The sequence below is a fragment of the Melospiza georgiana genome, chromosome 15, assembly GCF_028018845.1.
Source record: "Melospiza georgiana isolate bMelGeo1 chromosome 15, bMelGeo1.pri, whole genome shotgun sequence".
NCBI lineage: Eukaryota > Metazoa > Chordata > Aves > Passeriformes > Passerellidae > Melospiza > Melospiza georgiana.
In genome coordinates, this window is record NC_080444.1 from 9,683,513 (window position 1) to 9,826,532 (window position 143,020).

Here is a 143,020-nt window from a genome sequence, read left to right on the forward strand (position 1 = left end):
GCATGAGCTTAGCAGGACACTTCACAGATGCTTATGTTATCTGTTTAAAAGGAAGGAATTTAAGGATGGGCACAAGTATCTATTGAACTGGGGTCTCTACTCTCGACTCTCAGTGCTTCTGTCATGTTTGGAAAGTGAGTTGATTTCAGTATCTGTTTCCTGATCGGGCTGAAATCATGTATTTGTCCATCTGGTGATAAAGTGACAGTATTTGTCCTGGCAGAGGTGGTGTTTGTCAAGTATTCTAGAGATTAAAACTGGTAGATGATAGGTAGGAGGAACGTGGCCCTGTGCTGAGGTGCACAAGGATGTACCCACTGCCCCAGTGCTCCCACCCAGCCAGGCTGGGCACAGAGTTCCTACACTCACAGGGAGAGAGCAGGACATAAAATATTTGTAAAATATTAAGCCCCCAACATTCGAGAATCAGCACTCTATTCATAGCTTTTATAAGACTCTTGACTATGAAATATCTGTAACCATAGTGATTTGAAAATGTGATTTTCATGGTTACTCTGTAATTTCTCCTTTCAGTAAGGCACTGCACTTCCTGCTTTATCTACAGCATGAGGGTGAATGATGAACTAGCAGATTTCAGTACAATGTTTTGTGGTATACAAGGTGATTAATACTGAGATTCTATCTTTTACAGAAGCCATTCCATTGAAGTGAGTGGGCCACTGTTGATAGTGGTATTACTGATGTCACTGATTTTGTCACGTACTATTTGGACTCTGAAATTAGTCAAATACACAGAAATAGTATTTGTTTGTGATGATGTAACAAATATCTGATGTAAAAGTGTTCTGTTTTTCTTTCGGTCTTTTGCAATAGTTCTACTTAAGATGACAGGCTTATCTGATTTAATGGGACTATCAAGACACAAAACGTACATTTTACCCAGTAGTGGCCAGTACCTGAATATGCAAGAGACTACATGGTGTGTACTTCTGAATTTATTTGATCAGAAGTCCCTTTTCTCATGGAGGCAGTTGACTTCCACACTAATATACCAGCGTCTATATTCTTTGCTTGCAGAAATACATGTGTTAATCAAAGTTGGCAGCCCTACATCTAAAGGTGGCAGCTCATTGTTACACTACTGTATAGCCTTTAAATTGTAAAGTAGAGTTTTATATTGTATTGCATAGCCCTTTAATTCTGCATTTAGTATTAAAAAACCATAGCAACAGACATTTTGGACATGCATTGATGGATAATTTAGAATCACTAAAATATTCAGAGAGAGTCAAGTGTGAAGAAACCAATTTACGTGTTCCTTACTCTACAATGCTAAGTTGACAATACGTTGTGTAGTTGGACGGTGTGATATAAATCTACATAAATCTGCATTTAAACACTGATGTCTCATAGTACAATGGAAATGTTGGTGTTACTGATAAGATTATTGCAGTTGCTGACACCCTGGTCCATGAGTTTCAATTAATTTCAGACTAGTACAGAATGAGTTGGCACTATAGGCTAGCCTGAATGACCCAGAGCTGCATGTGTGCAAACACAAGCGCAGTCAGCCTGACCAGTTCACCTCTCCCCAGAATACCACACATGTGACACATTGGTCCCTGACTCAGGTGTCAGCACAGCAGTGTGGCCTCCATACCCCTGACTCACCGGGGCAGCCTCACCCAGACAGCTCCCCAGGTACAAACCACACACATGCCTGGCATATATTCACATACTAAATACGATTTATTACTGCCATCTCACAGGTTACAGTTTAATCTTACTGTGTATCTGAAGCCCTGACAAACACCCAATTTATGCAACACAGCACGTATCCTTTCATTATTAATTCTCCTTTGAAGGCTCAGATAAATATCTAAGAAAAGCAACTGTGATTCTCTAAACTATTGATTGTCATTCCCAAGTCAGAGAGAGGAAGGAGATCTGATTTCTGATTCACATATAGACAATTCAAAAGAGTACGAGGATAAAAACAGAGCAAATGCTTGGAATGGAGATGGAAACCAAAGCTTTCCCCTTCTCTGTGAGTGTCCAGATAATTGGATCCTGAATTTCCTCTGCAGAGTCCTGAATTCTCCTGCAGTGAGTGGCACAGCTTCAGCTTTCAGCAGCAAGCAGGGAGCACTGCATCACTGACCCCTTCCCAAGTGGAGTTTGTCTGAAAACGAGCTGTGACTGAGCCTTTTCAAACAAACGTTCCTTTCTTTACCACTACACTCCTGGGAACCAACAGTGGGGTTGGGAACCATCACAAGTGCTCTGAAGACAGCAGTGGTTGTTAATATGTGAGGTGTCCAGCCTGGTCCAGACTAGCTGGAAGAAACTTTAAACTTGGCTTGTTTGCCTACAAAACTGCAACTGAAATCCTGCCACATTTTACCTGGTAGGTGTGAGGAAAGCACAGCTTGTGTAGATGGTTTGCAGTGTGATCCTCAAACATGTAACTATGCCAGAAAGTCAACAGTTATTAAAGAAAATGAACTTCAGCTTGGCAAATTACACAAGAGTTGATGTTATTGTTTCATATTCTTTGCATATATTTGCTCAAGACCGTTTTGGGAAGATGTGCTACAGAATGAATTCTTGAAACCTATCACTTCTCAATGAATGGTACTTTTCCTTCTACAACTTTAAGCACAAAACTAAGGTCATCTGAAGATGGGAACCTGTGTAAGAATGGCCAAGTTATTTTGGAAGATAAACAAAACCTAAGTCAGGCAACTCAAACCAACTTGTCTAGCAGGAGAGTATGACATCAAGAAACCGAGACTGACCCATGAAAGCAAACATTCCTCGCTCCTTGCTCACTATGGAATTCTTAATTTCCTTCAATAGTAGGCAAAGAATTTAACAAGTCAGACTCCGTATTGGGCAAGTGATGACCAAGACAATTAATACAAATTAACTAGGAAAAGTCATTGTGCCCTCTTGAAATTAACAAATCAATATTTTATCAACATTTTGACCCATTTAAGTGAAAAAATATTAAACTGATAATTTCATGCCTTTTGTAAGTTATTTAGGAGAAATCTTCCTCTATAATTTAAGATGCAGATTGCAATAAAATACATAATTCATTAGAAATTGGTTCTGCATATTTCCTCTATTCTTTTTTATTGCAAGTTATCAGTGTCTTACTGACATGTTTTCCCTTAGGTAGCAAGTGTCTGAGCACAGTAAGATAGCTGAGGTCACCACTAGTTTCCTGAAAAAATACCACCTTCCTGAAAGTTTCCTGAAAGGTCCACCATTAATTTCCTTTACTGAATACTTACACTGCACTTCATGCATTACTTCTGTCTAAAAAGGTCATAATAAACTGTGGACTTCCACAAACTCATTCAGTATAAATTGTTTAAAGAAATCCAGCACAGCCTTTTTAACCTCAGCACTACCTGGTGGTACAATTAAGATAATGTTTAATGCCCATGATTTAGAACCGAAAAGCTTTATTTCAAAGTACCCAACACCAGCAAGCACCCCCCACTTCTCTGACAGGCACGGTAACGGGGCTCAGCATCACGGAACGGCTCGTGTTGGGATGGAGCTCTGAGATCCCCAGTCCGACCATCGGCCAGGGCCGGGTCCCCCGGAGCAATGACACAGGGACGTGTCCAGGGCGGTTCTGAAAGCCGCCAGAGAGGAAAACTCCACGTCCTCTCTGGGCAGCCCGTTCCAGTGCTTTGCTACCCACAATGTGAAGTTCTTTCTCGTGTGGTGGTGGAACTTTTTGTGTTTTACTTTACGGCGAGTGCTCCTCGTCCCGTCACTGCAAAGACCCCGGCACCAGCCTCGGGGACACCTACATGCATTAATTGCAGGGAGAATCACAAACACTGCGGAGCGACACAAAGCCCCTGCAAACATCGTCTCCCAACCCCACAGCAGGCACTTCGCAGGCGAGGACCCTGCCCAGCCTGTGCCCCCGAGGAGCCGGCGCTCAGCAGCTGGCACAGGAGAGGCTGGCACCGCCATGCCGGCCACCCCTCACGGCAGAGCTCTGTTTCCCGCCTCACGGCTGCGACCGGGCGGGGCTGAGCCGCGCCCCTCAAACGGACCCCGGCATGGGGAGAGCGCCAGCCCCCAGGGGTTCGGGAGAAGACCCGGGAAGGAGGACCGGGACGAAGCACAGCCACCCCGCGCTCCCGGGGCAGACAGGCAGGCGGGCATGGCGGGCGCGCTTGGTGCCCTCACCCGCCCCCTCCCCTCAGAGCGCACTCGCGGCCCCGCCCGGGTGCCGCGCAAGCGCCCTCAGCTCCCGCGGCGTCCCCCTCCCCGCGGTGGGGCCGGGGCGGTGACGTCAGCAGCGGCGGCCATTACACGGTGCGGAGCGAGGAGCGGCAGCGCTGCCGCAGCCGGAGCGCCCCGGGCCGCCCTCTCCCCGCGCCCGCCCGCCCGCCCTGACGCGTCGCGGCCGCCGCCGCTGTGGGGAGCGCGGATCGCAGGGGCCCGCAGGGCGGTGCGGCAGCAGCAGCCGGTGAGGACGAGGAGGAGGAGGGGGAGAGCGGGATGGAGGAGAAGGTCTTCACCAAGGAGCTCGACCAGTGGGTGGAGCAGCTCAACGAGTGCAAGCAGCTGTCCGAGGGGCAGGTGAAGAGCCTCTGCGAGAAGGTGAGGAGCGAGGGGCTGCGGGCGGCGGCGGGGCCGGGCAGGGCGCTGCGGGCGGGGCGGTGCCGCTCGGGCGGGCGGGCGCGGGGCCTCGGGCGGGCCGGGGGCTTGGCGCGGCCCGGCGGGGGGAGCGGGCCGGGAGCCGGGGCCGGGCGAGCCGCGGCCCCTCGGCTGTGCTGGAGCCTCGGCTCCGCCTCCCGCCTGCTCAGCGCCTCCTAAAATGGCGCCGCGGCCGCGATGGATCCTCGGGAGAGACCCCCGAGAGACCCCCCTGGTTACAATGTTAAATCAAACCCCCAAAGCCTGAGCTATTATAATGAAAAGAAAGGCTTCTGTTAGGTGCTTGGAAATCACACGCGGTAAAGAGCTGCTGCTTTGATTTATTTCTTGTATTTTTCGTGATACGAATAAGCGCAGACGCCTTTATAGCTAATTGAAGGATAAATTAGCTTTGGGGCTTTGGTTTCTCTCAATAAGGTTCTGGGTTTCATGAAATTCACAGGATAAACATTCGAGTTCCTATATAACTGCATATTTTTATGGTGTTGGTTTGAGACGTGGATATTACAGGGCAATGTGTTGCTTGAGACATTCATAGCTTAGAAAGGTTGTAAAGCCAACCCAGGACGGATTGTGGTTTGGAAATTCGGGAAAATTTTGTTCTGGTAGCATCCAGAGGCATTTTCCACTTGACTTTAATTCTGGATGTAGTCTCATAGCTGAGGGTTGTTGGTGGTAGTGGCTCTTTTTTATTTTTTTTTTTTTAGTTACTGATGGTTTTATGTATTTCTTTCTAGACTGAAAGATGAAATATTTGTGAATTTCTTGGGAACTGGATATTAAGGAATAAATGAAGTTATGGATGTACTGGCTTCTAAAGAAGCCTATGTACTTGCCACAAAAAGTCCCTAGAATATTTTAAAATAGGACTCATGCTTTCAAATACTACATCAGGTTGTTTTGGAAGCAATTTTTTTAGAGGACTGTCTATGAACTTAATAAAGAACTTGCAGTGATTTTGGCCAGACTGGCTCTTGCTCCAGTACAGATTTTAGTTCACTTGTATTCCAGCCACTCACCACTGTTTCCATTTGATCCAGGCTGTGTATTTTAAAGGCTGTTGCAAGCAGGCAGTGTCACTGCCTGGCTGTGTCCATGTGCCTCTCCAATGACGGCAGTGCAGCTTCTTCCTTGCAGTGCTTTATGTGAGAGGCAGGTGCTTCACTTGCCATGTTTGTGAACTGATGGGTGCTGGGTCCTGAGTCCCACAGAGTGGGTGCATGTGGGGCTGTATGGTAACGTGCAGGACTACGAGGGAGGTGGAATGTACAAAAAGCTTTATGTATATTGGGGTTTTGGTTCAGTGAGAAGCAGGCATGCCACTAGAAATTCCTCACAGAAGATACAGTCCCAGTCATCAGTGTTGCACAAGATGACATTTTCATTTTTTCCCAGTGAAGAATAGAAATGAGCTGTATTTATGGATAAACGTGTAATGCTCATCAGGATAATGGTAAAGGAAAAAAGAAAAGAAAACTTTGTGTCTGACTACCGTGTGTTGAGATGAGAGACCATGAGAATGGCAGATTTCTTTTCCACAATCCCAGTATTATTTAGCAGGAGCCTTCCTGTTGGCTGGGCTGGCTCTGGGGGAGCTCTGGGTGGGGTGACAATTCTGTGTATGGTCAGCACTGTGCAGAGTTCAGCCACAGGGTGCTGATGTTAGGGAAAGTTCATTTGTTGCTGATAACTACAGGTGGATTTACTTGGACTTTCTGCTAAGAGTAGTTCAGTTTCTTCATGCTTGGTGATGGAGGGCATTGGAAATAGGCCCTTGAACTCTTGAGTTTTCCATCTTCTTGTCTCTGTTGTGTTCATGGAAGTGAGGTGAGAGCTCAGTTCTGTACCTTTGTGCTGAGGGACAGCACCTGCTTTAATGGGTTTCCATGTTCCCAGCACTGACTTTGAGAAACCTCACTGGCTTGTTCTTTGTTTGGAATGTTTGAGTAGTTTTGTGGACGTAATCACATCATGATTAGCTTAAGGACGTGCTGAAATGCAGCTATTGTTCCAAAGGACAGATAAAGACCCTACTAGGTGTAAAGTGTTGTTCTTCACCACATTGAATTGCAGCTAGGGCTAGTTAAAATAAACGATTTTTAAAAATTAAGGGCTTTTCCTGATACCACTGTTTGATTGGATGATCTCCCTGACAAGTATTTCTTGATCTGCTGGGTCTTCATGTGTGCAGACTGGTGCCTGTCTAATAAGAATAAGCCTGAGGGCTCTCTTGTATTTCAGTATTGATACCTGAAGAACTCAACAGCTTTTTGTGAACATGATAATTGTGTGGCCATTTGTGCATCCCAGTTACTTTCTTGGTGTGTCTTTCAGTGAGCCTGGTTACCTGGGTGATGGTGGTGGTGGGAACTGGGCAGAAACATCTTCGATGTCTAGAAGTAATTTGTAACCATGAATAATACATTATACTTTCACAAATGATTTGAAATAATCAACCTCTGAGTGGCAGTTAAATTATTCTGGGCTTGGTACGTGCTGTGTGTTTAATGCTCCATCAGTTGAGTGACCCATTGTGCTTTGCTTCAGCATTTGAGAAGTGCAGGTTCTAAAGAAGTGCTCAGAATACACCCAGTCCAGTTACTGGTCCGTGTCAGCTGTGTTTGTCCTGTTAGTGCTGGATTGTTTATTGGCAGAGGTGAAAGGAAGTCCTTTATTGCCAGGTGAGAGTTTTTCCACTGGCCATATTGAATGGAAGGATGCTGGTTTAGTTTCTTTCTCATACTTTGTGACAGTGGAGGGAAATGTTCTTGTCTCCTCTGTGTATAGATGTCCTTTATTACAGGAACTGGGGGTGTGGCACATTGCTCAGCCTAAAATTGCACAGAGGAATGAGGTGAATTTTTGGGTAGAGTTTGCTTTGGTTGTTGCAGAAAGTATCTAGTGCAGGTGCAGGCAGAGGTGTCAGAGCCACTCCCTCAAGAGCACTATTCTGTAATTTAGTGAGTTTGAGTGTGGCATCTCCAGTTTTTGGAGAGAAGGAAGAGTATTTGTTCTTATATACTGTATAAAGCATTTCAGGGTTCTTGAATTGCTTGTGAAATACTTTGAATAGATAGTGCTGCTAGCCAAAATATTTTAAACTAAGTGAAGGGCTGCATTCAAGAAACCTTGATTCAAGGTTTGACTCCTGCAGTTGTTGATCTGTAGCAGTGGTGTTGGTTACATTTGCTTTTTGATTTGTCACCATTGCTAATTTTTGCAGTGTAAATGTGTTTCTGTGCTGTTCTCTGGTATGTACCTTGTTCATGGTGTATTTTTCTAATTTTTTTTCCTGTTGTAGAATTTTCTATTTAACATCTGATCTGCCAAATTGGATGTTCTGTAACCAAAAGTTACCCGCTGCAGCTGTGTGAGTTATGCAAACTCATTTTGCTTATGTTGAGTGACTTAATTCTGAGAGGACATTTCTGATGAAGCTTTCTTTTGGGTCAAAAAATGCCTGTGCAGTCAAAGTTCAGTTCCTGTAATACATCAGACTTACATGTTGTGTGGATCTCACTCCTGTGTTTTAAGCTGAGCTGTCTGTCCAACCTCTTTTTCTGATGTCCCCTTCTGCTTCCTACATTCCGTTCTGTTCAGGAGTTCCCTTTCTAAGCTGATTCTTTTGGCCAGAAGTGGATGTTTTAAACTGTTTCCAGCTGCATTTGCAGGGGCTTTTCCACTAGCTAGCTTTTGCATTCCTATATCCATCATGTATAACTAACTATTCTTCAGACTAAGATGGTTGTGAACATTAATGTTCCTGTCTGAACTTGCTGTAAATCAGCCAAGAAACCTGCCCCAGCAGAATTGCCAGGTGCTGAGTGTGGTGTGCCCTGTGTGGGGGGCTGTGCATTGGGCAGGTGCTGTGTTCCCCTGGCACAGGAGGAATGTGCAGCGTTGCAGTTCTGCCGTGCCAGTGCCCTGGCTTCTGGATTCTGTAGCCAGGGAGCTGCTGCCAGGGGCAGGAGGGCCCTCAGCAGCTGTTCCTGGGCTCTGGGAGACCAGAGGGGTTCAGGGCTCCTTTGCTGCTCTGTTGAACATCCCAAGGGATCAAGTCATTGGTGGTGCCATGTAGTTTCTCCTTCTGTGTCTGAGAGTTCCAAGTGTAGTGTACAAAGCCTTTTGTAATGTTTAAATTACTGGTTTAGATTGTTCTTGAACACTTAAAAAAATTGTTTGATGCCCAGTGTTCTGATTTGTTGTGGGGTTTTGTTTCCTAGTGGTTTGTTTTTTTTGGTTGTTTCATTTTGTTTGTTTTCTGTTACAGTTGATAATGAAAAATGGAAATTGTCTCTTTCACAGAAGGCATTTGAAGAGTCAGCCTAGCCAGCCTTCTCACCTTGTCTGGATTCACATACAACATCTTGATGTGCATATAGAAATTTAGTCTTGAACGTGCCAGTGATTGTACCATCAGCAGCTTTCTGGGTTTGCTTTTTTTTCAATTCTAGTAAATTCTGTAAAAATGGAGTTGTGCTAGCAGTGAGATGTTTGGCTTTGGGTTTTTGCTTTTTAGTTGCGATATTATTTGTGATTAAGTAGCAGTGAAAGATACTTGTGTTGTTCTAGGCATAGTTTAAGCTAACAGTCGGAAGCACTCCCAATTCAGAGCAAATTCCTACTTGAGTTCTGCCAGTTTGAGGCTGAAGACCTGGACAGGGCTGCAGGACTGATGTCCACTCCAAATCTCCCTGTGCTGAGGCTGTTGCCTCCTCAGATGTGATGACAGTGCTGCTCTGTGATTGCTTCTGAGCCATTTCCAGTTACTCATCTGGGTTGCCTTCCCCAGCACAAAACCCAGACCTGTCTGGCTGTGTCTGACCTTGTACAGCAGATCTGTGTGAGGAGAATCACAGGAGCAGGGATTGAGTTTACACTCTGGTTAGGGACCCTTGAACACTACCCTGTATTCAGTAATGCTGTTCTTTTCTTTCAGGTAGTGTATACTACACTGGAAAAAGTTTATTCCTGACTAAGGAGTGAGTACTAGATCTCAGTTACTCACTAGGTCTCCAGTATTTCTGCTGAGTATTTTGAAAATGCCTTCCAGTTCGGATGTTTCTGGTTTGCTGGTTGGTTCTAAACTCTTTTCTTGAGGTTTGACCTGCCATCCTCCAGCTGGTGTCCTGAACTGTAGCATCACTGTGCCAAGCTGTGTTGGAGTTACTGGAACAAAAGGGTTGAGAATTTTCTGAGTTCATTGCATGCAGCTGGACTTGTTGATATCAGGCACAACTAGTTTGGGAATAGGTTTAGCCTATTTCTTTTTTTTTTAAGTGAATGTAATGATTCAGAATGAATACAGCTTGTTCTACAAGGAGGACTGAAAAACACCCCTGTAAGTGGTCAGCTCCCTGCATTGCTGTCATTGCTGTGCTCCTTGGAGCTCCATGAGGCAGGGAAGGCATAAGGGTTCCTGAGTTATTTCACTTATGTTTTTTAAAGAAGTTTTTCCTAGATTATTTTTCTTCAATTTAAAGTTAAAGATACTAAGATCTTCTGTATGAATGAAAATAATGGCACCGAGTTCTTTCAGAAGACCCTCTTCCTATCCTCGCTGCTTTTGTCAACTCCTGATTGATTAACAGCCTTTCCCCTTCTTCCAGCTTTGCCTCTGAGGGCAAGAATGCTGCTGAACTTTTCAGATGGAAATGGTGAGGGGACTATCAAGGTTTCAAATGCTGTCAGTCTTTTGTAATACAAAGGAAGGGAGGGTTATTTGGCAGAAGTTTGTTGCTTGCTTGTTTTCTTGTAGGCCTTCTAGAATTTACAGGCAATAAAGGATTGTCTTATTTTAATCTTACAGCAGTCCTGGCATTGGGATTGCTCTTTTGGTTGGCTGATATCTTCTATTTAAACGGGTCTGTCTTCTCACTGAACAGAAGAGATTGGAAATGGAGGTGTAGGTGCTAGCCACAAATCCAGAGAGAAAGCAGATGCATCAACTTCTGTCCTGGCAAGAGTATTTTGCTGCTCACTATTTCTATGTGGATGGAAATCCTGGTTTTACTTTGGAATACTAAATAATTAAATGTTGATGGGGAGCTTTGTATTTTAATTTTGTTCCTACTTACACATTCACACTGAACTCCTTAGTGGATTGCATAAATCAGTTTCCTATTTGTGTCATGTGTAATCTGACTGCCATGCCTCCTTCATTCACAGCAGGGTGTTGTTGGAGGCTTCATTTATCTAGTTTTGTTTAAAATGTCAGTGAATTAAAACACCTTTTGCTTTTAAAAAATAAGCCCATCTTTTGTCTGAACCTGCTCTTTCCTCCTCTTGTGAGGAGTGGGGAAATGTTTAAATTGAAAAGCATTGACTCTGCAGAAGAATTGCTGACTGTAATGGATGACTTTGCTTGGAACTGGAACCTTTTCCAGGTCATGATGGAACAGCTGAAGCCAGTATTCATCCCAATTAGCTGATCATTGTGCCTTTAGTCACATCCTGTGCACCTTGGTGACAGGAAATTATGGGTGTGGTTGAAGTCTTCAATCTCATCAAAATATCTTTATGGTAACTACAAACAACTATTGCTTGGTTCCAGTGGGTGCTTGTCATGACACACTTTGCTGGACAGCATGGTGGGCTCAGGTGTGAGCTCTGGTCTGCCAAGAATGACATTTTACCATCTGCAGCCTGACTTTGGGGCTGTGGTGTCTAACCAGAATAATGGTTGTATTTTCTTGACTGAGTTAGTAGTGGTAATCTTTTGATGACTGGTTCATAGTGCTGCTTCAAGCATTGATTTACAATTCTACACAGATACAGTGATGTTTACTCTTTGGTTTGGGTCTTATTTACTGCTGTGTGCCCCAGAGTTTCTCGTGGTAGATAATTGGGCTGACTTGTCAGAGCTCATGCTAGAATGTAGGGACCTAACAAGGGGTCAGAGTAATTAAGAAAGATCTGGCATATTCTGGAAACACAGAGGAATTTGGGTACAGATTAATTCAGAGGATTTTGTAGAAGTGGATCACTGGAAATTATTTCTGTAGACAAAGTTGATGATGCACACTGCTCATGAGGGAAGCTTGCATATCCTCAGCACAGAGTGAGTTGAGGAACTAAAATAGGTGGATTATGGCTTTTATGGCACTCGACTCTGAGCCCTAATTTGTGGCATATAGGATAAAAAGATTTGGAGGGAGCAGGGGAGATAAGAGCTACATCTGCATGCATACAACCTGTGCATCTCATTAAATAAACTGAGGATCTGAAAATCCTATGGTAGTGACTTTAATTGTCATCTTTTTCAAAATTCTTATCTATGGCAGTTCATACACTTGGATCTTGTGCTGTCTGAAAACAGTGAGGCTGATATTTGTGTTTTGAGACCAACACCTTGCAGAGATGTGCTTTGTAACAGAGCCACCAGAACAGCTTGGTGCTGTTCAGCTGTTCACATGATGTGCAGCAGGCCAGGAATGGTTTAATTCTTAAGTACTAGTTGAGTTTTTATGCAGTGCTGCTCTTTTTATAGTAAAGTGAAAATTGGTTGTTTTCTTGTGTGTTTAAACTAATATTGGTTTTATTCTTGTTAAGTTTTGGGATTGTACAAGTTTTCACTTTACAGAGAAATGACTGAGTAAGCCAGTATCAAGTCAGATGAATTCCAGTCATTATGACTAAGCTGAAATGTATTTGATACTTACTGCTTATTGTTTGAACTTTGAGATTGTTCTGAGTAAAATATATGACTTTCCACCTCAGCAGTAGTGTTTGAGAGCATTGCACTTGGTTCTTCTTACACTCTTCTCATATAACTGTCTCAGAGCTGTTTGTTGTCTTTGACTTCATTGGTAATTGGGGTAAAATTAGCATTTATCAGCTTGAAGTAATGTGTTCTTTGCAGTCTTATTCTGTATGTGTTTGCACTTTATTTTGAAATTTGAGAGTGTAGTGCTGAAAAAATAATTAAACTGATTCAGAGGCAGAGTTTTACAACTGTAATCTGGTAGGTTGTTGATAACAAGTTTTTGCTTAAGTATCCTGCACCACAGAAGTTTGACTTGTGGTGGTATTCTATGTGAAAAAGATTAAGTGTTGGAGGTGTAGAGAAGTTCAGGGCTGTCTTAATAGTAGGAATTGTTGAGAACTGAAAAAAGGCAGAGATACAAAAGAATTAATAGGTGCTCAAGAAAATCTGATGATGAATTTTATCATTGTTTTTCCTGATGATAGTCAGTGAAGCCTGGATGTTTCAAAATGTTGATGTCAAAACACTGCATTGTTGCACTGTTGTCCTTTGAGGCAATAGGTCCCAGGGTGTTTGAAGTTCAGGCTGTGGTGTGTGTGTGTCTTTCCCAGTTCTCCTTTGTCAGATGGTTGGATCAGGGAGTTTCCTGCCTTCTGCTGAAGAGCTCTGCTGCTCCTCTCCCTGAGGAAGTGTAGGAGAGCTGTTGATGGGAAGTCCATCTGTTGGAGAGGGAGTTGGGTAGGGGGAGTGAGCAGCACCTTTAAGAATCAGTAAAAAGAGGGAGTGGAACCAGGTGGAGTTGCTGTGTGAGATCCAGTGCAAGGTCAGGAGCACAGATCCTGCAGGAGTAGTATCAGTGATCACAATTTGATATTGTGAAATTGTAGTGTTAAATGTACTGTTGTCTTACCAACTTGTGTTTGTATTGTGTTATGGTATATTAAAATTGCTTTTTTTTAACTTTACCTTTTAATAGGAATTTATTTGGGGGATAGTAGACTGCTGGTTGGTGGCTTGCTTTCAGGATGTTATTTTTTTCTACCTTCAGCTTTGCTGAAGCTCTTTTATAGAGCTGAGTGTTTAAGCACTGTGCCACTTCCAATACTGTGGGACAGAAGACTGTCAATGAACTAAACAGTTCATAACACAGTGTTGCATGAAAGTGCTTTTAAAACATGGAAATGTTGGAATCCCTGCACCAGCATTCCTCCACTGCAGGATTTAAACAGAGGTTGCTGTTCTGCAGATTGACCTGGAACAGTCTTTTCCCATCAGAGTAGCTGTCTGACTTCTCTGTGCTTGGTCATGTGTGTATCTGAGTGATTTAATATTTCAGAAACTGAGGATGCAACACCTCCATTGCTGAGAACTCTGCCATTCTCAGCACAAACACTGCATACCTTTGATGAAAAATGAATGCTGCATTCTTTGTGCAGTGCTTCAAGTGTGCTAAGGAAATCCAGTGATAGAAACATTCTCATTACAGAGTAAGTTTTTTATATATATATATATTGAAGTGCTGTAAGCATCTCTGATGTTCTGTCTAAAGGAGAACTAAGCTGGCTAATGCTTCTGAATGTAGGAGAGTATTAGAAGAGGCTAAAGCTGTTAAAACACCTTCAAAACATCCGGTGAGTGTCACTGCATTAAAATTAACTCAAGTCAGGCTATCTTAAAATACATCTGCACTTTAAGCATTGACCACAAGCCAGGAATGACCTATCTTTAGTACTGGGCACAGTGCAAGTGGAAACTGTCATGTGAGACTGACTTTTATGTAAATGCAATGTCTGCAGAGTGACGTCTAAAGCTTTGTGTTGTGCAGGGTGCTTAGCCATGCTGTATTTTTGCATTTCTTTGCAGTGAAACATTGAATTTCATGAGTTTCCATCATTAAACTTAGGTGTTGCTTCTGTTTGAAGTGGTGACCATGGTGGTCAGCCAGGATGGTGTGTGGGACAGTGACACCACTTTTGGGTGGGAGTGTCAGCCGCTTTCTTGTAGACAACTTGGGTTATAGAACAGAATATAATTTTTATGTATTTTCTTGTAATTGTGTTAATGAGGTAAAAAAGGATCCTGTTTGAATAGGAGCATTGACACTTGAAAAAGAGGGAAGTCTTGGTAGATGGTAACTAGTAAACTTGTTACTATTTATATTTCTAATAGCTTCTAGATTTAACAAATCATTGTGGCATGTGTCTGGTGACTGTTCTGAGAACAAACTGTAACCACTGTCTTGCATTATTTCAGAATTACCTTTCTGGTGCTATATTTAGCCTGTGCTTCTTCATACAAATTACCTTTGTCTGCAACTTTTATATACACAATGTTTTTGGGAAAAAATGTTGATTACAGACATCTTAGCCAGTTTTGGTTTATGAAGACACAGCTTGATGTTATTAGTCTGTGTTTAATCACAAAACTTGTTGAGAGAACTCGCACAGGTAATGGCTCTGTAATTGCTGGTGCCTGTAGATGTTTGTTCTCATTCTGCTTCATGCAGGAGCCCCTGCCTTTGCAGGTGGGTTGAAGATGTTTGTACAGGTGAGTGCCAATGTACTGAAGTGTTTTGGCTGTGTCTGAGTTTGGGCTGTTGGAAGTAAGATGTTGGCAGGATTTTTAGATTTCCATTTTTCAAAATACTTGAAAACTTTTAAAGTTCCAGCAGTGATGGTGATTGTTCTATGCTTCACAGAACCATTTCTGTAGAAAGTCTGAAGTTTTGTTTCAGATGCTGTCCTCAAGGAGGAAAAGCAGCCGTGCAACTACTAATCACTAATACAAGGTTTCATAAGGTGAAATGCTGTTTTAATGGCATTTAAGTAAGGATAAACTTCTCCCTCAAGTGCTTCAGAGAAGGAAGGGACAAAAGCTCCTAAAGAGAGCAGGTAGCAGAGTTGGAAGTGGTGGCGTGTGCCTTGAATAAAAAGCTCTTCATAGACAAACTCACAGTTTGTGCTTTTTTGCTTTACAGGCTAAAGAAATTTTGACAAAAGAATCCAACGTACAAGAAGTGCGATGTCCTGTCACAGTCTGTGGAGATGTCCATGGACAATTTCACGACCTCATGGAACTTTTCAGAATTGGAGGCAAATCACCAGACACAAACTATTTGTTTATGGGGGACTATGTTGACAGAGGATATTATTCAGTCGAAACAGTCACATTGCTTGTAGCTCTTAAGGTAACTTTTCTCAGCTTTACAGTCTTGTATGAAATATATCATCACTGTCCTGACTGCACTTAATATCTGTTATGTTTTTCACTGCATTGGTACTAGAGCTACTGAAACTGACTTCTTGGCTTTTGTTGTTTTCTAAGTCACTTCTTAAAATTATAAAAATGTTCAGGTGCAAGCCTGAGCTTTATCTAAAATGAGTGTTTATTTTTACTTACCTGAGTAGCAATCTTTAAGAATTTGCTTGGAGAGATCAGCTTAATGCACAGGTATAGCAAAGTTCCTTAGTAATAATAAATACAAATTGTAATTAATCTCAAAAGTAATTGGCAGTTGAAGATTGGAATGAATGAGTCCTTTTTTCCCTTAAAGGTTATTATATAATCTTCAGAATGGTTTATTGTGTGGCAGGGCTTGAGGATTGCAAATTCTGTTCTGGGGAAAATTGCTCATAGGTGTGCTAAAATCAGCTCTTCTGTTTAGGTCCGTTACCGTGAACGCATCACAATTCTTCGAGGGAACCATGAAAGCAGGCAAATCACACAAGTTTATGGCTTCTATGATGAATGTTTAAGGAAATATGGAAACGCAAATGTTTGGAAATACTTCACAGACCTTTTTGATTACCTGCCTCTAACTGCCTTGGTGGATGGCCAGGTATGTTGACATTTGACCAAGTTGAGTGGTTTTGATTGTAAAGGGAGTTCTTAACATTGCATTCTGTCATTTCTCATCTTAAAGGGAATCTCATGCAGATTTTCTCATAATTTATTCAAAACTGTTCAAACTGCACTGATTAATGCAAAAAACTTAATGTTTCCTAACTCTTGCAGATTTTTTGTCTACATGGTGGCCTCTCTCCATCTATAGATACACTGGATCACATCAGAGCACTTGATCGTTTGCAGGAAGTTCCCCATGAGGTACTGAAAAATAATTTTCTAAGCCAATGAGATTGATGATTCAGCATGTATTGGGGGGTTAAGGTTGCAGGCTGAAAATGAAATTCAAATCAACTTAACAATATTAAAGGGCCTGTTGTCTTCCTGTTCTGGATTTTTAAAAGGAAAAATGAGGGGCATGTCCTTGCTTAAAGAAACAAACATATTTAGTGTCAAAGGGTTGTGCAGGGGTCGTGCAAGTATTTTTGGGTTTTGTTTGCTTTTGGTTCTTTGCACTTCCCCTCTGAAACATCATCTACATCTCTTGCAGGGTCCAATGTGTGACTTGCTATGGTCAGATCCAGATGATCGTGGTGGCTGGGGAATTTCTCCTCGAGGTGCAGGTTACACATTTGGACAGGATATTTCAGAAACCTTTAACCATGCTAATGGCCTTACGTTGGTTTCAAGAGCTCATCAGTTGGTAATGGAGGTGAGCAGGACATCCTGTGTGTTCAGACTTTGGGCTGTGTCCTTGGTCCATTTATTCCATGCTCTGTGTGTCAGAGATGTGCATTTGCTTCTGTGACAGGTGATGATCCAGCTAAGAGTATTCCAGAAACTTGACCTTGGCAGTATTCATATGCTACTAAAGAAATTTCACAGTGGAGTAACCTTTTTTTGGCCTTGTTTTCCTGAAAACTTACAGCAGTATCTCAAACCAGGCTTTGGTACTAGATGTGATTTCTGTGTAGATAAAAAGGTTTTTAAATATGTGTCTATTGGAAAAAAGGTGTAATTTTTCTTTTTAGATTGGATTTGTGCTTTTGTTCTTGGTCTCTGGTTATTCCTACCACTGCAGATTTTTAAATGTGTGTCTGGAGTCTGGTTTTGGTGATCACAGTTGAAACTTGAGTGGACTGTGTACTTCAGAATTGCTGTTTTAACTATTTAATGCTAATGCAATGGAGAAATATTGCTAGGTGGTTTGTTGTTTTTTTTTTTTTTAATACCTAGCTCATATTTGCTAGTAGGAAGCAAGCTATGAAAGCCAAAATTCCTTTTTACCCTTTTTCTCTAGAAGAGAAAAAAGATACAGCCTTAATCTTATTTAAAGTAACCCTGCAAATGCCACTGAGGGCTGTGCACATTAAAAGGTTGGTTTGTAGTCAGGTGGTTACATGGGCTACAGTAACTTGGTTATCTGAATTATTTTTTCCTTCCTCTCCAGGGGTACAACTGGTGCCATGATCGGAATGTAGTAACAATTTTCAGTGCTCCAAACTATTGTTACCGTTGTGGCAACCAGGCTGCAATTATGGAACTTGATGACACTCTAAAATACTCCTTGTAAGTATATGTAAAAATGAGAATTATGTTGCCTATGATTTAAGGATCCCATTTAATTATGTTCAAGTATGGGGTTTTTTCCTCTCTCTCTAAGCTTTTGGGAGGTGGAGTGAGTGTGGAATTGTTGGGTTAGTCACATTTAAAGTCTTGGGGTTAAGCCTCAGTTGCTGTTGAGATCTTCTTTGTCAGATTAAAGTGAGACTCCTCAATTTTGCTTTGTATAACTACCTGGATTTTAATGACTTGCTGTGTAGGGATGTGATTTGAGAGCAGGAGTAGTCTGTGGCATCTAAGGTAATGCCTTCCTGTCAGTCTTGGGCAGGAGACTTTTGGCACCTTTGAATTCTTCAGGTGTTGGGTGTCAGTCTTTAAACGAGATTTCTAATTAACTACTGCAGCAGCAACTTCACTAGTAAATGGGCAAAAGCACTGTGCATAATAGCTGGAGACTTTAACTTTTTGATAGATACAAATGTTCAACCACTTTGAGTCTTAAAGCTAAAATTAATTTCACGCTAAGAAGAATTTAAAATGCGATGGTTAAAAGTACATATTAACAGGAGTGGAAGAGTAGACTTAACTTGGTTGATGAAACTTGCAGAGACTCACTTGTGTTAAGCTAGTGCTCTGTAACTCCTGGCTAGAAGGTACCTGAGTGGAGGCTGAGCTCTCACTGCTAGAAAACTTAACTTGGTTGATGAAACTTGCAGAGACTCACTTGTGTTAAACCAGTGCTGTAACTCCTGGCTGGAGTAGCTGAGTGGAGGCTGAGCTCTCACTGTGTCTGTGCTCTCAGTTTGCAGTTCGACCCGGCGCCGCGCAGAGGTGAACCGCATGTTACTCGTCGCACCCCAGACTACTTCCTGTAAAGAGATTTTACACCTGTACAGTATTGCCATGAACCATATGTTGACCTAAAGGAAATGGGAAGAGCAACAGTAACTCCAAAGTGTCAGAAAATATTTAACATTCAAACTTTGTTTTCACATGGACCAAAAGACGTGCCATATTCAGTACAAAGCCTCTTGTCATCAACAACTGTGACCACTTTAGAATGAACCAGTTCATTGCATGCTGAAGCAACATTGTTGGTCAAGAAACCAGTTTCTGGCATAGCGCTATTTGTAGTTACTTTTGCTTTCTCTGAGAGACTGCAAATAATAAGATGTAGACATTAACACCTCGTGAATACATTTAACTTTCCATTTAGCTATAGCTTTATTCAGCATGACTGTAGATAAGGGTAGCAGCAAACAATCATTGAAGCTTAAAGAACATTTTTAAAATAAGTACCAAGGCCTCATATTTGTTCTGAAACTGTTTGTTTGTTTTATTTTCAGGGAATACTGTTTAATTTAATTGTATTGATTTTTTTTTTTGTCTGCACTCAGTTCCCTTTTCCACTCTGCCCTACCATATTGTCCCTTGTAATTGTCCAAGGATAGTGAATTACTTTGAACAGAACTGTTTTTTTCTGTAAAACAATGTTACTGCAGGACAGAGCTGCAGTGTTTTTCATAATAAACTTGTGAACTAAGTATGGAAAAATGTCAAAATTCTAATTGCATCTCAGGTCAACTGTGGTTTAATTAAACTAACATGTAGCTGGATGGGTTTTATAAACTTGCATAGAAATTTCCACCTTATAACTAACTAAAACTGAGGTGATTTGGAGTGTGCTGGAAAACTCTGACCTTCTGAATCCTGTCCCAGGAAGGTGCCTGGGTCTGTGTCTCACTTGCTGGTTACTCACATGTTGCTCTTTCCCTCTTGGTGCTCTACTGAAATACTCAGAAATGGAAGAATATAAGTTCACTTAACTGATTGCGTTGTGGCTTTATTTCAAGTGTAAATCTAAGTTTGAGTCATTTACAATGTAGGTGCTAATACTTTAAACCATTTTTCTGAAAAACTAAGAATAAAACCAGTTTTGTAAATATTAAAGGAAACAACTTGAAGTTTAGTGCTACGTGTATTTGCCCAGGCTTCCATTCTGAAAAACAGTGGTATGTGGTTTATGTTAACTTCTGTTTAAGTATTTCCTTTCTACTAACTTCCTCAAAGTTTGAACCCAAATCTGATGATTTGGTTCAAAGCAGAAATTCAAATGTTACGCCTTCTTAAGGCTTGTGTGTGAAACTTCTTGGGTACATCTAAAATCATGTACCTGGCTGTTGACTTAGTATAAGGTCTCTTAATATTCATATTGTTTGAGACTTTAAGTTTCTTGGGCGCAATGTAGATTCTGTAATAACATGGAGGCTTGTTTTTTAAACTGCTTGTTTCTAAGGGAACACACAGAAGTTTTGCAAATGTCCAACTCACCTGGAGGTCTAGTCCTAGACATGATTTTCTGAAAAGCTGGAGGACCACTTAATTCTTTAACTTGCAAAGAAGATGCTGCATTTCATCGAGCATTACTTCATTCCCTTTCAGAAAGGCTCAAGTCATTGCTTTTCCTTCAGCAAAATCTGAGCCTTGTCCTGTAGGTTGGGTTCCAAGTGGCTCCTGGAGACCTCAGTGCTGTAGTTTGATCTCTTACAGGAAGAAGTGCATGCTAAAAATAAGTGCATCTGAAGTGGCTTTTTTTAGTATATTGGGAGCTTTTGCTTTGATCACTATTAAAAAATCCTTTGCTGAGAGTAGTTCACGTTCCATTCCTGTCGCTTGTCTTTCTCTGTGTTTGTGTAGATGAGACTTTGTGCTTTCATTGACACCATTCCTTCAAGAGGAATGACTTTGCCCTATTTTCTGCTTTCCTTGTTGCTTCAATTGGTGTGACTCATCTGCTCTGGCAGGGAGCAGTCCTTTCCTTGCTTCAGTTTCTGTACACAAATCCAAGTGGTTAGTAAAGTCCATGGACAATGTTGGAGTCACTCCAGTTTTTGTGCTTTCCTCTATAATTATGTTGTGATGGTCTGTGTGAAGATTCCAGTGCAAAAACCACATTGTGAAGAAAAGATACATTGCTGTGATGGAGCACTACCCAGCTGCACTCATGTTTAGAAGATGCGAGAGAAGAAACAAAGATACAGATAATTGGGGTTTGATTTATTGGTAGCTGATTGGTACCTGCAGAAAACTTCCTTTACTTCAGCCTGTGACCATGGTGGTTGCAGAGAAATGAGCAGGTTTTGGAGCTCACTGGTAATTCCTCCCATCCCCACAATGCCTGCCATGCAATACAAACTGGAGGCACAGCTGGAACTCCCGTATTGTGGTGGTTCAATGTTGAAGGGGAAATGTCACACACAGTCCTTAGTGGGGAGGGCTGACATTGGGCTTTGGGAAGGCAGTTGGGAATGAAAATACTTTTCTATGAGCTGTTCTTTCTCTTTTTACTTCTTTCTCAAAACTTGAATAGACCCAGGAGAATATTGATGGACAAAGGAGGAGGGTTTTGAGCTTCCCAAATTCCATTTTACATAAGTCACTGGCCATGTAATATCAAAGTGAGCACCCTAAACTGCTGCAGGCCTGTGCTGAACTAAGGGACCGTTAAATCAAAAACAAAGAGGCAAAATATGTATTCTATACATACAGAGGTGTATCAATTTGCCAGTTTTTCCCTCTTTCACCCTCTTTCTACACCTTTCTTCTGCCTATTTCCACCCTTGTTCCTCTACTTATGGCCCCCCCTTCACAGCTCCCTGGAGTTTGGGGCTGGCTGCTGCCCCAGTCCCTGCTCTGTTGCTGCCCAAGCTGCTGCTGCAGGTGGATTTTTGTCCAAGGTAATGAACGTGTGTGACTCTCACCTGGGGCTCATTTTGGATTGTTTTAGCTGCTGATGCTGCTGTACACATTCAGTATCCCTGCCCCAAGTGCTTGGGCAATGTTACCTGGTTTAGGTCTTTGGTGATACCCTGGCAGGATCCTGGATGTGTGGGGGAGTGCAGAGAGCGTTGCCTCCTTCCCCAGGTGTCTGTAACAGAACAAATTCTGCTCTGTGAAAAAGGTGCTGAGGGGACATCCTGCCAATGGAAGCTGTGACATTTCACCGGCCTCTGTCTTGCTCCAGTTCCTGTCCAAAGCTCCTCTAGTGACAAAAATCTGCCGAGAGGTGCCAATACTACCAATCCATGTTCCATGGGATTTATTTTGATTTTTATAGTAGTAAACTGAAGCGCCGAGTCCTTTTTAGAAAGCAGTTGTGTTTCAAGGACCTTGGGACAAGTCTCTGCTCTGACAATTTAAAATTTTATCCTGACTCTTAAAGGGTTTCCTCCTGTATAAGAAAAAACCAAACTGCTATGATAGTACTGGGTTTATTTTGGGCCTTTTTTCATAGTTCAATAAACACATTCTTTTCCTTAGCAATACTGGAGTGCAGTTCCTGCTCTTGGAGGAGCTGTGACCTTGGGAGGGGGCTGAAGAATAAGTACTCAACACTCATTCAAGAAAAATGGTTGTAAGATGCAAGTGTGATCACAATTTTGAATTTCAATTTAAATGCTACTCCAAATTCAGTGAGTTGAAGATGTGCCTCCACTCTGATTACCTCCTTATGCACCTGTTCCACACTCATTTATTGCTTTAATTGCTGCTTGTTTTGTCTGGATGCAGAGCACTCCTGGAAACTCTTCATGTATTTTAAGGGTTGCTGTGTAGGTTAGAGCAAATTTTGCCTGAGAAATGGCTTTTTACATGTTCCATTTTTTGCAGTAATACTCATGGTTTGTATGAGCTTGGATTTTTGGAGTGAAATGTCTGCAAGCAGTGATTTTTGAATCCTTGTAGAAGGCATTGGGTGCCTTCTGTGTTCTGTGGCATCATGACACAGAGTATTGGTTTTCTGCAAGTTCTTCTGGGAGAAGGTTGGAAACAGGTAAAGGGTTTAGTAAAAATCACACTGGACTGTGTAGAAATCCTTCAGTACCCATGAACACACCAACAAAGCTCTGCAGAGTCAGCAGTTCATGAGTCAGCCTTCTGTGGTTTTACAAAAAGTTATTTTGGTGCTCTAATTCATTTGGCTGTACTCCTTTTGGATGGGGATAAAGGCAGGCTGCTTTCTTGAGCAAGGGATCAGAGTGCTTTGGCATATGGACAGGGAAAAAAGGCTGAAACAACACTTTTGGTTTTAAATTAAGCACTGCTGCAAGTTTTAGTCTTTTAAAACCTGTGCTGGAGCTTAAAAGCTTCAGTCTTTAAGATGAGTTGAACTGCTGATCTCTTAATTACTCTCTGGTGAACAGAACTTTGAGATGGAGACTAAAATGATTGCTGCTGGTATAAATAATGTATAAAACATTAGTTGCTAGTAGTACTTGGGACTGCTAATTGGAGGAGGAGTAGCATGATCAGGGTGAGCATCCTACACGAGAACTTGGCAGGAAAGTGATTTTGAGGAGAACACTCCATTTTGCATCTACTCATGTCACTGCCCAAGGCTGTATAAATTAAACTAAGTCTTTGCTTTTGGTTGTCTTGACTTCTGTATACATCTTCCTCAGTAGATTCCCCCAGATACATCTGGGGTTTTTGAGGTTAGGTTCTTTTGGTTTGTTTTTTAAATTTCAATAAATCTATAAGCTGTTTTCCAGATTATGCATTTAAAACTGAAAATGTTGAACTGTAAAAGAGGAGTGCCCTGTTTACATTGATAATTGCATGATCGATTGGGCTGAAAGGCTTTAGCCTGGCTCCCAAATGCCTTTATTTTTCAGGAGTTTGAGAAAATATCCCCGTACAGCCAGCCTAACCCTAAACCTTGCTGTGAAAAACCTTTATGGTGGCATCAGTGCAGGAATTGGCAGTGATGGCTGCTCTATTCTGCTTCTTTATTTTATAAGGAGAACGGGGGTAGGGGGGGATAAGCACATGGCTGGAGAAGCCCTGCCTGGGAGTATCCTATGGTGGGTGTTTCATTCCACGCTTGACCCACTTTTCAGGCAGCTCTGCTCCTTTTCCGCTGCTGTGTTTGTCCTCGGGGAAGAGGAACACAGCCGGCTGCAGCTGGAGCAGGGACAATCCCAGGGGAGGGGGTGCCACGGCCTCCTGGGAGAGAGAAACGCTGCTGATGGGTTCTGATTGTCTGGTCATGAGTTTATCCAGCTTTAGCTCAGCCATCTCCAATGTTATTGGACTGTCCCTTTTCTCCCCTGGAATCTCTTTTTGAAATGTTTTGAATGCATTTAAAAATGCTGACTTCTGAAACACACTGTATTTATTCCCATGGACTTTGAAACCTCAAAGCAGCTGCTCATTATCATCTGTGGCGTCAGAACCAGCCCAGAATTTGCTTTTTGGACTTTGAACGGCTCCGGCGTTGGAGACCAGTGCAGGCAGCCCTGTAAAGCTAAGCCAGTTCCCTTCCCCTGTGTTTATATCAAGGGTTTTTACAGTTTTATACGGTACCACTGAAGGTCGTTCTCAAGGCCACCTACAGAAATCGGCGCTTTCCATTTTCCCGGGAATGCCCGGGAGCGCCTCTGCGGGGCTGAGCTCGCTGAGTTCCCGTCCCTCGGAGCGAGCCCCGGCGCCCCCGCGTGGCGCTGCCCCGCCCGGGCACCAGGCACCGTGACCCGCCCGGGCACCGTGACCCGCCCGGGCACCGTGACCCGCCCGGGCCGGGAGCCGCTCTGCCGTGGGCCAGGCTGACATGGACCGGCTCTGCAGTGGGCCAGGCTGACACGGACCGGCTCTAACACGGGCCAGGCTGACATGGACCGGTTCTGCAGTGGGCAAGGCTGATATGCACCGGCTCTGACATGGGCCAGGCTGACATGGACCGGTTCTGCAGTGGGCAAGGCTGACACGGACCGGCTCTGCAGTGGGCAAGGCTGACACGGACCGGCTCTAATGTGGGCCAGGCTGACATGGACCGGCTCTGACGCGGGCCAGGCTGACGTGGACCGGCTCTAACACGGGCCAGGCTGATATGCACTGGCTCTAACGGGCTGCAGGTGGGTGACTGTTGTCATCTCATTGTAGGGGCTCCATACTGTTGTCCCCTATCACAGAAGTTCCAAACCTTCTTGGTGTTTCTCATGACCAGCTCCTCAGAGCACTGACTCTTTCTTCTTCACAAAGCACCCAACTGACTCCAGTTCCCTTCTCACCCAGCCACCCCACTCTTTTATAGCACTCTGCTTCTCATTGCTTACAGCTGTGGCCTGTTAAAGTCAGGCCTGCTCCTAATCTTTGATAATTGGCCCAGCTGCAATGCCTTAGGGGTAAGATTACTTTCTACACTATCTTTATTTTCTTATATTCTATCCCCCTACAGGTCACCCTTGCCCTTGGCAGCCAGAGGATCCAGGCTTGGCTCCTCCACAGTGCTCCCAATGATTTCAGAGGATGCCAAGGCAGAACTGGTACAGAAATCACTGCTTAAATATGGGGAGGTGGAGTGAGGGTGAGATTAGGAAAGAGGTGTTGCAAATAAGTTTGAGGTAGGTATTTCTATTTTCAGTCTTCCTCCTCTTCATCTTCAATTTTTTAAATTATCTCGAATCCTCATTGTTATATAAAGGGAATGGGAGTGCTGTTAGAGGAAGGAATAGAAGCTGATAAAAAAATCTCACTTGGTGTGTGCCTGACAGGATTTGGTTATTGGGTTTTGTCAGTCTGGGATCCCCAATATCAGAAGGACATGGAGCTGCTGGAGCAACACCAGAGGAGGCCCTGGAGATGCTCTGAGGGCTGGAGCCCCTCTGCTCTGCAGCCAGACTGGGAGAGTTGGGGATGCTCACCTGGAGAAGGGAAGGCTCGGGACAGACCTGAGAGGCTAAGTCTCAGTCCTGTGCCTAAAAGGGCTACAAAAGAACTGGAGGGGGCCTTGGGACAGGGGCCTGGAGTGACAGGACAAGGGGGAATGGCTTTAAACTGAGAGAGAGCAGGACTAGATTGGGTGTTGGGAAGAAATTCTTCCCTGTGAGGGTGGTGGGGCCCTGGCACAGGCTGCCCAGAGAAGCTGTGGCTGCCCCATCCCTGAAGTGCTCAAGGCCAGGCTGGATGGGACCTTGAGCAACCTGGTCTAGTCCACAGCAGAGGGCTGGAACTGGGTGAGCTCTAAGGTCCCTGCCAACCCAAACCACCCGAGGATTCTCTGATTCTCTGGGCTGGACTCTCACCCAGGTGCTGGGCTCTGCCACCCACCATTCTGCATTGCTGGGTACAACTTCTGTGAAAAGTGACTCTGTCTCAAGGATGCTGCTTTAATGCAAGTTTTGATGAAGTGGAAATGCAATAATTAGCTTTTTATATAATTAGCTTTTTCAGACTTGTACTGAGAACAAGAATTTTCCTCTTCTGCTGCTGTATTGTTCCAAGACTGCTTTAAAAAACAGTGGCCCAGGCCTTTGAGCTCAGCAGTGTCCTTCTACCATCTCTCTCACATGAATAATTCTGATGTTTTCTGGTTTTACACTGAACCAATCAGTTCAATTATTTTCAAACTTGATGTGGCTCCTTGTTTTAAAAAATGCTCCTCATCTTTTGTAATCCTGAAAAAAAAGGATGATTTTTGCAGCAAGTCTTATTCTCCCCTACATGTAGATTAGGTAATTTTTCAGATTCTGTAGTCATACCTGGCTCTCTCCCTGGCTCACTCTCCCTCAGTGAATTCAGGATGAGTTTTGTGGATTTTTTCCTGTGGATTTTCCCAGCTTGTTGATGGAGCAAAGCTGAACTCTTTCAAGCCTGATTGTCATTAGATTTTTGACAATGCCACATCACATTTGTGTTGAAAAATAATCAGTGTGTTATCTCCATAGTCTCTCAATTTCCACCAGCAGCTAAAAAAAATCCTGTTTCTCTGTCAAAGTGGAATGTGAGGTGCTCTGAAGAGTGGGGGGCACATTAATTTTTGCCTGAAAGAAGCATCCAAGAAGGGAACATGAGGCTGTGGAGCAGATGCTGTGTCCAGGAGTCTGCTCCTTCACGTTCAGCACGTTAAACTCCCTCCCCCTGCAGCTGCATGGCTGCTCAATCCCTGCTGTGCCTGCAGCCCAGGGATGCTGTGAATATGTAGGTCAGGGCTCTTCTGGATCTGATTAAGCATTAAATCAAGCTCAGTTGCTCCAATCTTTTCAGGTATTTGCTTTGCTGTTAAGCTGCTCCCTTCCTCCTCCATGTTCTCAGTGGCCAAAGGCCCTCAGTTGTAACTTACCTGTGGCTGGTGCTGGTGTGATTGTCTGCACTCAGGGGAGCAGTGCTCAGCTTTGGGATTATTTGCAGTGCAATCATTACCTGTGTGCAGAACAATTGAAATTGGACCACCCCTTTTTGAAGCAATCTTGTTTTTGCCTTGCAGATTAACCAGGGCTGGGGTTTGTGCCACTGACACTGACTGGCCCACAGGAGCTGGGCTATCACTGCTGGGCAGCTGCTTGCCCCAGCAGATAACAGGAGGGGCTGGCCAGGGGGGTTGTGTGATATGTAGGACACAGTGGGAGGTGCTGTGTGTGATTATTGCATATCTGGCACAGCCATCTGCCTCTTTTGGGGGTGTGGGGTGTTTTTGCTGTTTTGACTTTCCCAAACTTCCAATTCAACAGTAGATTTCAAAGTTCACTGAGGATGGAATTTTCTCCTTTGGAAAGCTGTAGAGAGCTGTACCAAGTATAATCAGCAGTATAATTTTGAATTAAATTTATCCACAATTATAATTAACATGGAATTTAGCTTTCTGCCTGTTCCTAGATTCCATTAGATTTGTCTTGTGCTGAGAGCAAACCCCATCCCCCCTTTGCTGAGCCTGATTTGCAGTCTGTGAGCTTGTGCTTGCTGGTCACCAGCCAAATCAGAAACCTTGCTCTTTGCCCACATGGGGAAAGGGGATTTAGGATTTGTAGACAGGTTTTCCACTGGCCACCTTCTCTTATTGTCTGATTCTCTAAACCAAGGAGTTTTAATATAAATAAAAATTAATAATTTAAGGAAAATAAAGGCAGTGGTTTTTAGTGCACTGAATGTGGTTCTCAGCACTGGAGTATGAGATGGTGTGATTGAGGAAGAAAGAGGTAAATGTGATGGTGGTACAATAAGAAACTCATGTTAGATGTAGTCTGGAGGTTTCACACTCTACACATGAGATAAATATAAATTAAGAATGCAAATTAGATCCCATTCAATGGTGAACACAGAGCTTATGTGGTTATCAATACCAGGATCTCTGAGGAACTTCTGTTAGTGTCCAAGTCTGCTGCTGAGCATCACCTGCTGCTCCCTCAGCTCTCAGGATGAGCTCCAGGGGAGCACACAGTAATCCAGGCTGGTGGGGACCACAGAGGTGACCTGGATCCACCTGCAAAGAGAGATCAGGTTGCTCAGAGTTGTATCCAAATCTGCTCTAGCAAGCTGCTCAGCCTCCTAAAGCCCCTGGAATAAACTTCTCAAGTCAGGCAGTCACCTCAACAGTTCTTTGGAATTTACAGAGAGGCCTCTTCTAAGTGATATGCTCTGATGCAGAACTCCCAGGCTATCAGCTGAGCTCTAGGAGGTCCTTTCTGGCTGAGAATTTGAGTGTTCCAACTCTCCAGAGAAACAGCCCCAAAGAACAAGGTACTTAACACTTTAACATTGAATATTTTCTAATTGTAGTCTCACTTGTTATGTGAGATAGACACTGGCACAGGGTGCCCAGAGAAGCTGTGGCTGCCCCACTCCTGGAAGTGTCCAAGGCCAGGCTTGGCTACTGAACTGGGCAAAACAAGGTTCTAAACCAAGAAATTCTGAGTCCTGGGAAAATTCTTCATGTTAGAAAATATTTTCCAGTGTGTCTAGAAAATAAGGATTTGTTCCCTAACGTGTGGGGTGCACAGCTTGGGACTCTCTGGGACCCCAAGAGATAGGAAACTGACTAAGCACAGAAACATTGGTTTGGAATGGTTGGTTGGTTTCCAACATAAGGTTGGAAAACATCTCTGAGATTGCCAAGTCCAACCCTTGACTGATCAGCACCCTGTGAACCAGAGCAGAGCACTCAGGGCTATGTTCAGCTGTTTCTTGCACACCTCCATGGATGGTGACTCCACCACTGTGCCAGTGCTTAACAACCCTTCCAGGGAAGAAATCCTTCCTGATGTCCAAGCTGAACCTCCTGAGGCTGTAAATGATGCTGCACTCTACAGTGTTGTGCTGCTGCAGGTATCAGTGTGCTTCCAGGCACCCTGGCTGCGTCTGCATTGGAGTGATGTGAAAACATGCTTTTTGCTTCCTAAACATTTTTGTTTAGGATTGGAAGTAAAGCAAATTGTCAGAATCCTGTGTGGGCACTGTGTAAATACCTTGCCTACTTGAAAGCCATTTTGCCATGGAGAGCTGACACAAGGCTGGGCTCAGCAGCAGAACATGGAGCGTGTGCTGTAACAACGATGTGAGGGCTCTTACCCTGCCCTTCCTCACAATGCAAAACCCTTCACATACCCTTTTTATTTCCCTCAAAACCCTGTACCTGGTGCTTTCCAGCACCCACAGGTGACCTATCAGCTGTCACCCGTGCTGGGGGCAGTGCTCAGGTGGGGCTGTGGTAATACAAAGGCCTGGGCTGTGTTTGGGTGCCCAGCTCTCCTGGGCTGTGTTTGGGTGCCCAGCTCTCCTGGGCTGTGTTTGGGTGCCCAGCTCTGCTCTGCTGCTCGGCCCGGGGCTCCTTGCAGAGTTGGTGTCCGGAGGTGCTTTCAAGGGCTGAGCTGGAGCTGTCTGAATTCCCGGCGGCACCCGGGGCAGGTGTTCTGTGAGCAGCACTGAGCTCTGCGAGCACCACTCGCAGCTCAATCCATTCCCGGCTCCATGAAAGCTCCCGCACTTATTTCCACTGGAGGAACGCTGTCTGATGTTGGAAGAATTTTAAACTAGCCGGTTCTTCCATGTTGTTTTTCGGCTAAAATGCCTTCCGCGTCTGGAGCAGCACCTGGCGATGGCATTTTACCGTGTTTACCTGCGGGAAGCCTTCAGAGACATTGGCAGCATCACCCCGCCTTTCCCCCACGAAGGAAAAGCACCGTGGGCGTTGTGGGGCGAGCCCGGGTTACCGTGAATGACGATTTCCCCACAGGACCGGCCAGCCGGGCCCGCCGCCCCGGGATCCCCGCGCTGCCCTCAGGGCCGGGCCGGACCCGCTCCCTCAGCCCGCGGGGAGGGGCCTTGGCCTCTCTATTGTGCGGCTTCTAGCGCGGCTCCGTCGCTGCCTGAAAAACCCTCCACCGGCGGCACCTTCCCCTCGAACTCATTCCGGCTCCGCTCCCCGCTCCGCACCTGGCGGAAGGCGGCGCGAGTACCGGATTTCGCCGTTTGGGAGCCGCGGTGCGGTGTTTTGCTCAGGCGTTCGCGGCGGGCAGCCCGGGCGTTGCGAGGCGGCGGGAGGCGGGTCCTTCCCCCTCCCCCGCTCGCTATAAGAGCGCCGCCGCAGTCGGGCCCGAGCGCCGCCACCGCCTCCTCACGGTCCGTCCGCGGAGCCGCCGCCGCCTCACGGTGAGGCCCGAGCGGGCCGGGGGGGCGCGGGGGCAGCGCTGGGAGCTGTGCGGGCGCGGCGGGCCCGGCTTGCCGCAGACGGAGGGTCGGCAGGCCGTGGCGTGATGGCGGGGGCAGGGGCGGGCGGAAAGATGAGCGCTCCCGGGCCGTACGGGGATGGAGCGCCCGGGGTGCGCTGGGCCCGGGCCGTGCGGGGATGGAGCTCCCGCGGGGGCGGCGTGGGCAGCGCTGCCCGCGGGGGCGGTGAGCGAAGCCTCCGAGCAGACCGAGCCTCCCCCGGGCGGCTGTGCCTCCCCCTCCCCGCCCCCCCGAGGCCGCGCCTAAGGTGCGGGTTCGTTACCTGGCTCCTGGTTACCGGGAGCGGGGGGGGAAGCGGCGGGCGTCCTCCCGGAATGGCGCTGGGAGGCGCGGCTGGAGGTGGCTGAGCTCGGCGGTTCAGACTTAGCCGAGTAAATTACTGCTGTAATTCAGGTTTGGCTTGAGCTCGGCTCCCAGCCTGTTGTGCTGTTGTCAAATAAAGCTTTTAGGACTGGTTTGCTTAGTCACCCAGTGGTGCTGCTGCCCAGGGACTGTCATCTGCCGGAGCCGTACTGCAGCTTGCTAAAAATTAGTTCTGTTTTTTTCTTGTTTTCTAGGAAATCGAGTTCAGTGGTGTTAAAAAAAAAAAAAATCGATGAAATTCTGATGTGTTGTCAATGACAAGGCAGTAGTTTAACTTCATTCTCCTTGTTTCAGACCCTCAGCAATAACTGAAGGTGTTGTTGTAAATAAGTAGGTTTGGCTGATAGGAGGGGAATATCCTTGCTGGGGCTCCCCTGGCTAAGGCAGCATCCCTGCCTGGCTCTGCTGTGCAGCATTATGTAAGCTCGGGCTCGGGGAGGCTGCCGATGGAGCTGGGTTTGTTCTGGAGTGCTCCCAGGCAGCCACTGCAAGAACAGATGCATTAAATTTAAAATGTGTGCCTACAGCACTTTTCCCAAACATCATTCAAACTGCTAACACAGAGCTGTGCTGTAGCCCAGATTCTCTGTGTGTGTATATATATATGTATTTATATATATATATTTATATATGTGCACACACTTGTACCTTTGGAATAGTCATGACTGTGTTCCTCCAGAACACCCATCTTAATTAGAAGTAGCTCTGTCATATAGGGTTACATTGCTGTGTAAACATTAACTGCCTGCTCCCTGCCAGATGGAAATTAAAGCAATGAGGACTCGGGACTGGTGTGAGCTGTTTAACAACACGTGTTGGCTGAGCCTGCCGTGGCCGGGGTTTGCACGGGGCTGTCAGGCTCAGCCACACTGCACCCCGAGCTTTCAGAAAGAGGCAATGCGAGTTTGCTTCAAGTGGTCCAGTTAATTAACTGTTGATAGCTCAGGTGCTACTGAGGCGCTGGTGTGTGCTGCTGGTAAGTTTGGTTTGGTTACCAGTTTAACTGCAATTGAAATTCTTTGTTCCCAGAGCTGTTCACAGCAGTTGCAGGCTGTGCAAACACATGCTTCAGTGATCCTGAAGCAGGTAACTCGAGGACCAAAAAAAAAAAAAGGAAACTGTTGCAATGGTTTGCTGCTGACAAATATTTTGTGTGGTAAAGGAACTTACAACACATCCTACTAGCTGGTTGAGAACAAATTTGTAAATTTTACGTGGCCAGATAGTTGTGTTTATATTGTCCTTTGGTCGGCTCAAGTGCACCGGTACCCCACAGTCTGCGTGTGTAGTTTCAGCCAGAAGTTGTAATCTCCTGGTGCTTTGTCATGTGCTTCACTTCTGGGTTTCAGTTGTTACATATCTGGAACGATGCATTTTTGTAAAATTTGATTGTGTTTTTGCTAATGACATCTTTCAAGCCTGCTGCCTCTTTATTGTAGGTCTTACTAGAGTTTGTTTCAGGAACTTTGTTAAAATGCATGGTTGTCTCAGATGCTAACAAAGTACTGGTCTTGCTCCCTGCTTTGCAAGGGCAGTAGTGAGTACTGAAGGCCTTCCTTGTAGGAGTTTGTTGCTTTTTAATCTCCTCAGAAAACCAAACACTTTTCTAGAGGAAAGCCTTTGATCCTGAGTAACCTGGTCTGTTTAACTCTGTTTGGAGCAAGGGAGGCTGGACTGGCCCATCTAGAGGAATTCCTCCCAACCTCAGTGTAATGATTCTGTTCCAGAGGCTATCATTTGAAAACTGCTGTTGAGATCTGACATTGTTTGAGCAGCTGAAGTGAGTAGCACTTGTTTGATTTGGAGGCAAGTGGTGTTTTGGAAGTGTTGAAGTTTTTTTTGAGAGAAAAGATAGCTGTAGTGTTAGACTGGGAAAAAAACCACTATTGACTAATCTGTGTGTTTTATGCTTTCACATTAAAAAAAGAAATGAGTTTGTGTTAGACTTCAGTCAGTCCTTGTTTCTTGAACGTGAGGATTAATGAATTGAGGGCTGTTGATTCAAGGAGTGAATAATCTGAATGCACCTTAAGTAGCACTGGGCTGTCTGCTGTTGGGAAGAAACAATTTCAGCAGTAAATGTGATGCACATCTTTGAGTCAGCTGAGCATGTAACATCTGAGTGTTGTGTGGAAATAACTGTCCTTGTCTTGTAGATGCCTTCAATTAAACTGCAGAGCTCAGATGGAGAAATCTTTGAAGTTGATGTGGAAATTGCAAAGCAGTCTGTGACTATAAAGACCATGCTGGAAGGTAAGAGTGTGAGACCCTGAGGAAACCTCTTGGACAGGAGCTGAGACAAACTGGTGCTGTGCTGAAAAGGGATTCCCAGGTCTATGGAGCAGCTTCTGTCTCCTGCCTGAACAGCTGTAACTCCTGCTGTTGTGGCTGAAACTGTTCAGGGTGGATGTGCTCTTGGAAAAAGCCCTGGTTTTGAGCACTTGTAGGGAGGGCAGTAAAATACAAGCAGCCCACAATCTGCTTCAGTTTTGTGAGAGTTAAGCAAACAGAACATTAATATTTAAAACTTCAGTTTATTTAATCACACAAACCAGTCTTAGAACGTAAATATCACTTGTATGGAGTGGGAGATACTAAATCAATGCAATAAAGAGCTGAAGTTAAACCTGTATTGTGAGTTGTGAATGCTGGTAAATTATTTGGGATAAATACTTAGGTCTGATCTCCTGCTGACATAAATTTGAAACAAAAGAACTCGTGGCGGGGGAGGGGAAATGTGCCAGATGGCTGGGATACAGAGCAAACTGTCTGATCCCTCCAGTGCACATCCTCATTGTTTACTGGGGGCTTTTCCTAGCTTTTGGATGTATTCATGAATTAACTTAGGAGCAATTATTTCTGTACATGTAGTTAGTATTATGCTCTTGCATGTAAATGTTTGGTTGTGACACCTTATGAGAACAGTAAAAATAAGGTTCAATGTCAGGCATTGAATGCTTCTATTCTGTTAATAAGATGCTGTTGAACATGGCTGGCAACACAAACAGGAAATGGAATGCATTAGGGTGCACAATTCTCAGTTTTCTCCTGCAGGAGTTGTGCCAGTGTTGGAGATAGAGGGAAGTTATTCATGGGAAGTGTGTAAACTGGGCACCATAAACTTGCCCCTTTCTAACCTGGGAGAGAACCAGTCTGCTAGCACAGCTGAAATGCATTTTCAGTGCAGCTGGCTGAGCATCAGGTAATGTTTTGTGTGTTGGGTGCTGCAGCTGAGAGAGGAGGAGCTGAAAGTTTGGGTTGTACTGAGCACCATGGGACCACCATTGAAATTCCCATTTTCTGCTAACAGATAAAATTGCTGTTTAGAGGTGATGGTGACAAGTCAGTCAGAGTTGACTAAAGTTCAGATATTGCTTGAATTATTTCAGTGTCTTTTAATGGCAGTGTTTCAGTTCTGAATCTGTGGAGTAATTTCAAACAGAAAAGCAATGTTAATTAGCATCCCACTGATAGCAGCAGTAGCAGACTTGTCTAAATATAGAAGTACATGAATTTATCACGTACAGATTTGAGGCGTGATGATGGTCGTATGTTCTTGAAAATTTGGTTCCTTGGTGATGTAGAATTGGCTCATCTGTGCATGTCATGAGTGAAGGTCTGCATTGTTAGTCAGTTACATAACTCATTCCAAGATGTCTTTGACAGCTAGGGTGTCATCCAACTGTTAGCGTTTGGGTAATAAAAAAAGCACATTCTTTAATCAAAGATGGCTAATGTGTTTGTTCTGTGTATCAACCTGAAACTTTAATTATCTTTTTCTCCTTCTTTTTACATTGATTCCTTGGTCATATCAAGGGGACAAATCCAAATGTCTCTGGAGTGTGCTGACAAGCTTTTAAAACAAGGAGTGTTGGAAACATGCTTTATACATGCTTTTTTTGATGGAAGGATTTGTGCTGCTGTCTTACCATGTGAACTTCTTCAGCTGGTACAGGATCAATATGAGTGATTCAGAGCCTGGGAGCAGCACTTCTGTGGCTACAGTATTTCCTCATGCAGAGGACAAGATGCTGTGTCTATTTACCACAGTAGATTGAATTCTTATTAAATCATTAATGGAATGGGAGCCCTCAGTTAGAACTTCTGGGTTGAAACTGTGTAAGTGGTAAAAATACACAAATGTTTGTCAGATTGTTCAGCATCCGAGTTCAGATTCAGAACGCTTCAGTTAGCAAGTGACAGCTTAGCTGATGGTGTGTAGATACTGTCATTTGGTGAGGCAGCCTTATCAGCCACTTAACCTCTGCTTGGTACAGCCTAGGATGTGTAATGCAGCCTTCCAAAAGCTCCTTACCTCACAGTTCAGAGGTCCTTTGTTACCAGTCTTCAACCTCAGTGTTGTCAAAATAGTGAAGAATTGATGAAGCATCCCAGTTCAGTAAATGCTTTTGTCTGCCAATTGCTCAGTTGTCTTTTCCATTTTAGATTTGGGAATGGATGATGAAGGTGATGATGACCCAGTCCCTCTTCCAAATGTTAATGCAGCCATCTTAAAAAAGGTAAGATGGTGAAAGCTGTTGTGCTCCATGGCAGTAAAGAAATGTAAAATTCATCTTGGAGTTGGGTATTATGAACTACTAGTTAGAAATTATTTTTCATGTTGCAAGCTTAACCAAATCAAGGTGCATGAATGTGGGTGTGTCGGCTGAGGCAGGTGGGTGATGGCAGAGCATGTACAGGGGTGACCTGGAACAGCAGCTGTAAGGCAGACAGGCTTCCTAAGGAAGTGGTGCTGGGCATCTCTGCACACTGGCATTTCATGGTGTCAAAGCACTGGCTTTAATTGGATTCTGTGAACTGAGGTGGCTGTTCATGAGATGCAAATGTTTGGAGAAAGGATTAAGCCACAGGCAGTGGGTGAGAGTGACTGACACTGATGGTGCTTAAGAGACACTGTGTGCCCTTGGTGGTGTTAAATTCATTAACAGACCATGGGCATTGGGTTAAGGGAGAAAGGTGTAGTTGTGTGGTGTCCACGATTCTTTATGCTTTCAAATAGAAAGAGTAGTGCCAAAGTAAGCACCAAACTACTGTGCCTGTTTTGGGGTAAATAGAGGGTTAGGAATTGTTTCCCAGTGAACAGACACATAACTTAAATTTGTGAAGTCTTTTGGGTTGGTGAAATGGAACAGGATTTTGTTTGCAGTAGATCCCTGCTTCTTTTCTATGTCTGGGTCATGAGATTGCATGTTCCCAAACTAAAAAACAAACCAACAAAACAAACCCCAATCCAACACTAATGGCAAACTTGCTGGCTGAACTTTGTACTGGGGTGAATGTGACCTGCTGGTAGCTGTTACCACTCTGCTCTCTTCCCCTGTGCAGTGTCTGCTTAATACAAAGTATGTTTCTGCAAAGACATTAAATACAGCAAAATGAGGATTAGGTTTTCTTTGTACAGCCCATATATGTTAGCACAGGGACCTATAAATTCATAGCACCAGCTGCTGGCTTTTAAGATTAAGTAATTAGCATGCTACTAAATCATTTGGGATTTCTGAAAGCTGTTGTATTCTGGGATTGGGGATCTATTGTTCTGATTTCTTCCAAAATGAAGTTAAGTTATAGTTGGGGTTTCATGGAAGAATCACTTGGATAAAACTTTAATATCAAAACCATAATTAGGTGATTCAGTGGTGCACCCATCACAAGGATGATCCACCTCCTCCTGAGGATGATGAGAACAAAGAGAAGAGAACAGATGACATCCCTGTGTGGGATCAAGAGTTTCTGAAAGTAGACCAAGGAACACTTTTTGAACTTATCCTGGTGAGTGTCCTCAAGAAGGGCAAAGCCTGTGCCTGTGAAGTTATGCTATGCACCTGAGAAATAAAGCCTTTATGCTTCTTGAGTTACTTCTTCATTGGAAAGGGGGGATGTGGGGAGGGGGATGGTTCTGCTGAGTGTTGGCTGAAATTGGTGAGGATGTTGGAGTGCTTTTAGCCTAGTGCTCATATACTGTACTTGCTCATCAATCAAAATACTTTACTAAATAGCACTGTCTTTGATTGTTGCTCTCAAGTCCAAGTTGAGGGCTTATTGCTAGTTACAGAGTTCTGGAGATCTGCATGAAAATGAAAATCTGACTTTGATTGTTAAATTTGTACTGTGAATGGACCTGTGAGCCAACATTACCTGCGTTGGCTAGTTAACAGTACTGCAACACTGAAGATCTTGGATGTTTGCAGACTTCTGAAAGCTGTTTGTAAAGGGTGGAGCAGGAGGAGTGTTTTTCATGGTACAAATGACTACCTTCTATTTGGCAAGCAAGTTTTAGGTACTGTCCTGAAGGTTTTAGCTAGAAGCTTCTCAAAGTGGGGATGATCTGTTTGCATAGAGTATTCTAAAATTTCGGTGTAAACTTCTGTAGTGCATCTAATGACACAGAATATTGATATGGAGGCTTTAAATCTGAAAACTCTTTCACAGGCTGCAAATTATTTGGACATCAAAGGTTTGCTGGATGTCACGTGCAAGACAGTGGCAAACATGATCAAGGGTAAAACTCCAGAAGAAATTCGCAAGACATTCAATATTAAGAATGACTTCACTGAAGAGGAAGAAGCACAGGTACTTGGTCTGGGTTTAATTGTAATTTAGATGGCTGTTTGTGCTGAATTACTGTGTGCTGCTTCAGAACTCAATTTGTGATGCAGCAGACTTGTTACCAATCAATGTAAACTAATGCATGAACTCGTCATTATTGGGGTGCTGCTAGCAGGAGACTTTTTGGTGTCTACCATGCTTGCATCCCATTACCTGAAAAGGTCAAAACAAGATGTACTGATTTTTCTAACTCCAGCATGTTTAATAAGAAAGCAGGTAGGATTGTGTGTGGCAGTCTTAGTTTTTTGGTTTGGGGCTATCATGGGAATGCTGAAGGTGTATTGCTGCATGTGGCTGGAGAGGTAAGTTTGGGTTCTCTAAGTATCAAACTCATTGATCTTAAAACTTGATCAGCAAACCAACTGTAAAATGGCAGAGCTGGGGAGAAAGCAGAACATGATGCCTGGTTTCAATACAGGGCAATGAGTTGTAGATTTTTGAGGGTATTTTTCAATGCTGTGTCATAAACAGCTTAGACTTCAGATATTCCATTTGCTTTGTTTGGTCAGAAAATTTCAGATTTGATCAAACCTAGGCATGAAAAACCTGGCTTACACTGATAAACAGGCCAGTTTGGAAGACAGAATTTATAATTTCAAAATCTGTGTGAAAAACATAAAGCTGCTCCCAGTTTATCTCTGTGCAGTAAATAAATAATCTTGAATACTTGTGGGTATTTACAGCCAAAGGCTTAGAATTTCACTGCCACATACTGACAGTTCAACTGCTCTTGCAGGTACGTAAAGAGAACCAGTGGTGTGAAGAGAAATGAAGTTTTGTGCCTGACACTCGAACACTGTAAGGATTGTTCCAAATACTAGTTGCACTGCCCTGTTCATAATTGTTAATATTAGACAAATGCAGCAGCAAATGAAGTTGTGTTAGCAGGATGTTGTTCCCTTTGCATGTGTAGTGTTTTTTTGAGTACAGATCTAGATCTCTGAGTTTTTACTAGTGTAATTTGATGTCTTTTTACTTTGCAATGAATAAAACTGAACTAAGTGTGGATTCTGTATGGGAAGTAGCACTTAAGGTTGTCATTTTCATTACACTTTTAAACTGTTGAAGTCCAGATACAGTGCTAAGAATTGACTCTGTTGTAAATAAAAACATCTATAACTTCTTCCTCAAGAAGAGCAAAACAGATATATTTACAGGGTATTGATAACTTCAGAAAGAAAAACAAACTAGAATGTGTCTTGGGGAACTAGATAATATAAAAAAGTTACTGGATTTCTTACAAAAGCATTGTGGAAAAAGTTAAGTGTTACTTAAAGATATATAATTTTCAAGATGGTTCTTGTCCTGCATTTAAAAAAAAATTAAATATTTGACCACTTTCTTGTCCTTTTAGTCTTGCCTTATAGACTAGTGAAAATGTGATTTAGAACTGAACAAGCTCCTGACAGTTAAATTTGAATACTTCAGCCATGTCTTGAAGACCTGCCTCTAGGTGATAGCAAATAAAGTGTGTTGCTTTGTGCACAGGATGGGTGTGTTTTTATACATATTACTGTTTAAAGTGGAATCCAGATTTGACCAAAAATGACTGACATTACCAAAGTTAATATTATTGACCTGTGCATGCCATTAGTGGCTGGTTTTTAGGCAGTTTTAAAGACCCTTGTGATGTAGCTCTTGGGAACATGGTTTCATGTGTCCACAGGAAATCTTTTGCCTCTGTATGTGATACTTCAGCTTGTAGAGACTTAATTATTGCATACAAAGCTAATGCAATATCAAGCTTAACTTCTTTGGACAAAGCCACTTGCAACTAGTTGAACAGTAACTGGTTTTCTGATTTACTTTTTTTTTTTTTTTTTACAGTTCCCTTATAGGGAGTAGGGGATGGTTGTGTGGTAGATCTTTGAGGTGTGCTCTTAGCTTGTATTGCATTCCATTCTCTGTATAAACCTTAGAGTAGAATGAACCTTAATAAACATACTTATCTCACTTGAAATATTGGTGTTTCACTTCTGAATTAATAAAGGGCTTTTAAACTTTTGTTTGCAAATGGTTCTAGTTATTTGGAACTAGACAGTTTTTACTGTCACTTGTTACTGAGTATAGAAATAATAGCACTGAGGCAGTGGTTAATTGAAACAAAACAGATGTCAAGTTTGTAAGGGACTAATGCAGGGTCAGACACAGTGGGCAACTTTGAGATCAAGTTGTGTGATGGTTAAATATCCAGAGAGAGATTTTTTTGATGGCTTACCAAGATTGCCTACAGTTGGATGTAACCATTATGAAAGCATTCAGAATTTGCTCTAAAGCAGCATTCAAACCCATGCTTTGGGTAGAACTGCTCCTCACATCTGGTTTCTCAGGAGGTTGTGGGGCCTGCCTTTGTGCTGTTGTGCATTATATTGGGTGTATTAGACATTGTCAGTGGGCATAAAATACTGCACTGCTCACTTGGACATGCTGAAGCCTTTCCAGCAGCCTGCATTGCAAACAATGCACCTCAGTTTAGAAGTGCTACTAGAGGAAAATGTGATGGAAAATGTCCTTTCTGTGGCTGTTTGTAGTTAACATTCAGAAGCCTGGTGTAATTGTGCTTGGTGGCAGCTGCCTGTGTAAATTCCTTTGGGTGCTTGTCACAAGCCCATTGTCAATGTTTGTCAGCCTTGCAGGATGCCTCATGCTGCTTCAGGGTGAGGGAGGGACAAAGACACAGTTTATCTTCCTCATTGCACTGCTCCAGCTGTGCTGTGCCTGCATAACCTCACCTGGGATTAAAGCTGGTACTTGTGGAGCAGCTGGCCCAAGCCTGAGCTGTGCTGGGCAGGTGTGCAGGGCTGGAGCCCCAGGTTGTGACACGTGGCTGTTGGCACTGAGGCACCTGTGTGGAGGTGCAGGAGGGCTGCTCTGTGTGCTCAAGGCATTGTGTGGCTCTGTCAGATCTGTAATTCTCTCACTGGTCTTGGTAGTTAGGGTTGCATACAACTTACTTGCTCTAATTGACATTCCCCTGCAGTAGTGACTCAGACTTCAGCCAGATTCAGATTCTGTAGCTGCCTGGCAGGGATGTCAGCAGGAAAAGCCTGGTTTTGTGAATCTCTCAGTTATCTTACCCACTCCAGTAATACTAGTGCTCAGCTCTAGAGAAGGACACTGGGGAGGGTTTGGGCTGTCCTGTGGCTGCTGCCTGTGTTCTGTGCTTCAGCTGAACCTGCTCCTTGCTGCTCTAACAGGCACTGGCTGTGTGCTCTGAGACTGATTCCCACTCCTAAACTTTCTGTTGCTGTTTAACTTGTATCAAAGCTGGTTTTTTTTTTTCCCTAAATTTTTTTTTTTGTTTAAGTCAGTGCATGATCAGGGATCAGGCTTTTCAAGGGATTGACTGTGGGGGTAGGGAGAAGCAAGGCTGGGTGTCAGTAGGAATTGTAGGAAAAAAGTATTTTCTTTGTACCCTTGGCTTAGTATTTCAGTCTGACCCATTGAAGGTTATTGGCAGTTATTCTAAAAACTATTCAAACATACAAATGCTGAAGGGAAAAAACAAAAGCAAGCAGGAATCCTCTTGAATGCTAAGAAATAGTTACTTGAGAGCTTGATAGCATTATAACTTCCAGTGGCCTCTTTTGAACAGCCAGTCTGGCAATTACTTTATTTATAAAGCTATAAACATACTTTGAACATAAAAGCCAAAAAATACAAACTCAGTGAAGTAAAAAAATTACAACAAATGATGGATAGTCATTGGACAAATGAAGGTACAGCTGCAAAACATTTATCCCTGCTACATACATACAGTGGTTTTACTTGATTTAATGAAGTGGTACTTCCATGACTTCTACATTCAGACTGATTCCAGGAATTCAAATATGTATTTCAGGAAGAGTTAAAACTGCTGTAAAAGAACTAAAAAAAAATTTTTGTTGAGATAAAAACTTCAGGGCAAAGTCTTCCTTTTATTAAAAAAGAGTATTAACACAAAATAGCAACACTTCATATGGCAGTTTGAAAGACACTTTTTTTGGTATTTATAACTGTTTTGGCATTGGTTATCAGCCATGGGGCCATGGAACAGAAGTCAGTCATGCTCTTTTGTCTTGGAAAGGAGTGGCCAAACAGTAACTTTTCTGTGTTTTGGAATAAAAATGATGACATTTTCTCAGTTTCCCCAGGTTTAACTGGGTGCAGTTTATCACCAGTGGGTGTTGTGAGTTTATCCTGCAGCAGTGGAAGCACAGGGTGAGCTCTGGCCTGAATGTATAGAGCAGAGCACACAATGCTGAGTGTGGCTGCTCCAGCTCTGGGGCTCTGGAAATGCTGCTGTGCCACGGGGCACAGGCAGGGGCTCCTGGAGAGGGGGTGTTCAGTGTCACTGAGGAGCTCTGGCAGGAACCAGTGGAATTACAGTGGTGAGAGGAGGCTGTAATGCAGGAGAGCCTTTTGCTGGTCCAGGCAGGGACTCCACACCATGGAGGGGCCAGAGGAGCCTTGAAATAAATGGGTGAAAGTCCCGGGGGTGAAATGAACGAGGGCTGGTCTGGGTGCCTCGGCCAGTTTAATACTGATCGGGACTTGCCCTGAAATTTCCTCTGGTGTTATTTAGACACATCTGCCTTTCCTTTTCTACCTGCCTTTGCTTTGCTGCTAAGTTCCATCTGTCATCCAACCATGCAGTAGCAGTTGGGTGTTGAGTTGCACCAGCCTTACACCCAGGATGGGGCACACCAGGCTGTGGTGGCTGCTCTGTCATCTCTGGTGTTTCCAGGAGGTGACACTTACAACACCTTACAGCAGAGGGTCTCAGAGTGACAAATCATGAGCTGAGACACAACCATTTTTAAAGCTTTTTCTTTTGTTTGAAAATCACGTGATTAAAGAGATCATATCAGGTCTGGCAAGTCTACTGAGTTCCTCTGTTCAGCACCAGAACATGCTGTTGGCTAAGCTTGCTAAAATAATTTAAAATGAGCAGATTGCATATTGATCTAGTGCTATGTAATTAACCCTCTGAGTGCAGTCAGTACAAAAGTTGGCATTGCATCAGGTAATGCTACTTCTCCAAGGGTTAAAATGATTCATACTTCAAAATGACTCTGCAAACTTGTCAGGTTTGTGCACGTAGCTTTCTGTCAGTGCTTCTGAAGTTACATTTATACAGGAGAGGAATAAAGAAGCAGGTTTAGATCTTCAAAACTAAAACCAGAAATAAAAAATCTACACTACTAGAAGCAAAACCATCTAAATAAAGGGACTAAAGCCAAAGCTGCTCTACAGACTAGTTAGGTTTGGCTTTTTTTTTTTCTTTTTAATTTTTAAATCTTTGAGGCATAAAGTTGGTTAAAAAGTTACGTTTAATCCAATGTAAAAAATTATGGTTTGTGTTTTTGCATTAAGAAAAAATATAAAAATAGTTTGTACATTATAAAGGTCATCTTAAATTTCTTGCAGTTCTACAATAATATTACTACATAATTTGTATTCAGTACTCCAAAACCCATCTATCAAGTAGGAAAAAAATAGTGCCCCCTCTACCTCAGTGTGGTGTCATTTTTCTCTTCAGCAGTCTGGAATAGATTTCTTTCAAACAGGAAAAAAAGTCTGCACTGGACTAGACTGTGGTCTCTGAGAAGACTGTAAACCTGAAGTAAATCCAGAACTTGGAATTATTTGGGATTTACATCAGTTCATGGAGATCATAATCCATCCACAGTGTTTTAGGTTTATCAAACTCAAAATATAAATACAGTACCAGAAACTGGGAAACATTTTAAAGCTGGAGAGAATATATGAACATTTGGCATCATCATTGGGGTGGAGGGAGAATCTTTTAGAAAAAGCTAGAATAAGGTTTTTTAAAAAGTTCTTCACTGAATCATGACAAAGAGGGTTCTTATCTCACCAAGGGTATGTACAGACATGCCTGCAGAGCAGGGCAGTGAGTGCTGCTGTGCTGCCAGGAGAGCTCACACCTCCCCCTGAGGGACCCGATGGGCCACTGTGGGTCTCTGCCCTGGGCCGGTGAGATCCTGCACCAGTGGCCAGTGTGATCCTCAGCCCTGGGCTGGTGTGATCCTGCACCACTGGCCAGTGTGATCCTGGGGCTGCTGGCTCCCACATGCCCTGCCCTGCTCACTGCTGTGCAGGTGCAGAGCTCAGTCAGAGCCCACTAAAGCAACAGACTGATTTCTGAGGCTGTGGCCAGTCTGTCTGGTGGGATTTCTGACCATCCACATGTGCAGAGGACAGATGCTGCACCTGCCCAATGTCCTGAGCAACCAGCAGCCAGTCCATGCTCCTTTGCCTGCCTGGTGCTCCCTTTTCCTCTGCCTTGCTGTACAACCATGGAAGGGGACATGTCTGCACAGAGACCTGGTACCTGCAAACAACATCTTCCCGTTCTCAAACAAGAAGTTCAAAAAATTCACCTCATTGCTTTAAATATTTAATTTCTGTTTTACCCTGTCAGATCAGAACGCTGGCATCGCTTAGTTTCCTTTTCAGACATCTGGGCTTTTAAAAAAAATCTCCTATTCCAGCTTTTCCAGCTCCTTGGTGTAAGGGCTATGGGACATCTGTGAGTGACTACACTTTGAAGCAGCTCAGAGGGCAGGGAGTGGAAGCCAGGGTTAGACTGACAGCACCTACCACCTACAGCAGCAAGCTGGGGATGTGGCTCTGCTCTCGGCCACGCTTGGAGATAATACAGTAAAAAAGAAACCAAAACAAAACCCGAAACAAACAAAAAAAAGCATCAGAGGGCAGGGACAAAAGGCTTGTTTACTCATCAGCACTTTAACTTTTGGCAAGTACTTATTTTTTACCTTTTTTTTTTTGAAATTGCTTTTCTATCTTTATCATCCCTCCCCTCCAAAAAAACCCCAACCAAATGAGTTTTCCATCATCCTTAAGTCATCCTGTGGCCAAACTTTGCATGTTTTACAATGAGATGGGGATTTGGCTGTGCCTCTGGTCCTCGTCCGGGGGCAGCAGGGACTATGTCCCCGAGGAGGCGCGGCTGTAGGCGGGGGGCGCCGAGCAGCGCCGGGCGCCGGGTCTGGAGGGGCCGGAGGCGGGCGGGAGGTGCGCGGACACGGGGCAGGGGTCGGGCTGGTCGCGGTGCGCGGGGTCGGCGGGGGCTGCGAGCTGCTCTGACGGGAAGGCGGAGGGGATGCATCGGAGTGCGTCCGGTGGGGATGGAGGGGAGTCTATAGCACTTCCATCGGAAGAAACTGGGCTGGCACAGCGTCCTTCTCCTTGTAGGTACCGAATGCACTTCTTTTTCCTCCTGGAACAGCAGAGAGAGGTGTGTGTCAGTCACGGGAGGGTCCCGGCAGCCCCGCCGCCCCCTGATCCCCGCGGGGCCGGGGCGGCGCTGCAGCGCTGCGGGGACACCGCCAGGCGGCGCCCGCGGGAAGGGGCTCGGCCGCCCAGGGAGAGGAGGAGGAGGAGGAGGAGGAAGGCACGGAACACGAGTAAACATCACAATGCCGTGATTAAAACGAAAACACAAAAAAAAAAAAAAAGAAAAGAAAAAGAAGAAAAAAGCGCCCCCCGCCCCAATTAACACCCGCACCAGTTACCAAAGCCATGAAAGGAAAATAGTAATAAAAAAGCAAACCAATACAATTTAAAAATAATAATATAAGTAATAATAAATACCCCAAAAATGAAATAAAAAAAATCAAAATAATAATAAAAATTCAACCCATGAGGTCATTCCTCACCAGCCACCACCCCAAGTGCTCGGATTCTGTGTGGGTGCCTGGCTCTCACAAGTTTAGGATTAAAGCATTCCCCCTTGGATCCCCTCCTGAGATGCCACAGAGCCCACGCAGGGCCCACGGGACAGTGGTGTGCACTGGTGTGACAGGGCACGTCAGCACCACTGTGCTTGGCAGCCCTAGGCTGTGCTCTGCCAGGACAATGCTCCTCACACCAGTCTCGGCTTTTCTCATCCCAAAATCGCAAGCTTCCAAGAGCTCATTTCCCAGCACTTTCCTAGCCTTGTGCACAGTACCATCTACCTAGAACCACAGACTGGTTTGGGTTGGAAGGGATTAATGCTCATCCCATTTCAACCTCCCTGTCACAGGCAGGAACACCTTGCACTAGAGCAGAGGTTTCTCCAAGTACCATCCAACCTGGCCTTTGCTCTCAGCTCTTCTCTTCTGCTCTGAGTTATCTCTGCATGTGTGTACCTCCCATTCCTCCCCACCTCCAAGGACAACTCAGTGATACAGCTGGGCAGAAATGTGCTCAGCTACCATTCAGGAAAAGGGAAGGAAATGGCCTGGGATTGGCTGGAGGGAGATGGTCTGAGGGTGTCTGAGGTCCTGCTTTGAAAACTGAACAGTCCTGAGGCCTTCAGAGGACTTGTTGCTCCTTGGTGGGCAGATCACCTTTAACCTGCTCACTGGGCTGAAGGAAAATCAGCCCTGACAGAGCTACCAATGACACTTCAGCCCATGGGGATCCTGGAGAGGAATGCTGGCTGTGACCTCCCCTTGGGAAGTGACCTCCCCTTGGGATGTGGAGCACAGGTACAAAATGCAACATGGGCAGACACCAGGGACAGAGACTGGCAGAATGGCCCTGCAGTGGTGACAGACTCAGTTCCATGCTCCCACTCGGTGGAGTGTGACAGAGCTCATCAGCTGGGGATGGCTTTACTGACCCAAAGGGGTTTTTACAGGACAAGGTTTTTACCCACTGAGGGCAGCTCTCCTCCCCCAGCCCTGCTCTTCCAGCAAGAAATCTGCTGGGACTGGGAAGGTCCCTAAGGCAGCAGCACCTGCCTTAGGGAGCAGGGACCAGCATCCCTTAGTCCCTCCTGGAAGAAACACTCAGGTTCCCCACGTTTGTGTGTTACGATTTGGGGGTATCAAAAACACAAGTCACACATCATCCTTGCTGTAGCTGTGTTTGGCCATGATTCCTTCAGATCCTGTAACAATTTTGCCAGTATTTATCCTGAGTTCCAGGTGTCACCTTGTACATCCAGATTGTTTTAACTACCCCTGGTTGTCCGGATTCAGTTCCTCACACTATCTTGCCTTCACTGTTTGTTGAGCTGGTTTTCCTTCTCTCCATGTGACAAATCCCTCATGTCACCTGCCTTGGGTCCTTGAGCACCTCAGAATAGATCCTCAAACAAAAGAGCTCTCAAGATGTCACCTTAACAGTACTGAAGGGACAATTCCTCTGCTGGAGCCTTTACAGCTAGAACAGGTGAAAGAACATCTCCCAGCCAGCTCCTGCCTCACTGTCTCAGCTGAGGAAAATGGATCCAAAGGAGAACTTGCTAATGTGGGCACACAGCTGTCTTTGATCTGCCTAATGAAAAACCAAACTGTGAGGATGAGCATTAACTAGTCCGGTATCAAACATGACTTGCACTGGAAGTGAACAAGAGCAGTGCTGTTACTGCTGTCAGCGCCATGTTAGCCCTGCTGACCCAATTAATGCAATGCAGAACACAAATTATTTAACTCCAGGGTATTTTACATGGGCAGTAATTCCCCAGACAAGCCTGAGGATGAGCTGTGTTTCCCAGAGATATCTTAGGAGCAGCTGCAGGATAGAGTTTCAATGTTTAAGATTACAGGAATGTGCCCATTGATTCATTGGATTTAAAGTTACAGGGGGAAAAAAACATGTGATACTACAGACTACTGATAACAGCCCAGTCCATGGGCTGGGGTGGACGTTACACAGCTAAAGGCATTTATCCCTCTCACTTTGGAAACTACAGCACCCTGGAGTGTTTGTCCAGGCTGTGGGGGAGGAGTGTGAACAGGAACACCCAGTTTTAGCCAGTTAACCTCTCTCTTGGAGTGGAGATCCTCCTGGGGAGGTTGTTCTGCACAGGTGAGCAGAGCCCGTTGGGCAGGAGCAGCACAGTTAGTACAGAATTGCAGAGCAGCTCTGGCTGGCCAGGGCTGGCTTACAGGGGCACACAGAGGAGCATGCCAAGGTGCCCAGGCACTCCAGCAGCCTGTGTTAATCAGGAAGCCGTGCAGAGGAGAAGCTGAGCTCAGAGCTGGAATGGAGGCAGAGGGAAGGGGGAAGGAGTGTCCGTGGCAGAGTGGGCACTCAGCCTGGCAGCACAGCTGCAGGGGGCACAGGGCACTCCAGCAGCCCCCTCTGGCATTCAGGCGTTAATGAGACACTAAGGGAGCTCTGCCTGGATTCTTAATTAAAAATGGTGCTTGATGACACTTCCCAGGGAATGAAAGGCAAACAGGGAGCTCTGCTGTTGTGGCACGCTGAGGTGCAGGAGGGGACTCAGCCACAAGGACTGGAGCTTGGAGTGCAGCAAGGTATGGGTCAACGAAATGATTTTAGTCACTTCAAGCTGAAGTGAACACATCAACCAGTACTTTACTTCCACCCTTTCCCGCATGCATTGGTGTAAAACTACAAATTGCAGATGTCTGTCTAAGCTGGAGTCTCTCTCTGCTTTGGCAACCAGATCCAGAAGCTCCCAGGAGCTTTCTTTGCCGGCCTTTGCAGCCCCTCTGAGCCCAGCAGCACTTGGCTGACGTGAACTTTACTATTTCTTTACCAAATCCATCTCTGGGAGCCTGAGGAGCACAGCACTGCTCTGTTTTGCTGCTTGAGGCTGTCCCACCCCACCCATGGTGGGCACTGCTAAATTTAAGGCTCAGAAAGAGATGGATCTTGAAATACATGGTTAGCCCAGTATAAATAGCAAAAAATACCCCATTAAATCCTCACTTGCTGACCCTAGGGTGCCACTAATGTGACTGGAAAAAAAACTCCTCATGTAAGGATCACAGAGGTCTCCATCCTGGAAATAAATTTAAAGACCAGGGAAGTCTATCAGCTGAGGAATATGTACAGCACTAAACCAACACTGCCCCGGGAGGGATAAAAACCCCAGAGTACAGCCTGTCGCTGCAGCTCAGCAAACTCCTGAGGATGCCCACAGCATTCTCTGCCCTGCCTGATGCTGGGATGGCTGCAGGGGGACACTGGGAGGGCTGCAGGGGGACACCTGGAGCTGATCCCTGTCCCAGGAACACCCAGCAGCGAGGAGGAGATGCCATACACACCTGCACGGGCCGCACCAGTCCGTTTGTTGGTTGAGGCCAAAGCGAGCTCTGCATTTCTTAGGAGAGGCAGGATCTGAACACAGAAGCATGCGCGGCGAGAATGGGCAAGGCAGAGGCACAAAGAGGAGGAGGAGCACGAGGAAGAAAAGAGGCAACATCATTTTAGCCACCGTGACACACGACTAACACACTACAATCCCATTATTTTCTGCTACAGAATGGCGCTGGCACCACCTGGAAGAAAGCGATCGTTAGGCAAATATCAGTGATCACTGCTGGCAGCTGGAGGTGGTTTGGGAAACAGCTTTGAGGAACGTGGGCAATTACTGGGAAATTCACAGCTCTTCCAATTTCTTAAGTCTGGAAAAGCTGCCAAATCCCGAGGCAATGCCTGGCTCCTGTATCTGCATCCTTGCCGGCTCCCTGCCCTTCCAGCAGATACCACCGGGCTGCGCACCGAGAGAAGAGGAGGAAGCGTTGCAGAAGCAGGCTGAAAGCAGAGTTAGCACCGCGGAGACCCGGCCCAGCTATTCCACTCTGCCCCCATCACTCCCCTTCCCGTTTAAATGGGAAAGCTGCTCTCCGCGGCCTGCCCTAAAACGCTGCTGTTGTGCTGTGTAATTACAGGACTCATTAGGGTGAAGCCCTGTTTGCTTTCAGGCACATCGTGTTTCTCTCTGGTGTTGTGAATGAGATTAACAGCACATTTCTGTGCTGGATTCAGCCTCTCTCTTTCAACCACCATCAATGAATGTCTCCTTGTGTACAACCAGTAGTTGGTTTTCAATCTGTAACAGGTGAAATTATAATTTTTGTATCACACAGATAAGACATATTTATGGATATATAAAAATACACAATGCACTCTACATAAAGGCCTAAACCCTTGTATTCTTCTTATCAAACTCAGCACTGAATGAGATCAACAGTGTTAATTAAACTGAAGGTATTACTGGGACACATCTCTTGATAATGACTCCCTTTTAAACTAATATTTATTGGTACAGATAATATTTATTCCTGCTATGGCAGAAATACTTTAGAAATCAGCACATGAATAGCCTTGGATGATGGGAATGTGTCTGTGACCAGCTGAAATCTGTCAAAAGGGCCTTTTCCAATGTCAGGGTGGTACAGGGAGGTGCTTCAACTCTATATTACTTTGAAGCTACAACCAAAGCTGGAGTAGTCCCATGAATGATCTTCAGTCCTGCCACTACATTTCATCCCACACACAATATGGATGCATTTGAGAGGAGTTTTCTTTAGCTAATATCATCTGTAGGTTTGATGGGGACGTTCCCCTTGGATGTTTTCAAGAGATGAAGTTTAGTGATAGTTTATATGAAATTATTATACATTTGCCAAAATCCAGTCTTTTCAGCTTTCTCACACTACCCCTGTTCTAAATCAAACATGCCTATTAAAAAGTCACAAAAATGTTAATTTACCATGGCTTAAAAAAATAATGAGTGTGTATTTCTCTAGTTAAGCTCCAGAGAATAAAAGAAAACACGGTAAAACACAACAACTGCTTTGGATTCTCCCATCTGAGCAGGAACAGCTGCCAGGCTGCAGGCACTTACCTGAGTTGGAATCTTGCTGCTTTTCTCGTGTTCGTCTCTTCTTCTTTCCCTAGGAAATCAAAGGAAAGGCTGTTACCTGTGCTCCAGAAAACTGAGGGTCCTGTGCAGGGCTTTTGGGCTGGACTGGGTGCTGGGGATGGCTGCTGGCTCAGCCCATTCCAGGAGCAGATGAGCTGGAAAAGGCTGCAAAGAGGCTGCTCAGGTTTATCTATGAGGGTGTCTCTTCCTTCTCCCTCTTCCCATTCCAACTCTCCTAAGAAGAAACTCAGGAGGAACTCTCAAAGTGAAACCCAAACCCAAAGTGTTTTTGGGCACTTGCTATGGCTTCTGCACAGCACAAATTCATTCTGGGCTTGTGCCTTTTCTCAGGGATTAACCCTCATTTCCAATATCCCCAGATCCAGCACCACAGGCAGTTTGGCTCAGCACTTTGAGTGAGATCAACAGAATTGAACAAGATTTGCTGCATGCAATGGAGAGATCAATAGCTGATGCTCCTGTCATATTCTTATTCCCGCTCCTTATGTTTCTAAAAAGCACTTGGTTCATTTTAGAACCTTCCCTATTTCCAAAACATGCTTTAATGTGGTCCCTTATACCCAAACTGAAACTGGTTCTTGATATTCCCTGGTTGCAAATGGGAAAGAAAGTTTTAGGAAATCCTCAGAAATTTATTTTTAAATAATACTAATCTATTTCAATGCTTTTGCAGTTTTGGACCCATCTCTCATTCTTCTTTCACTAATAAAAAAGTCCTGTTTTATCCCCAAACTGCCTCTCTGATTCACAAGATGCAGCACCTCTCCTTGCCCCTAGAGAGCTGATTAATGAGGGCACAGCAGCACGGAAGCAAATCTGGCTGTGTGGCACAGGCAGCTCCCAGGGCTGCCTTTGACCTGTGACTTTTTATATGACTTCTTGTGGTTTGAGTGAAGGTGGAAAGCTCTGAGCTGTGGTGAGCTTTTCCTTCAGAGGGGGAGCAGCTGTACTTCCTGCCTGATTTCTGCATCATGTGCTGCACCAGTGACCTACATTCCTCCTCCTCCTCCTCCTCATCCCTGCTCAACTTCAGAGAGAGAAGCATCTCTTCCAACAAGCACAACATCCAAACCAGCTGGTTCACAGTGCTGGAAGCACCAATATGCACTTTTGGAGCCCAACATCTGTCCTCTGTAGAAGGGAACCAGCCTGGGTTCCCCAAGGAACCAGATGAAGATGATACAGGACTGGGATTTCCATGGAGGATGTGCTTGGCCTTGGAGGAAGATGGTGCCACGCTCTCAGCAATGCTGATGCCCTCCAGATGTGCGTCCACCAAAATGTGGGCTGGGGGATTCCCATCACCTCTGCCCTCTGTTTCTGGGGGGAGTTTGGGGTGGTTTGGGTCTGTTTTCAGGTGTTTTCTTGCCCTTGGTGGAGTTCTGCTATTCTGGCAGGAGGGCTGGAGTCAGTGTGGGAAGGATGGGCACTCACTGTGCAGTTCCCAGGGGTAAGAAAGTGTCTGAGGGAAATGATGGAGTGTGTGGATGGACAGACATCTGAAGATTTATGTGTGCTTTGCTTCAGTTCTCTAATGACCTTGTTAGGCATGTAATGTCAAAACAGTCGTGAAAGTCACAAGAAAAGGCCCCCTACAAAAAGGGCCACTATTTTAAATCACAGAATCATAGAATTATTTGGGTTGACAGTGACCTCAAAGACATCCTGTTCCAACCCCCTGACATGAGTAGGGACACTTTCCACTACCCCAGGTTGCTCCAATCCCTGTCCAACTTGACCTTGAACACTTCCAGGGATGGGGCGGCCACAGCTTCTCTGGGTGACCTGTGCCAGAGCCTCACCACACTCACAGATACCTCAGCTGCTGTCCAAGGTGCACAAAGCTGTTTGCTTCAAAAAAATTACATTTCCAAAGATATATCCACAGCACTTAAAAGCTTATCTTCCTTTCTATTTGTATTTGCTTGGACAATAAGCCAAAAAATGCTTATGGTTGCTGGGGGCTGCATCATTCATCCTTTAGACAGGCAATAAGGCAATAAGGTGTTCAAAATACTCCTGAAATGTGAATTTCTATGGCTCTTATGCTGCCAGGAATGGCATTTCCAGGCCCAGGTGTTTGGTTAACACCAGCCAGCCCTCCAGGCCATTGTGGGGCATGCCCAGGGTGGGGGGTCCCAGCACGGGGGCACTCAGGGGGCACTCAGGGGGCACTCACGTAGTTGTCTCTGGCAGACCAGCCAGGGTAGAGCTGCATGTGGAGCTGCCGTTCCTTGCGAGCCAGTTCGTAGTACTTGGCCTGTTCCTCCCGGGACAGAGCGTGCCACTGCAGGGACAAACAGCACTGAAACATGGCCCTGCTGTCCCCTGCCAGCCCTGCCCTGCTGTCCCCTGCCAGCCCAGCCCACCACTACCACCCCACCTCAGGGCATACCTAGCCCCTGTGTCTGTGGAATAAGAGCAGATGCTTGTTATGTACTTAACAGCAGCTGTAAGGGACAGGGATGTGGCACCAGGTGATGACAGTGGCCCCATGAGCTCTTACCCTCCTGCCCAAGATCTGGTTGATGGCAGCACTCTCCTTCAGGGTGCACTCGGCGATGACTTTCGCCCGCATTTCTTTCATATACAACATGAAAGCGTTCAGGGGCTTCTTAATAGTGGGCTTCTTGGCTTCCTTCTCTCTCTTTGGTTCTGGCTGAGGTTTCCTTGGTGGGACAAAAGAGGGGGTTTCAGCATCAGAGCCAGCAGGAGACTCGACCCCAAAACAACCCAACAGCACGAGCAGGTGGGGAGGGGGGCTGAGATTTGCTCCTCAGATGCACAGCTCAGTGTCCATCCATCCTCCTCCCCTGTGTGACAACTGAGAGTGACAGATGAAATGTGTGCTGAGGAGCTGCTGCTGCTGAGCCAGCACTTCCCACTCACATGTTTCTGTCGTAGTGCTCCATCTCTTGCTTGCCGGAGTGGGGCACGATGGCGGGGTGCGGGATGCCGGTGGTGTGCATGCCAGAGCCCAGCATCAGAGGGTGAGTGAACCTGCAACAGAGAGCGGGTGAGCTGTGCCAGGGGGCTGCAACAGAGAGCGGGTGAGCTGTGCTGGGAGGCTCCAAGAGAGAGCAGGTGAGCTGTGCCAGAGGGCTGTGCCAGGTGGGGACATGGCGGGGGCCAGGCAGCCAGGATGTCCCTTGGAGTGCCAGGGCATCCCTTGGGGCACTGGGCAGCCAGGGCATCCCTCAGAGTGCCAGGGCATCCCTCGGGGCACTGGGCAGCCAGGGCATCCCTCAGAGTGCCAGGGCATCCCTCAGGCAGCCACGCTGTCCCTCGGAGCGCGCTCTGACGTGGCGAAGCAGACGGAAAGCGAGGACATGGAAAGCACACAGTGCTGCCAGGCTGGAGGGGGGCAGGCAGTGCCCACCACCCCTGGGTCACCGTTATGGCATGGCGGGTCAAGCTGTGGGCACGTGGATGGAAAGGATCCAGTGCCACAGTGAGGGAAGCCGCCTGCAGCAGGAGCCAGCCTGGCCGAGATCAAGGGTGCTTTCACCCAGCAGTTTCAGCTGCTCAGGTCTCTATTGTTGCACTGTCTCATTAGCACTGCAGAAAGGAACAACAAACTCCTTTGGGAGTCTGGGTTTGGATGGGAGAGATTAGGACCACCCCACACCTTTCTTTTAACAGAAATAGACTAAGTCTGAACATGAACCCAACTGCAACTCTAGGAGGTGCACCTTGCCTGAGCAATGCTCTCCACAACATGGGCTGAGATCATGAGAGGTCTCATTAGCTCCCAGGCTTCATTAGCTCTCTCCTGAGTTCTGGAGGATAAAGCCAGCAAAGTCAGCTTTGCCAAGCTTGCCACTTTATGACTGCAGCTTGAGATGGCAGAATTGCCCATGGGAGATGAACTGTTCATTAGATATGCTGGCACGAAAAGAAAAGCTGTTTAATTTAATCCACCAGCACAGTCTGATCCTTATCTGGCCAGGTGTACTTTCTCGGCTGCAGCAGCAGTGCTGCAAAATCCACCCCAAAATCCTGCAGGCAGGAGCTCAGGGAGGCTGCTGGGGCTCCACAGGGAACCGTTAGCTCCTCTTGCCTTCACTTCTGAAGCTGTGCATGGGTCATACCTCATGAGAAAGGAGGGCTGGCAGCCCTCCCTTCCCTCTTCTGCAAGGCTGAGGGGCTGCATGGATCAAGGCATGCATGGATCAAGTGTTGTATGGATCGAGGGTTGCATAGATCCAGGTTTCTGTGTGGCTAAGGGCTCACCTGAGCAAGGCTTGCATGGTTTTCCTGTGGGAAATCTCCACTAACAGCCCTTGAGGACAACATGAAGCAGAAGCAGAAGCTGATATGGCCCTGGTGAACCTATGGGACCAGGAGGGCTTTGCCCAGCAGCACGCCTGGAAGAGCTGGGCTCAGTGATTCCCATCCACAGGGGATGCATTTTGCTCACCCAAAGGCAGAAGCTGTGTTTGTATCTCACAGAAACGACTTGTTCTGATGGGAGGGCAGCAAATCACTGCCCCCTCCTGTCCTGCTTTTTAAAGCTAAGACCAGGTAAACCAGATCCATCTCTGCAGAGCAAAGCGCTGGTGGCAGCAGGGACACATTCAGGGTTAGTGACACGGAGCAAAGTCCTGAGCCATGGATTCCACTCCATTTCCCAGTGCTGAGCTGAAGGCTGGAGTTTTTGACTCTCTTTAGAGCTCTGCTGAATAAAACCCAACCCTTGTGCATCCTTCATCCTCAATACTCCCCTGAGCACCCCTTGCACCAGACACTGCCTAAAAGCGCCTTCTGTCCCCGTGGCTGCCCTGGGAGGGTGTGTGGCTGTCCCTGGGTGGCTGTGGTCTGCTGCAAGCTCCTGCTGCACAAACTGCAAGCTGCACGACCAGCTGAGCTGCCCTGTCTGCCACAGCTGATACTCACCTGGAGAAAGAAGCCCCAGCAGAAAGCGCTGACGAGTACGGCTGTCTAAATCCACATGACGGGAGCGGATAGACAGACTGGCTCTGCCTGGGATCAGGAAGAAAGAGTCTATAAAGCATCCACAGCCACGGGTGTTTCCTAAAGATACCCTTTGCTAACGGGTTCAGAGCACTGATGCTCCTGGCTGGGTGGATGGACACTCAGTGTCCCTTAGGCTTGAGGGGCAGTGTGGGCTTTGGGGGTTATTTTGAGAGAACCTGGCCTTCCTATAAAGGATCCAGTTCTGAACCCCTCTGCCCCTGGTACTGACTAATGCTGCAGCTCTGAGTTTACCTGGTAACAATGCAAAGTGCAGAGGCATGCTGAAAAATCAGGAGGTGTTGCTATTGTACAGAAGAAGTTGTTCAAAAGAGCACAGTGTGACAAGAAAAAAAAAAAAAAGAAAAAGAAAATTAAAGCCTGCTCAGATTCTTTGTATGGTGCATAAGAAGCTGCACCAGGAGGATAAACATAAGTAAAAATTCCTTACTGTGCAGTGACCAAGCACTGGAGGATGTGGAACCTCCCTCACTGAAGATATCTCAGGATTGCCTGGATGCAATCCTGTGCCATGTGCTCTGGAACAACTCTGCTTGAGCAGGGAGGCTGGGCCAGGTCACCCACTGTGGTCACTTCCAACTTTATCTACTCTGTGATGCTGTGATGCCCCAGGCACAGGAGACTCCTGGAGCCTGGAGAGAAGGTGGCTACCCTGCCTTTGTGCTTCAGGAATGCTCTGATTTCCTCAGCACACCCTTTTAAGGACACCCATCAGTTTTAAAGAAGCCAAAATCTCAGTCCTGCATTCTTTTTGAAAGCTGTTTCATACTGGGGACCAGACATGTATCAGACCTGCGGCTGGAAATTATTTTTGAGATAGTAAAATAACTATGCAGGAAGTTCCTTGTTGTTCTCAGCAAGGGAACCCCCGCATTTTCATATGGAAATAGCTCAAAAATACCTTGGATTGTTCTGCAAACCTGCCAAAAGATGCTTCTTGCCTAAAACTGCACACGGAGATCACAGAATTACAGAATGGTTTAGGTTGGAAGGCAGCTTAAAGCTCATCTCATTCCAACCCACCCTGCCATGAGCAGGGACATCTCCCACTAGACCAGGTTGCTCCAAGCCCCATCCCACCTAGCCTTGAACACTTCCAGGGATGGGCACAATGGGGTGCTCACAACTGTGCTGGTACTTGTGCTCCTCTGGCCAGGCTGCACAGAGCTGTACCTAAACCCAGGACCTAAACCACCTATTTTCAGCTCTAATGATGAAAAAAAATCCATAAAAAGTCCATTATCATTAAGTGGGGTGCACTGTGAAGGACCCAAGCTCCTGGATGCCTGGGATGTTTCAGGGCTAAAGAGAAGTTTCTGCCCTGAAGAGGAATAATGGCAGCAGGGCAGCATCAGAGCCCTGAGCCGTGCTAGGCAGGAAGGAGGCTCACGCTCCTGCTGCTGTCTGAAATCCTCCTGGCTGGACTGAAATCTGTGGGATGTGTCTGCAGGAAAGGCAGCCAGGGCTGTTTACACCCTGGCAGGCAGGAGCCCTCTCCGACCCCTCAGATGTTGGGGGTATAAACACACCAACAAACAGCGAGCACCGGGAAACCCAAACAGCCTTTGAAGGTGGAGGCGGCTGCCCCAGGGCCGAGAAAACACTTGGAGCTCATCCAGGAGAGACCTGGGTTACTCCAGGGGCCAGGGCATTGGGATGGGAATGGAGTCAGGCACTTGCAGCTTCATCCAAAGTCCCTCTGACATGAAAATTAAAGCAATTGCCAAATCAGTCCCTGATGGTTGGGAGTGCACGATTGCAGCCCATACCATGGAATTACTGGTCTGGGTTGGAAGGGACCTTAAAGCTCATCCCATTCCAAGCTCCTGACAAGGGCAGGGACACCTTCCACTAGATCCAGCTGTTCCAAGCCCTGTCCAACCTGACCATGAACATCTTCAGGGATGGGGTAGCTGCAAAGTCTCTGGACAATCTGTGCCAGGGCCTCACCACCCTCTGTGTAAAAAACTTCCCAACATCTGATCTAACTTTCCTCTTTTATTTCAAAACTGTTCTCCCTTGTCCTATCTGCCCATATAAAAAGTGCCTCTCCCTCTTTTTTTAAGCTACTTTTAGGTACAGGAAGGGGCTCTGAGGCCTCCCTGGAAACTTCTCCAGGCTGAACAAGCCCAGCTCTCGGCCTGTTTGCAGAGGATCAGCTGGTGATGGGAGGGTGGCTCAGGAAAGGGCTGTGGGATGGTGGAGGAGAGGCTGCCCTGGCACCACTGAGCTCGGCCCCGGGCACAGGTGAGTGACACCATTTGCAGGTTCCTGGCTGATGTTTACTGCCAGGCTCCCATAAGCAAAACTCACTTGACTGGACTCTTGGAAGCTTTTATCTGACTGTCATCCCAGCTTAATTACAGAGAGAGTGATTGCAGCTCCTCCTCCTGAAGCGCTCGGTGAGAGCAAAACCAGTTTGTGCCCAGCTCCTGCCTGCCAGCTTGTGGAGGAAAAGTTGCTTCCCATGTGTGGCTGCCCTGGCCTGGCAGCTCCCTGGTGGCACCAGCACAACCACAGAATCCTGGAATGGTTTGGGTTGGGAGGAACCTTAAAGATCATCCAGTTCCAACGCCTTGCCGTGGGCAGGGACACCTTCCTCTAGCCCAGGTTGTTCAAGATCCCATCCAGCCTGGTCTGAACACTTCCAGGGATGGGGCAGCCACAGCTTCTCTGGGGTGCATCCCTGGCACGACCATCCCCAGCACACCCATCCCTGGCACACAGCCATGAACATGCCAGGCTTCAGTGTTCCTGCAGCCACCCTCAGCAGTGCTGAGCCTCAGCTGAGCACTGGGCACTCCACAGGGGGGGCTGGGGCTCTTCCACACATTCCAGGCAAGGAAAAGAACGAGCAAAACTCTGTTAGACACACATGCCTCAAGGTGCTGCTCTCTGCATGTCAGGCCCTTTGCTGCTTTACCATATCTGCTCCATTAATGAAGCCATTAATGAAGCCATCTGATGAGGCTGCAGGAGGATGCCAAACCCCAAGGATGCTGGAGCAGCTCTCAGCCATGAAAGCTCTCTCTACCCCCAACTGCCCCACAAAATCTCCATAAAAAAACCAGACTGCTTGCCCTTCATGAGCCCAGGGCTGTCTGAACAGCACCATCCTAACCCAGGATGGACCTTCCATTTGACAAACAGGCTCCTTTCTCCCCACTCCCACTGTTTCTTTCATGTTACAGCAGAGTCACCCAGTCCTTGTTTTTCCTGAGGATGAATCACATCATATGAGGAGTTAAATCATCACCCAAGAGTAGCAGATTTAGCACAGAAGGCAAAATGTAATCTCTTTGAAGCCAGACTCTGTATCAAAGGCCTCATTCTCTGTTTCCTTGTGGTTAAATATCTGGAACATGAAATTCATAAACAAAACAAAGCAAAAGCTAACATTTTACTTTGTGCTTTAAGAAGCTTCCCCTTTCCCACTCTGTAATAGGTTCTTGTACCTGAAGCTCTCTGCTGGGCTTTGCCAGAGTTTTATCCACTGGCACTGGGGGAATCTGGCCACTGTCCCTGCACCCTCTCCTCATCCCAGCAACCCTGAATTGCCACCTGCAGCCACCAGTCTCCCTGCCAGCCTCTGCCATGTCCCTGCATCATCAGCAGGGAATAAATATTAACCTGAGGAGTGATGATGCCCACATGGCAGCACCTGCCAGACCCGCTCTCTCAGTGTGCTCATGGTCATGGGGACAAAAGCCAGCGGCAATGACCACAGAGAACACGCTGGTGTATTTTTAACTTGTGTCCCCAGGGCAGGTTTACCAGCAGGCTGTGCTTTGCAGGATGATCTGCAGGGCTGGCCCATGCAGGGGGTACATTTTGGGAGTGCTCCAGCTCATGGTCTCTCCTTTCCCATGCCAGCTGGGGCAGTGGTTACCAGCTGGCCACGCTGTGGGTATCAGGGTTGCTTCCTGGCAGGTCTCTGCCATGATGTGCTTTTTCCCAGGGTGTCAGATCCCAAGAAACACCAGGGCCTGGCAGATGGAGCATCCCACGGGATTACTCCATACTGGTGGTGTGCTCAGGGAAAGCACTGTTTGTGCAGAAAAGTCCAGTGAGGGAGAAAATTACCTCCTACTCAAAAAAAGAGACTTCTGCTGTGATCAGGAGGGGTGGCTAGGAAGCTCTCTCTGGGTTCCCTAATCCACACAGACAGATGTAAAGCAGGAGGCAGTTTTGGATTGGGCAGCTTGTAACCCCTCTCCAGGGATGCCTCAGCCAGGATGAAACCTTCAGCCTCTCCACGGGTCTGCTCCCACCTCCAGGACAGACAGGGCTGGGTTCTCCTCCCTCCTCACACAGCACACAGGAGGGGAGAGGCTGGGGAGGCCCCGTGGAGGTCACAGGGAGCAGCAGCAGAGGTGGGTGGGCTCGGTGAGCCGTCCCTCACTCACCATCCCATCGACGGCGTGATCTGCCCCACTCCTCCGGGGGGCAGGGGGTAGAAACCAGGGATGTCTGAGGTCTGCGAAGGACGGTGCACTCCTGCAAGAAGGAGAAGGAGAGGAGTTGAACGTGGCCCTGCACTCCCTGGGTGACCCAGCTCGCTCCCAGCCCCCTGGCTGCTCCATCTCTGGGCACTTGTGGACAGCCCCATGAAATAACCATCTGCAGGGTGGTGTTCCCTGTGCTTCCCTCTGTGGGGATGTGGTGGGGCATCCACATTGCTGCAAAATCACAGACATAAGGGGGGGCTGGAGGAGACATCTTGCTCTTGCACAAGCATCACAGCTGCTCCATGCCACCCTGAGGCCAAGGAGCTTTGCTAAGGATTTGGCTGACTCCAGGCATCCCTCTGCCTTTCCCAGAGAGCCCACTCAGGTGCTCAGTGGATGGTCAAAGCTGTTCCTGGGCTCCCTCTCCATCAGTCATCTGCAGGACCCCCCGTGAGCAGTGGGGATGTTCCAGCAGGCATCACTTCCAACTTAATTTTAAGCAATTTAAGTTCAAAACAATTGTTCTGCAGCTCTGTGGGTGCCAAGGAGCTATGGAGGTGGGTATGGTGCCAGCTGGGAATTCACCCTTTGCATGGGGAATCCCTGTGTGATCTTCAAAGCCTCTGGCACAGCAGCATGGCCAGGGGACAGGGCTGCAGCACTGCTCCCTTCCTAGCTGGGCTGGAAAACATCCTGTGCTGCCTGGGGCTGTGGGTGGGACTCAGACAACCACGGTGCTGCTGGCAAAGCCAGCCCCCAGCTGACCCCTGGACTAGGAACTGGAGGGGTGCAGGGGCTGAGCTCTGGGAGCAGCCCAGGGCAGTGATGGCTGCTACTGAACCTCAGACAAAAAGTGGGAACAGGGATTATCCAGTGGCCATCCTGGATGACAAACACATGGACTAAATTGGTTAGAGGTACAAGCAGCTGCAACTGGGTTTTTCTCCTGGGTGTTTGAATGATCCCTTATTAATTAGGAATGATACCAAGTGCATTTTATTAGGAGTCAGCTAAAATAAATATATAACTGACCTGACAGGAATCTTTAACCTAGTACAAGATTTCCTTCAAGAGGGACTCAGTGGCCCATGGAGGGTCAAACAAAAGCAGGCCTGCCCAAGGCAGCTGATGGAATGTCCTCAGATCTGCACCCCCAACAAGAGGAGTTGCATAAGCCAGAGCACAAGTTATTCTTGCTGGCCCAGTGGTTGGGCCACCAGCCACTGACTCAGAATTGCTGCTTGTATTTCCTGGTCTGTGTGTCCTTGGGCTACTGTGAGAAACTTTAAAGGGATGCTGGGAGAATGAGTATGAGAGTGCCTCTCAAGCACTTACACTGGGTGGTAGTGGGAGCTGTTTCAGTGATGAAAACACAGATGGGGCACATCCCCACGAGCACAGGAGAAGACCCTCACCCAGCAGTGCAGGCATGGGGCATGTGTGATCACAGCTGCACCACAAAGGCAGGACCCAGCTGAGCATTGTGGGCTGAACCTTGCCTTGACTTGCACAAGGTGGGTCTCTGGGACAAACAGACTCCCTGTGTCTGCAGAAGCACAGGACAAATGGGAATGTGGACAGTGCCTGCACTGAGGGCCAGGTGGGCAGCCCAAGGACAGTGTCCAGGAATGACTGACCCACTGCAGAGCTGAATGCTCAGGGACTGCTCCAGTGCCGGCTGTAGCCTCCACAGAGGGGTGCAACCAGCTCTGCCCTTGGGTGAGCTGCTCTTCTTGTACCACTTAAGGTTTCCCAGGCTGACAGTGAGTGCCAGGAGGCAGCTCCTGGAGGGGCAGAGCTCTGCCAGGTGCAGCAAAGGCAGCAAGAGGGAAGGTGTGCTGGGCTGCCTTCCTGCACACCTTCTGCCAGACTCAACTCATTGCCTGAGCTTTCAGTAGGTTCATTTTGTTAACACTTTCTATTCTTCTGCCGAGTTTATTATGCCCTGATGGTTGACAAGCAGTGTGCTGCCTGGAAGACACCCAGGATGTGCCTGAGTATCCCTTACACCAGACCTAAACCCTACCATCAGCATCCCTGATGAGTCCAGAATGTGACCTCCGGACCTAAACCCCACCATCAGCATCCCTGATGAGTCCAGAATGTGACCTCCAGACCTAAATCCCACCATCAGCATCCCTGATGAGTCCAGAATGTGACCTCCAGACCTAAACCCTACCATCAGCATCCCTGATGAGTCCAGAATGTGACCTCCAGACCTAAACCCCACCATCAGCATCCCTGATGAGTCCAGAGTGTGGCCTCTAGGTTCAGACCAGGGATTATTCAGTGGGTCCTCCTGCCAAGAGCAGCCTCAATAACCCATTGTTTTATCAGTGATGTTAACTTGGTGAAGCTGATGCCTCTGGGACCACTTGGATCACTCCTGGATGAAGGCTTTTGCCCTCATCACAACAATTGGTTTTATGCCTCTGTTTTGGCACTGTCCTCCTTCCTGAATGCAGCTTGACAAAAAACTGTCAGATTTTTTTTTGCTTTCCTGTGAAATCAAGCTCAGGTTTGTGTAAAAAACTGGGTAATCTGAACAGATGTTCTGCACTAAGGTAAGGTTGAGAAAAGTTTGATTTTACACTCAGTTTGCCAGGAACTCATGAAGAATGATGGAATGAATGGGCTGGGGTGAATTCCTCAACACATACTTGTATTTACAGTTTATTTCAGAGGGTTTAACCTCAGCATACTGTACTTTCCTCTGTAGCCTCATGAGCCAATTGACACAGCCTGGGCTCACACAGGAACACAAAAAGCCAAACCAGATGACAACCACATAACATGTGGCTAGGGGGACACACATGTCACAGTCCAGTCAACTATCAGACACCAATCCCATTTAGTCAAAATATTTCCTGTTTCAAGCATTTATTTTCTCAAAATGACAACGTGACAGCAGTTTGGGTATGAGTCAAAGGAAAGATTACTTTCCATTTTCTGGTTCACTCCTGTGCATTATCGTGCAGGCTCTGGTGTGGTCTCAAGGTGCAGGACAGCTTGTACAGAGAACTGAGCACACTCCATCAGCAGGGCTGGCACTTTTGGTATCAAGCTGCTCACAGCCAGATCACAAAGCATTGCCAATAAACTAAAAATAAGCTTCTCCTGCTAAGCTGACCAAAGGTGCTGATTTTTCTCATTGATTTGGGAGCAGGAGGGTGCCAGCCTCAGTGGTCTCCAGCTGAGCCCCCCTCCCAGCAGAGAGGTGCCAGTGGTGGCCTTACCTTGTTTCTGGTTGATGTCAGCAGGCAGGTGGGGGGAGTGGGAGCCGTGGCTGAAGTGCTCGTTGCTGTAGGGGATGAGCGGGGTGAGCGGGTGCACTCCGTGCGACGGCTGCACCACGGGAACTTTGTTGGACTGCAAGACACAACCATGGACAGGACTCAGAAACCATCAGGATCCACCAGCAAGGACAGCCAGTGCCCTCTGCAGTCCTGCTGTTTGCCAGCAAGGCTGGGAATAGCTGAAAACACTACACAAACACTAAGCAAATTACTAAACAAACACTGCAGCATCCTGCAAAAAAACCACCAAAACCTAATCCATAAACTGAGCAGGGAAAACAGCTGGAGATGATTTCTTGGATAAGTGGAAAACAGATCAAACCAGCTTGGAGTTTTCAGAGTTCAGAACTTTTTTTTCCATTCATTTCCAGTATCTTTTACTTCAGGATGAATGCTACAAGTTACCCAATGCAAAGCTCTTGTTCTCTGCCCTGGACTACCACAGGGTCTAAATTTGAACTTTCACAGTGAATCCTTCATATTCACTGTGGAAGTCATGTTTAGGCTTTCTTAATCAGGGCTGTCATGCAAGGACAGACACAAGATCACAGAATCATTTAGGTTGGAAAAGACTTTATAGAGATCAAGTCCAGCCACTAACCCAGCACTGCCAAGGCCACCATTAAACACTGAGGGTAATGTCTTTGAAAACAGGACATGGTCATCAGTTAGCCCTTGGGCTGAAATCCCTGTTGGACTGAGCTCCAGTACTGGATAAGGACCAGAGGGAGCTGAGGTAATGCTGGAGATGCAAAAAATCCAGGAAAAGTAAGCAAATAAAAATCTGTCTCCTCTTGTAGCTGCTCCTGGTTATGTGCAGCACGCTGTCAGAGCCCAACACCTGGAAAATGCCCTTTTTGGTGAACACAACAGGAAGTCCTCCTGTGTGTTGGAGAAGAGAGAGGGGAACCTGTTTGGAAGAGCTGCTCAGCAGCAAGGAGCACACACAGACACACAGACACACAGACACTCTGCCTTCTACGCAGCCTCCTCGCCTCGAGCGTCTCGTGCTGTTTCCTACATGCCCAGTTTCGCCCATGGCTGCCTTTAAATCCAAACTGACTTCATCCTGGTGGTGGAATGTTAGGTAGATAAATCCACAAAAGAAACCAGGACTAACAGCACTCCAGAACAGGGTCAGTTTGGGAACGGAGCAGGACAGACAGCTCTCCAGGGGCTAGGAGCTGGGCATGCCAGCCAGTTTTCAGCAGTCTCACTGGGATGTCTACAGATGATTTGCTGTGTGACCTTTGACAAGTCATTTAGGATCTCTGGACTTACTTCACTGGTGCCTTCCACTTTGGTAATGATTTTGCTCAGGCAGAATGAGCACAAAGCTCTGGCTGGCTTTGGTGAGGGAGGCACAGAAATACACAGTGGCTCTGATCAACTTATCCTAAATCCATTCTGGCTGCTCCAAGTGCACTGAGAACCCTGGGCAAGTCCTGTGTTTTGCATCCCTGCTCTGAGGAGGAAACCCATGAAGCGGAAAAGAAAACAGACTGATGGAGACGCTGCTTTACATCTGCCTTTCCCACAAAGGTTTGCTCATGCAAATAAAAACCAAGAGGCACGCAGGTTTGCATTTGAGAATGAATGAAAACCCTAATTCCTGGTGCTTAACAGGTGTAGATTTACTGCATTCAGTGGGGTACTGGGAATGTAATCCCCCTTCCCAGCACAAACTGGTGTGGCACATCCCTGTCCTGCAGCAGGGCCATGGGTTATGTGGTTTTCCCATCAAGAGCAGCACTGGGCTGGTTCCTGCTTAGTTAAACACATGTTTGGAGCTCTGAGCCCCTTCTATTCTCAGCCATGAAATGAGATGAAGAAGAGCTTTTCAGTGATATTTCTAAAATTAGCTATGGTTTAGCTTATTTAAGAGCCACAAAGCCTAAATGAGGGATATGCAGTTCTACGTGTACATTCTAACATGACACCGGAGCAGAACAATCTCAATGTTGAGCTGTTTTGAAAACCTCAACTCAAGCATTTCTTCTGTTCAAAGTAGGGCAGATCTTTCTTTCCCATTTGCCTCACGCCTGATCCAAAGCACAGCACCATTCAGCAGCCAGCCTGGCTGCCTGATGACTGTGAACAGCTTTCAGAGCAATGGCAGGAGACAAGGGATTGGAGGGTTTGATTTTTAAGGTCCCTTCCAACTCAAACCATTCTGAGATTCAACAGTCCAGGGGTAACCTGGTGGTACAACAAGACTTGCAGCTCAATTATGCAGTTTTTCCATCAGTTCAGATGGCAAACAACATGCTGCACCAGTAAGAAGAGCTGCCTTTCCCATGACCCTTTTACATTTGCCCTTGCCTCACTCAAAACCTTCTCTACTCTCTAAAGCCATAAAGATCTGGTGGAGAAGGATGGCCAGCAAGGAGACAAAAATTTCTGCAAGGGGTTATTTATCCCCCTATCCACATCCTCCATTAGGGAGTTTGTTACTGGAACCGATCTCCCAAAATTAAGGGAAGAAGGAAATGCTGCACAAAAATATGGAGAAATAGAGAAAAACTCCATGTTGATCCTGGTTCAAAGGCTGCAGCTGCCAATGGTTGTGGCCCATGGCCATGACTGCAACTCCTGGTCTCCCCCAGCTGCGCTATGAAACCATACCTGGCTTACAGAAATCCACATGCCAGAGAAACAGGATCAATTCCCCATTTTTTTGCAAGGTCTAGATTGTGTTCCTGCAAATCAGCTGCAGCATGTGAACATTGAAGAGGCTTTTCAAAGCCAGAACTTAGCAACTGACAATGTTTCATGCCATAAAGTTGCCCTGATGTAAATGTTTTGTCCCAGGAGGATTGAAGTGACACAGGGCAGTGGTTTGGTGTTCCCTCAGAAGATCTCTGGGGAGGACAGAGGGTGCTGCTGCTCAGGACATCACAGGGGCTGTGCTGCGGTTTGGTAAAGCATCTCATTTTGTCTCTTGGGTTTCAACACAACCCAGAGCTGCAGTGACAGAGCTGCTCACTACCCAACCACCAAAAATAACGCTGCTGGTGCCAAACATCATGGCCCCAACACCAATGTGTCACCTCCTGTCCTTCAGCAGCTATGGGGGGACCTGAAGGGGCTCCAGGGACAGCTTTGCCTCACCTCTTCCAGCACAGCCCCTTGAGGACAGGTTGGGGAATGAGCTGTGCAGCCACGAGCTTGTGCAGAAATGAGGAGACACATTTACAGCAACTGCAGAATGGCATTTCCAGAGGGGATGGAGCAGCAGGATGGGGTTTGCAACCCTGGAGGGCTTTTCCCCCCCTCTCTCAAATTTATTAAATTGCAGCTCTGCTGAGTGCTCAGCTCCCATGTGAGCACTGCCCCCTCCTCCCCTGTGTGCTGAGCCAGGCACTGATGTTTCAGTGCATCCCCCTCCCAGCACCAACCATCCCACCAACCTCCCTGAAAATGACTGAAAAACCCAATGCTATGAGGGAAGAAGATCCCTCCTTGAAGCCAAGATGTGACTTTAATAACCAGAGGTAATTGGAGGAGCAAAGAGAAAAGACAGTAGCAATAATTATTAAGAAAGATTAATTGTTGGCAAGGCAAAATTAGATCTCCCCAGTCAAGCTTGGGTGTGTGATTGTGATGGGATCTCAAGGCCAGGCAGAAAACTCTCTGTCCTCTGAGCACACGCAAACCCAGTGGATCTTGCATGTGAGGATCACCCTCACCACTGGGGTTTCAGTGTATTTGGGCTCCAAGGAGCCTGATCAGGCTCAGCATCCTTTGCCTTTGCTCCCAATTTCCATCACACATGCTCTGGCCACACGAAGCAGTGGGGTTATAACTGCTGGGATGCTGCTGGGTTGATCAGAACTATCAATGATTTTAATCAAAATGTGGGTTTTTCACTAGAGAATGGTATGAGATTATAATGAAACATTTTCTGGAAAGCACCTTGTGTTAGCAAGTATTTTAATTAATGTTTTAAAGACTTATCTATTTAGTCATGACATGCTAAAAATGAGTAGTTTTACTTTGCTGGTTTGATGGAGAATTTTTCTGTTAAACTTTAAAGCTAACCTTAAAAAAATGTAGCATAGAAGGCCAAAAGTCAAAATTTGAGTGAAATGATCAAACTAAAAAATTTCCATGGCTGATAAAACTCTTTGACTTTTAAACTCTGAAAATATTGTAGGAAAAAAAAAAAAATTTTTTTCTTTTTTTTTGCTTGGATCAGTTTAGGAAAAGAAGCAAATGGGAAAAAAAAGAGGATGTTTTGTAACCTGTGAGAAGTATTCCTTGCTACAACTGAACACAGCTGTTAAAAGCAGAGGTGGTCACACCACACTGCCTGGGGGCTGCTGAGGATCCCAACATCCCACCAGTGCTGGCCTCCACTGCTGCTTTTATGGATGGGAATGACTTTAAGTAATTTTCTAGTAGAAGACAATTCAGAACTAAAATAAAGCAGTTTAACTCTACTGCCCCTTCCAATAGTGAAAAATGTTAAATTTCACACTGTAAAATTTCCTTTGGGGATGTGACTTCAAGGGGTGCTGTGCTCCCCATGGAGGATACCGGAGTGCTGCCTGCCTTGCACAAACCACAGCTCCCAGAACATCAGCCAACATCCCAAGAGCTCAAACTGCTGGAAAACTCTGCACTGGGGGAGCCACTGTCCATCCATGGGTGCACAGGAGCCTGCAGGGAGAGGAAGGTCCCATCTGTGACCCTTGGAGCTGGTGGCCCTGTCCATGACCCTGAGGAGAAGCTGGAGCAGCTGCAGGGAGCAGGAGCAGCAGGAGCAGCAGGAGCTGGTGGCCCATGACCCTGGCTGTGCTGAGGAAGGCTGGAGCAGGCTGCAGGGAGCAGGAGCAGCAGGAGCAGCAGGAGCAGCAGGAGCAGCAGGAGCTGGTGGCCAGGGTGAGCGCTGTGGTTTCCAGCCTCGCTGGGGAACCGAGCCGCAGTCAAGTGAAATTACTCACATCACTTTCAAATTTTCCCACGTTGCCAGCCCCAAAGACAGAGAAATGAAGAGCTGTGGGCCAGCCCAGCAGTGGCCTGTGTGTAGCAAAGGGCCTGGCCAAGGGAAGGGAGCTGGGGCTGGCAGCTGTGCCATGCTGGTGGCCACCATCACCATGGCAGAGGGGGGTTTTGGCAGTCCCAGAGCCCTGTGTCACTGGCTGAGCTCTGTGTCTGGCTGCTGGGAGCGTCCCCCAAGGCTGTTCTCAGCTCAGATGTCAGGCTGAGCTCTGAGCAGGTCCCTGTGCTCCCTTGCCCCGTGTGGGTGTCTGGGTGCAGCACAGGAGCTGCAGGTTGCAGTCCAGCCCCGAGTTGCCCCATCCGTGTTTGCTTTGACATCACTTCTCAGAGAGAGTGAGATGAGTCGATGTGCTGGCTGTGAAAAACAAAACCTACCAAGGTTTGCTGCTGCTGATTCAATGAGGAATTAATTCCTCTTCGCTGCAAAATTAGTCATCGTGCCACAGAAAGAGGTATAAGGTCAGGCAGGCTGCACCAAGCATGCACTGCTGCTGGAGAAGCTACCTGTGACCACGGGCACTGTGCCTTTTGCTCTTTATCCTCCAATCAATCCAAATTAGCAAATCATCAGGGATGGATCAGGGACATGAGTCCAGCTTGGATGAGGCCCCGGGCAGCCTGGTCCAGTGGAAGGTATCTTTGCCTATGGCAGGTGGGTTAGAACTGGATGATCTCTAAGGTTCCTTCCAACCCAAACCACCCTGTGACTGATGATTAAGGACATTATTAGGCACATCCCACAGCACCAGATGCCAGGAGGGCTTCCAAGGGAAGGTTGTCACTTGGGGCACTGGGGACCCACCAGAGCCCATGACTCAAAGCCAGCTCTGCACACTAAGTTCTGGTAACACCTCCAGGCTCAGGGCCCCAGACTGTCAGCAGACACCTTGGCCCCTCGTTTCCCCGTGGTCCTACAGCAGGAGATGCTGTGATGAAATTCCCCCCCAGGACCCACTGCAAGCCATTTGTGGCACTGGCTGTGATGGAATATCCCCCCCAGGACCCACTGCAGGCTGTTGGTGTCACTGGCTGTGATGGAATATCCCCCCAAGACCCACTGCAGGCCGTTTGTGGCACTGGCTGTGATGGAATATCCCCCCAGGACCCACTGGAGGCTGTTTGTGGCACTGGCTGTGATGAAGGATCCCCTCAGGACCCACTGCAGGCTGTTTTTGGTGCTGGCTGTGATGAAGGATCCCCTCAGGACCCACTGCAGGCTGTTTTTGGCGCTGGCTGTGATGAAGGATCCCCTCAGGACCCACTGCAGGCTGTTTTTGGTGCTGGCTGCACGCGCCGGGCCCAGAGCCCTCACAGCCCGCAGGCAAAGGCAGCACTGACTCATTTCTCAGCTCAGCACACTTTTTTCTCTTTTCTCACTTTTGCTGCAGTCCCAGTGCCCCAGCCCGCTGCCGCAGAGGAAACAGGGAAAGTTAAAGCCACCCATGCTCAGGCACTGCCCTCATCCAGCCCCGCACCCCTCCAGCAGAGACACATTTTGGCTGCAGCAGCAGCAGCATCTTCCTGGCCACTGCCCAGGTCAATCAGTTTGGCTGTGGCACAGAGAGATGAATCTGATTCTTATCCTCAGCACAACCAAGGGTTCCTCCACAGACCCCATCCCCAAGACCAGAAGAGTCCCACTGCCATGTGCACCCCACCTCTGGCTGGCCCTGACATGCTTATGAGCAGCAGTCAGATGGAGAGGAAAGGAATAATTTCCAGTTATTAATTCTTGCATCAATTCTGCATATGAATTGCAACAAGGAGCTGATTGGTTTAAGAGACATATCACACATACAGGCAAATGCTGTCTTGGCTCAGGTTTTTATCCAAACATTGCCCTCACTCTGGTTTTTACCCCTGCACTATACATTTTGTGGTTGATGGAGCAGTAATTCTCTCAATTCTTCCCTTTCCCTCTGATTTCTTTCAGGTTCTTTAAAATCCAGCTCTGCTTTGTAAATGCTGATGAGGCACCTGGGTAGCCCTGATCTTCTTTGCACATTCCAGGGGATGTGCTTGCCTCAGTGGCCAAACTCATCTCCCTTGATCCTGATTCCCTTGTGAGTGGGATGTGCATCAGAGAACAACTTCCCTGGCATTTCACACCTCCTGTGTCCCAGCTCTCAGACAGGTGACCAAGTTTCAGACAGGCTGGGGACAAATCCCAGAATCACAGAACAGCTTGGCTTAGAAAGGATCTTACAGATAATACAGTTACAACTCCCTGCCACAGGCAGATAGATACCACCCACTAGCCCATGCTGCTCAGGGCCCCATCCAACCTGCCCTTGAACACTTACAGCAATGGGGGAAATACAGGGAAAGAACTTAAAAACCTTCCAAAATTTCTCAGTGCCGCTGCTGGTTTCTGGTTTTAAGCAATAATGGTTATTATTTTTCAGTCAAACTCTGCAGGGGAAATAAGCTGAGTTTTTCACCATTTACGGGCACAGGAAGAGCTGTTTCACTTCTCAAGTATTTATCTTCTAAGAGAAAGATGTAGGTGGCTCTTCCTGAAAATTTAAAAAATTAAAAAAGGCATGGAAAAATAAAGATGAAAAGTCCCTCTTAGAGGTTGCTCTCTTAGGGTGACAGAGGACAAGTGTGGAGGCAGCTACACCACATACCAGAGAGGTGGAAGCCTCAAAAAAAAGAAATTTAGACATCACTACACAATGTTTACAGTTTCACTCAGCAGAACAGCCACCCCACTTCAGATGCCTCCTGAAACCTGCAGAAAGTGTCCCCATGCAATTCTTGCCTTGCTTGGGAAATGCTCCTGCTGTGATGTTCAAAGCATCTGCTCAGGAGGGAATAGCAACACCCCTCCAGTCCCAGTGTGCCAGAGCCACAAAAGGCAGAGGTGCCATTTGGCTTCATGGAACCAAAATGCTGGGGCAATATAACCCAGAGGCTGCACTGCAGCACCAAACCCCTGCTATTGCCCAAAAATTGCCCAAAAAACAGAGCAATTTCATTCTGGGGCTGCATCAACCCCCAGCTTGTTCTGAAACATCCATCCCTGGTTAATGGCTCTTTGGTGTTCTGGGCTACACAGAAAAAAAAAAAAAATCTCTGTCCCCATCATGCCCTGTGGTTCTGAGAATTTGAATCAGAACTTGCAAACCCTGGAGTTACCGGTAATGCTTGAGGCTGTGAATGCAAAGGCTCCCATTTGACCTGTGGAGGCTGATAGTATCTGACCTCCTTTATTTCACTCCACTTCTCAAAGGCAAGCAGCTGGTCCAGTACCCAGAATTAATCAGGAAAATGTCCAAGAGGGCAAGGGAGGAAAGCAGAACAAAAATGTGTCACAGAGGCAAGGCTTGCCCTGTGGACTGGCTTAAGACATCACTTCCCAAAGGAGCAGGGGCGTCACTCTCCACTGCCTGGCAGCACCAGGGCCAGCCAAACCTCAGGGTGCAAAGGTTTGGTGAAACACTGATGGTCTGCACTGTGAGAGCTGTGTTGTGACCCCTGTTGCTGCTCGTTTCAAGGATTTTCTCCTGTTTTGAAAAGCCATTTGCAAACCCCAGCCACAGCTCTGTGCTGGATCTGAACTGAGCAGGCTTTGGCACCTGGCTGTCACATCCCTAGATATTGGGAAGAAGTTATTCCCTCTGAGGGTGATGAGGTACTGGCACCAGTTTCCCAGAGAAACTGTGGCTGCCCCACACCCCAGAAATGTTCCAGGCCAGGTTGGATGGGGCTTGCAGCAACCTGGTCCAGTGGGTGGTGTCCCTGCCCATGGCAGTGGAGGTGGAATGAGATGGTCTTTAAGGTCCCTTCCAGCCCAAACCATTCTGTGATTCTAAGATCCCTCCTCTCCAGGGACGTGCTTGCAGCAGCAGATGGAAAAACCTGCAAGATTTCTGGGGCCATCTGCCAGCAACAAGAACCCTCCAGGTGCCAGTGTTGTGTAGTTTTCTGGAGGCAAATGTTTGCTTAAAGAATCCCTGGGCATGAGGAGAGGGGTCCTGGCTGCTGGCTGTGTTTTCCCTTTCCATTTATAACAAATACAAAACCAGCCCATGTACTTGAAAGTGTGTGGGGGAGTTTACAAAACACAACCCCTCAAAAACAGTGATGTGATTTAAGACGTTTCGATTAACCAAACATCAGAGGGGTGAAACCTGCCCCTCCACATCACAGCAGTGCCAGGATGCAAGGCCACCATGGGTGACAACATCCTGCTGGTGCCAGGAGACCTATCACAGGATGTTTGCCCCTTGTCTATGGGCTTGGGAAGGGACAGTTGTCATCCCTTCCTGGCAAGCACTGTAGTCCCTATTATCTTTTCACCTTTTTCCTCTCCCTCTCCTCTCATTTTTTAAATCTGCTCATCTCAGAGCTCATCTTCAGGGGAGATCTCACTGTCTGACAACATCACTGGCTGAAAGAAGCAGAGAACATACCCAAGTTTCTCACACCGCCTGAAATCCCCAATTTGCTGACAATGCTGTGAAAAAATAATAGTAATAACAGGAATAATAAATTAAAAAAAAAAACAATGGTACTGTAATGCTGCTGACTTGTCCAGAGGGAGCTTTCTCCCATGGCATCCATGGCCAAGGCCACACATTCACAGTGTGAGATGACACCAAGGGAAGGTGTTTTAGCATGCCAAAGGTGGCCATGTCCAAGCCCATGCCACAATCCAAGACAAGTCAAAACAACCAGGGATGACGATATGTAAGATTATCATCCTCCTTGAGTGCGCATTTCTCTACTCTGGCGAAATCCCTTCAAATTTATATAAATGTCAAGCTCATTTCCAACATGGACGGCCAGGAAGGAATGAACCATGGCTGCTCTGAGCCTTCCCCAGGGTCTGTCCCTCTAGAGCATCATTCCAGCCCAGTGTGGGGATGGATGTCAGTCCCTCCCCAGCAGTGGTGCTGCCAACCATCCCTCCCCACAGGGACCCCAAACCCCGCTGGTGATTCTGGCACGGAGAGAGGCGAGCTGCCCGCTGCCACCCCCACATTATCCTAATCTGACTCACATTTAGCTCCCAGTTTTCAGATAAATGGCTCTGTGGGGGCCATGGAGGGAAGATAATCCCCCTCTGGAGCCAAAGGGATGCTCTGTGGACACCCTGCAGCAGCGAGGCGATAGCAGCTTTCCTTGTTGCTCACTTTCAAGGGTGACATGTTTACAAAGAATGCTACAGCCGCTAATCCTGGATGATACCCTGTGTCTGCCTGGGAGAAATCCTAATTTTCTCGATAGGAGGAATTAGTTCCTTTAATGCTTAATACCCTTTTTTTTCCTCTGAAAGCAAGCAAGCATTATTGTGCAGAGCGGAATAAACATTTTAATTAAAATGTGGAATTTATCTTGCAGTCAAATTCGTACGAGCCCCCGATGACACGTCAAACTCTGCTTTCCCATTTTGAATCTTCCTCTGATCTCTTAATGCGAGCAGCTGAATTAAAACCTGGGCTTGGTGGATTTGCATATAATTAGAGAGCAAGGGAAATTAATAGGGAATTGAATGGGTTTCTCCTCTGCCCATCTGATGTTTTTACCAGATTAAAAAGAGTTGATTTTTTTTAATCACTGCAAAAACATATTAAATATTATTTAACCTTTTTTTTTGTCGGGGAGAGGGAAGCAGACAGACTAAAGAAACAAACTTATACATATGATAATGAACAACTCCTATCGTGGGAAGCAAATATCATTGTAATTAGGATTAGAAAGGAATCCTAATTAATCTTGTCCTGCCACTTGACTTCTAGAAGTTCCTTAAATGTTACCTCCTATGAGATGTAAAACAAGGAGCAGTTTAAATGCTCGACAGCTAATCCTGGTAGCCTCAGCAGCATGGGGAAGAGGCTCCTGGATGAAATTTAGGATGGAGAGGTCTGACCCTGTGAGCTGGACTCAGACTGAAGGGGAACATACAGCTTTGCCGCCTCAATCTCCTAATTGCTCACAACAAGCCAGGAGAGATGTGATGCACTAAGCACCACAGGAACCCCTGACTCCATACAAAGTGTCCTTACAGATCTTTTCCCATTAAAATAAAAAAATTGTCTGTTCAGAAATACTTCTGGGGCTCATTTTCAGAACTGAAGTTCAGCTGAGGGATGGGAATATATGAGGTAACTCTGGTGCTGTGCATCCCCGCCCCATGCCTTGATTTCATCTTCTCCACACTCGTGATGATAAAGATTACCCACTGTGCTGGTACTAAGTCATACATATTTTAACTCAGCTCTTGTCATGTGTCATCAAATCCTGTTTTTCAGGTATTGAGATTCATAGATTTAATTGCACAAGATTTTACTACAGGAGTGGATGGTCATGAGATTATTTTCATCTTTGTGTCTCAGTATGGAAAGCAGCTTGGAGGGAGCTGGTTTCCAAACTTCAGGGCCTGGATGAAAGTCTCATTTTCCAGCTACAGCCAAATACAGTAGGAGGTGCCATAATGGGAGATTATGACTTGGCCTATTAATAAAAGCAGCAAACTTTGTTTTTTATGCTAAAATAAAAATAATAAATGAATCCTGCTATGGCTAGGCTGGCTTCTCAACATATTTTTACCAAGAGTTCCCATCAGTTATTGGCTATGGTGTTATGAAAATGACTGTTAGCAATGCCCAGGGATAACCTGGTTAGGTCAGATGTGAAAAACTGTCACTTCAGAACCAGAGACCACCCAAAATGTTCCCAGTCTTGGATTTCATTTTAACACTGGCTAATCATCCTTTCACAAGGCAGGACTGATGAAAGACTTCACACCAAAAAAATAAGGAAGTCAAAATTTCATATGGTTTTGATGAGAAAAATAATTGATGAAACTTTTCTCTTTCAGCTTGGTTTTGCTTTGAGTTTGGGGTTCATGGGAATACAAGCAGCAATAGGAGCAAACCTGTGAGGGCTTGGTAGGGTTCTAATGAAGCAGTTCTTCCTGGGGAGCTTATCACCTGCTCCAGGACTGCATGGGGCCAGGAATTTTAAGGCCCCATTTACTTTTCTCAGAAAATCCACAACTCTTCATAGGCTCCACCAAACTTCACCACAGTTTTGTTGGGAGAAGTTTCAGTGCATGACAGAGTCCTGGTGGATGCACTCACCTTCCCAGGAGGCAGAAGACCCAGACATAAGCCACGTTCATCCCAAACCTTTCTTTGATTCTCATCTCTGGTGACATTTGCAAGAGCAATCTTCTGCTGGGCTGTCCCCCTGGCTGACCACAGAGAGGGTCCTTGTGGCCAGACCCTGACTGGGGAAAGCAGCCCCAGGGAAGTGTCTGCTCACCCCAGAGTGAGCTATCAGCATTGCACAGAGGTGGAGAAGGGCAGAAATGCTAAAGCACCAACTCTGCTGGCTGAGGTCAGACTTGTTTTCCAACACAGCCTGCCCTGGGAGCTCGCCCTGCCCTGAGGTCAGCCGCGACACGGCGCTCCATGGAAAAGGTTTTCCAGAAAAGTTAAACAAAGCAGAACTGAGCAAACAGAAGGGTGTGTATGGAGTCAGTCCCACGGGAGGCAGGGACCAGGGTGGCTGATAGGCAAGCAGCTGCTGTGTCCCAGCACATCCCAGTACGTCACAGGTGCCAGGTCTGCCCGCACCAGCAGCCCCCAGTGATGCCACCACAGTGCCACCAAAACCCCAGCTGCTTCCATGAAGTGCAAACAGATCCACAAGTGCCCCAGTATTTGCACCCATCTAGATGAAAAGAAGAAAAAAATTTCAAGAAGGAAGAATGGCTGATAACATGAAGCTTCTGGCATAGATTTTCTCCCAACCAGATAATTGACTAACTCAACCAGCACCAGAGATCAGCTATTTAACTGCAGGTCATTTTGTAACACAGATTTTTTTTTTTTAAACTTGTCATGGTCTCTGATCTATTACAGTAACTGACAGCTGTATTTGCTGAACGATGGAACAGAGATTACAGAGAACATTGATTGTACTAAAAAACCCAAACCATCTACCACACCTGTATTCATACAACCTCCACATGCCCATAGTGACATTTTTAAGCTTAGGTATTATTTAGAGCTTGAGTAGGAAGTCCATGTGTCCCACATCTGCTTTTGAAAGAATCTGGGAATGGAAAGCATTTCTTGCCACCAGGACAATGATACACAGGCAGAAGAGTCCTTGCTTCAGGACACTGTCACATGATTAAATCCTATATTAGTATTGCATTTTTTATAGTAAAAGTTCTTTTCATTACCCATGGATTGTACATTTGCTGAAAAAAAAACAATTAAAACACTATTGCCATTGGGTTAGGATTTACATTCTTCCCAGTGAAGTTTGCAATTAAAAAATAAGCCCATCTATCTTCTGGCCATCATCTAAGCTCCTTAGAAATCAAAAGGTAAAATTCCTATGGATTACAGAGAATTACACTTTTTTATAACTCTCAGTTTTAAGTGAGGTGCTTCACAGATAAAGAAATTTCTTCTTAAAACACATGCTTAACATAACATCTTCCCTTTAATTCTCTGGCTGGCTCTCTCCTCTATTTCAGGACATAAAGCAACTTGGGACTTTCTGAAGAAATAAATCCCCAAGCTGAGCCAAGACCCAGCTGATGGGATTCATAAGGAAACACCATCTCAGAAGAGGTGACTCTGTGTGTCCCCAGCTGAAGTGTTTGGGGCACCTCCAAACACTTTTAGCAAAAGATTAACAATTTAGATTCATGGAACTGAAAGCAAGATACAGCCTGTGCCAAAGTCAATGAAGTTTCCCCACTGATTTATCTCATCTAAGGCCAAGAACACAACATTATCTCCAGTGCTGGCAGGTGTTCATTCGGGTCTTGAATCACAGAATCGTTTAGGCTGGAAAAGCCTCCTAAGATCATCGAGTCCAAATGTTAACCCAGCACTGCCAAGGCCACCACTAAACCATGTCCCCAAGAGCTACATTGACATGTTTGTTAAATCCCTCCAGGGATGGTGGCTCCACCCTGAGTGCCTTGGGCAGCCTCTTCCAGGGCTTGAGAACCATTTTGGTGGATATTTTTTCCCAATATTAAATATAACTTTCCCTTCTACAACTTGAGGCTGCTTCCTCTTGTCCTATCACTTGTTTATTGGGAGAAGAGATGGATCCCTACCTGTCTCCACCCGCCTGTCAGTGAGCTGTAGAAAGCAAGAAGGTGCCTCCTTTTGTACAGGATCAGCCTCCCTAGCCCCTCTCCTCATCAGACTTGTGCTCTGGACCCTTCCCCACTCCACTGTCCTTTTCTGCAAACTCTCCAGCATTGCAATGTCTGTCTTGGAGTGAGGGCCCCAAACTCAACACAAAACAGAATCTGAGGTGCAGCCTCACCAGTGACAGTAGAAAAGCCAGAGTTTCCCACAGACTGTAGAAGTATGAAGAGCCAGAGTTTCCCACAAGATAAATACTTGTTCATTGTGTTGTGAGGAGACCAGCCATAAAACCCTGCCTTTAGTCCATCTCTCTTATCATCACATCCATCTGTCTTGGCTTGACTGTCTTTTATGTGTACAAGGCTATATTTGGATCAGTAGTTTAACAGAAATTGCATTTCTTAACTGTGAAGTGTATTTTAGGGTAGAGAATTGTTATCTCCTGAATCTGAAAAAGATGGAACTCAGGAGACTCAGTTCTGCTTGTGGTCTTCATCAAGCAAACAGTAAATATTGCATGTAACAGTAAATTTTACATAAAATATTTCTATAGATTTGATGCAAGGGCATAATAATAACTACCAGTGACTGACCAAGGTCTTACACGCAGCTCAGGCATTTTCTCTACCTGTTTGCTGGCTGACCCCTGAGAAAGAAGGGGAGTGGGGAAATTACTCAGATACAGAGGCTAATGAGCATTTTTTCATTATTTTGTCTTTATGACAGAAAAGTTTGCCACTGATTTAAAGAGGAGTATGGTCTGCCACCCTGTAGCCACTAGCATTAAAAACTTAGGTTAGCAAGGGCAGAAATACGTGCACACACACGAACATCTAGGCAAACACGTGCCCAGACAGGCATGCCAAGGCTCTCCTGCACCAAGGAATCACAAAATCAAAGGATCTTGGGATGGTTTGGGTGGGAAGGGACCTCAAAGCTCACCCAGTTTCAACCTCTCCTCAGAGAGCCCAGCATGGGAGGCAGCACTGGAGCATGGGGTGGATCAGCCCCTCACCAGCCCTCCTCATTAATCCTCAGGCTCGTTAGGTTATCAGGACCCAACTACTCCCACTAAATAAAATCCACATGCATGTTCCATTTAAAAAAAAAGTATTAGTATTTTAAATTACTATAATTTGTGCTTGGGACTAATAAATCTTAATTATTCAGCAGAAAACAAATTGTAGTGTGGGATTTAATTCCTCACGTCTATCTACTACAAATGAGCTACCAGAGATCTAAGAATGAGCTACCTAGCAATCAGCAATTACATGATTTATTTTCTTATTTTCATTCTCCACTGGGTATTATTTGAATACCTGCAGTGCCTCTGTTCTCACCTGACATGTACCATGCTGTGCTGGCTGCAATGACATCTGCTGGTGGCTACAAACCTTCTCAGCTGGCCTAGGTGACTTTATTCACCATAATAAAAGAAGCAGCTATGTGCTCCTGCACTTTTGGAATTTTTTCCTCCAACTCAGTACAGAGCTATGGAACAGTAATTAGGTGAAAAGGAGTAATTCTGCTACATCTGGGCAAACTCAGGAGGTAAAACCCACTCCAGCAGCCCATGGAGCTGCTCTGCAAGTCTCAGTGGTTTCTCCAAAAATCCCATGTGCCATGGGTATAAAAGGAAGGGGCGGGTTTCACTGGAATGGAAGAGTTAGTGTAATTATAAGTTACGGGATCATGGCAAAATCCAGATCAAAGAAAGGCATTTCCCATGGCAGATCTCCAGCAGTTTCAAGGAAAGAAGATAACCTCAGTTCTGTCTGGGTGGCAAAGAAAGGCATTGGCCACTGCAGCAAAGGACCACACGACTGGAGTACTGCAGGACTCTGAGCCCACAAACTGGCAAATGTTTCCCTTTTCCTTGCCCTGGGGGTGGGCTGGCACATATTCCCCACATCCCAGCAGGGCTGCCACTGCTGGATGCTGTCTCCCATGGAGCCCACAAGCTGTTCCATGGAGGAGAGGCTGTGCCACATCATGCCAATGCCAGGTGGGATGGGGCTTGGAGCAAGCTGCTCTAGTGGAAGGTGTTTTTGCCCATGGCAGGAGAGCTGAAATCAGATGGTTTTTAGATCCCTTCCTACCCAAATCATTTTGTGTTCTGTGACCATTATGGACTGTGGGCTATCAGGGCTGCAGGACAGTCCCAGGTGCCCTGAGGTGCCATGCTGCTCATTGGGTGCTCTTTAAAATAATAAGCATCTTTAAAATAACTCCTCATGGGTCTCCCTGAAAGCTATTTATCTTTATGCTAATGGATAATTCAGAGTCCTAGTTCCCTTTGTGATGGGATTCCCACTACCAGACCTGAGGTGTGAGGAGACACACCACCAAAGCCAATGCATTTCAAAATCCAGAGGCATGCTGCAGATGCCAATAGGTAAAAGAATTTGCCATAAACAATCCATAAACAAATGTGCCAGCACTCATCTTTCTGCTGAGACTGAATTCCTTGTGCTCCTGCACCACAGACTTGAACTCTGATTACAACAGCCCTGCCCCAGCCAGGGTAAGGACACATTGGGAAGTATTTACAGTCATCTCTGCTGCTTGGGATTTTTTTCTTAGAAGGTACATTACTAGAAGAGAAATGCTGCAAAATAATTTTAAAGATTTCAAAGAAAAAGTTATTGCCCTGAGTAGAAAGAAGAGAGCATAGCCTGATACCACAACTACTTTACATAAGGGAACTACTTCTCATCACCACTTACACCTGATGGGATCTCTATTCTGTCATATTGAAACAAGGTGAGAGTTAATTTAAATTCTGGAGATAGTCTCTTAATGATTTTAGCAGGAGGGGGCTACAGGCAGATTCCTTGCAGGGAGAAACCTCCAAGCCCAGCAGCCATCCCAAGCCACAGCACAACCCAGCCACAGTCTGAGGGCTTCCAGGCAATGCAAGAAGGGAGATGATGGGTGAGATCAGGGCAGGATGGAGACTGAGGGACATGAAAAGGCTGCTAAATTTTTCATGTCACCAAAGAGTACCAGTCTATGAGCTTAAAAGCTTTGAAGAGTCTGATTTGTAAAATTGAAAGAAATGAAAATAAAATAATTAAATAAGTCAGATGGCAGCTAACAGACTGCTCACCTAGCATTTTCCCACCTCGGGCAGGAGCTCTGATTAATGCTAATTAGCTTATCTTCACATTAGATCCTGATGATTCATCACTTACTACCCCAGGAATTATGACGCACTGGGGAGAGATATATTTGTAGATTCCATGGGTGTATGCCATGTCTGGAACACTTAAATGATTTTGGCATGAAAAGGGACCAACCACAAGCCCAGCTAATCAAACCAGCATTTCTCAACCTACACCTTCCAGTAGTTATAAAAAAGATTCAGAGCAAAGACAAGACTATGGCACTGAAGACAAATTTATCTGCCTCATCAGTGGTGTAGAATCCTTGCAGAACAAAGGGCTTTATCGGCAACCTGCCAGCAGCCTGTGGCTGCTCCTCGTTTGCATATAAATTTAAAAAGAATTTTAATAAGTGTTAAATGCACACGATTATTTCTTATTTATAGCTGAAAGTAGGTGTATGCAGCGCTTTATAAAACACAGAGAAAAGAAAAAGTACCTTTGGAAGCCTGAATGGAAATCAACAGAAAAACCTGTGACTGCTTCACTGAACTAACTTTGGGGTATGCGGCTTTGCTCCCCTGCGGTCACAGGCACAGTGGGTCCAGCTTGGAATTCCAGCCTCCTCCTTTCACATGTGATGCATCAAATGAGAAAAGATGTGCTCACAGCTGTGTGCTCCTCCCTGGAGAGGTGCACAGATGGCCAGCTGTCCCCGTGCCACCCGGTGACTGTCACTCAGCACGGGGCTGCAATGGAGCAGCTCATCCTCACACAGCTTTGGCAGGGGCGGTCTGCAACACAGGGGGATGCATTTGGGGTGGACTTTGGCCTCAAGCTCCTTTGCATTCAGTTGTGAGCAAGCATGCAAACAGTCTGGAACTTCTCTTCTGAAAACTTTTGAACTGTTGATCACATAAATCCCAAGCCCTCTTGTTATATGTAAAACAGGAGTAGCTGTCAATACTCCTCCCAACTGAAATGTCTATTCTATTCTATTCTATTCTATTCTATTCTATTCTATTCTATTCTATTCTATTCTATTCTATTCTATTCTATTCTATTCCTCTCTTTCTCTCATTTGTCACTGAGCTGCAATGAAGGGAAGGTCATTCCCTCACTCTCATCACACCACAGGGACCTGCCACCTGCCTGTGTTTGTTGTAAACAAGATAAAACAAAAAAAAAAGCTGAATTTTACTGTGGGGGTTGAAGTTTCAGCTGTCTTTCAAAAGCAATGTGGAGTCATGAAACAGAAGAGATCAAAGACTTATTTGTGAACTTGAGAGTTATTATTGGATACAGTCCCTTCTTAGTCAAAGTATCTTGATCTCTTCTGGAATTCAGAAGACTTTCCTCAGAAATAGATCCTTGCACCATTGTGGAAGGAGCTGCTGTCAAATAAAATGTCAAACATTATATTTAACATTTTATTTACAGGTGAACTGAAGAAACTGTTCCAGCCCAGTCATCTCTCAGTGATGACATCAGATACTCTTCCTTGAAGTCTGTTTTTTCCAAGGAAGACTTCTGTCACACCATGCACCTACAGTACCTGTGTTTGTTTTACCCCTGTGAGAGCCAGCAGGGAAATCTGGGACAGGACACTCCTGACCTACTCACTTGTGAAACCAGCACTAGGGACTGGAGATATGACACTGAAAGTGCCATCACTTTCCCATTTTCTCCTAGCTCATGGCTCCTGTGAAACATGAGCCTAAACTAAATCCTGAAGTTCATTTGGGGAACAATATTAGCCTCGGCCCCAACCCCATTCCCAGCTGATGGGACTCTGGATCTCAGTGTAGTTTCTACCAAAAAAAAGCATTCTAGCAGGTCCACCTGGATCTAAGGCAGGTTGTATATAGCCTCCATCTTTATGACTTGGGTGAGAGTTTTGGTTAGGATTAGTGGGATTAGTATTAGGCAAGGGAGAACAATGGCACTGAGGCTGAAGTAGGTGTTAGGATCATAAGTTAGGTCAGGAAGAACAGACAAATTTGGGTCATGAGAAGATTCAGTGGATGCAGATGAGCAAAGTATGGGGAGAGAAGAGCCTGCACCAATTCCAGAAAAAAATTATCTCTTGGAGATAATTTTTTTTTGGAACTGGTGCAGGCTGTGTGACTTTGGAAGCTCCAAAAGACACGGATGGGCTAGGATAATAAAGGGATTTGGGGGAGACAGCACCAAAATGGAAAGTTCATGGTGAGTGAATCCTGTGAAATCTGGGTCACCAGGAGTCACTGGAGCAGTGAATAGGCTGAGGTTGAGGTCAGGGTTAGAGTTTGAATCCAGCAGATTATATGGTGGGCTCTGCTGCCACATCTGCAGCCATTTCATTTAGCCTGGGAACTGGGAGAGGTTTCTAGGGCTGGGCTGACATTGAATGTAGGGTTAGGGCCTGAACCAGGAGAAACCACTAAGATTGTACTAAGGCATCAGTAAAACATCATGAGAACTGCTGAGTGCCCCTGGGCCACGCTTCCAAGCACAGCCAGCAAGGCACTGATGGCCAAGGCTCAAGGCAGTAGGTACAGCTCAGCTGGTAAGTGCCAGTCTTGTCCAGATCATGAGCACCTAAGCAGCTACACTGTCTCAGGGTTTTCTCAGCCAAATCTTAGTAGTAAAATTTTCCCTTCCTCTCCCAAAAGCCCTAGCCCCCATGCAGGTCATTGCTCTGTCCTTGTTCCCAGGCTCACTGCCAGCTTTTGGTCTCCACCGACCCAAACCTTCACTCTTAACACATATCCTGCTCCAACTCAAAAACCAGATCTCACTTTTTTGCTAAACTGTACATTTAAGTCAAATCCTCACAAAATTGTCAGCATGGGAAAGATGGTCACATCCTGGCTTTCCCTTCCCAGCTGGTGTTCTGCAGCCAGTTCATTCTGGGCCTTAGTGCTAATGAGGAATACGAGGAGTAAATGAGAATGAGAAACTACACCCAAAATCTGCTTCCTCCAGGGCAGGAACCTGTGAAACCCACATGTTTTGTGTTACAGACTGTAAACCTTCAACACTGCAGGAGAAATCAAAAGTAAAAGGAATTAGGGATGTGGGAGGGAGTTCCCTCACCCACCCCATTAATTCATGATGATAAACACATACAAGGGTCCTTAGCATTGATCTGTAGTGGGAGGTCTCTTTTTTACCCCAGTCTAAAGGTGGAAATGATCCATTTCAGATGATGCATTATAAATGTGGGTACCATACTTTTCCCCGACTTACTGGGCAGCAAACAAATAAACCCATGAAGATTCACATCCTGGCTTTCCTTTCACAGGCACGAGTCACTGGAAAACAGGCAACAGCTGTAACTGTGCTGCCAAGAAACAAGGCATGAAAGGACTCCTGAGCCTCTTTGTATTTTTGGGTGTTGCTACTTGCATCTTAATCCTCAGCCTGCTTGGAAGCAGAGCAGGGCCAGCCTCAATGAGTTCTGTGCACAAGTAATCCTTCCTGTCTCGCTCAGCTCCAGTGAAGGGCCATGCCCTGCCACCTCCAAGCTGGGAAGATGTGTCATCCATAACAGATGCTGAAACACATGGGTCATGTATGAGCAAAAGCAAGGAAGATTTTAATGCACTTACAAATAAAAGAAAGACTTGAACGCGCTTACAAATATTTGTAGAATCCTAGAAAAATTTGGGTTGGAAGACACCTTAAAACTCAACCAGTCCTTGACCAGTCTAGGGAACACCTTCCCCTAGACCAGGTTACTCCAAGCCCCATCCAACCTGGCCTTGAACACTTCCAGGGATGAGGCAGCCACAGCTCCTGTGGACAGCCTGTGCCAGTGCCTGCATCCTGAGGGCTAAACAGATGCTGAACATGTGTCCAGGTATGCATGGAATATTGCTGAGGTCACGTCCATGAGGGCTGACTCCGTCCCAGCACAGCGTCCTTCCCAGCAATAATCTTCCTTCCATGGCTCGGGGGGCTGGAGCTCTGCTCAGCCTCTGCTGACACACACACAGCTGCTCACTGCAACCTGCCTGCTCTGCAAGCCAAAATGGCACCAGCACATCACCCTACAGCAGCCTGGGCAGGTGTGTGTGTCTATCTGTATTTGTGTGCACAACCAGGAAGTTAATTTCGGTTTCACATCTGAAATTCTTCACTGCTTCAGCTACACGGTCTCCTCTGTCTCTGGTCTGTGTGTAGCCAAGTTCAGGTGAAAAACACCATGTCTGTATTTTCCATGGTAAACCACACAGGGTTTAAACTCACAGCACTGTATTTGCCAACTTCTGCATGAGCTGAATCCTGTTTCATTTGAAACCCTCAGCCCCAAAGTGTCTGACGTTAGAAAAAAGAAAGTTCTTGACCACAAACAAAAAAAACCTCATGCTGGCCCCGCTGTATCCTGTATACACCATTAGAGAAACAGGAGCCTGTGTTTTGATTTCCATGCCATGTTGTCTTTCTGGTCTGGCTAGGGTTGGTCTAAACTGTATTCTGAGCAGAAGGAGAAGCTCATCCTTCACCACCCTCCCTCTGTGCCTCCTGTGATACAGGACAAGCCCAGGTGTTCTCAGGCATGGGAGCAGGGATAATCACCCTCCAGGACCCCACATTAATTTATTCTGCTCTGTTCCTAAATTCAGTCTCTCTGATTCAATTATCACTCTTTTCCATGCAACCAGCAGCACAAGATTCTGCAGGCTGGATATTTCAGGCTGTCCAGATCCTAATTCCTTATTTCTTTTCCTGGTTTCCCATGTTATGGGAGCCTTTTCTTTGCTCTATACGTTACCTGAAGAATGAGAAGCAAACCCAGGGCTCTAAGACCACTTTTTACCACCCAGACTCTTCATTGTATGGCTCCCTTTTTAGCAGGTGCCTTAAACAAGCATTTCACTGGGGGAAAAGAAGATTAATTCAGTTGTGAATGACCAGATACTCTCATTAACACTGGCTGACAGGCTTTTCTTTGGAAAGTTGCACCACCAAATCTTGCCTGCCTGCATTCTTTGTAGGCAATGTAATCCTCATTTAAAAGTTTGTGGCTGTCCAACGTCACTTGTTACCTCCCTTCCACAAACAGCAGGGGAAAGGCAGAAGATGCAGAAATTAGACTTCATCATTGGCTTGTACTCCATGACATGTCACAGGTTTAGTTTACCTCAACAGAAATGAACTAAAAAATTAGGAGAAAATGAGCTGAATTCCTTGTCCCAGCTTCTGCAGCATCAGCAGTGTGGCAGCTCCGGGCAACAATACCCAGCATCCAGGGACAGGATGAATTTGGGATTCACCCAGCCCTTGCCACTGCTCCAAGTACCTCCCTGCGTACTCACTGAGTAATGAGCATTATACCCTGCTGACTCATCCATTATTCACAAGTAAATCCATGTGTGGTAGCTTGGAAATGAAACATGAAGAGAGATTTTTATATAAATTTCTTTCTAAACGTGTCCTGAGTATATTAGCCAGACTGAAAAAGAAAGTACTGTCCAAGCCCAGATCAGCACACATTTGCTGTGAGGGGACAGGAATCATTCCCAGCCTTTCCAAGGAGTGGCCCACTGCTCACTGATGGATCAGTTCCAGACATTTCCACTCCTACCTGTGATTACAGCAGCTCAAGCTTCTCCCCTCCCTCTCTCTGGGCATGTTTTTGGGTGACCCAGCAGCTCTCTGGATCTCCACTGCTGCTGGTGGCCAGAGCACCTGAGGACACCACCCGTGCTCCTCCATCAGGCAGCAGAGCTGACTCCCTCCTTTTCAGCTCATTCCATCCATCCTTGTTGCAAGGGAAAATCCCAATCTCTGTGAGCCTGCTAAGGGGGCAGGAAAGTAGAGATCAACATCCAGCAGCTCTTGGCGTGCTCTGTTCATCATTTAAGGAGCTGAATTAAAAAAAAAAAAACGTATCAGAGCAGCAACCCTTTGCTGCTTTTCTGTTCTCTCCTGATCCAGTGTTCCCAGAATGTGTCATGTCCTAACCAAATGCCCCAAGGGGCAGAGCAGTGCACCCCAGTGAGTCACCCTAAATGGCACCCTCCACGCTACAGCTGCAGTGATGAACCCAACAGCCACTTGTGCTGCAAATGGGAGTGAGGACATTTCCACACATGTGAAACAGAGATTGACACAGTTGATATAGAACAGCCTTTTCCTTAAAGCTGATCAAGAATTTGCTGAGTTACAAGGCAGGACAACAGGAGGTACTGTGGGAATAATGGAGCCCCAGAGTGGTACCCAGGGATGCTGCTGTGTCCTGAGGCACCACCCTCATGGGCTCCTGTGGCAGTTTCATACCCAGGGGTCTCTGGATTAACTCCCTGTTCCACAAGCACTCACTGTACTGCTGCACCTCCTCCCTCCATGTGTGATCTGTCTGCTGTCAGTGAGCAAAAAAGGGGAAATGGAGAGGACAGAGTGGCCGAGAGATGTTCCCAGGGAACGAGGACTCAGCACCCAGGTGGCACAGAGAAAGATGCAGTGGAGATACAGTCCTGTGCCCCAGGAAGATTCAAACACCCACACTGCCACTCTAACCTCTACCTTCCCCCAAGGAGGGAATTCCTTTGAGGACTGGGGAAATCCCACAGCATCACTAGATTTTCTGGGAAGGCTGGAGGATAAAAAAGGCACCTGCCTCCATTCAAGTCTCTAAAGCCTTAGAGGCCTCTTTGCCAGCAGAACATCAATGAAATAATACTGGGTGGTTTGTGGGATTGGGATAATTTTATGTAGAGGCATTTTGAAAAGGCTGGATCACCACCACCTGGCAAGTGTGAGAACATCTGAAATCCTCCTCAGCTGCAGAAGGGGTGCTCTTAACATGGCAAAGTGCTTAAGAGGAGAGCTGCTTTCCAAAAGAAAGTAATTAACTCTTTTGTCTTAATTCAGGTGGATGAGCATCAGGAAGTGACTCCGGAAAATGCCCATATTGGGTTCCATGGTTTTCAGCCTGTGAGTTCATGATGCAATTCCAAGACTGAAATTATATGGCTGTTTTTTCAGTATTAGTCATGCAACCTTTCTCTGGGATCTGAATGTCAAGCTGGGTCAAGCTCTCTCCTTCCTCCACATGGTCACCAATTCTAAGGAATATATAGGTCAGATTCTATGCAGACACTCCTGCAAAGCTATTACTTCAAATTATACATCAATTATATGTGTTGAATTTAGCAACTCTTCCTTTTAAATGCAAGCTTGTTTCATGACTTTAAAACTCTTGGTATCTGCAGTAAAATATTTTGCCTTACATTTGTTGTCCTGAAATCAGACAGGACCAGCAGCGCATGGAAGTTGTCTTCTTCAAGGAATTGTGTGGTGGCCTTCAGAGTCAAATTCTGATGGCCAGAATTGGCCAGAGAAATCTCAGAGAATCTCAGCCCCACCAGTGCCCCTAACACGAAGGGAAGAGCAGAGAATTGAATTGACAGAAAATATATTTCACTGTATTTCCTTTCCTCTCCTGACTTTTCATTTCACTTAATTCCTCAATTTCTCCTTTCATGACTTTTCATGAAATAAAAATTCTTCATTCAATGAAAGGAAACGAAATCTCAAGATTTCAATGAAAATAATTTCATTAAGTTTTGGCTCATTTCACTGCACTCCATTTCATTTTATTGCATTTAATTGTTTTCACTTCCTTTCAGAATTTTCTTTTTTGTTCACACCAAACTTTCAGCAAGCTTAGGGCTGCAGCTGAGATGCCCAGCCCCGTGCATGGCCCTAATCTCAAAGGTGTGGAGGCAGCATTGCTGGGCCTTTGCTGTGATCCTCCTGGCATGAGTTTTCCAGGCCAAATGTCCAAGGAGTTCGAGGCTATTTCCCTCTCTCAGCCCTAACTCTAGCCCTGATGGCAGCTTGTCCTGGGGCTGAGGTCCCCATCACCATGGCTGGTCCAGAAGGTCAGAAGATGCAACAGCTGCAATGCTGTGGCCCTGCTGTGATCTCCCAGGCAGGCCTTTTCCAGCCCCACTGTCCCTGGAGCTGTTGACTCTTGGACTCTCTCAACCCCAAACCTAACACTGACCCCAACCCTAACTCTTACCACAGGAATACTGTGGGTTTTCCAGATCAGAAGGGTGTAGGAGCTGCAATGTTGTGGTCATGCTGTGATCTCCCAGGGAGGCCTTTTCCAGCCCCAGTGCTCCTGGAGCTGTCGCTCTTGGACTCCCTCAATCCCAACCCTAACAGGGACTGAAACCCTAACCCTAATCTTCACCCAAACCAATTTTATGGGTTTTCCAGATCAGAAGGATGTAGCAGCAGCAATGTGGCCCTGCTGTGATCTCCCTTGCAGGCCTTTTCCAGCCCCACTGTTCCTGGAGCTGTTGGCTCTTGGTCTCTCTCAACCCCAACCCCAACCATAACCCCAATTCGTACCCCAATGGCAGCCTGGCACTGAGCTAGAACTCCTCATGTGCCCAAGTAGCACAGATTAAAGAGTGTGGAGTTGGCAATGATAGCACCCTGCTGTGATGCCCTTGCAAAGCCTTTTCAAGTGCCATTGTCCCTGGAAGTGTGGGCTCTGTAATCCTAACAGCAGCTTGTTGCTGGGGCTGAGGTCCTCATCACTATGGCTGGCCTGGATTCAAAAAATATACAGTGAGCAACCAAAAAAAGGATAAAAGGATACACTGATCTAGAACTGTCCACCTCTTTAGTAAGAAACTTTTCCTCCAACAAAGACAAAAAAAATGTATGCTGAAGAAAGCTACGTTCACATGGAACTCAGGTGGAACTAGGGAGACTGGATTAGAGTCAGGATTAAAGAAAACATTAAAGAATTATATTGCTTGTTTTGCATAGGGCAGTGCTCATGAAAAATCACCTAACACACAGAAATAAGCATAACTCATTTTCCTCCACCTAATCTGGTCATCTGCAAAGAGACATGGGTAGCATTATACACATGACAAAACTAAAATGTAGGAAGCCAAGTGCAGCCAGTGATTTCAACAAGTAAATGAAGAAATTAAAGCAGAATAAGATGAAGATGCAAGACTTTCTGAATGAAGCTGTCGAGAGTCGCTTGCAGGCCTTTGCAGCAGCCTGGCTGGCTCCAACAGCAGGAGACATGAGACATGAGATTTTACCAGTTCCATGAGATTTTACCAGTTCCATGAGGTTTTACCAGTTCCATGAGGTTTTACCAGTTCCATGAGATTTCACCAGTTCCTTCATGACCGAGAGATTATAGATTTGGGAGTTGATTAAGCAGAACTAATTTGCTTTTATTGTTGAAGCTCAATACTGACCAAATGACAGAAATCCATGAGTGATCAAGCAAGAAAAGCCTCACGTGAAATGCAGATGGAGTCGAACTGGGGGACACAGGTGTCCCCAACTTTCCAAAGCAAGATTTCACTTGGTGTGACGACCTAACTGCCCACACTCAGTGCACAGCACATTCCAGGCTACTGGTGCATCTGCACTGCAAGCCCTGCCAGCTCCCAGACCACATGAATCATGCCTTAGGATTCTGAAATTCAAAACATGCAAGAAAAATGCTCCCTTTTGATACCACAAAGGTCCTAAAATGTCTTTGGGACTGGGATTTAGCTTTCACCACTCTGTCTGTGGATGAGGTCCCCTCCCAAGGGCCAGTCTGCAATGTCTGGAAAACCATGTCCTGTCACAGCAATGGAGTGCACCAGGGTCACTGCCTGGGAACATTTTGGATGTGTAATGATAAAAGTCTTTTTCCACATCTGTCAGAGGTGGAGGTGTTGAGCATGTTAGGAAGCCGAGAATTCACAAGCTAATTTAGCAAAGAAAAGGAAGTTTGAGAGGCTTTGTGGTAAAGTCAGTTAAAGCAATGGTATAGTACTGAGGTAAAATAACTGAAGATACAAACCCCACATCATCCTAATCTCTGTTTAATCAATGCCATTCAAAGAGGCTGAGAAAAAAAAAGTGTATTTCATTCTGTCAAAAGCAGACATTTTTGGGCCTTGATTACTGGTAACACATCATTGGAAATGTGGCATCCTACAGTGAGATGACCTAATGAAATATCCTTCAGTTTATCATCAATTTGAAATTTTTAAAGTACCTAGGTCTGCTCAAGAAAGGCATACAAGTGCTTTTTATTGAAATTCAAAAGGATTTATGCAGCAGAGACCTCTGGGTACGCAGTCAGCAAAGCTTTCATGTAGCAAAACAAAAAAAAATTTACAAATTAAGTCCTTGATCTTGCATGTATAAATCCAACACTTGCAAATACAAATATATACAAATAATTTTATGCACCAATTGTTAGGCTGGTTTTGACAAGACCATCCATATATGTGAAATCATTTCCCTACGTGAGCATCTGCAGGTCCAAGCCTAACACCCAGTAAAGACTTTGGGAACGCTGCCCATGGAAGAGGCAGTAACCATGAATTTAGCAAAACAAAGCATTTATGGCCACAAATCCTTAGTATCCATACAAATCAGATGAGACACAAGTTTTTAATAATTAATAAGTTTGCTGTGCTGTTTGGCCCTGGCACAGGCTGCCCAGGGATGCTGTGGATGCCCCTTCCCTGGAAGTTTGGATGGGTTGGATGGGGCTTGGAGCAGCCTGGTCTGGAGGAAGGTGTCCCTGCCATAGCAGAGGCTTGGACTGAGATGAGCTTTAAGGTCCCTTCCAGCCCAAACCATTCTGTGATTCTGTGACTTTGGTACTCTCTCTTTTGGACTCTGATAGCCTGCATTCCTTATTTAAGAGAATTACAGAACTGAGAAGGGATTAAACCAATGTAATATGCAGATATTAAACAGCTGCCTGCAGAATTTTATCTAGAAACCTACACAACTTTTAGAGAATGATTCATTTAGTCATAAGCACACTGATCATGGTCGGGAAAGCAGTGAAGAATTCTATCTGTGATCTTTATTCGAGAATTACACTCCCTAAAACAAAAATGCATAGGAAAAAACCCACCCTAAAATGATCTTACACCCTCTGGGAGTCTTGCACATGGGTACACAATACCTGGAAGTTTCCTAGGAATCTGAGGACATGGCTGTTTTTTGGGAATAGTTCATAAGCAACAAGAATAGTCAAAAAGTAGGAAGACTTGCTGCTGGAGAGAGAGCACAATAATGGATCAGACAAACCAGAGGAAAACGCAGAGCCCCAGGAAAACAAAAGCTTCAGGGCTTTCCCAGCTGCTGACAGCACACAGAGCGTGGCCCTGCCAACTCACCAGCTGAACATCCAGCCCTAGCTACAAAGGCAGCTCCCCAACATTGTCATATTCCACCTTCAGAGCTAAAGAAAACAAATTACCCACCAGCAAAGAGATAATTTTTGCTACTAGCGTGTTCTGCAAGTGTAGGATACAGCACTCCCAGCTTCTGCCTTTACTTGTCATTTTGTGCGGAGAGATAAAGCATTTCTGCACAGCCCTTATAGCAAAAGCAAATTGTAAATGCAGGGTTATAATTTATTTATGTACATTAGAAACTAGCTAATTTGCACTAGTGACTAGATACCCTATTGGAGCTTTTCATATTTTATGAATCAGCAAGCGAGCTAATGAACTAACAATTAAAGAGTGAACAAAGAAATGTACTTTGTTTGTTACTTTTAGAGAGCTCTAGTAATATATCATATTAGTGAATACATTTGGTTCAAGTGATGCAGTCTAGACAGTAACCCACACCATGTGCTGCTATATTTTAGAAAAGAAGGGAAATGTTTGTGCAGGGCATGATGATGAGAAAGAAAAGCAGGGTTGTGCACAGCGGTGGGCAAACCCAAGGCAGGCAGGGAAGGTCTGTCTGATGGGATGGGAAGATGACCAAAAAGGAGCAATGCTGCTCTGAAAGATCTGCATTGATATCATAGAATCATAGAATGGTTTGGGTTGGGAGGGACCTTAAAACTCTTGCTCAAACCCTCCTGACATGGGCAGGGACACCTTCCACAAGACAAGATTGCTTCAAGCCCCATCCAACCTGATCTCAAACATTTCCAGGGGTGGGAATCCTTAAATACAGCTGTGGGTCAATAAACATGCAGCTGTTATTTGCACAGAGAAAATCAATGTATTTGGAGGAGGCAGAAATTAAAGCAATCAGCGCTGCCCAAGTAAATGCAAATGCTGCCATCAGTTGAGGGGGTGCAGGCTGTGGGAGGGCTGCAGCTCTCAGCTGCCAGAAAAGAGAAGTGAGGCGCTCCAGTAGCACATTCCCCATTTTCAGACCAGCCTGGCCCTCTCCATCCCTGGCAGGAAGTTTGCCTTTGCACCCCACCATGCACCCCATGGCAAGGGGAGTCTGGCCTCCTGGTGCAGTGTCACAGTGTGCAGGTGTCACAGGAGACGTGTCTGCAGCCATGGGCTGGCTGCTGAGGGGGCACCCCGGCCACCCCAACCCTGCTGCCACAAGCGGGGACCATGGCTGTGTACTGACAGCTCTGCTGCCACTTTCTGCACCCCAGCTCTCCTGCCATCAAACAAGCCCAGCAGCTCCACCAGGGACCAGCAGCTCCAGCTCTGGCTGGCTCTTTCTAGGCCAGCTATAAAGCTGGTAAACACTTGGACTTGTCTGACAAAACATTCGAGCAGGAGGAAATGGGGTGTGTGCAGAAATACTCCATTACATATTGTAATGGCAGACATTAATTCAATGTTAATAACACTTTGCACTTTTCAATCACATATTCTAAAGCCCTATAGATAGGTGGGGAAGCATTTGGCTGATGATTACTGGGCAGAGCCCAAAGGTGTATTTTTCCCTTAGGCACGAGGAGATGAAGTGACTTGTCAAAGTGGCAGAGCTGGGAAGGGAATCTACATTTACCCATTTCCAGACCTGCATTCCCATCTAGTTGCCAGAAAGAGGAGTTCATTTAAATATTACCGTTTGCTGACCTACTTACAACGCTACCATCAAAACTTCCAAGCCGTGATCAAGTACATTCCCCTCTCTACTTGGGCTTTTTTAGGATAACAGAATCTTTGAAGTTCGCCTTTCAGCTGCATTAAACATATGGATCATTATTATTTGCTCCAGTTTCTTAACGAGTCCCTGTTTGCTGCGATTCAGCTGCTGCAGACTCTGAATAGATTCCAGCTCAGCTTCACAGCCTTGAAAAACACCTTCCCATTGCAAGGACTGCCCTCTGCTACTGTCACCCCATGGCCATCGTCACCCTCTGCCCAAGGAGCCTGTGCAGAAAGAGCAGGTAGTGTGACCGTCCCTGTACCTACTCCTGTTTGTGCTCTTCTTGGCTCTTTCTAAACAACTTTCTCTTTCCTCAGCCAGCCCATCTTGGGTACTCAGTGGGACATTTTGTCACCTTTTACTGTCAGCCTTCCTCCCCTCACCGAAACCCCAAACCCTTTCCTGCTTGCAGAGAGAACTACAGGCATAACCGAGCGTCAACAACCACAGCATGCAACGTGAAAGACAGACTCACAACACCCTGGGACTCCTTCCCAACAGGCACAGCACCCTTCATCACCCTTCACATCACCCACCACAGCTCTGCTCCTGCAGCCCCCTGTGCCCCAGCCCCCACAGCTCACCAGGCACCTCAGTGCCAGGCAAGACAAACCCTCGACGGAAGCATAAGCCACTGTGCTAGATTAAAAACGCTGATAAGCACAAATTTGATGTAAGAGGACAGAGGAAATGGTCAGCAGAGTGCCCAGTTTTGAGGGCCGACCTTCCCAAGTGGGTCACACTGTGTGGAGGTGAAATCACGGCTGCCTGACCCCGCTCAGTGAGAGCCTCTGGGTACGGTCACCCTGCCACACTCTGCTTGTCCCACACACTGCCAGGAAAGCCGACCTGCAAAGCTGCCTACGGCCATGAAAGGGCAAAATCCCCATTTTAATCCCCTGGGCAATTCCACCCCAACCAAAACACCATCCCCAAGCCTCGGTGTACCTCTCCCTGCATCTCCTGGAGCCGTTAGCTGTCCTCAGCCCCGCTGTAACCTCACTCCATCCAGACTGTTTACAGACATTTTATCGAGGTGCACCAGGTGTGGATGCGGTTACCCGGCTTTGAGACTGTTTACCTCATCCTCCCTTCTGCATCACATTGTCACCAGCTGTATGTAAAAATCAGATAATGATGGTGCTTTGGTCACAGCCAGCTCAGCCTCTGCACCTTCCCCTCACACATGCACTGGAGGACGCGATGAATTTACAATCCTCGCAGCAAACCACACACGAGCTGCTGCAATCAAATATCTGCCTTATCTATTTTTTTGCTGAAGTAAATTACACTGAATTTTTTTTTTTACCCTTTTCAAAACTGATACATAAATGACAGGATGTTGTTGAAGGAAAATATGAGCTTTCATAAGCTATTATTATTAGCACATGTGCACCTCTCTGCTGCTTTGATCTTACTGTAGGTTTGTGTTTATTCCTCCTGACTCTGTACTGAGTGAACTCAAACCCGATGTCTGCTCCGATAGAGATCACCAACAATTAAAGCTGGATTTGTTAGCCACAACATTGTGGAGCCAGAGCTATGGGATAATTACCAGGGTGACATTCGCCCCAATACACTATATATAGTTTTCCCAAGGTCTCTGGGCTGTGACAAGGTGTTTGCTGTGAAACGGAAGGGCGGTGATGTGTACTGAATAAGGGCTCTTTGATATTTCACATGTAAGTTAGAGCATGTTCAGGTTTTGTTTGCAGCGGAACTCTGCTGCTTCTATTGTTTTCTGAGCAGAAAAAAAAAAAAAGCAATGTTCAAAAAACCATTACAGGCCTCCTTAAGAATGGTGACAAGGATTCACAGCCATCTCAACTGGGTTACTGATCAAAATAAGTGTATATGTTATTACATATAGGGTTTTTAATACTTCAGCTGGCAGCATGGAGTCAACATTACTGCAGATAGGGAATTCCCAGGAGGGCTCTCCTTCGATCATCAGGGAATCCTCTGCTGAGCTCCAACCCATAACACAACCCCAGTCTCTCTGAAGGCAAAGGAGTTGTACAGAGCAGTTGGATGGGGCACTGAGCAACCTCATCTCGGGTGCCATCTCTCCCCATGACAGGAGGATGGAATGAGAAGGTCTTTAAGGTCCTTTCTGACCCAAAACATACTGTGATTCTGGGATTCTGTGACTCCAATCAGGCAGGTTCCATTTGTGCTTGGTACTGTGCAGGCTTCAGCTGTAAAGGCAGCTGAAAACAATCACATTTGCCAGGGCAAATGGAGGGAATGACTTAAAGAGAATAAAGTAACAAGAATGGGACTAGTGTTTCTAGACATTGGCTTCATGCACAATTAAACCAAGACTTAAGCCCAGCCATGCTCTAACACATCAACAGGCCATGGGAGGCAGCATGTGGGGACAAGCACTGCAGTGGTGGGACACTCATGTTTGGAGGCTGGACTAGTCTGTCCATCCTTCCCTGCATCTGTGGTGGTACAATCCCCTTCTTTGTCCCCATGGGGCACACAGAAATGCATTAAAAACACCCCTGCAAAATAGGGATTTCTAGAACCCTGCTCAATGACCTCCACAGTGCCCCACCAGTGCCTGCAGCCCCAGCCATGCTGGTGGCATGTCAGGGCTTGTGCAGAGTGATGCCACCAAAGTCTCAGGGAATGCCACCAGGTTTGGTGGTGACACACAGGTGGTAGGTGGCTTGCCGTGCTGGCACAGGTCCACTGCAGGACCAGATGTTCTTTGTGTTGAAGGGCAATGGCAAACAGTGTGACAGCAGGAGGCTGGAGAGAGCCATGGGAGAAATACATGAGGGAAAAAAGAACATCAAGGAACAAAGATGTTGAGGAATGTGTCTGTGAAAATTCTAACCTGGTGAAAAATGTTACTTATTCAACCAAGGGAGTGAAAAATAACCACAGAGCCCAGTCTTTGTAAAAGACAAGAAGTTTGCAGAACTCTGAAAATCAGCCTTAACAACTGTGGAAAAGGAATTGGGAATGGCAGCAATCACAGGAGACAGCGGCTGCCAGCACTGCTGAGTGATATTTACATCAATGTCCTGCCAACAATACCATTACTGGATTATCAGGGTGGATTAAGCCTTTAGCCAATTACCCCGACTGGTAAATTGTAGATTGTCTAGACTTTTTCATGTTCAACAATATGCATGAAGTTTCTCTTTATCGCTACAGCATCACCCGATGCTCCTGTGGGATGTAATCCTGTGCCTCCCCGGGAGGTTCAGGTGAGCCCTGCCTGCAGCTCCAGGTTGCCTTAGTGTGGCCCTGTGCACAGACAGATTTATTTCAGACAGGATTCTCATAAATTCAGAACGACTTCCAAATTTCTTGACTAGGAGATCAAAGAGGCAGGCATTTGCTTCATGCCATCTGGGGAGCTGCTCGACAGGGCAACGCAGTCTGGGGAGGGGGGAGGAGAAGGGAAAAAAGAAAGTCTTGGAGATTATGCCCTCAAAAACAAACTCAAATGCCACCCTCACATTAAAAAGCACTGGTTGGCAGTAACAATTAATTTCTTAACTGAAACCCGCCCAACTGTGTCCAAGTGTTTTAATTTGCCTATTGCTACAATATGCAAGGGAGCTGGCAGTAATGGATTTGCAATTAAAACTAAAACTGGCAAAGAAATCGCAAAGCTGGCAAAAGAGCTAATCTGCAAGCCATGATCACAAGATTACAAAGTGTTTATGAACATGTTAATTACCGAGCACATCGCTGAGAATGGCTTGTAGCAGAGAACACTGGGTTTGCGTGATCTAAATCCCTGGATCTGCACGGCCAGCGCAGTCGGCGCTCTACCTACTTCCCACAGCTCCCAGCAGCTGGGGAACACAGGGAATTGCTGTGGTCCTGTCTGGAAGCAGGAAGAGGGACAAGGGACTGAGAGACAGAGGGTCCCTGTCCCCTCCTGCATCCCAGCAGGGGAAGCACAGATGGCAATTGCCTCTCGAGCAGGTAAATGCCAGTGGTCACTGGGACTCAACCGGGATATGGAGACCATCAGTGTGAAATTAAAATCAGCCTGAATAAAATAGTGCCCCATTTACTTTCATCCTGCTATCTCTTGGCTTTTTAAATAGTTATTCCAGCAGGTCCTGGATATCGCCAGTTGCAGAGCACACGGCCCATGCTGCAACCTCTGAGAGCAAACAGGCATCTACTGCCATGGGCATGAAACCTTCACAAATTACCTGCAAGGGACAGGATGGGAAGGGAAAAGGGCTTAAAAAGTGATCAAACATCCGTGCAAATAGCTCATAACAGCAAGTGACAGTGGTCAGGGGCACCGTGAAGAGCAATTTTGAACCACCAGAGAGCATTTCAAGGAGAAAACAGAGAGGAAGAGTAGTCCCAGAATAAAGGGCTGCTGGGAAAACTGAGATTCTTTAATATATAGGATTAAGGATTGCCAGTATCCTCAGGGAGGAAATGCAAATGGGGTTCAGACCATTTTTTCCATAAAAATTAGGAATGAGAAAGAATAGACTTTGAAGTTCAACATGTTAGCAAATGAAAGCAACAGCAAAGGAGACACAAAGAGAAAGCAAGCCCTGGACGCCTGGAATTATGTCTTAAACACTTGGTACCGAAAGACAGAACCTGAGGTGATGAGGAGACTTCCCTTAATGCCATGCACAGATCCCAGAAAATCTCTAGATTAGGAACTGCCTGAGAAAGAAATTATTGCACAACCAAGGCAGGATGGAGTACAGCACCCAAATGGATTCTTGTTTTGTTCAACCACACTGGGATGGATGATGAGGCTGCGTGGAGCACAGCAAGGAAGACATGGTGGGTGTGCCAGGCTGCTCTTGGGTGCATGGAACAGGGAAAGGATTTCTGGAAGGTTCTCTTTGCTCCATGAAATGGTGGCGAAAGTTGGCATAGGAGGAGCTGACAGACATCTATGGAGAAGTCAGAACTCCAACAGGCGCCTCTGCAGAGATCTGTAGGGTTGGCTGCACTGATGGGCACCGACCATTCCCAACACCCCCATGAAAGCCAGGCAGCCAGTCCAGGCTGCAGAGAGGTGGGGAAGGACCAGGAGGACACTGTGAGGACACACAGCAATTGCCATTGCTGGCTCTGCCCCAGGATGGTCTTTGTGGTGACTCCTCAGACACAACAAGGGTCTCACTCGTATCTGGGAGCTGGCTAGGATGGGCACTTTGTATTTTGCTGATGGACATTTCAACCTGAGTACTTGGGTAAGGCAATTACAGAGTGAGTTCAGCCCATGGTTACTGGTGGCCGTGGAATGCCATGTGTCAGGAAATGGCACCCGACCATCGCTGATGCTGATTAGCGCTGAGGAGTTAATTGGTGCTACGGAAAGGGTGGTTCAAGGGAGAAGTGCTCGGAAATTAATTTATCCATGCCTGCCACTGTCAAGCAGTTAATGTATGTTCAGATGGGGTAACTGAGTGCAACTTGGGAGTCCATGGCCTAGAGGAGATGGTGCATCAGGACAAAGCAGAGGTGAGATCAGTTGGGTCCCTCAGACTATGAACACTGCGGCTCTACAGCTGCTTGCTCCTTCTCCTTCCTCAAAGTGAGATGGGTGGGCTCTAAAAGTCTAAAAATTATAACACATTCACAAAGTCTTCAGTTGTGCCTTTTTTTTTTCTTTAAAAATATATACTTGGGAGAAATATTTCCTAACATTGAGAAATTAGGTTAGCTCCTGTGTGCTTTTTATCCAGCATCTAAGCCAGATTCTGCTTCTGCTGGGGTCTGCCATTCTGCCTCTTGCAAGGAAAGCCCCAGATACAACTGTTGCCTATTTAAAGTCATCTACAAACCAGTTTAATAAAAGCTGACTGCATCTGCTTCCATGTTATTAGTTCTGCCCCAAAACTCTGTTCCTGGCAACACAATGTTCCACGCTAATGAGCCAAATCTTCCCCTCCCATGGCAGTACTCCTAAACCTCCACACCATTCAGTTCACAAAGTTACCACCCTGTTTTTCCCTCGGGGGAGGGAAGGATTGCAGCTGCAGAGGGGGTTCTTCAAATAATATGAAGGCCAAAGATCTGTGGGAAAATCTGCTCTCAGACAAATAGCACTTGGGGGCATCTGCAGAGAGAACCAGCCCCTCTTTACTTCTGTCTGGGTCCCACGTCCTTCTGGCAGCGGAGTTTTTTATGAACCAGGCTGCCATTAATCCCCTGCCAGTTCCTACACCCTACCATCCTCTGTGGGCAGACAGCACTGAGTGGGAGATAATGCTGCAGGGATGTGGCATCGACTTCAGCTGGATTTTGCGGCCTCTTGGGAGAATTTCGACTCGGGGCAGTTATTTCTCACCCGCACCTGCTGCAAAAAGGAGGAATTTGGTGCAGACCAGGGCAACTTTTCTGAGCTCCTTTTCCAGTGAATTTTTCCCTATTCTTGCCAATTTTCCTCCTGCAGCACTGAGCGTGAGATAAAGAGCGATTCGAGGTTATCACGCTGGAGTGATGCTGCCCAGATTAAAGGGAAATCAGATAACTCATTACCTAACTGAAACTCGCTGCTAGACTTTTAGAGAGAAGAGATAACATCTGAGAGCTGGAGGACTCTGCTGCCCTGGCAGACACCCTGCAGCACCCCAGCTGAGCAGGGGGGGCTGTGCTCTGGCTCTCCTGCCTGGCTGCCTCCGCACCTGGGATGGGGGGATGCCTAAGGATGTGGAGATACCAAGATGCAGGGATGCAGATGCCCAGGGTGGTGAGATGCAGAGATGCCCAGAATGCAAAGATGTCCAGGACACATATTCTGGATGCAGAGACACAGAGATACCCGGGATACAGAGATGCAGAAATGCCTGGGATGCAAAGAAGCGAGACAGAGCCCCAGCCACCACAAACACACGTGGTTTTGGCCTCCCCACACTCACACCTGGAGCCTCCAGTAAGGAAAATTTCAGCTTAGAAGCTGACATGGGTGCAATTGATGGCATTCACATTCTACACATGATGTGCTTGCAAAAGCTGTCTTTGCCCTGTTGTGCTGAGTTTCCTCATGATTGTAAAAGTTGGACTGAACTCATCTGTCCGCCTCCTCTCTTGCTTTCTGCTGTAAACCTTTCTGCACCCCGTGCGACTGCAGCATCGCTGGAAAAGTTTTCATCTGCTTCAGCGTTTGCCTCAAGCCATTAACTGACAAACTGGCAGCAAACTACTGTTAAATGATTTCCTAGAGATTACTGTTTAAGTAAAAAAGGTTCCAAGATAAATAGACTGATTCTTCATGACAAAGAATTTGAATTATGCATCCAGAGGTTTGGTACATGTGTCCAAAAGCTACGCTGTGTGATCCTGGAGGTTGTTCTCATCACCATATTACAAGTGGGTAAATAAATCACATTTGTTCCTGGTTTAATAGTGAGGATTTGTGTGTCATGTGTGTTTCAGACAATGTGTTGGACCATGCCATCATTGTTGCAATCCAGCTAATGCCACTCTGTGAAATTATCATTTAGCCTGAGAAGATTATTTGTTTTTAAAGCAAGATGCCTCATGCCTTAAAGGAGTTGTGGTCCTAGGGCCACCTGCAACTTCCTAAAAGATTATGAAATTGCAATTTGTTTAATATGTTGAAGTAAGTGGTCTAATAAGCAGCACCGCTTACTCTTTTAGGCTAGTTCTTCTCTGATCACTTCTGAAACATCCCCTCTTGCAGCAGCCTGTGTGGGATTTTATGCTTTGTTTCAGTATCGACATTGCCGTGCTCTCCAAGCATCGCTTACACATGAAATGGTAAAGCTGCTAATGCTCCTGGGGGAAACTGAGTCACAGAAAAACAAGCTCCTGTGGGACTGGGAGCTTGGGATAAAACCCTGCTTCCTCTGCCGCGGCTGTGCGCGGCAGTTACAAGACTATCCAGTTCCTCTGCTATAAAACTTGGTAACATGCCTCACTTCTTACCTGATTTTGAGAACATCCTGTGTTAACACATAAACAACTGGTGCTACTCATGTCTGTTTATTTGGCTATTTACACCGTGTGCCACAGCACCTGGTGCTCTCTGGTAAGAGGATCACTCGGCTCCCATATCAAACGAGCAGCTCCTGCCCACGGAAACAGCAACGCGCCCACCCCACAGCCAGGCATTCACCACTGGTTTCAGCAGGAAATCTGGATGAAGAGTGATGCTCTTGGATATGGGAGCTGATCTTTCAGAGATTCACCGCAGCCTGCCTCATCCATCGCTATGCATTTATAAGCAGATCCATGTGCTAGATCTGTACAAACAGCGTATTGAAATTTAAAAACATTCTATTTTGCATGTATATAACTACATGCACGCAGTTATATACTAGTTCCAGTAAATATCAATAACCAAACAATTATCACTAACATATCACGTAATTTTCTGTACTCTCGAGTCAAGAAATTAAATTTTCGGTACTTGCATTCCAGCATTGTCAGAAGTCCCAGCCAGGAACATTTGGTGCTTTTACCTGAGTTCTGCTCCTAGCAGAAAAACCTGAGCTCACCAAAATAGTAAAAAACTGATGTCGCCAGATATAGCCTCATTTTCAGACACCCAATTAATTATGGAAAAGAGAAAAGGGCTTAAGCATGACACCAGCTTCAAGCCAGAAGCATTAAAACTTTTTAGCTTTTTCTAAACACAGCTGTCTGTTGCATCGTAAAGAGCAGGATGTCAAAATGAGCCAAAATTTCTCAGCCCTCAGATGGAAAGATATCCTTCAATTACTGATGATTTCACATAGAAATTAAGTCATTTACACTATAAAACTATTGCCTTGTCAAGGTGTTCCCATGTCCCCTAGTCCAGCTGTTCTAGGGAGCTAAATTAGCGACAATAAACCCACTTCCTTAATGTCATTTAACAGCATTTGATTCTTCAGAATTGTTAACAGACTGCAAGAAATCAACTGACCAAGGTTAAAACAGGACTCCCACCCAGGACAAGGGACAAGAACTGCCCTGCAGTTAAAACAACCTGGAACAACTGCACACCTCCCTGTAAATCCCTTGGAGCTGCATTGCTGCACTAATTCATGTCCTGCCCCACAACAACCAGAGCTACATCTGATTTGAATGAAACTTCAGACTTCATAATTTTCATGCCAACTATTTCAGAAGCAATGTCATTTTCTTCAACACCCTGTTATTTCACTTGCCATCTCCACAGATTCTGCTCCAGTTCCAGAAGCAAATTTATTTTGAGGATACAAACTGTTTCCAAAGTGATTTTAGAAGGGCCACACACTTAAAATCCAAGAAAGGCTTAAACCACAGACTTCAGGAACCCTCAAGTGAAGGTGTGCATCCCCAGCACCGTCATATTTCTTATAAAAGAAAAATGCAAACAAGAGATCAGGCTGAAGATTCCCAATGTTTTTCAGAAAATGATCCCTATAGTAATGCTTTCAAACAAATAACAAGCGAAAACCGAAACACAACAGCAATAAAACCAAATCTGATGAGCTCTTCAAAAAGATCTCGAGCGATATCAGCTGGCAGGACTCTGTTGTCTGTCCCAGAGCTACGGCAGCTGATCCCAGCCAGGGCTTTGCTGCGAGCACACCGAAGGCAGGAGGCTGCAGCCTTTCATATTCCAGAACAAAAGCCAAGTTCTGATCACTGGGACAAGGAAGAAATTTTTTGTTGTGGATACATTACTGTGTAATTACTGCAGATTTCATTTACTTTCTTTTGAGTGCTACACCAGATACAAAGGCTGTATAGATGTGGCAGCTTCTTGTGTTATTATCTAATACTCTAGGTTTACATTTTAACAGTTAGTTCCCCAAAATACTGGGGATGTGTGTGTCTGTTGAAGGAAAGAAAACATATATTTCCCTGCTGGGAGACAGGGAAATACAACTGATATTGCCAACCACTGTCAAACTGATAGCAAGGAAAGAGTTTCACATAAAATCTAAAAAGAAAAGAAAAGAGTAATGATGTACCCATTTTCTCAATAAAATCAGGGTTAGAAAAATGGGAATAAGATCAGAAATGAATGCTGCTGGGTAAAGGACTATCCATGGGATGAGATGTAAAATTCCATAAAGCACAAATGTAGCTAATATTCAAAAGTCAAAGCTTTCTGTGGGTGTACACGCATAGAGATGTCAACACAACTATTTCATGATCACCGAAATTGCTACTAGCCTGCATCCTCTCGAAATGGCTATTTTTAGGACCTAGCCTTTCATGTGGTATAATGATGTGGATTTTACAAGAGCATCTATAATATGTTTCATATGGTGTACAGTCCTGGAGAAATTGCTTTGTATGAGAGAAAGTCAAACAAAAAGGTCTGGACGTTTATTTAATTTTTCTAAAATTTTATTTCTTATTTTATGTTATTACTTCTGGTTTCAATTTTGGGTTATTATGCATATTTAATTTATCTATTTATTTAATTTATCTAAGCACTCCAAGGAATACTCAGCACAGCATGATGCAATCTTGCAAAAAATCACTTGTATTTCTAAATCCATATATTTTTTTGGATGGTGAGATTCCAAATCTGACAGTGCCAGTCCATAAGTTATAGCAAGAAGCCAGAGCTCAAAGGCCAATTTTTAACCTGGGGTTTGGTGGTGTCAGGGGTTGTGCTGTGTCTCCCACTTAGAATCCAAAACCAGCAATTCCTCCTCACTATCCTGACTCCCACACCAGTAATTCCAGGGCAGCAGCACGTAAGGAGAATCACCTCATCAGCCTCTCCATGCTAAGAACAACAAATTTTCATGTGGTAGATCTTACAATGGTTTATTTCCTAAACATGAAAGCAATCTCCGCAGTGCCATATCCTCAACATCAGAATACAAATCTCACATTTCTGATCCTTTCTGAGCATTTTGCTGCAAAGAGCTTCTTCCTGGTGACTCAAAAAGTCTTTTCCCAAGTGCCTTTATAATCACAGCCCCCTTGCATCCAGCCAAACGCCTTTATAACCTTGGGATTTAATATTTTATTTTTGTGTGGGTTCCACCAGAGCAGCACCTCAGTTTATGCTCACATAGGCTACTCCTCAGAGCGAACTACAGCAGAAAACAAATTCAACATAGACCAGACAAGCTGAATCACTTAAAAAAAAAAAAAAAAAGAAGTCTTATTTTGGTCAGTCAGTGATTACTATGTAGCTCCTCAAGGCAGACATGTACTTTGTGTATTACCGTTCCAGATTTTTCAATGGAACAAAGGAGATACTGTTGAGACTTTTTTTCGCCTATCATTTAATCAAATGCAAAATTGTTATAACCAGAGGGGAAAAGTGCTCTAGATTCTAGTATCCAGTTTTACTTTGGTTTCAAAAACTTACCACAGCATTGTTGAGTTTATTGTTTTCTTTCACAAAACACTAATTTCGGGACCCCGTGAAACACAATGAAGCAGATTCCTCTCGTGGCAGCTGAGCTGTGTTTAGCACAGAGGTGGTGAATGGGAGAGGAGCAGTGGTTTGAAGCCACTTTGGTGACCTCCTGCCCAGCACCTCCAGCCAGCAGGATGCTCTGGGTGGGGACAGCTGATTTTATCAGGTTCTGCTAACCCTTTTACTGACCAAGTGTCCTACTTTCTCCATGAAGCACTTCACAGAGGGGGCAGTGGTGGAAGAGTTCTTCACTGGGAATGGCCACAAGCAGCATGTCCAGAGAAAGGCAATGGAGCAGATGAAGGGCCTGGAGCACAAACCTGATGAGGAACAGCTGAGGGACATGGGGGGGCTCAGCCTGGAGAAAAGGATGCTCAGGGGGAGCTCCTAAAACCACCTGAAAGGAGGGTACAGCCAGGTGTGAGGGGCTTCAGTCTTTCCTCCCAAGTAAGAGGCAACAGGATGAGGCAATGGCCTCAAGTTGCACCAGGGGGACGTTCAGATTGGATGGCAGGGAAAATTTCTTCACTGAAGAAGCTGACAAGCCCTGGCATAGGCTGTTCAGGGAAGTGGTGGAGTCACTGCTCCTGAAGAGATTTAGAAGACGTGTAGATGTGGTACTTGGGGACATGCTTTAGTGGTAGCCTTGTCAGTGCTGGGTTAAAGACTGGACTCAATGATCTTAGAGGGCTTTTCCAGCACAAATGACTTTATGATCCTAAATTATAAGGACTCAAAGACAAAAACCAGTGACAGAGCAGTGCTAAGTTGCTCTGTAAGGAGGTATAAAGGTAAGAGCTCTTTGTCCAAGATAACCCACCAAGAAGATCCTGCTGTAACCAAGCCTTAGAGGCACATGGTGCTGCAAACCCCTTCTTTATGAAACAGGCAGTGGGTTTGTGAGCCACCAGCATGTGCTGAACTGGCAGTCTTATGGTGAGAACAAGACCTTGGATGATGTTCACAGAGGGTTTGGTCCAGACTTTGCATGTTCTCTGGACATTCACCCCATGAAACACACGCACTGCCTGGGGCCTGGACAGAGCTGTGCCCTCTCAGACAGATCACTGGACACGCCAGCAAATAGAACAGGCACCTGGTCTTTACTGATTCAGCTGGATTAAAACTGGAAACTAGGAAGTGAACAGCTCTGTATCCTGTATCCAACCCTCTGAGTCATGTGTTTGCCTACCAAACCTTTGTTTCATCCGCCAGACACAGAGACTAATGAGCAAGTATCTTGTTGTAGCCTTTTTTAAAAAAGAGAGATTCCAAGCACAGCAATGAAAGAGCCTAGAGGGGGGAGTCACACATCCCTGCTTGGCACCAGCCTGGGATTTGATCAGGCTGAGAAGCTTTCCCTGCTGCAGTGGCTCTGCAAAGAGTTCAGGAAGCAACTTGTACCTACTCTCCTATTGCTGTGCCCTCCACCCACCACTGGCAAATGATGAGGTAAGAGCATGTGTACATCAGGCTGGCAGAGATGCTGACATAAGCCCTCTCCTGGCTCCTCGAGCAGTGAGGTGGAATGGCCAAGGCATGGGAAACCAAGGGCCCTGAGCTACCTGGAACAGTGGCTCGTATCCCTGCCCACAGCAGGGGCTTGGGATGTGATGATCATTAAGATCCCTTCCAACTCAAGCCATTTTGTGTTTCTGTGAAATAAGGAGCAAACAGGAAAGGGAGCTGCAGCAGCTGTGGCAAAAGCCTCAGAGGGGTGGGATAAAGAGAAGCTCCCACAGTGGCCATGCCTTCAAAAAACAGTTTTGGCACCTAGTCCCTGTTCAAATCAATGGAACAGACAGAGAAAGACAATCTTTGAGGATTTGTTGAGGAAACTGTGGCTTACACATGGTGCAGGAGATTTTAGTAAGTGAAGAGCAGCACGTGTCTGACTATGGCTCACCCAAACCCCCTCTGCCCAGCACAGCCTCCCTGAGAGAGGAACGATGCTCACAAGTGCTCAGGTCCTTCCTCACCTGCTCTGTGGTGAACTGGCAAGGGGGCTCAAAGGCCAAGCCATAGGAAACAAAGACTAAATTTGGTCTTGATGAATCATGGCCAAAAGGCAGATAAAGAACTGCAGATGTGAAGTTAATGGCACGCTGTAAATGCTTCCTCAGGAGTGTTGATGTTTCTCAGCAGGAGGCTCTGCTCTGCCCATAGCCACCATGCCATGTACACACAGACACACTCAGTGCACACCAGATTGCCATCTTAGGTGTGCAGCTCACACCAGCCCATATCCCAAAATCCTGCTTCCCTTGCAGATCACGCTGCAGATAGGGAGGGTTCAGCCTGTGATTAGGATCTGGCCCTGTGCAGAAGATCTCTGACAATGGGCAGGGGAGTCACCCCTCGAGCCAGCAAGGGCTGTTTAGTCACAGGAACACACGCCGTGCTACTGGCCTGGGGACCTGGCAGAGCCAATGCAGCACACCCTGCTGCATGGATCAGCCAGGGTTTCACCCCAGTGCAGGAATTTAATGGTGCCAATGGAGTCATAGCATGAGAGGGACCACAAGCTGTGAGGCAACACACGGGTGAGCACATTGCAGAGCTCCTCCTGCTCCCCCTTCTCTCAATTACAGCTTTGGGTACCAGACCAGCTCTGCACTTTTCATCCCGGACATGCCATGTGCCACTCAAACCCAAATCATTTTGTTCTTCACAGCTAAAATTTCAAAACCACGAATCATTAACATCAACTCAAGTTCCCGAAGCTCATCCATGTTAAGTTTTTGCCTTTCTCCTCAGATTCTCAACCAGTCAAGCCCATAAAATTTCTCACACAGCAATGGTTGGAAGTTTGCAGGAACAGTGCCTTTACCATACATATCTCATAGCAACTCCCTGCCAACAAAGCATCCCATGCCTGGGAAGCCAGCTCCAGGGTAGCCTGTGAAGGAATCCCAGTGGGAGACCAGATATTGTTGAACTGTCTGGATCACGTGCACACTTATTCATATGCACAGATTTATATAAAACTTGCTTTTGTTTCCCTGTGACATTTTGCTTTCTCTTTTTTTCATTCCAAACAATTTTAAAAATAAGGTTTATTGGACCACACACATCCAGTGCTGTATAATGTCGCTGCTTCTTAAGCAGAACTCTCTAATTTATTTCAAAGGGAAGTTCTGCTTCAAAATTGAGGGTGTGATATGAACTCAGAAATTAACACAAGAATTTTCCTTGGGGGAAACCAAGACTGAATCAGACATGCAATAAATGACCTCGTAAGCCCTGTGTCTTGGTACATCCACATATCCAAAACTGTGCTTTAACACAAAACATTATTTTCAATATTGTCTTATTTCAAGCTAGGTAGAAGAGCTGAAAGACGTGGATTTGCTTTGGTCAGGAGGGAACAAATCATTCATCTGTCTGTCTGCCAGGAGGTCCATCAGCAGCACTCCTAAACGCTGTGTGCCGGGAACGTAACAATTGCTGGGGACAGGGAACCCTCCTGGAGAGGTGTGAGCCCTGCTGCCAGGGAACCTGGCTGGGAGGCTGCTCTCCCAGAGCAGCAGGCACGGCCGGGAACACACAGAGCTCCTGGTGGCTCCCAGCTGCCTCCCTCCCTCCCTCCCTCCACACACCACATCTGCAGGGGGATGCAGCCGCCTTCTCCCCATGGCACGGAGACTCCGGGGAGCTTTCCCACTGGATTCAACAAGATCAGAACCCAACACAGGAAAAAGCAACACTAAACTATTGCCCTGACAGTGCAAGTCAGGACAGAGAGGCAGAGGAACAGCTGAGCTGCAGATTTCCTTCCGCCAGCTGCTGCGGGGGCCACAGTGTCCTCCTGCAGAGGGATGGAGCAGCCCTGGGGAGGGGATGCAGCAGAAGCAGCCGAGTCCTGAGCCCCAGCTGCTGCTGCTGCTGCTGCTGCTTCAGCTTCTGTCCAGTGAAGAGCAGCCCCAGACTGCAGCTCCATGCTTTTCTGACCTCGTGTTAGGCATTTGGGCCCTGTGGCCCCGGGCCAGCAGTAACTGCACTTTGATCTTGCCCTGCCCAAGGGGACATTTCATACCCTCTGAACAAGCCCAAGGAGCCCAGTGGACCACAGGGACCAGGCTCTGAAAAGCCACATTATTGTGAGCTCTGCTGTCTTATTTGGGGACTTCAGCTGTGCAGAGCTTGGGGAGGTACCCCAACTCTTCTGCTCCCATGTAAGCTCTGGTTTGACAACTTTGTAATTAAGAAAATGAGGTAGTGTCTGTTTTCCAAAGAAAAAGAAGCTCTTGAACTTCTGTTTCTCAGACAGAAAGTCCAGCGCCTCAGCTTAACATGCAGAATATTTTCATCCTGCCTTTACACTCCTCACACACTCACCACACACATCTGAAGTACACAGAAAATGTGAGGAGCTCCCCTGAAATCTCTCCCATCAATAGGAGCAGGGAGACCTCGTGCCCTATATACAGGGCAGCATGGCTCATTCCCCTGTCTTATAAACCTATTTATGAAAAGAACTTAAAGGAACTTACAAGAGCTCCTTTTACCATTTAACTACCACACCGTACAAGATATAACAATGTTCAGAAAACCCCCTCAGGTCTAAACTCAATTATATAACTGTAGCAAGAAAAATATTTTAATCTGATCAAAGTGTTAACATGTTTGACCATGTCTGACCTCTAATGTTTGTAACCACCTAAAAGGCTGCTGTTCTTACTAAGGATGTACCTTAATTTGATTTAAAGTCATTTGTACTATTTAAAAAAAGGATATAGTTTTATGATTTTATATTTAATTTAGAAAAATAGTTCCTCAACTTGTTCATATTCTTTGGAAGTTTCTTGCAGATTTTTAACCCGTAAGTATTATATATTTCACTCAGGGAAAAGCTGGACCTTGCACAAGATGGGATAAAGTGGAGCCTTGAACGACCACACACACAACACCTGAGAGCCAGGTGAGAGATGGCTCTCCTGGGGCCTTGCAGAGGATTTCAGATGCACACACAGGCTGTGCCAAGATGCTCTTAACCACCCTTGACTGCCTGTGCCCTCCCCAGCCTGGCAGCTCCCCGAACAAGGGACCCTGGGCTCAGCCCTCTGCCTGGTCCTCAGCTCCAAAGCACGTTCACCCTGCCCACGCCCCCAGCAACAGCTCCACTGCCAGTCCAGGAAAGCTGTGCCTGCCCAAACCAGCAGCTCTCCAGCTGAATCATCCCACACTGGCATGTGCCACCTTCAGCCCAGGAGGGCCACCCTGCTGCGGGCAGCTCCTGCCAACCCTCTGCTGCTGGCCCTCCAGGCTGAGGGCAGCTCCCCAGCATCTTCAGAGCACGTCAATAACGTGGCTGGGTGTGTTTTGGTAAAAAGAGGCAATTTTGGCTGGGAGATGTGGGGACCTGAGCAGGATGCTCGGGTGAGCAGCGTAACAGTTAGTGGCTACAAACACCTAGAGGGAAACAAAGCTAAAGTGGTGCTGCTGACAAAATCAGAGAGAAAATAGGAGAGAGGAGAGCAGCACCCCGCCACTGCTGGTAGCAACACACCCAGCCAGGCAGGTGCTGGACCCCGTCCAGAGCCACTCACAGCTCCCCCACAGGGCTCGTGGGGAGCCCACCGAAAAAAATGTGGTTTTACAGAGCGTTGCAGGGCAGGGGTTCAGCCCAGCCTCAGAGCCAGCTGCTCTGTGTATTTCAGGGAGTTAGACTCTGTTTTCAATCAGGTAAATTACTGTTTTCAGTGTAAAGCCCTGACAGTTTGCCAAAGTACTCCTGGTTTAATTTTTTAATTGATTTTTTTTTAAGATTCTAAAATTAATCCTACTTGCAAACAACTGTTTCCAGGAAGCCTCATTAACCAAAATACAATCTCCACTATCAAGTGCATGCATGATTGTGATACCTAATCCTATTCACTCACACAACCCTCCTCCCTGACTCGTGCTAAAGTGTTAATTAAACACACTTTTATGGATGGTTAAGTATCTGCAATCTTCGGTCACAGATCTGACCTCCTCGATTATTGGAAGCAGCCACCAGATTATAGCCCACACTTTATATAATGTACACAACAGCAATAAATCTATATGAGAGCAATCCATAATTTACCATGATAATCTTTGCCCAGTCAACAGAAATGTAAGACAAAATTGCCCAGAGTAATATATTGAAATAGTTATTGTAGTAAGTTGAAAAAAACGCAAGACCAGCCTTCTGCATGAAGAAGAAATCTTCCCCTGTCTGCCAGGTTTTTAACTGAAAACATCAAATCAGCTCTTCATAAACGATGGCAGGATCCAAACTGGCCTAAAGGAAGCTGTTTGAGGCACTGGATGATTTTGATGGCCCTCAAGGGGATGGGATCATGCCTTCTCTGCCACATGTATCTTCTCCCCTTCCAGTTCCGCACAGTTCATTTGCTCCTGTCGGCTGCTCTGACAGCACCCGCTCGGATTTTACTCTGTTATCAAGGGAAAAGGTGATTCCTAAACCACAATCTACCCTATAGCCTAGCTGCTGATAAATAGGCTATTGCACTTTGCTGCCCATCTAGGAAGAGTTTAAGAATAAAAGAAATATCCCACCATAGCAAAAAGATGCTGGACTGATGGAACTCTGGACTTACCCAAATTCTATCTCAGGGAGCAAATTAAGTGTGTTTACATAAGACAAATTTAAAAACATTTAAAGTTTATCAGGAAGAGAACAGCTTAATATTTTGGGGAATGAGGGGGACACCTGAATAAGGTGGGAAGCACCAGAAGAAATGCTTATTTGGGTTACAACAACATAAGCATGCCCTGCCCTGCAAACACATCTCTTGCTGTAAACTGAAGGAAGACTTAAAAATTTAGGGATAGATCCTTGATGTCTGCAAACTTCAGCAAAGTTCCAGCAGTCTGCAGCCAGGAAAAGTGAATCTCCTAGGAAAAGCTGTGTGGGGCCCAGGCAGGCTCATGCAGGGACCTGTCTCCTGCTACCCAGGCCAGCCGGGTCAGGCGTGAGGGTACGGCACCGATTTCCACAAATAATTCTAAGTTTGATACTCTACAATCCATCCATTTTCCGTAACACCAGTTTGACATCCTACCCCTCTTGCGAGCAAATGACCAGAATTAAGGACACGTTTACATACTCTTTTAAACTTTATCCCTTTAAAGGTTAAAACCTGAAACTGAAATAAACCAGATTACGGTCTGTCCTCAGTTTCTGATGGCTAATGGGGAGCAATGTCTGAAACAAACGCAGCAGTGCTGGCTCCCAGGAGTGACACCAGCACTGACTGTCTGCTGCAATGTCAGGACATTATTTCTTAAGGTCTGATCGAGAGGGTGGTGGGAAAAGACAGCTTTTGTAAAGAAGACTTTAGTTTAATCATTCAGATGGCAAAACTTAGAAACATGAGAACGTACAGAATTACTAAAGCTGATTTAAACTGAGAGGGAAAAACTTTCCAGGAGAAAGATGGGAATAGTCCTCCAGCAGCACAAAGCCTTTTCCTGAAAACCTCTATTGCCATTTTAGAAGCACAAGATCCATTTTCTGGGCCATCATCCACAAAAGAGCCCTAACACAGAAGCTCAGCTGCGGGACATATCCCTGAACACAACCACAAAGACCAGGAACTGCTCCTTCCAAAGCCCACGACCCAGAAAAAGGAACATACACTCTTCCATGAGATGTTAGGAGTTGACTGCTGGAAGAGTAAAGCCAAACCTAGAGGATGAGCAGACTGGAAAAGCAGCTCCTCCAGCAAACTCAGAGCGAAGCAGGCGCTTCCTGCCGAGCATCTCTCCCCATTCCCACTGCTTTTCCTTTTGGCTTGGACAGAACAGTGTCCAGCTATTTCAGAAACTGGGCTCCAATTTGTCAGGCAAAAAGCATGAGTAGATGCCTGCACAATACCTGCAACATACTTCAGCAGTGAAAGAGGCCACAAGACTTCTCCATACGGAGAGGAGGAACTCACCAGAGGTGACATAGATCCATTGGGCAGATACGGATCTGAGAGCATCAGGAAAGGGTAACCAGAATAGGCAGATCCTTTATACATCCCTGGGTCCTGATGTTTCATACCTGCTGAAATCAATGTTCCCTGTTAAAATTTGTCTTATGACAGGTGACTCCTCCACCTGTCAGGGGTCCCCAAAGAGGTCACAGCATGTTGTGGGCATCTTTTTGTCCCATACTCCTGAGAGAAGGTGATGGGGAGTGCCAGGGTCCCCCATGGGTGCAGACTCTCACAGTGGGGACACTGGGGAGCCTCGGTGCTGTCAGGAGTAGCTTTCCCGCTGGGGGCTGTGCTGACCAGGCTAGCATCCCTGACTCCCAGGGGTGTCAGGCGCTGGGCTGGGGAACCGGGGGACCACGCACCAGACAAGGCGCACTGGGGAAAACGAGCAGGAACCGGGAATGGGGAGAGGGGGACACACAGAGAAACACGCGGAGGTTGCCGTGACTAACCATCATCCATGTGGTCCGGGAGCTTCTCCTGGTACACCCTCTGCGGATCCTGCACTCGCCGGAGGGCCTGCACGGGGAGGAGAGAGAGGGGCAGCGCGGGGGCGTGGGGCGGGGGCCGCGCGGGGCGGGGGGCGCGGGGCCGCCGTGCGGGGCCGCTCCGGCCCGGCTCACCTCGGCATCGGCGGCGGCCGCGGCCGGGCTGCCGCTGCCCTCCGACTCGTTCACCAGCGAGGACTTGAGGTCGGCCAGGTCGCGCTCGGTGAAGGCGTTCTCGGGGATCTTCTCCTCCTGCTCGCCCTCGTCCTTGAAGGCCAGCATCTCGTCCGTGGCGCCCAGGTCGTCCCCGCCGCCGCTGCCCAGCTGCGGCATTTTCCTCCCGCCGCTCCCTCCCCGTCGCGCAGCAACTTTCCCGGCGAGTATTGTTCTCCCGGATCAAGCCCTTCGCAATTAGTATTTTTTTTTCTCTCCCTCAATTATTTTTTTTCCTCCTCTTAAAAAAAAAATTAAAAATAAAAACTAGCTCCCTCTTCAATTTTTCTGTTTAAAGCTTTCTCCTCCTTTCCCTTAACTTTTAAACTTTTTTCCTCCTTTAATTTTGTTCCCCCTTTCCAAATTCCCTTTAAATCTCTCCTGAAAAAAACAAAACAAAACAAACCAAAACAAAACTACAATTGCTTTTCCCTCGTCACTCTTTTCTTTCCTCCCCCCCGTTCCCTCCCCGCTCGGGCGGCCCGCGGGGGGCTCGGCAGGCTGCGGGCGGGCAGGCGTCGCGGGATGCCGGGCTCCACGGGCCCCCCCGAGCCGCCGCCGCCCCCCCGCCCTCCGAGCCCCGGCAAGTTTGGCTGGAGCAGCGGGCGCCGGCGGCTGGCGGAGCACGGAGCGCCCGGTCCGACTGCGAGCGCGGCGGCGCGGCGGGCGAGCGCTGCGACATCAAAGCGGCCGCCGGGTGATTGGCAGCGCCGGGGCGGGGCCGGGGGCGGGCGCACACGGGGACACACGGACACACGGACGCGCAGACACACAGCGAGAGGCGCGCACACGCGGGCGGGCACACGGGGACACACGCGGGCACGCTCGCTGGCACACACGCTGCCGCGCCAAGTCGCTGCGTTAAAGGCGCGGCCGGCCCGACGCAGCGCTGCGGCGGGGGGATCCCCATCCCGGCCCAGGGGGGCTGCGGGGGTGCGGGGTGGGCAGCACCGGGGGCCTGGTGCAGCCCCGGGTGTGTGTGTGCGCACGTCTGTGACACACACGCACCTCTGCCCGCACATCTGCACACGCACCTGTGCCTACCTGTGTGCACACACGGACGTGCCTGCACGCACACCTGAGCGCACACGCACACGGCCCGTGCACATCTGTGCCCATCCACATCCCTGCACACGCACATCTGCACACTCACCGTGGCACAAGCTCTGCTGCAGCCACTCCTGCGTGCCCACGGCTGGACATGCACCTGCACCAGTCAGTGCTGCCTCACACTCGGCTGCAGGCAAACACCTCACACACATCCACATTTATGTGTGTGCACACATCAGCACGTGTCGGGGTCTGCACGGCCCACACAGGTCCCCACAGGGGTATGTGTACAGCTGCACACACACTCGTGCACACACACAGCGCACACAGCTGCACATCTGGCACACACGAGCACTCACACAGCAGCACACGGCGGAGGGATCCACACACAGCCCCAGATACACCAGCGCAAAAGAACATGTAACATGAAAAAGAACATGTAACTGCACACATCAGCACACACGCAGCTGCACATCTGGCACTCACAGGCATCTGTACACACACAGCTGCACACACAAACACATCTGCATGCTCACATGCACCTATGAATCTACAAGCACTGATCAGCAGCACATGATAAACGCAGAGGACAGAAGGCCAGACATGGTACTGCTGACACATCAGTGCACGTGTGTGCACACAGCTCACATGAGAACACATCAACATGTGTGTGCACACACTGAGACATCAGGACATGTATGTTTGCAGAGGCACATGCATGAACAGGCACACGTGCACAGCAGGACATCAGGATGTGTATGTGTGCACAGATATGCATGAACAGACACACGTGTACACAGCAGGGCATCAGGACGTGTATGTGTGTACACAGACACACCTCAGCATGTGTAAGTGTGCACTGAAACTTGTTGGGATATGTGTACAAACACACACTGCAACACCAGCACTCGTGTATGTGCACAGACAGATGTGAACACACACACACAGAGACATCAGGGCATGGATACCTGAGCTCAGGCACACACAGCACATGTGTGTACACACACACACACACAGACACATCAGGGCATGGATACCTGAGCTCAGGCACACACAGCACATGTGTGTACACACACACACACACAGACACATCAGGGCACGGATACCTGAGCTCAGGCACACACAGCACATGTGTGTACACACACACACACACAGACACATCAGGGCACGGATACCTGAGCTCAGGCACACTGAGCACATGTGTGTACCCTCACACACACACAGACACACACAGACACACACAGACACACAGACACAGAGACACACACACACACGTGTGTGTGTACTCACACACACAGGCACATCAGAATCAGACACGGATATCTGAGCTCAGGCACACACAGCACACGCGTGTACACACACTCACACACACACACACATCAGGGCATGGATACCTGAGCTCAGGCACACTCAGCACATGTGTGTACCCACACACACAGACACACACACACACACACACACACACACACAGAGACACACATCAGGGCACGGATACCTGAGCACAGTTACACTCAGCACATGTGTGTACCCTCACACACACACACAGACACACACAGACACACACAGACACACAGACACACACACACGTGTGTGTGTGTACTCACACACACAGACACAGACACATCAGACACGGATACCTGAGCTCAGGCACACACAGCACACGTGTGTACTCACACACCCACACCCACACCCACACACACACACACACACACACACACACAGACACACACACACACACACACACACAGAGACACACATCAGGGCACGGATACCTGAGCACAGTTACACTCAGCACGTGTGTACCCTCACACACACACACAGACACACTGCCCATTGCCAGCTGTGTGCTGACACACCCATGCCACACGCGTGTGTCCCTGGCCACCCTCCGTGCACACCCAGCACGGGCGGCGCTGCCCCTCGGCCCCTTCGCGGCACAGACGTGACGTGGGGTGGCAGAAAATTATTAGTTTTCCTGCCTGGCCCCGAGGGTCAGGAAACAAGAAATTACCATCTTCGCAGCCCATTTCGAAGGCACTAGACACTTGTGTGTCGGCGTCGGAGGGATTTTTAAGCAGTTCCCATGGAAAAGGAAACTCCCCATCTCTTCTGATCACACACGACAGGTCCTGTGCATGTCTCCAGTAGCTTAAAACAACACACCGATATTTATTTTCCTTAATTAAGATTGCACAAGATAGCCCTGGGTCCTGGAGACTTTGCTACAGACTGTAATGACGCCATGTAAATTGTTTTTTATGACCCAATATACAACATATTGTCACATTCAGCCCTTGAATAGGAAGCTAAAAATCTTGGTCCCTATTTCTCTTGTTAATTAGGGTATTATTACTTGGGATATAATCTCATTATTTTTTGGGGAGGAGAAGAACTAGTTGGAGCCACTTTGAAAAGTACTTGAATATATTTAAATGGAGCAAAATCTGTCTTTTTGCTAATTGCTGATTTTGCATGACATAGAATTATTGTTCTGATTTTGGGGCATAGTTGATGCCTGGCTGAAGAAGATGGGAAGGATGCTGTTTGCTTTTTTCCTGCTTAGTTTTCTCCTCCAAATGAATAAACTGCCCCATAGGAAACTCCGTTGGCAAATTTCCATTCTTTTAAACATCCCAAAAATAAAACAAGATGCAGCCACTTTGAGGAATAATCATTTGAATGAAATATTTGCTACTTTAAGATTTTTTTTCCTTCTTCTTTCAGATGATCCTCTTGTTTTGCATGTGAAAAAAATCGTCTGAGATTTACAGCCCTCCCAAATGGAGATAAAGCCTTGGCAATGAGTTGGAAACCTGTTGTAATCTGTGATCCAGGAAACAAAGAGCCTCATTAATGCAGAGACTTTGGTGAGCCTTTGATGTTAGCTAGCATAGCATTCACTCTCAGTTCCATTTGCATTTAAACATTCATAAAAACATCATCTCTGCTTCCTTTGCCTTAAGCAATTTAGGAGTAAAGTATAGCTTCTATTTAAAGAAACCCACTGTGGTGAGGCTTAGAATACAAATATCACATAATCTTCAAGCAGAGCAAATATTTTATCCTACATTTCTGGTGGGCACATTTAATAATATTATATGTAAGACCCAAAATAAAACATCCATCTTATTTTCATTAACCTTACACCACATACTCGAGTCAAAAGAGAAAACGGGCCCTGTTAATTCTAAATATACTACATACCAATTTGTGGAAGGAAGAGAATCCACAGGATTTTACATTATTGACAAGAGCTGAATTTTTGAAAACTGCATGCCTACAGCAAGGTGCCTAAATCTGTATTTAGGCACACAGCACTGAAAACTGTGAACAAGTTCAGGTTTATATATATATTTCTGGACTGCAGAATCTACGTCTTGGTTTGAAACGGAATAGAAAAAAAGATTATTTTAAATTTTTATTTTTAACAGATTCAGAGAAGTAAAATACAAAAATCCCAAAACAACAACAACAACAATAACAACCAACCAAACAAAAAACACCCAAAAAACCAAAAACCCAAAAAACCCCAACAACCAAACAAATGAAAAAAAAACAACCTAAAAAAGCCCAACCAACCTTCCCCCCTCCCCAAAAAAACCAAACAAACAACCAAACAAAAAACTCTAACACATGAAAATTTTCTTCCAAGAGAAGGCAGTGTTGCTCCCAGATGGCATCTTGAGGGAATGGCAATATGTGGGGAATTTGGAGAATCATTAGAAAGCAAAAGCCTGTCCATCTTATTATCTTCGTAAGTATTATTCCCCAGCACACCTAGGGGAAGTGGAACAGCACAAAAAATACTGTAGTTGGCTTGTCTTGGTATTTGAAAATATTCAGCTGGGGTTGTCCACGTTTCCTGTACCCTTAAAAACAACCAAGCAATGGAAATTGATCCTGTGGCACATTGGGAGTTCTTGATATTCCCCCTCTTACGAGCAAATACAAGAAAATCTTTAGGTTTGGTGCTGTGAGTCAGTGCAGCCTGACTGGTGTTTGAAGCATTATAAGCAAGTTTCCTATATGATGAATATCCAAAATTAAAAACTGAAATGGAAAACACTTAAAACCAACTTTACCTTGGATAAAATATTTCTGGAGCTGGATCAAAGGAAAACAAAAAGCCTGGCTTACTTGTCAGATCATATCTGCACTGAACTTCAAGGTTTGATTTGTATTATTTACATGGAAAAGGTCCCAAGAAACCAATTTGGCACTAAATATCTTCATTACGTTTTTTCGCTTGTATGGGTGATTAAATCAATCTAGGGTTCCTGTTTTAATTTTTTTTGAAAGGTGCAGCCATCTGTGAATTGAAGAACTTTTCTGATGTCATCTTTGTGCTTCAGACATGCTTTCCCCCCTCCTTTTTAAATTTTTTTTAATAAGGAAACTTTTAAAGGAGCATGTTTTCTTTACTATTAGAGTTTCTAGCTGTCCTTCCAGTAACTATTTAGAATTAAGGGTATGTAGTAACTTTTTAGAACATTTTAACTGTAACACCTGCAGGTAACAGTAAACTAGATTAAAATATAACCAAGTCTGTCTGTTGGTCTGCCTGTTCCTCATCTTGCATTTATCAACATGTTCCCTGAATGCTGTGTGTGAAACTCAGCACATGTATTTTGTATTTTGTACCATGTATTTTGTACCATGCTTTGCACAGCAGCGCTGTGTGGTTTTACACCTTGGAGTAAGTGAAGCCTCTCCTTTAAAGTCAATGTAAATGTTGCCTCTGACTTCTCCTAGTCCAGGGTTCCACCTTCTGTGCTTTAGAAGGGCCATCCTTGGATTTATTTTATTTAGGGGATTTTCTTCTCTATTTCTTTTTTTGTTCTTTTGAGTTGATCAGTTTGCAGTAGCTCCCACTTTACTGTTGGGACACATTTTATCCTCACACACAAGTTCATTTAATGAGGGTGAGGAACACATCTACCCCTGTCAGGTTAAACATCCTACATCAGCTTTCCTATTTGCAGCAAACATGCTTCCCTGATATGCATATACAAATCCAAATATGCTTTAATTTAAACCCAGATTTATTTCAGCTTTTTTTTTTTTTTTTTCTTTTTTATAGTCTATTAATCAGTTCTCCACTAGCAGAAGAACCTTCTAAATATTTACCATCCTTTTGGAGAAAAACATGAGCACAACCATCCCACAAGGATGGCTTGACTGATAGATTGGCAGCGCCAACGTTTCAGATGAGAGGGATGAAAACTTGTGTGCGGGATTCCAGCTGGGAGCAGGAGCTCCTGGAGGACAGGCTGCTACCAGCTGAACTAATCCTGGCAAGTGACCAGCCTAAATCAGGCCACTGAAAGCTCTGTTTTGCCCAAAGGGGTTTACACTGGTGTAATTACCTCAGCAGAGTCATAGCAGGAACATTTCCTTAGTCTAGACAAGCTCTAATACATGAAATAGATCTATCGTTTGCAGCTGAAACATCCCAACCCAGCTGCGGCAGGGACAGGGCTCTGCTCTCCTCTCCTTGGCTGCTCTGTGCCCAGGTACAGCAGGATTTGGGCTGCAGCATCCTCCAGCTTGGTTGGTCTGTGACAGAAAAAAGGGTCATGCAGTGGCTCAGCCATTTCCTGACTGGATTCACTCTTAATCTTGAGGGATTTTAAGTGTTTATTTGACTTCGTGCATTGATCTAAATGTACTTAAAGGATTCCCTGACAGAAGTTTGCTTTTAAACTACCAACAGAAAATTGACTCCCTGACACTGCAATATTTAGGTTGCTTTTGAATATCTACAAGCTTTTCTGGAAATGCTTCTAGCTGCTAGGACTGAAGACTCCATTTTTCCCCTTTGGGATCAAGCAGCAAAGGTAGTGCAGACTCTGACTGGGGCCAGCATCCTGCTTTCTCCAGGAACAGAGGATAATCTCTCAAAAACTTCATCAGATGTCAAAAGCCACAGCGTGAAATCCATTTTGGAGCCTGTGATCATTGGATCACTCCCTGTGTGTATGGCACAACATGGCACAAGTCACCATCAACTTTACCAATTTTTGGTTTTTTACCCCCGTTCTGATTTTGTCAGGTTATAAGACCATCTCTTCAGGCAATTTTCACTTAACAAGTCTTTTCTTTGCTCCTGATGCCCATAACACTTCAGATTATTAAAGGATTTTAAAAGACTAATCTATTTTTCACTCAGTGTGTTTTGTTCACCTCTTGCTGTTGGAACTGGACCAAGCAACTGGCATTGCATTTAATATTTCTTGTTACTCTCACTGTCAGGTTCTCAGGCACTTGCCCAATGCTGAAAGATCTGAGTTTCAAACAGGAAGGAACATGTTTATTTGTTTACAAAAACACTTTTCCAGGGCTGCATCCTGTGGTCACACATTCATCCAAGGAGTCCCTGCTCCAATGACTCATGCCTCTAAATTAAAAGGATCCATGAAGATGGATTTGCAGAATCACACTCATTTCTTCCACAACAATTTTTACGTAAACTATAGGGAAAAGTATGTTAATTTTTTGGGTCCATAAAATTTGATTTTTTTACCAAACCAAGGTACAGGGCTGCTTTTTTCTCTGAAAGTGTTCTTTACATTTTAAGCAAACCTTACAACCCATTGGAAGTAGCCTCTTCCTGTGCATTTGCTACAATTCACGTAAAGTACACTTTGTCCTGGGATTCCTGTTTGAACACTGGCTGGGACAAAGTACAGGGGAAATCCAAATATTGTCCTTTTAGCTCAGGCTCTGCTCAGACATGCTGTCCAGGCTGCAGCTGAGCCTGGTAAAGAGGTGGTGATCCAGACCCATCTTCCAACTGCTCCTTCCCTTGTGGATCTCCCACCAAAGGTGTTCCATCATACATGGCAGCATAATTTCCCACAGAGGCTCTCCCCAGCTTGCTTTTGTCTGAATGAGCTCATTTCTAAAGGAAAACTCTGGAGTTAAAAGAGTCAGTGGAGGGAAGTGGTGGAGCCACCATTCCTGGCACCTCCTGTTCAAAAACCAAGTTAATGTGACACTTTGGAATACGATTTAGTGTGCATGGCAGCATTCAGCTGAAAGTTGTTCTCGATGATCTTGGAAGTATTTTCCAACATTAATGATTCTGTGATTCTGTGATTAATTTTGAAATTTTAGGAATTATTTGGAAAAATCTAGGTTAGGTAGATCAGAAAGTGACAATAGGGCTGGATGGCAGCAGCGAACTGCTGAGGTGAGTGGCAGACAGGGAAACTGGTTTTAGTTTTATTTGGTGACCTGGTTTAGTTGTGGTGACCTGGGACATCTGAATGGAAAACTCTCTCTCTGGATGCTTGAGAGGGCAGTAAAAGGAGCAAGACCCAAACCAGAGGCTGCTTCAGGATGAGGTCCCTGCAGGGACTGGTGCTCCTGAGGAAAAGGGGAAAGGTTTGGCTGCAGCTCTCTCTGTGACCCCACATTAGCACATCAAACCTCTGCAGAGCAGGGCTGGAGGCTCTGGCAGCTCCTGCCTTGCACCCATTTGAGTCCCAGGCAGGAAACCCTCCCTGAGCCTTTGCAGCCTGACCCACTCCTCCCAGAGCCAGAGCCGTGCAGAAAGAAAGGGGGAGTGAAATGGAAGCAGCTGCTAGGAAGTGAGAATAAAGGGAAATTGTCAGGATAATGGTGGTGGGACAGAGTGGCCAGATCAGAAACTGAAGGAAAATTATTCCAAAGTCTGAAATTGACCCATGTGATGTGGGGTGTATTGGTCACTTCTGATACATCCAGCATCACTCCAGACCCACACCAAAAGATGAGGTTTTTCTGCCCTGTTTTTTTTTAATGATTGTTAGTGATTGATTGTGACAAAAAATAAAATTATTGAAGAGATGAAGGGGCAAATGAAGCAGGAAAAAGAAGAGGGGATTAGGGGGATGCTGAATTTATAAATGTTCACACCAAAATTATTGAAAGAAAAAGTAGGAAAGAACAGAATCCTTTATTTTAAAATCTGAAATCATCAAGGCAGAGCTTTCTGTTACTGTATGCAGAACACTTCACTTCGGACTTGGAATATATTTTTATTTATTTTGCAGAGATCATTTCTTTCAGATCTTTCCTGATGACTTTCTCAAGGCACTCTGACTGTGAACCAGGGTGAGCTTGTCATCATTGTGCTTTTCTGTACTTCAGACTGAAAAATGAAAGGAAGGTGAGGACATGGGAAAGCAGAAGAGAGGATTATATTCCTGTATCACTTATGACACCCCCTCTATCCTTGATATTTCCCTCCTGCCAACAGGTTTGTCACTTCCCCCAGCTCCAATGGATGTGGAGGAGCTTGAGCAAAACACAGCAGGGCTGCTCCTACCAACTTCTGAGCGCTTCCAAAGTGGCTATAAAGAAACCAGATTAAAGCAGCATTAAAAGCTGTGCTACAAATCCTACCATATTAAGCAATACAATTCTAATAGCTGTTTTGGGCTAACTGAACAGAAGGGGTACCTTGGAGTTGAACTGCGTGTTTCAACAGTATGTTGTTCTGAAAAGTGTTGTATATGTGCCGACATCCGCTGCTGGCATGTGTACAGACTGGAGCTTGCCAGCTCCTCCTAATCTGGAAAGAGGAGACATGCAGTGTTAAATACATGTGTCATCACCAGCCATTCCCTCCCTCCCCCCAAATTTTATCATTTGGTTGTGCAACACATTTGAACCAAGTCAGCCCATTTAGTTTAGATGAACTCAGGCCAAGTAACTGTACTGCAGCTGACTTCAGAGGCTTGAGAGGAACTGCTGGTGTAGCTCTTCCATGAGTAAATGCAAACACCGTGTGTTATGCTCCTTATTCTACTCCTTGGACAAAGGCCTTTTGGTAGGGCTGCTGTTGGAAGGAGGGAGAGCCCCTGAGAAAACAAACTGCAGCTCATTACATCAGATGGCTTTTGACTCCCATCTTGTTAAACCTTACAGGCAAAACAGGGTCAGGTTCTACGCAGGGCTGACAAAGAGAACTCCAAGGAAATCCATGCTGCAAGGGGTGGTTTTGGTGACTCAGTAGGTGACATGGGTTTTTCTGAGTCAGGATTGAACCAGTGTTCTCTCATGACGTTAGTGCACCCGAGCTTGGGATGTGTTTTGGACTGACAGCCTGCTACTCATGCCAGTAAGGGTTCTGGGATTCTTCTGTGCTCATACAGAGGGTGATTTTAGTCTCCTGGTTGAAATCCAGCTGTATGAATTGTGTTTTTCCCAGAATCCACTCTGTATGGTGTTAGTCATTACCCCATCTAAGGCTGTGACCATGGTGCTCACCACAGCCCATAAGTACAGGTGGAGCTGCACTTTTAACTCGTCAGGTGGAATGAACACCTGGCGCCTACAGCATCAGCTGCACAGTATTTAAGGAGGGGTCTCAGGGCTCCCTCCCTTCCCTCTGACGATGCTGAGTGCCAGTGGTGAGTGAGCTCAGTGGTTTGAACAGGGTTGGGTGCTGTCCCCAGGGGCTGGACACTCCCTGGGGCTCTTGGGGTGACCGGAGCTGTCGTGCGTGGCTCTGAACTGCACCACCAGCACTTCACTGTCTGTGGGGTGTGCTCAGGAGATATCCACAGCTCTCCTCTGGTTTATTTAAAAGCCTTTGCTGATCTTTATATAGTCCAATAAGTGGGCCTGAATACAGTCAGGAATACAGAGTATATTTTGGTGGACCCTGGTCCAGACTTTAGCTCTTGAGACCTTCAGTTTTAATCTGTATGTGATTTTATTTTGTTAATTCAGTGGTGAATCTGTCCTGATCCAGAATGCTGCAGCAGCATCAGATGGTGCCTTTCTGAAGGCTATGGAGATGTGGAAGGTGTGCAGTTGCCATAGGCAGTTTGCTAACAAAGAGAAGCTGTGAAAAGTTTTGATGATTGGAGAAGAAAGCACAGAAGCAGAGACTTTAGAAGGACAAGAAGAAAAAGTATGTAAAAATGTGATCCCCCATTTTAATAGCTAAACATGAATTATATTATGAGATGCTTTCATCTTAGTATAGGTTAGCATTCCCCAGCTTTTTATATTTGTATATAAATATTTTTTCTTGAAGTCAAGTCAGCCTAATTGGAAGTAAGAGCCATTCTATGTCGTTTATTTTAATACTCTAATATATTTCCCCTAGTTAATCATTGCTATTTCTAAATATACATTTCCTTTCCTTTTCTTTCAAGTCACTTAAAATGAAAGGGCCTGCTTTACTCTTTGACCTTCTCTAACAAGCAGACCCTTGAAATGCAGAATTTCCAGAAAGCAAGCTGTAGGAACAACAGATGGATTTAGTAAATTACAGCCTGCAGATGAATTGTATGAGGAGTCAGTTTGGGATGGAGGCTTAAAATACACAGAAATTTTCTGTGCTGTAGCTTTTTTCTTGCTGTCAAACACTGCCTGGTAAATGCATAACTCGTGTGATGTTGGCTTTCTGCACGGATTGATTTGTAAAAGCTATTCCATCCCAAATTACCAGCTCTTTGGGTCTCAGCCTACAGCCCCACTCAGCCAGGAGACTCTGTCCTCTAGGTATGTTTCGGTATTTTGCATTTCTTTTATTTGCTAAAGCTTTTCTGACAGACTACTTACCCTGATCAGCAGATTCTAAAACCTGTTTGTGGTTTCCCAGGGATTTCATGGACAAATTATTAGTGCATGTGTATTTGCAGGACAGGTGACTCCTAAATGATAAAAATGTAGTTTATAATCAAAGTGCCTAGCTTGTAACAATAATCTTGAGCTAGGCATTTGCTTATCTCCTAATGTGTTAATCCGTTTCAGGATTAACAACTCATTTTTCAAAAGCCTGGTCTTGGCTCTGCAGCCCTTGTTGACATAGCTGAGTCTTTGTGAGTTCATGAGATGCAGTTGTGTGCAAGGACTGCAGGAATGGATGGTCACCTCTGTGGGTTTGCTCGATGTGATTTAGCTCCTGCTCTGGGCTGTGAAGCTCCATAATGTATGTGATGCAGAGCAGAAGCAGTAAGTTGTCATTGTGATCAAACACAAAGCTTCTGTGGGGAAGAATAAATTATTTGCATGGGTGTGATGAATGCTTGAAGGGAATTTGATAAGTGGCATGTTGAGCACTGGGAAAATTTCTGAATATGATCCACGTTGTTCTTTGCAGTGTCAGAAACTTAACATGGGCTGTCATCCCTAGCTCTGGTTATTGCACAGTTTTATTAAAGGTCTTACAAAATGAATCTAAGATAGAATGGCCATCAATATGAGATCAGATAGGCTTAGGGGTTTTTGCATAAATAAGGATTTATTTCTATCTACTCCTGCATTCATAGGATGGTCAATAATTTTCCTTTTACAACAATTTCCTGTGATACATTTGAGTGCAGTCCTTGAAGTCACTTGCATTTAAATCAGCCTGTGACAGACCAGTGAGTCTCTGCATTGAGGTTTATGCGTGTAGCCTATATTTTTCAGTATGGGACTCTCAGGAATCCTTTCTGCTTGAGCTAAAATATAATTCCCTTTTGTAAGGAAAAGCTGCATATGGTAATAACAATCTCATCAACACTTGGGAAGCTCATGGAAAATACCCTCAGAGCTGCTTTCTGCTTGCCCTCTGAAAGCAGATAATGGTATCAGGGGCTGCAGTTCAGTACTGCCCTGCTTCCACCACAAACCCACTGGGGTGCAGCCCAGCTCCCATCCCCAGGCATGGCCTGGCAAAGGAAATTTATTATAAAATGTGCGGGTGGCTGTCCATGCCCATCCTGCCTGGAAGAGCAGCAGCACAGGGCTGGGAGTGTGCCCAGGGCCATGGGAGGAAGGGAGGGAGCCTCTGCCCAGCCATGCAGCTCTGCCTCTGGGGAATCCTCCCATGTACCTGTGTCTGGAGCTGTAAATGCTCTGCTGGCAGTGCAGCCTCAGTGCCACAGCTCTTGATGTGCTGGTAGCATCCACAGCCAGCCTCTGATTCCATGAGAAACAGTGACACCGTGCAAACCTGAACAATTCCAGTAGAACAGCAGCCCTCACCTGTCTCTATGAGCTTCTTCCAGAGCAGGGCACTGTGAGTGAAGGTACAATATTTTTTCCTTTCCAGGAGGTCTGTCCCACAAAAGCCATGTGTATATTGTAGGTTTCATGGCATTCCTGGGGCTGCTGGGGTATAAAAGAGCTGCAGTGATGCACAGTAACCCAATGCCATGATTTGCTGCCACTCCAGGGCTTGCATCTCCAGAACACACGTTGTTGACACAGAATATTGTTGGGTTGCACAGTCCTTTTCTGGAGGCACTCACAGCAAGGCTGTAACGGTGCAAGGGCTGAAATGTCCAGCTGGAGCTCTGCAGAGAGCTGCTCAGGGAGGCAGAATGTAATTATCTGTGCTGGAGGCTGGCCAGGCTTCCAAGGTTAACACCTTTCATCTTGACATCAAATCTCTAATGACCACATGTGGTAAAGACATTTGTTCAACATCTCATTTGGGAATGTGGCATTGTCACTGAGCCTCTGTTGTCTTGAATTGGTTCAGGATTGGTTTAAAGGAAAATTGCTCTCAAAGTCCTTCATGGACAACCACACATTTCCTCTGGAAATTCCTGTTTGAGTATAACCAGGACCTACTGGTTTGATTTTTTCCTTCCTCCACATCATCTAGTCTTCTGTCCTCCTTACAAGCTAAGAGAGAACACTGTAATTACCCTTATTTTCAGGCTGCCAAATAAAGTAATTAGAGAAATAGGCATTATGATTTTGGAAAGATACATCAGAGAATGAAGGGTAGTGATGAGAGCATGTTCTCACAGAGCCAATTAAAACACTGCTGAGGAGATTCAGTGCTTCTTCCTGGCAATCCAAGCAGACAAAAGAGATTCACAGGGATTTACTCAAACAGAAGGATGGCAGAAACGCTCCTTTCTGTTTCTGAGCATATGACATATGGGAATCCAGCTGGGGAAATAACTTATGGAGTGACTTTGAGCAGTACCTACCACTAAAAAATGGTGGAATTATATGATACATCTTTCTTAAAGGCATTTTTTGTGATACCTGAGATGGCCTAGCTGAAGTAAAGAATCTTGAGTTGCATTTACTTGTTAATTAGCCTTGTTTAGACTTTGTAAAAGACTTCTCTATATGATCATTAAAAATATTAAACTTTTCATGCTATTAATCTCTGTTTAACTGGAACTTTTGCTTAGAAAGCATTAAAAATATCTAGGCTATGAGGGTTTGAAGCACAAACAGAATGGGGGTCAAGGAGATATGGAACACCTCATATTATGCTGACTGCAAACTCTGTGCATGTTTGGTTTTGGAGAAATGCCTCTTCCTCAGCAGCAATTTTAATTGCAGAATGAACAACTGGATCCCAGTTTTTGCCACTTTTACAAATGAACTACACAAACTTCTCCATGTACCTAGGTGGTGCATGAGGCTTCGGCCTAAATGTGGGTTTTTTTCCTTGATTGCACATTCATGAAGGTCCTCCTACCCACTGCTCTTTAGGTACTGTACAGTGAAGGGTTTTCATTTCACATATTAGAAAAATGAAGCTTAGATATTGCTTGTACAAAGAGAGAAAATAAAAATTTCTTAGCCTCTCTTTCAATAGTGATATTGGATCACACCACTGTAAAGCAAGGAAAAGTTTAACTTATCCATTTCTAATGCCACAGGATTTCCTGAGCTCAGTGTGAACCTTCCTGGGTTCTGTACAAGGTATTTTTGTTCATATGAAGTAGTATTTGAAGTACAATAAAATTCTAACCTGTGAACTGAAGCTAGAATTTAACTTGAGCTAAATTCTCCCCTTCCAGAGGCCATTTTTTCCCCCCAGATTATTGACATATATATGTTTACCAGTAAAATTTGTGATCTTCAAACAAACCAGTCCACTTTGTGCCTGGCATCTGTCCCACTGGAACTTGTATCTGCTATAGTGAGCTCATGTGCTCACGGGTGTTAATGCTGTGCCATTTTGCTCTGCCCCTGTTCAGCTGCTCCTCTGGACTCAGTCTGGGCTGGTGACTCTCCCTCCTTATGGCTGTAAAGCAGCAGGAGTTTGGTGCTTTCTTGTCTAGAGAGTGACTGTGCACTGTGGCAATTTTCATAGAAAGAAGTGTTGTAAGCCAAGACAGAGGTTTGTGGAAGCTTTGGCTGTTTTCCCTTGAGGTGTGCACATCCCAGGCAGCCAAAGGAGCTGCAGCAGGAGCTGTGAGCACTCTGTGCCTCACCTCTTGGTGGGCTGCTCCCCTGCTTAAAAGGAGCAAAAAGATTTTCTGTGTTCTGAGAAGGTCTTGCTGTGGATGTCAGCACTGTTCTGTCTTGGTGCATTTTTTAGCAATATGCCTTATTCTTTAAAATATGAGCATGATGGCTTTCCAGTATTAAATAGAGAGGTGAAAAGAACAGAGGCTATAGCATCCAGACAATATTGATGATAGGTCACATACACTGAACCCTCTAGAGACCACATCAAGATCAACTAATTACCATAGAAATATCTATATAAAAGTTTTCTTTTCTGGTGGTTAAACAGTGCACATCTGAATCCAGAAAAGGTTTGGGATGGGGCCCCTTCCAGCTTTCACCAGAACCTGGTTATGTGCTTTGTGTCTCATCTTTCTGTCAGTGGTATTTCAGCATTCTAAAATATTGGTACATTTATGGCTTTCTCTAGAAGTAAGAGCAAGGGGCAAGTGCTCTTCTCCAGCTGCTGTTCCTGCTGTAGCTCTGTCTGAACTCTTGAATGTGCTTCTGATGTGAGGCAAACGTGGGGCCACTCCTTGCAGATCTCTAGAAAAGGGGAAAATCTTACAAATCCTTTTTGTTTTAAGGTATTGGAAAGCACAGAGTTTCCACCCAGCTGTCACTCCTGATGCCACAATCCTCTCTCAGTGGGGAGGCAGTGGGAATGCCAAGTCCTATCCCATTCCCCTGCACTCCTGCCCCTCTTCCCCTCGGGCACTGAATGTTTGGGACATATCTGTTTGCTCTTTGCAGGCAGCCTTTGTCTTGGTGGCTGAGGAGCCTCCTGCCAGGGCCTGAGCAGGTTAAGTGCACAGAATCAAATGCTTCTCTCAGGTTTTGATGCTTTGGGGTTGGCAGGACTGTGGGTGCTCCCCAAGCACCTGGCCCTGGCCAAGGAGCCACCTGTGCCTGCAGCGCTGACAGAGGACATCTCTGCCCCTGCATCCTGCTGCAGATGAGCTGAGCCAGCCTTTCCCTCCTCCTGCCCCTGCCGTGCTCAGGCTGCCCCCCTCTACATCCAGCCATGGGATCTCTGTGTGACCGTGCCCTGGCAGGGCTGAGCCTTGCTCCCAGCAGCCTCTGCCCACCCCTGCACTGCTCCAGCATCCCACATTTTATCCTACCCATGTGAGAGACTGTAGAGTCCTTCCTTATTCCTCCAGCCCCAATACTTGGCTTGCTCTCTATCTCATTTAAAAAATCATAGTAAAAACTCCGTTTTTCATTACTCCACAGAAAAGCTGGGATAAAAGGTCTCTGTCTGAACGAGATAGAGAGAGAATGCCTGAACATCTTTATCCATTTTGGGGCTCTTTTATAATCTCATGATTTCTTAAAAATCAAACCTCTCTATTATTTCATTTTATGAGCAGTCTGACTAATGACTTTCGTAAACTTGTGTTGGCAGAACTAACAACTGCTTAAATAAAATGAGTAATTGTTTTCATTCATCAGTGGCAAGAGCAATTATAGTTTCGGTGTTCTGCCCCCAAATGGGGGCTGAATCCTCCAGCCATGGATTATTTATGTTACCTGTCTCCCTGTTTACATTCTCCAGCCCACTGATGGCTCTATTCAGCATCCAGGCCCCTTCTCGTAAAATCTGGTTGCTTCAGATTTGAGTAATCCAGGTAACTGCTTCTCCTTTTGATTTCAAGCATGAAATAATTATAACAAATTCTTGTAGCTGGATTTGTTCATTTGGTGCTAAGTGGCTATTAAAATGTTAAGGTATTCAATGTTAAGAAGCCTTCACATAATTTTCTGACATGTAAGGTACAAGGGTATCACTATAGGACACGAAAAAACACAAACACACACTACTGTTCTCAAGGTGAAGGAACAAAGGGAAGTTTATTTTCTGACTCTAACATTTATAGTTTTTTAAAAGTGACAGCAGATTGGAGGGTGACAGTGACATTTCTCCAATGACACTGGTCAAACCAACAGTCTATCAACTTTCTCTTCTTCCATAAAGGAATGCAAAACAATGAGTTATTTACAGAAAGTGTGTGACAAAGTTCACTACAAGAATTTCAACATCAGAAGGTTTAGAAAATCTTAAAAAACCAGAGTGACACAAGGGAAAAAACCCCATTGAATCACAGAATGGTTTGGGTGGGAAGGGACCATGAAAGATTGTTTTGTTCCAAACCCCAGCTATGGGCAGGGACACCACAGCAAACCTCAGGTTTCCCTGATCACACACCCATTGAAAGAACCAGAAATAGTTCAGTGTGAGAGGGTTAAAGAGCAGACTAATCTGTCATGTGCCTGTTGGACACGAGCTGTGGCACAGCTGCTCTGGGAATGGAGCTGGAGATACCCAGGGCAGGGCTGAAGGATGAGTCTCATTGTCTGGGATTTTGTCGTGGTGCTGTGGTTGGAAATCATAGCAGGACGGAACAGCTCAGCAGGGATTCAAGGGCTCTCTCCTCCAAAGGTCCACTTGTGGTCAGGTACAAGGCCTGGAGCACAGGGAGTGTCCAACCCACGGGAGCAGTGGGAGAGATGTGTAGGAATGGAGTCATGTTGCTGCAGGCACCTCCATCCCTGAATCTTTATTGCTTTTTGTGCCACTTCACTGCAACGTGGAAAAGGCACAGAAATTACCTGCTTTGGCTCTATCTCAGAGCTGAAACTGAGCCAAAAGCCCAAGAAAAGACAGCTTTGCTGGGTTCTGCAGTATTCTGGGCATGGATTGAAAGTTTGTAATGTTCCCTTGTCTTTCTAGTGGGAAGAAGTAAATCTGATGCCTTGAAAATCATTGAAGTCTAAATAGCGATTTTCTCATCTAATCCAAATTTCATAGCTTTATGCCTGTTTCTGCTATTGCAAACTCCGTTTCTGTGGATGACACCCTGAAAGCCACAGTGCTCATTCCTAACCCCCTGATCTGCTTCTTGTCCACAGAGCAGCTGGAGTTGATAGCAAATAATGAATGGAAAAAACAAATCAAAGTGAGAGTGGTAATGTTAGCAGTCTGCTTTGTACTTGGCAGATCTCAAAACACTTCCCAAAGTGAAGGTGCCTAATTTTAAGTCCTTCAGCCACCCAGTGTGCTTGTTAAGAGGAGGGAGTGGAAGCATTTGTTTGTGACAGAGCATTTAAATGTAGGATTTGTGTCTTGTAAAGTGGCAGTGTTGCTTTTGCAGGCTGATTAGAAATGGTAAATAGATTTGGTTCCCATGGCCCTTGGAACAAATGCAAAACTCACTCCACTCCAGTAGGAGATGGATAGGGAAAATGTTCCTATTCCAGTGTCTTCCTCTGTGAATGTCACAGTAATGTTGTCTTGAATTGCACAAACATTGTAGGCAGGTTTTGAACGTTCTGGAAGCAACCTTTAATGCTAATGGGTAGTAAAGCGATACTAGAGGTATGAATCTCCAAGAATTTAATTTTAAACAGTGTATCTGAAAGCAATGCAATTCTATTACAACATCACTCCTGCTTTGCATATATATATATTTCTCTTTTCCAGAGCTCTCAATATGATTTATGAGCAGCAATTAACTCAACCTTTTAACAGCGTGTGACAGGTGTTGCTGGGCCATTTATGAACCAGGCAAGCTGAGGCACAGAGGTGTCAAGCATAGTTTGGCAGCAAGAGTATTGCAAAATGAAGACCAGAACCCAAGAATCCTGAATCACAGCCCCTATTCTATGAGCTCTCCATTTATTGCTAGGAGAGAAGATCATTAAAATCCACTGGGCTTGTCTGGCAGACTTTATAAACTTATGCATGCTTTTAAATGCAGTGGGGGTTATCGTTATTAAATGATGAATGTAGGAGGGTTTTTACATAATGCTGAAGAAACACATTAAACCATGATGGAATGAGAATCAATATAGGTCATTAAAAAGAAGCATTCTGCTGAAACGGATTTTGCCTGACATTCAGCAATGTTTATATACTGTGCTTGCTTTATGCTGCTCTACCTATGCAACAGAAAATACTTTTTTCAGGTGTAAATGACAGGAGGCTTTTAGAATATTGTACTTTAGTGCTTACAGGCCTTGGGCTTCCTTCCCCTGCTTAGAAGGACTGAGGCTGTGTATCACAGCCCGCAGCACTGGGGGAGATGTGGACTCTGTATTTTACAGAGATAGTCTGGGGTTTCAAATCCATCCTGGAATAGTGACCTTGGTGCTCTCACTGGCAACCTTATAGCATGGAATAATGCTCCTGACTGGGGAAAGGTGCTCCAGCCAAGATAAAACTTGCCCCTCCTTAGCTGAGACCACAGCAGTGCACAGACCTTGCAGGGTCCCTTGGGGACAGTGCTCACCCTCAAATGCATCACCACTGAGGCAGAGCTGGAATCAGAGATAAAAATCTTCTTCCAGTCATGGTCCTCAGGGATCTGCAAAGTTCTGGAACAATAGAAGAGGGGCACTTCAGCTGAAACCCGGTTATAGCATGTGTTTTGCGATAGAAAAAGGGGGTCTGAGCCTCTGTTTTTCAGCTCTATGTGCAAAAGAAGAAGAAATTTATAACATATCTTGCAGCTCCTACCTGCAAGTGCATTCATATCAGTAATACAGTGAAAATTCCAGAAGTTCTACCTTGCTAACTTGGGTGGGATAGAAACATGCAAAAACTTGATAAATGCAGCATGGGGATTTGCCATGTGCTTAAGTCTTGGAAAGGGAAATGCTTTATTCTTGTTAATCTGAAATTAACAGCTAAGCAGTAGTGGAAATAGGACCTTTTTTGTGTGTTGTATGGAGTTTTCTGCTGTATGGTAGATGATTTAATCAGGGGATTTTTTTTTTAATGAAAAAGAAAAGCAGAATACAGATGTGGGCAATTGAATATAGAAGATCCTGTTTCTGGTTTTAGTATAAACGCATTTATTATTTGTAAACCTGACTCATTTGTAAAGTCACTCACCAAAAAGTGGACACACATTCAGAATTATCCAAGCCCCTTATGAGTGTGAGCAGCACTTCATGAGCTGGTGTCAAAATGTTCCCCAATAATGGTCTGGGCTACCAAAATGTTTATTGCTGTCACTGAATAAATCTTCTATATGTCTATTTTCACATGCAACTGTATTAAGCTCTGGGCAGTATTTTGCCCTTTGCAGATAAGTACTAACAGAGAATCAAGTAAACAGTCAATATTGCTGAAAATAACCTCAAAAATGTAAAACCCATTCCCAAAATCCAAGGCAAAGGCAAAACCAGTGGCCGTCCAAGACCCTGAAACCCAACAAAAACTTCTCAGCCCATGAGACTGGATGGTCTGATGATCCTTATGTTGGTCTGGACTCTTGATTCAAACCCCAAATCCTGTGAAAGGGCAAGGCAATCCCTGCCTATTGTTTGTTTGGTATGTTGGTTGTTTTTTTTCCTCTAGCTGAAGGTGCAAAGCAAAATAGGTCTGTGGTCCCACTGCCATTACAGACTGTGAGAGTTTGCTTACACTGAAGTCACTGACAAAACCCTCAATAGCTTTAATGGGGGCAAGAACAGGCTCACCGTGATTTAATCTAAAGTGCTCAGCTCAAGGCAGAAAGACGGGGGCTCTTTGAAAATGACAACTTGTGGGTTTTGGAGAGGTCATTAACATATTTGTCATGGGGGAAAGAGGGTAAATAAGGAACTTGAAAAGAAAGACAGATATTAATTACGCTTCAGACAACATTGTTGTGTGCTGATGACATGCTGCAGCTCTCCAGACGACTATAATTTGCAAGGGAACCCAACGAGTAGGAGACTTTACAACAAGCCAAGCAATTAGTTCTTCCTGAGTTGCAAGAGTGACATCATGTGTGCAAAACATGCCTTCGCCTTCAGCTAACAACACATACTCATTTATTCTTCCTGCAGGGTCACTGTTGGCTGTGAAGGCCATTAAATCACTCCTCTGATGGATGTGTTAACTTTCAGAGCTGTGTGAATAAGGGTCCCTGAAGTGCAGATAAAGGAACACGTGTCCAAAGCTACAACTATCAACAAAAGCAACCCCAATATCTATTTTTGTGTGCTATAGCTGGCTGACAAAACTCTTGTATTCTTTTAAATATCTTAAATAATTCTCCATGGTCTTGAAAATTTGTCCCTGTTGTAGGGTCTGACATGATAAGTGAGTGGGTTTTCTTTGCTTGGCTTTGTTTGTTTGTTTAGGTTTCGGTTTTTTGGTGTAGGATTTTTTTGTGTGTCTGAAATTTGTCAAGACGTTGTTGGACAAGCTGAGGCTTGCTTTTATGAGCTCTTTGTATACAGTTCTGAGAAAAAAAAAAAAAAAGCAAGGATTTTATTTGACTTACACAGCAATGTTAATATATATCTGGGTATAGGTTTCCAGCAGTGTGTGCTTGGTTTCCTAAGTTGCATCCCTTAGTGCTTTGTACTGCATGAGTTTATTGAAGAGACAATAAAGATCTATCTGATACTCATTGAGGAGTAAATGATGGCATTGATCTGGAGAGACAATTACATTTATTCTTTAATCAGATACATAGTCCCTCTGGAGCCATATACTACTTACCTGCAGTAAATTAAGCTCCTGCTTAAGTGCTTTGTAGAATCAAAATCCTAAAAAACTTAACTTGTGAAGATATTTCAGATCTTCTGTCTGTTAGAAGTGTGATGCAAATTGTCATGTAGGTTTTTTCTTTCCTCTGGATTAATGAAAAAGAACAATGAGATGTGAACAAGCTTGACTTTAGAGATCCACTTTAGCGTGTGAAAAGCTGTTTTATCTTTTGAAGAAAGCTGTTACTACAAATGCAAAACGAACATTTTACCACTACATTTTTTTTTTTCCTAAACATAGCAGTGGGCACAAAGATTTGGCAGAGCAGATGCAGAGCAGGGCCACAACCAGCTTGGCACAGAGAGCTGAGGAGCTTTGCATCAAACGAGGGCAGATGAGGTTCTAGACAGAGGTTCTCTGCTCACCCTCATTGCCTTTCCCTGCCTGACAGTGTTTGCCCAGCGTTGCTGGCTTTCAGTACATCTTTATCTCTTCCAGATTTGCCTTTTCCCAATGAAGCAGAAGGAAAAGCTCCTCTTTGAGCAGTAGCCCTGTGCTGCACTCTTCTGTGGCAGCCCAGGGCAGTGGCTTCACTTCAGCAGGGTACTTGGATCTGACCACCCACCCCAAGCTTTCAGCAAATAATCTATATGGTTCTTTTGCTTGTTTTCAGCTCACATGTTTACATAGTCCCCAGAAGCTTCTAAAATTAGAACCTGAGGAAAACAGAAACCTGTTCTCCAGAGCCAGCAGGATGTTTTAATAGGAACTGTTATTGCTATTATTAAGAACAGTAATAATCTCATGTTAACCAAAGGCAGGGATGAATCTTGCTGGACTGTGCCTGGATGTGTGCCACGTCTTTATATCCTTGCAAAGCTGTGGCAAAGAACTATCCCAGAGAAATGGTAAAGCTGATGGCGGCTGTTCTGTAACAGGTAACACAAAGGGGAACTGTGCAGCCTTTTAGTGCCTGAGACACTGAAGTTTCCTGGTGTTTCTTCCATTTGTGGCAGTTCATCCAAGCAGAGAGAGGCAGATCATGCAGAGCACTCAGCTGAGTTTTCTGCAGTAAAGTTCCTGTTTTGGTCACAGCACTGCAGGCAGGCAGACATCTGAGAAGGTGACAGTAAAAGTGCCAAGTGGAGCTGAAGGGGAGGAAGAGAATTCTGACTTCTGTGAAAAAGCTCTGAGCCCTGCTCCTCAGCTACAACTGCAGGGACTTTCCTCCCAACTGAACCCTGAGGATCCCTTCACATGAGCCTGCTCATTTAACTCCTTTATCTGCAGCTGCCAGCATGGCCACAGATGTGATAGGGGAAGCCACTGGTTTTGGTGGTGTGGTCAAAAGAAGAGTGAGGCATGTGTGCATGAACTTTCTTGGCTACAAGCTCTGCACAGCCTGAAGAATTGAACCTCCCACAGAGCCAGAGCTGCCTGCTTTGTGGGCCATTCTGATTGAATTATTCCTCTGGCAATGCACCCCCTGAGCTAAACTTAAATAATATGAAGCTGGTGACAGGCTGGTTTAGGTTTTAAGGGAATGTTTTTGATTAATTTGCTGTATTTCAAGAGAAAAAAGATGTGTAAACTTGGTCTTTATTAAATACTACACTGCTTTTCACGTGTTGTGGGTCTACAAAAATCACATGCCTTTTTTGCTTACCTAATGCACATTTTCACATATGGGAGAGGCAGAATTGGGATGCTCCACATTTAAATAAGCAAAAACTTAGCAAAAGGATGTAGAGGAAACTGAGGTTCTGTAAGGATTAGGGCAAAGCTTTCAGTGTAATAAGAAAAAGAAGCACAAAATGCAACTATTAAACCCATACATTCTTGTGCTCTGTTCACTTGGCCACACTGACACATGGGGTATAGAAGAGGTGAAATTCACTCTTCTGTACCCACACATTCATATGTGCCTGTGTGCCCATGTTCATACCCACCAAGCTCCCACACAGCATGTAAGAGAGAGCCTATTTAGTGGTTTTAATAAAACTACAGTTTCATAGCTCTAATAATCCACAGCTAGGAAAATACATGTTTTCTTCCTTCATCTTTAGATTTATTTGAGAGATTTTTGTTTTGCGGTTTTACTGGGTGACTTTTCCAATGGAGTGACTTAAAATAATTTCATTTCTTCGAAGACCATAGTAGTTACCATAGAAATACGTTAGCTGCAAAACAAGGAATAATTAGTTTATGTCTTCCTTTGTGTCCCCTAATTTCTTCCATTCAGGATTTTTAAGCATATAATTATAGGGATTATTCAGCTTCATGATCTTTTTTCCCCCCTCTATAAATTCATTTAAAGACAAAACTCTGATGTCTGTAGAGCATAAATAATAGTGATTATGTGTGGTAATTAGTCCAACCCGTTTGTCCACATAGCAGAAACAATGTGTTTTCTGTCAGAGGCTGCAATGCTGACTAGTGGCCACTCTGAGCTTCCAGCGTGGCATCTCCAGTTATCTCTCTTATCCCTTATGGCTGCTCAGCCAGTGACCCTGGAGAGTTAGAAATGGGGCTCTTGGGACCCTTGTGCAGTTCAGGTTCTGGGACAGGCCAAGTTTGACAGGAAAGGCATCAGCAGGCTCAGGAGTCCCTAAGGCTGGGTGGCAGTTGAGCAAGGACAGGAGTGTTGCGACACTGAGGCTGCTCTTTAACACCTCTGCCCTGGCTGGATTTGCAGAGTTGGCAAAGTTCTGCCTCTGTGGAAGGGCTGAGACTTGTAGGACTCCTCCAACAGCACTTGTGACAGATCAGGCTTTTTGCAAAATGGCAGTTTTCCCTGAACACAGGGAAGGGCGCTGGAGCCCTTCAGAGTAGTTCAGAGGTTAAATCACTTTTCAACAATTGTCCCTTGGGAGAGATGTTCTTTCTCTAAAGCTCCAAGATGAATAAACAGGAATAAGAAAGAGTCTTATCCTACACTTGTTCCTCTTTTCCAGTCCAATCTGTCTGGAAATGTTCCATACAGTAAAAGCATCAGGAGCAGGATTTAGGCACAGCCTTTTGCTGCCCACAGCCTGCTGCTTGGGAGCCAGGATGCTGCCTATGGAGGGGGCTCGATGTGGCCCTATGCTCCTGGAATCCTGAACCTGGGGAGAAGTATGGTCCTATGCTCCTGGAATTCCAAACCATGTCCTAACTCTGAATTCTTCTTTGGACAAGAGAGGAACACTGGCACTACCCGTTCTGGTAAATATATTCCAATGATTCTCCTGGATCAAGCCTTTTAGGAAAAATAATAATCAGCGTCATGTTGCTTTCAAGGGCTGTGGTCCGAGCTCAGTTAAAATCGTGGAATGATTTTTATTGGAGGGGACCTTAAAGCCCATCTCATCCCAGCCCCCTGCCGAGGGCAGGGACACCTTCCAGCACACCAGGCTGGTCTAAGCCCCATCCAGCCTGTGCTTGAGCGCCTCCAGGGATGGGCCAGCCGCAGTGGCTCTGGGCAGGGCGCTGATCCCGGTGATCCCATCCCTCCTGGTGTTCCCATCATTCCTGGTGTTTCCATCCCTCCTAGTGTTTGTTTCCATCATTCCTGTTGTTCCCAATTCCCGGTGTTTCCATCATTCCCAGTGTTTCCCTTATTCCCGGTGTTTCTTCCCAATTCCCGATGTTTCCATAATTCCCGGTGTTCTCAACACTCCCAGTGTTTCTATCATTCCCAGTGTTCCCAGTTCCTGGTGTTTGTTTCCATCGTTCCTGCTGTTTCCATCATTCCTGCTGTTCCCAATTCCCAGTGTTTCCATCATTCCCGGTGCTTGTTTCCATCATTCCTGGTGTTCCCAATTCCCAGTGTTTCCATCATTCCCGTTGTTTCCATCATTCCCGGTGCTTGTTTCCATCATTCGTGGTGTTCCCAATTCCCGGTGTTCCCATCCCTCCTGGTGTTTCCATCATTCCCGATAGTCCCAGTTCCCGGTATTTCCATAATTCCCGGTGTTTATTTCCATCATTCCCGGTGCTTGTTTCCATCATTCCCGGTGTTCCCATCCCTCCCGGTGTTTCCATAATTCCCGCTGTTTCCATCCATCATTCCCGGTGTTTATTTCCATCATTCCCGGTGTTCCCATCCCTCTCTCCCTCTCTCCCTCTCGCGTTCGCTCCCGCGGTTCCGGGCCGCTCCCGGCAGCGCCCCCTGGCGGCCGCGGGCGGGCGCTGCTCGGTGCGCTCGGGGAGCGCTCCCGGCCCGGCCCCGCGGGCTGCGCATCCCGAAGCACGGGCTCCAGCGGCTGCTCGGTCACCACTAGCCTGGGATAAAACTCTTATTCCTGTTAATTCTGATGCTGCTTTCAACGAGTTCGGGTCTTGTACAAACCTAATTCACACTTTACCATAATCTCTGATACTCAGAACACAATTTCTAGTTTTGTTTTTTTTTTAATGTTTTTCATAGATGGACTGTCAGCTTTAGTTTATTGAAATATAAAATTAATTTCCTAGTGCAAGGATGACTTTTGGTAATAGAACATAATATCCGGGCATGGACGCTCAGGATAGAGCATTCCACTTAACGCAATACTTGCACAATTAGGAGTTGCTTACCTTCAGAATTATTCTGAGGAGTAATAAAAAAAGAGTAAGAAAATTCCAGTTAATAACCTGGGCAAAACAATTATCCTTCTAAGAGTCTTTATTGAATCATGTATGCAAAGCAGAGGAGGTTTTCATAACAGATGTATTTAATCTTGATGCAATAATGGTTTTAACCCCACAGTGTCTCACAGTTCAGTCAGAGCTTAGACTAGTTCTGATGTGCTTGAATAGAGCCTCTGGGATCACAAACAAGACTCCACTATTGTGGAAGCCCCTCAAAGTCTTGTTATTTTCCAGCACTAACCATAATAATGAATGCCTGGAAGATCATTTATATAATGGCTCAATGGTTAGTTTTCATAACTGCCTCCAACAGCCTCTGGAAGTTCTCCCAGTGTTTATTGAAATAAATGTTGGGGTGAGACCATGGTGTTTGTGTCAGGGATGTAAACTCTGGAACAAGGAGAACAACCCCATGGCATGCCCTGCTCCGGAGTTTCACCCTTCCAGGGCGAGGGCAGCTCCTGGCAGCTCTCCCTGCCCTGATTGCCATTCAGGCTGACACCTTTGTGCTTGGCTCCTGCTGGCCTTGGTGGCCATGGTGTGGGGAACAACAAAAGCTCAGCTCTGTGGAGCTGCATTAAACAGAGATACCAAGAAAAGACTCTTCTAAAAACCAGGGTGTTGATTTTTACCTCATTGCATCCCATCAGGTTTAAGTAGAGCATTGGATCTTACAGTTGGCAAGCATTAGTGGGTCACCAAGACAATTTCCCTCCTTCACAAAGGATGATTCTCCTTGCTGAATATTTGCTTTATTGTGCTGGCTTTTGAATTCTCCAGTGAAGAAGTTTCTGCAAATTACCCTTTTACCCCCAAAGTACTTAATATTCTAATTTTCTCCTTTGATTTTCTTTCCTCAAGTTAAGTCTAAATTTCTCTTTATTAAGTTTCCTGTAATTGCTCCCAGATATCCATCCTATCCCACCCCACCTGCTTCCCCCCTCCATGTGAAGCAGGTACCTCTCACATGCTTCTGGACTATTTCTTTGGTCAAAGACATACATATGTAATTCCTCTAATCTTCCCTCTACCACCTGTTCCCTCAGGCTCTTCATTATTTTCCTAGCCTTGCTCTGAACAGCTTCCCATTTATAAATATTTTATGATGGGTTCTGAATGGCTCATTCTGCCATCACTCTCTCCCCTTCCCAAATCCACACAATGAAGCTCGTGTTTTGGGCGTACAGACTTGGCTGATCCCGCTCTCTTAGCCAAGGGAAGCTTCACTACCAGAGTTCCTTGTCTCAGGAGCAGGAGTATGGCACACCAAATGTTTCTTGCAGTTAAATATCTGCCCAGAATAAATCATTGATGGCGAGCATGACTGATGAGGGAAGAGGACATTTGTTTCTGATGACTTAAAAATCCTTTTCTGAGGACTTCTCTAATGTCTGAGATCTTCCCCTGCCTGGCTTTTCTTACAGGCAGGAACAGACAGTGAGACACAGTTGTAAGTTATGTAACTTGCTTTTTAAGTCACTATTTAAAAAGTGTCAATATTATCTGTTGAGTGCAGAACACCAGAATCTGCGCTTGCAGTGTCCCTCTCCTGTGCTCTGGGATTCCTGCCGCCATGGAATTTCTTGTGACAGGAATGGAATGGAATTCAATGCTGGGGAGGGACTTCTTACAGTGACTCGTGGTGACAGGACAAGGGGGGATGGCTTCAAATGAAATGCAGTAAGTGTAGATTGGATCTTAGGAAGAAATTCTGTGTGAGGGTGGTGGGGCCCTGGCACAGGGTGCCCAGAGCAGCTGTGGCTGCCCATCCTGGAAGTGTTCAAGGCCACGCTGGATGGGGCTTGGACCAGCCTGGGACAGTGGAAGGTGTCCCTGCCCATGGCAGGGGTTTGCCATGAGATAGGCTTTGAGGTCCCTTCCAATGCAAACCATTCTGTGACTCTGTGATTTCTGACTGGGTGTGACATATGAGCCTGTGTTGCTGTTCTAAAGACTTTTATATCTATCTAGAAAATAAGCAGTTAAAGTCTGCAAGTGGAGTTAGTTTTGGTTAAGGATATTTTAAGACTTAACTTCACCTTAACCTCTTTGATACAACATTCAGATTTCATTCTGTAATGGATAAGTTTGGAGAAGTATATGTTTAGGATCTTTTTATGATAAATTTTGTGTATGCATAGAACAAACCCCAGCTTCTAAATGACTAAGTACTAGTAATGACCACCAAGTATTTCATTTCTTGAAATAGACCCCAAGAGAACTATATTTGAGCGTTTTGTTGACTGATCATCTTTTAAAGAAGTTAATCTTTACAAGAACAAAAGAAAAAGCTTGAACAACAAGACTACATGAAATAATTGTGTAAGTAAGTACCCTCCCAGTTTAGGGAGGATAACCCCAGTGAGCCTCATGCACAGAGCTTGTGAGAACAATAGCTCAGACCGTGGCTGAAATGGGTGGCTACACCTTCCTTTGGGATAAATCATCAGCATAACGTGTGGATTTGGCTCAGGGTTTATGATTACAATGTCCTGCCTCTGCTTGAAGTGCAGGATGTTCTGTTGGATGTTTACCTTTGCCTTGGCCAGTCCTGAGAAGAATAAGGGAAGGAAGGATGGGGGTGTGAGGCAGGAGCTCCTGGGACAGCAGTTGTTTTGCTCAGGGAATGTCCAGTTCTGCTGTTTGGTTGACAATTATTGTTACTGATTTTTCTGCTACTTAATTTCTTCTTGTCTCCTAGAGCTCGGAAATACTGATCTCAGAAATGACCTCTGCAAGGGAAAACCCTTTAATGTCCCTGTCAATGCTCAGATATTATATTGGTTGAGGAGCTCAGAAGGTGGTGGGAGGGGATAAGGGACAGCCAGAGGTGGGAAGGGAAGCAGGATGATGTAAGATCTGAGAGCTGTGCCAATGCCTTTGTTGTTGTTGTTGTTGTTGTTAAACAAAGAATGCAAAAGAAAATATGAGCCCAATTGTGCCACGCAGATCCTGCTGTGGAAAAGTGCTCCATCCTCCTCACAAGCCAAGCCTGTTCCTGGAGAACTCGTGAACTGGAAGTGAAAAGCAATCAAGGTGAATTCTTCCCTGTTCCCACCACAGATCTCTCTCAGCAGAGTGAGATTGCATCACCTCTGTGGACTTTCTGGGCAAGGTTTGCCACTGAATGTTGTTGAGGGTTTAAAAAAATCTAGAAAATTGTATCATTGCAACATCCATGGACCTGAAGTTGCTTTGTGCTTGGTTTGGTGTTCACTTTGATGTGCCTGCAGAATCTAACCATGGTTAGCTGTGTAATAAGCAGGGGAAGGACTCCTTGCGTCTTTTGGCCAATCCCCTGAACCACTACAGGAAAAACTGCCTTCATCATTCAGGTGAAAAACTCTTTAATCTGCTCTAAATTACTTCCCATGTGGGAGCTCCACAGCCTCTCCAGTCAGCTGATTCCAGTGCTTTCCTCTCATTCAAAGGGTTTTCTTGATGTCTAACCTGAATCTTTCTTGCCAGAGTCTAAGTCCATCCTCCTCACTGAATTTTCTGTGGACATGCCCAATAAAATGTTTTCTTTCTTGGAAGTCTTTTAGAGACTGTGGTTATGTCATTCCCTTGCTGGAGCCCCATTCATTGAGCAACCTCAATTTCCTTAGTCCTCTCTCATGGGCCATATATTTGGGTTGTCTGATAATTTTTCTCTTTGGCTTTTGTATTCTTGGACTCTCTCCAACTGTTCCAAATCTTTCTTGAAGCTGAATCCCCAAAAAGGCTTGGTGGTGGCACAGCTGGGACCACAATGACACAGAACACAGCTGTTGCATGTTGTTGTGTATTCCATAGGAAATGCTGTATATTCAATTTTTTTTTTAACATCACAATTATTGACTCCTGTTTGGTGTTACCATTTCA

General features: G+C 45.8%; 3 protein-coding genes across 6 annotated transcripts; 2 read left to right on the forward strand and 1 right to left on the reverse strand.

The window, feature by feature from the left end:
• Positions 1-4,375: 4,375 nt before the first annotated feature.
• On the forward strand, positions 4,376-19,594 carry PPP2CA (protein phosphatase 2 catalytic subunit alpha). The gene is made up of 7 exons (XM_058034559.1): positions 4,376-4,596; positions 15,336-15,545; positions 16,023-16,196; positions 16,373-16,462; positions 16,752-16,913; positions 17,652-17,770; positions 18,567-19,594. The coding sequence occupies exons 1-7, from the start codon at positions 4,495-4,497 to the stop codon at positions 18,637-18,639; spliced, it is 930 nt and encodes a 309-aa protein (XP_057890542.1). The 5' UTR covers positions 4,376-4,494; the 3' UTR covers positions 18,640-19,594.
• Positions 17,123-113,245, reverse strand: TCF7 (transcription factor 7). 4 transcript variants are annotated; one of them, XR_009115266.1, is made up of 12 exons: positions 112,741-113,245; positions 112,570-112,636; positions 112,076-112,185; positions 62,593-62,725; positions 59,315-59,405; positions 52,803-52,913; positions 52,420-52,582; positions 52,093-52,200; positions 49,875-49,923; positions 48,289-48,361; positions 41,998-44,498; positions 17,123-17,135 (listed from the first exon to the last, which is right to left on the reverse strand). XR_009115266.1 is itself a non-coding variant. In XM_058034557.1 (11 exons), exons 1-11 carry the CDS (start codon positions 112,936-112,938, stop codon positions 44,207-44,209), a joined length of 1,392 nt encoding a protein of 463 aa, XP_057890540.1. In that variant the 5' UTR covers positions 112,939-113,245; the 3' UTR covers positions 40,838-44,206. The 4 variants fall into 4 exon arrangements, 3 of the variants coding, with proteins under 3 accessions (XP_057890540.1, XP_057890539.1, XP_057890541.1); XM_058034557.1 differs by lacking the exon at positions 17,123-17,135 and having other exon boundaries at positions 40,838-44,498; positions 112,076-112,182; XM_058034556.1 differs by lacking the exon at positions 17,123-17,135 and having other exon boundaries at positions 40,838-44,498.
• SKP1 (S-phase kinase associated protein 1) lies at positions 30,128-39,256 on the forward strand. The gene is made up of 6 exons (XM_058034560.1): positions 30,128-30,184; positions 32,782-32,878; positions 35,072-35,145; positions 36,272-36,415; positions 37,076-37,216; positions 37,989-39,256. The coding sequence occupies exons 2-6, from the start codon at positions 32,782-32,784 to the stop codon at positions 38,022-38,024; spliced, it is 492 nt and encodes a 163-aa protein (XP_057890543.1). The 5' UTR covers positions 30,128-30,184; the 3' UTR covers positions 38,025-39,256.
• Positions 113,246-143,020: the final 29,775 nt, after the last annotated feature.

What these genes read in the sequence shown, in the direction of transcription:
- PPP2CA (XM_058034559.1), top strand. Translation starts at nt 4,495, where the DNA reads ATGGAGGAGAAGGTCTTCACCAAGGAGCTCGACCAGTGGGTGGAGCAG. An exon ending in CTGCCTTGGTGGATGGCCAG is followed by an intron (nt 16,197 to 16,372) that starts GTATGTTGACAT and finishes TAACTCTTGCAG; the next exon opens with ATTTTTTGTCTACATGGTGG. An exon ending in TGCAGGAAGTTCCCCATGAG is followed by an intron (nt 16,463 to 16,751) that starts GTACTGAAAAAT and finishes CATCTCTTGCAG; the next exon opens with GGTCCAATGTGTGACTTGCT.
- SKP1 (XM_058034560.1), top strand. Translation starts at nt 32,782, where the DNA reads ATGCCTTCAATTAAACTGCAGAGCTCAGATGGAGAAATCTTTGAAGTT. An exon ending in ATGCAGCCATCTTAAAAAAG is followed by an intron (nt 35,146 to 36,271) that starts GTAAGATGGTGA and finishes AACCATAATTAG; the next exon opens with GTGATTCAGTGGTGCACCCA. An exon ending in CTGAAGAGGAAGAAGCACAG is followed by an intron (nt 37,217 to 37,988) that starts GTACTTGGTCTG and finishes CTGCTCTTGCAG; the next exon opens with GTACGTAAAGAGAACCAGTG.
- TCF7 (XM_058034556.1), bottom strand. Translation starts at nt 112,938, where the DNA reads ATGCCGCAGCTGGGCAGCGGCGGCGGGGACGACCTGGGCGCCACGGAC. An exon ending in TGACATCAACCAGAAACAAG is followed by an intron (nt 59,406 to 62,592) that starts GTAAGGCCACCA and finishes TCCTTCTTGCAG; the next exon opens with GAGTGCACCGTCCTTCGCAG. An exon ending in GGTCTGCCAGAGACAACTAC is followed by an intron (nt 49,924 to 52,092) that starts GTGAGTGCCCCC and finishes TTGATTTCCTAG; the next exon opens with GGAAAGAAGAAGAGACGAAC.